The 144,179-nt window shown below is 40.5% G+C and overlaps 3 protein-coding genes and 1 pseudogene across 14 annotated transcripts in view; 1 reads left to right on the top strand and 3 right to left on the bottom strand.

Annotated features, from left to right (window-relative positions):
• VSIG1 (V-set and immunoglobulin domain containing 1) overlaps positions 1-31,020 on the bottom strand; it is a 37,729-nt gene extending 6,709 nt beyond the window's left edge. The window contains exons 1-4 of one of the 2 annotated variants that reach the window (XM_008989745.5): positions 30,786-31,020; positions 11,791-11,954; positions 8,477-8,584; positions 2,700-2,898 (exon numbers count right to left, since the gene is read on the bottom strand). In XM_008989745.5, the coding sequence (XP_008987993.4) occupies positions 2,700-2,898; positions 8,477-8,584; positions 11,791-11,954; positions 30,786-30,834 (520 nt within the window). In that variant the 5' untranslated portion in view covers positions 30,835-31,020. The remainder of the gene's footprint in view (positions 1-2,699; positions 2,899-8,476; positions 8,585-11,790; positions 11,955-30,785) is intronic. The other variant, XM_078363003.1, reaches the window with a different exon arrangement.
• Positions 31,021-66,640: 35,620 nt separating this feature from the next.
• On the bottom strand, positions 66,641-71,430 carry LOC100408752 (lysine--tRNA ligase pseudogene; annotated as a pseudogene).
• Positions 71,431-82,233: 10,803 nt separating this feature from the next.
• On the bottom strand, positions 82,234-143,135 carry LOC103790343 (NACHT, LRR and PYD domains-containing protein 12). 11 transcript variants are annotated; one of them, XR_013531568.1, is made up of 8 exons: positions 142,342-142,849; positions 140,785-140,848; positions 110,861-110,905; positions 106,591-108,278; positions 104,830-104,919; positions 96,750-96,920; positions 92,240-93,448; positions 82,234-84,320 (listed from the first exon to the last, which is right to left on the bottom strand). XR_013531568.1 is itself a non-coding variant. In XM_078363008.1 (8 exons), the coding sequence occupies exons 4-8, from the start codon at positions 106,635-106,637 to the stop codon at positions 84,242-84,244; spliced, it is 558 nt and encodes a 185-aa protein (XP_078219134.1). In that variant the 5' UTR covers positions 106,638-108,278; positions 110,861-110,905; positions 140,785-140,848; positions 142,342-142,849; the 3' UTR covers positions 82,234-84,241. The 11 variants fall into 8 exon arrangements, 2 of the variants coding, with proteins under 2 accessions (XP_078219134.1, XP_078219135.1); XR_013531569.1 differs by having other exon boundaries at positions 93,278-93,448; XR_013531571.1 differs by lacking the exon at positions 142,342-142,849 and adding an exon at positions 143,067-143,135.
• TEX13B (testis expressed 13B) lies at positions 99,232-100,802 on the top strand. The gene is given in 5 exon segments (XM_035288405.3): positions 99,232-99,329; positions 99,648-99,752; positions 99,754-100,084; positions 100,087-100,125; positions 100,234-100,802. Coding segments are annotated over 5 exon segments (1,053 nt in total). The 3' UTR covers positions 100,714-100,802.
• Positions 143,136-144,179: the final 1,044 nt, after the last annotated feature.

Below are 144,179 nucleotides of genomic sequence, written 5' to 3'. Positions count from 1 at the left end.
GGTAGAATCATTTGAACCTAGGAGGTAGAGGTTGCAGTGAGCCGAGATCTTGCTACTGCACTCCAGCCTGGGAGACAGAGTGAGACTGGGTCTCAAGAAAAAAGAAGAAAAAAATTATATTAAAAAGTATTTTGGCAGTTTTCTGCTTGCACCACCAGGTGGGAGTAGAGCACTTCACTTCAGGTGCAGGGCACTTCTAGTCAACAGATCATTAAGATTCAAATAGTGACTCCTCTGTCTGCCTCCTCCAGAGATTTATAAACATGAATTTCCGCACTGTGTCTTAAAATATGCCTTTTTTAAAACAGCCAAATATAAGCAAATACTGAATGACTAGGAACATAGTTTATACTTTAAAAGCACAGTTTTAAAGGAAAATAGAATCCTTAAATACTCTGAAATAACCTATTATTTATTCTTTTAAAAACATTTTGTTAATGCTGTATTTCTCTTTTCTCTTATGAGTCTTTTCTTTTTTGCATTTATTCATCTGTGGGTGACAAAAAACAGTTGAAAGGTTTGAATTTGCCTGTGTGCATCATCAGTAGGGGAAGCCCATTTTGGGGATGCATGCTACCCAGCACTGAAATCTTTGTTCATCCTTCACTCAGCAAGCAACCATGCCTTCTGTGGGTTTGGCATGGAACTAGGCACCAGGAATTCAAAAGCAACTTTGACACAGTTGTAAAGTGGTGTGGGAGAGGGATGAGAGATGACTTTAGAGAGGGGAAGAGGCCTCCAAGACCGCAGCAGGAGGAGCAGGTTTTAGGAGAAGGGGTGACAAGGAGCAAGGGATATTAATGAAGTCAGTTTGGGACATAGAGTTTTAGCTGCTCATGAAAACACATCAGGGGAGAAGTCCTGTGGGAAGCTGGGAATCTGAATCTCCTCATTCATCTTACTTTGCACAGTTTATTCTATCTTATGTATCTTATACATTTATCTTATATATATCTACGTATTTGTCTTATATCTTATCTATCTTATTTATTTTATATCTATATCTTATACACCTTATATATCTATCTTATATACAGATAATGGTACTAATTTCTATACTTTCCAACTCACCATCCTTATCTTCATTTGTCTCTAGAACCCTTCAAAGGTGTAGGTTCTCTAATTTAGATGAGTTGGATATGAAATGTGTCATACTGCTAAGCCCTGCAGCTCTTACCTGAGAAGCAGTGGTTAAGGGCACAGCTCTGGATCCACACAGAATACTGGCTCTGTAACTCTACCCTGGATCTGTGTGGGCAAGTTACCAAACTTAGCCAAACCTCAGTTGACTCATCTGTAAAATGTGACTAGGAGATTATCTAACCTCTGGCTGATCCAAAGATTAAATACAATAATATATATAGGGCCTAGCACCTGGAATTTCTGTTGGCCACAGCAGGACTATTTCCTGCTACTAATCTCCCATTGACTTCTGCTCAGCTCAGCCATCCCAGGCTCTCATTGTCTGTACACAGGTACAAGAAGATGGATGCATATAGCTATAATTCTGAAACATTTCACTAGCCCTATCTTTAAAAAAAAGTGTCTAATTAAATGAAGTATCCTTCTACTTAGTTCTTTATTCTCTCTTTATTACCAATGATTTTCTCAGGTAGGCATAACTTGTTGGATTTGCCTATCCTAAACTACGCTATTTAGCCAGAAGTCCATTGGAGCTATCACTAGATTTAGATACCACCTTTTTAAAAAGATGGCTATTTTATAGCCTTTACAGCAGAATAGAAGAATTCGAACAGAAAATTAAATGGTTGTGTTTCATCACAAAGTTGGACACCAGGACTTGAACTAAATTACAGCAAAAACTGGGAATGAGTTGCACGATCTAGTTCCTCCTTTTTTGTGATATATACACACAGCTTGAGAGGAGCAATGACTAGGCCATCTCCATTTGGGGTTACCTAGAAGTGGGAAAATGTTCATTTCCACTGGTCTGTTTGTAAGAGTTGAGGATTGGCAGCCCTTTCATCCCTTGCTTTGTTACTTCCCAATCCTAGACTGCAGATGGGAGCTTAGCCCTCATTGTCCTCTCAGACAGAGGATGGAAGGACTTCTAGAAATGGCCAAAATTGGAAGCTCTCCAAGGGCAAAAACAACACCTCCATCACTGTAACTCAATAAATACTGAACAATTGAGATCCCAAATTCATTTTAAGAGCAGATATGGCTTGCCCAATATCCTATAATGAATATTTGTATGTAGATATCTTGATTCTCTATACTAGATTAATGTGTAGTCCTTTTTCCAAATAGTATTAGCATTTTAAAAAGGTACTCTCCTGCCTAAAAGGAATAAGTTGACAGTATTCTCCCCCAGGTAGCTCTGGCTCTAAATGGAGGTTTCCTCTGAAAGAGTTGCTAGTGATTATTTTGTGGGACAGTAGGTTGTCCCATCTATTCTCGTTCCATTCCTCAGAGATAGGGATCCCTGGAGGTTGGGTCATCTACTGCTGTCATTTTTGCAGCCCTTTTGCACAATTGTTTCTGCATGTTTGATGAGTGAGTTTTCAGTATTACTATATGGGTTGGGCTGGTGTCTTGTCTCTATTTCCCTGATAGTGAAAGGATTAGGGAGTATATTTACCTACAGAGACTTAATTGGCATCATAATTCACTGCCCTGGCTCATTCAGTGTCTTAACTTGTTCCAAGAGAAGAAAAGGCAGAAAAAAATGCTCATACCTAACACAGTGACGTTGAGGACACCTTGGTTTTGGCCGAAAAAGTCTGGAGGGTTGTTAACATCACAGATGTAAATTCCACTGTCTGCTGGCTGTATATGTGAGATAGTGATAGACGCGTTACCTGGATCGTTGGAGCCTATAATTCGATCTTTAAATTGCCCAATGTCAACAGCTTGTCCACCTTGAGAAAAGTAAATCTAGACAGAAAAATAACAGAAATGAGAAGTGGAGAGTATCCAAGACTAGGATAAGCTAACTGAAAGCTTCTTCTAAACATATTACCTTTGATAAAGAAGCAGCATCTTCCCCCTACTAGGTCCCTGGGGCCAAGATTTCTCAACTCGATGGGGCACTTTAGTTTGCTCACAGCTGTGCATTTGGCCCTCAGAGCAGCTCTGTGATGTCATCAGGGCAGATATTAGTATGCCTATCTTACAGAGGAGGCAGCTGGAGCTGACAGGATTTAATACCTAAGCTTGGGCTAGGATATCAAGATGCTCACTTAATGACTGTACCTGAGAGAAACTCATTATATAGAACACAAATGTCTGATGGGAAACCAAAACCATCATTGTTTTTTACATTTCATAAACTTTTAAACATTTTAATTTACCTTACCCAGTGAGACTATCTGGTTTCCTTAAATGTTCAAATATTCATGCTCCTTTCAGACGCATGTACTCTTTTGGATAGGCAAACTTGGGTTTGTTTTGTTTATTAGAAGCAAAGCAGAAAAGTGTCTTAGAAATCATCTGGTCCTATCCCTTTAAAGTGGTGTTGTGAAGATGAAACCAAGAAATCTAGTAAAGGACCTCAGAAGTGCTCAGCCATTGATAGCTACCATCTTTCTCCCCATGTGGCAGGAGGCAGAACTGGAATTCTTCCGTCATTTAAACAAATAAGGCAACTCAGACCCAGAGAGATTAAATGACCCATCTGAGTCACAAGGACTCATTTATTATTATTATAACTTATTAAACTTAAGATCTGGATTCTAGTTCCATCTCTATTAGAGAGCATAGTTAGATCATATTGGCAACTGTGGGAGCAGCATGATGTGGTGAATTTCATGCTGCTCCCACAGTTGCCATTATGATCTATTTATGGTGTAGGGGTCAGGTGGCCTGAGTTAGCCACAGCTCTGCCTCTCACTGTGACATAGTTAGGGGAGGTGGCCTCTAGTCATGCTTCCATGGCAACCTGGTTTTAGATAAGGAACAAAGGTATTTAATCTCTCCAACCTTTACTTTCCACATCTGAATGAGAAAACAGAGTAATGTTTTCCAAAGTATGATGTGTATTTACCAAGTATAGGTATTTAAGTTGATTTTAGGTAGTATATAAATGAAAACTTACAAATTTGCATGTGTATTAGAAAGATAAATATCTAGCACCTTAAATTTATGACTTCCTGAATATTGTTGCTTAGGGTAGATTAAGGTAGATATTTTTTAAGATATTAAGAAACCAAGTCAATACAGAAAATAACATTAAATAATAAATAGTGCTGGTGATACACAAATATGACCAAAATCATGTAGATGCTACATGAATGATTGAAGCTAGGGAATCACTGGACTAGGTAATTCCTGAGGTCCCTTCATAATATACACCTTCTATGTATATACTTTGTTAGTTTCATGTAATTGTATGTTACTCAAGTGATTGTTATTGTTCAATAAATTGTATTGTCCTAGTCTAGTGAGACTAATATTTTCATAAAATCTACTGGAAGACCTTACAGTTTATTTAATTAACTTCCCTCACATTAGAAACCAAAGCCCAGAGAGGTTAAAAAATAAAAGACATGACGCAGGAGCCAGCGCAGGGGCGGTCAGCAGAGGGAAAATAAATAAATTAATTAATTAAATTTAAAAAAATCAACAGTTGAGACAGATCTGGAATCCAATTTTCCTAATTCTTTATACTGTGAGCTCTACCTTGATAGGGCAATAAAAGAGGGAAAGCAATTAGAAAACCAGAAGGTATTGCCTTGATGATGCAAATGTATTCTCCTTTAAGCAGAAAGTCAATATATTTTAAAAGTAAGGCAGAAAGCTGGATTTTGAGGGAAAATCCCAGGAAAAGAGAACACTTACAGAGAAAATTGTTTCTCTCCCCTGTTTTTTCTAACATCAATGTGCTTTCTTGCCTGCATTACAAATGCAGCCATTTATAATTCATTCATTCACACCTACTGAAATCACAAACTCTTGCCCCAGAATGGTCTTGTTTGACTTCCAAACCAGAAAGCCAGAATTAACTCAAGGTATATAAGTGGGACAGAAGGAGGTTCAACTCATCAGAGGATTACTGTCATTTGAGTTGACACGCTATTAGGCTTTCCATTTCACTAGGTAGCATGGGCTTATTTACTTCCTAATTGACAGTTTGAGGTCCTGCTTTTTTTCTTACCTGGAGTTTAGTCTGTTGTCCATGAAAAGAGCCTTTTACAGCCTCAACATCTGGTCATGTCCTCTCCTCCCAAGAAGACTGTGGACAGTGTAAAACATCAGCCCTGTTTATGCTGATGCTTGGTGACATCACAATGAGATACTACATCAGTCCTGCCTGAGGCCCACAGCAAGTTCCAGGCAAGCCAGGTGAAAAGGACCTTATTTCTGTAGAGATCATGAGGCCAAAACAGTGTGTTTTAGGCCAGAATTAGGATATGAAAAGAAGCCACTGTAAAAGTTCCACAGTTGGATATGAGTCAAGGTCAAATAAGCATATAAGCAATGAGGCCCTGGACCTTTACCTATGAAAAAGACCTTTACTGCCTCTTCTATGCTAGCTCCTCAGGCTGTAGTCTAATACATTTTGCCTTCTCACGATTGACACTAAAAGGTATTAGAGATAGAAATGGGGGTAGTGAGGGCTAAGAATGGAGACCTAAAAGAGGCAAGGCTTTGGCTTCACAGTTCTATGTGAGAAGGAAAGACTAGGGCTAGATAGCAGCCAGACACATACATGGAGGGGCTTTCTGTTAGGGGGAATTCCACACAGTCACAGTGCCCTTGTAAAGAAAAAAAAGAAAGAAGTGTTTTCCTGAAACTTCTTATCTAATCATATAGGAAGGACTACAACTTGATTCCATTTTTTATGAAAGAATAACCCTTTTAAAAATCAAAGCTGAACAGTGGCCAAGGCCAGGCCTATGATTCTGTGTGGCTTGTATGCTTTTAAAAGAAAGAATATTATCAATTTAAACATCAGTGCAATGGAGGTCCAGAAAAAGCCCCAGATGTTCAATAGGCCACATCTTTGGGTAGGGGAGGAGAGGAGGTAATTTTTTAAGAAAATCCATCCCAGTGTTTCCTTCAGCAGTGCTTGCTAATTTTTTATTCACTTGCACTTTGCACTTGGGTTTATGGGAGACTGCCCTGCTTTCTCTCAAGGTCCTCTCTTCCTGCCCCCTGGGTGACACTAGAGGCTGATGGATACAGTCACAATTGCACATCAATTACAAGATCCTTGTGAGAGAGCTTGGTTTGTGGTTTCTAAGGTTAAGGGGCCTTCAGGAGCCCGATAGATATTGGAAATATGGGAAATGGCTGAGAGGGGCTGGTGGTAAGATCATAACAGATATGGGGACTGCAGGGAACTGAAAAGTCAATGCAAACAAGGCATTAAAAATGTTGAGACAAACAAGCAAAATACTGGGCAGACTGACTGAAATACATCCATTGGCCAAATCTGACCCAGAGGCCTCCAGTTAGCAAACTCAAATTCATCCTCCTCTAATACAAAAAAAAAGGGCACTGAGGCCTCAATAGAGGGAGCAATTTTCCCAAGGTCACACAATTTACAGTCAGACCTGGAATCCAGACCTCCTGATACCCACTGAATATATTGCGATGGTACTCATAGTCCTTCTTACAATGAAAAAGATGATTCCTGGGCAACCTTCCCCTTTTGGGGCCATTCCATTCCCTGCTTCAGCCCAACCTTTCTCCTGCCAATTGCTGCTGTTTGCTGGCATGATGCTTCCCATGCTGAGTGTGTTCACCACATGATGCCCTCAACATTTGCCAGCTGCAATTGTAGGCCCCTCAGTTATTTGCAGAGCAGCCTTTCCTGTCCTACTGTGCCAAGTTCCTATTCACACAAGGCCGTGCAGCTGGGAAGCAGATTTGTCCTAAAAGACTTTTTCCTCAGCTTAGTGACACTGCTCTCTAACTAGAAGCATAGAGTATAAACAAGAAAGGTTGAAGGAATTCAGTCTGCTTTCTGTTTGCGTCCACAGCAACCACACATTCTTTCCTTTCCAGCTTCTTACTTTCTTGTACTTCTGATAGAGGGGCCAGACATGGATTTTTTCTAACATCAATGTGCTTGATGTTAGTAGGAGTAAGAGAGGAGTATATAGGTATAAGGTGGCAATGGTCACAAGCTCAATTTTCTTTGGACTGTATTAGGGGGCAGAATGGCACGTGGAAGAAATACGATACCAAAAGAAAGACTCTCTTGCTTCCAACCCACTCTCTTTCCAACCTACCATTTGCCTGAGTATCTACTATTTGAGTTGCTTCTTTTGGAAGAAGGCATAGAAGGTCCCTGATTCAATACGTTCTTTAGAAGAGAACAAAATAAGCTATCATTAGTCCCTAATACCTTATCATTAGATTAATTTATTAGATTAACAGAAAGTGAATGGGATACAATACATAAATTTGATGGCGGGGCAGGAAAGAACTTGAAGTATTTCTCAGTAGGGGTGACATTGGCATTTTGGGCAGGCAGCTCTTTGTTGTGTGGCTCTGTCTTATGTATTCAGGACATTCAGCATTTGTATTTCAGGACATATGTATTTCAGGACATAGCCACCACCCACTAATGTCATTAATGACTCCCAGTCATAAGAATCAAACCAACACCTCCTCCATTTTCAAATGTCCCTGAGGAGATGGAACACCTCCCCTACTGACATTCAAAAAGCATTTAATACAATACTACCTGGAGAAAACAGGCCAGGTTGTAAAATCTGAGAAGCCAGAGAACATAAGAACACTAGGTTCTGCGAAAGAAGTTGTCCAAGTGGTTTATGAGTCTAGCAAAGGGTGTTTTTCACTATGAACATTCCTGAAGAATATGTATTGTCTGAGAGATTCATGCTAAGCAGAGTCAATGCATGCTCTGTTCATGGACAGGTAAGGTCTCTGTGGTTTTAGCATTAACAACCTATATGGAAGATGAGGCCATCTGTGTGACCTGAAAGGCACCAGACCACCAGACCACTCCAAATTTCCATGTTAGCCTGCTCATACCTCACCTAGATTTTTCAGCTGAGATTCCCTGCTGAAGGATTGACTACCTAAAGCTGTTCATATTTTCTGAGAGGAGTGTTTCTCTGAGAGAAGGATCATGCTAATGAATATACTGGCCTTCTTTGTGGGAAGACTTGTGGGATACTTCAGTGTCTATTCACCAGAGGGGATAGTCAGTAAGAGATAACATTAGCCCCTGGGTATTTAGGAATACCAGGCCTCAGAGTCAGTTGCTAATCTAACACAATGATTTCAGGAAAGAGAAGATGGAACTATGGAAAGAGTTGGCCACTGCCCTTATCAGAGCAGCAATAGGGTCCTGAGCCTTTAGGAAGAGGCAGAAGAACTCAAGGTAAACTCAAGACTGTCCCAGTTTTGTCAGGGGCTTGTGCTGACCTAGATTGTTACCAAAGTCAGACACTCCCATCCCATTCCTAAAGCTGGTGCCAGTGCCCTGGAGTCTCCAAACAATGAAGAAGTCCAGTAGTACACCAATAAGTGCTCTTACCTGAGAGGTCCAGCTACATCTTCCCCGAGCGTCTCTTGTATGCATCATTTTTAGACACTGACTGACTGCCTTTTCCTCCATACTGTCAGTACTGAGGCACGAGCTGTGCTGTGTTTGAGCAGAAATGGGTGGATCTGAGAGCTGAATGCTGTATAGTATACTGCCACATCAACCCACGAGTTGAACTGAATCGCTGTATGACCGCTGATGCCTGGCAACATTTTAGTCCCATAAATCACAGAATTGTCTAATACTGCAACGATCTTTTTATCCTCCTATAAATGTCCCACCAGCAATCCCTAGATTAACATACAACATGCTCTGCAGAATTTTGAATGTGCTCAAAGACGAAACAACCTTGAAATGGAGGCCAAATCCCATTTTGAAAAATACCACCTCAACACAGGATGTCTGCAACCTCTTGATTGAGCAGGCTCTCAGTTCAGGGATAAGAAGAAGGTGGAGAAAGGGCTTGGGCCCTGCCTTTAACCACACGGACCTGGTGAGCAGTGGAACTGGAAGCAGATCTTGGGCTAGGATGGCCCTGAAGAGCCCTGTCCCTGTTCAAGTGTATCTTCTTGAGCTAGGTTCCCTGGTGCCCATGGCTCAGTCCCATTAGTCACCAGGGGTATGGTGGGAACAGGTATTTTGCAAAACCACCATTTTGTAAGTGATGATGCCAAAAATAAAAGCCCGCATTCACTGAATGCTTACTGGGTAGAAGATTTCCTAGTGCTTCGCAAGCATTATCTCATTTTATCTTCATATTAAATCCATGAGATAGGTAAGTAGCCCCATTTTAAAGATGGGAAACTGAACAACTGAAAGGTCAAATGACTTGTCTATGATCACCCAGTCAATAACTAAGTGGCACAGCAAGAAGAAGAACTTACATTCATCAGGAGGTTTTCACTAGGGCTTCAAAACTACTCATCTGGCAAAGCGGTGAGAAGCCCATGCAAGCAGAATATGAGGAGACAGGGGAAGGACTCCTGTTCTCTATAAGTAGAGAACTAAAGATGGTTGTAATGGGGATCTGGCTAGGGTATGCTAAAGCAAGACGGGAAAATAGAAGGAGGATAAAATTTGCCTTTCTGGGGGATGGTTGTTATTGTTCCCAAGCTGTGGGTGCAATAAAAACACAAAAGCTTGTCTTCCATGTGGCTAAGACACAGGCGTAACACAGGTATCACGCAGCTTTAAGATCAGAACGTTTTGCTTGATCCAGCAGCTCAGGGCAGAGGCCCTCTTTTGATGTGGACATCCCAGAAAAGTATATATCTTAAATTACATGCCCCACTCGTACCTGACATTTTGGAGAATGAAGCAAATGGCAAGTAAATAAGATACTCAATAAATATTTATTTGTTAACAGGTTTTTTTAAAGGTGCTTCTGAGAAACATTCTGGGCTCAATTCAATCACCATATCTTTTTCCCTTGCCTTTCCCCGTATAGGAAAAGCTCATTGCTGGTCACAAGATCCTTTGGCTCTGCAGCTCCCTCCCAGTTCCTCATTAGATACATAGTTCAACCAAGAGGTGGCATTGTAAATTCCAGTGTCAGAGGAGGCATAAATAAAAATGTGTGGTTTTGAACTGAGACTGGCCTTGCCCAGCCTTCAGGCAGTTAAGAACATCTTGATTTGAGTATCAAGCAGAAAACACTTCAAAATACATTGGCAAGGTCTCTCTAAATCCAGCCTCTCCTGCCAAAATAAGAAGGATTTGAAGCCTGCAGATAAAGAATGTGTTGAAAAGACTAGTCAGGAAATTGAATTTTAAAAAGGAAGAAAGGACATGTGATTATCGCCATCTACAATCTAACAGAGCAGCCTGCAAAAGAAGGCAAGAACTTCTTAGTTGAATGCAACATGCAAGGTCTTGGGTTTGGACATTTTGGATGATGGAAACTGGTAGGAGCACTGTTGGTGGTGCTGCTGCTGTGGATGATAAATCATAATAGTGTTTACAAGGGATACAACTTACAGGGCTTTATATTGTTCACATGCATTAGGTATTCCTGATCTACCATATTTTAAAGAGAGGTATAGAGTGATAATAGATACTCGTCCAAGGTAACAAGTATTGCGCAAAATTGTTTAACTTGGACTGGAGAGTGGCATTGATGGAATCTTTCCCTATACAGTGTTTTCTGCTAAACTAACACTCAGGATTTGTAAACAGAGGACTCAGCACCTCTGAAGGACTTGTGATGGCTGAAGTGACACTGGCCAACATATGGCTTCTCTAAACTAATGCCTTCCTTCTTCTCCACTCCTACCCCTAGGCTTCCCCCACCCCCTCAACTTGCTCTCCCTCTATCTTTCTACTAATCAAAACCTTTCCTTTTCTTCAAGGCCCAATTCAGCTGCATCCAACTATTTCAAACCACACTGACTTGTCTCTTCTCTAAACTCCGTTTTGGGTCATGCATCCTTTTGAGAACCTAATGAAAGCTACAGACCTGTTCCCTCAAGGAATATGTGTAGACATGCATGACATATGTGCTCACATACACATGTGCATGAACACACAAACACACACATGTGCACGCTTGCGTGCGTGCATGCACGCGCACACACACACACACACACAGCCTTTTGATATACAATTTTAATTCTTGGGCTAAAGAAGGAATTTCCCTCAAGGCCTGATGAAGGAAACCTAGGAATAGGCAGCTTGCATGTTGAAATCATTCTCCTCCCTTGACTTTCACCCCATCCTTTCCTGGCAACCTCCTCCCCCACACCCTATACCTACCCACTCCGTCCTCTGTCCTCTATCCTCAGGCTGCTCTTGATTACCCAGGGTTCATCACTACTATGGACCTTCTTCACCCATCTAGGAAGTCTCAGTCTGTCAGGCCTCAGTCTAGCTCAGTGAGCTAGCTCACTTGACAGCCAGATCCTAGATATTAAATTTGGCAGAGATCTGCAGATCAATCAGGATTAGCATTTGAACTAAGTTCTTCTGGAAATAATAGGTAGATAAAGGTGGAGGGGGAGCCCTTTCAGAATTACTGCTCATTTCACTTATGAGAAGGACCATTTCTGTCCTCTCTAAAATACATGATACACTTGATGTTGACCTACACAGACCTGAGATAATGGATTATAACTAAATATGAAGGAAGACAAGAGTCAAGTCACTTAGGTGATGATCTTCCCTTTACAGCCATCTTCAAAGTTTTGTATCTGAGATTCCTGCCACTACTGTCACTGGCATACCATTCTTTCACATTTCACATTCTTTCGACCCCAACAGTTTTCAGTAGGAACTACAAAAGGGGAAAGATTTAGGAAAAGTGTCCTTACAGAAGTTGGCTCCATCTCCTTCTTATGGTAGAAAGACCACTGGATGGAAAGATTGTTTCGGGAGGCCGCAGTGGTGGTGTAGATGCAGATGAGAGTGACATTAGATCCAACAGTCACGTTCACGAAACTGTGTGGGATGGTCACTTGCACCACACTAACCTGACCTGAAAAGATAATCATCAAAAAAACAATAGTACATACATTCTGATTACACTGTTTCATCACAAAACACTTACAAAGACATCTTATTTGAGGAATCTAAGGTGAGGGGGAGAAGGCAGAATAAACATACAGGAAAGCTGAGCTTTCTTGGGGCTCACTGCGGTAGGGGGAGGGGAGTTTCTAACAAATTATCATATGAAGATATTCAAATTCTAGATGATGGCGAGGTAATAACACTGAAGTGAGAATTTCTTTTGTAGTAACAGCAGCCTTACACAGGTTCTTAAAGTCTTGTCCAGGGACCCAAAACTGTCTGTGAGTATAGAAAACAACTGATCCAGTTTTCCCAGTACCAAGGGAATTCCTTGAATGTAGGGCTTTTAGTTTTAAAATTGGGTAAATCTCAGGCAAAACAATATCAGTTTCTTTTTGGGGTCCTCAATAATTTTTATTTATGTATTTGTAGATTCACATGCAGTTCTAGGAAATAAGACAGATCTCATGTACACTTTACCCAGTTCCCACCAATGGTAACATTTTGTAAGACGATAGTATAATATTACAACCAGGATACTGACATTGATAAAACCCATCGACCTTGTTCATATTTCTCCAGTTTTACATGTACTCTTGTGTGTGTGCACGTGCACATTTAATTGTATATTTTATCACATGTAGATTCGTGTAATTTACTACCTCAGTTAAGATATTGAACAGTGCCATCACCACAAAGACTTCTCATGTTGACACTTTTATAATCACTCACCTCCATCCTGCACCCCATTCGTGTCCCCATGGACAACCACTAATCTGTCTTTCATTTATAAAATTCTGTCATTTCATAAATGTTATGTACAAGGAATCATGGCAACCTTTTGGAATTGACTCTTTTCACTCAGCATAATCATCTAAAATAAGTTGTTGTGTATATCAGTAGTTTGTTGTTTTTTTATTGCTTAGTAGTACCTGATGATATATATGTGATACAGTTTGTTTAACCATTCACCCATTTAAGGACATCTGGCCTGGGTCCAGTTTTTGGGTATTGGATAAACTGCAGTGAACATTCAGTTATAGATTTTGCATGAAATTAAATTTTTATTTCTCGAGGACAAATGTCCTAGATTGCAATTGCTGGGTCATATGCTGGTTGCATATTTAATTTTATTTGAAAAACCAGCCACACTGTTTTCCAGAGTGACTATACCTTTATACATTCCCAACAAAAAGGATTCAGTTTTCCTGCATCCTTGCCAGCATTTGGTGTTGTCACAGTTTTCCACTTTAGCCATTGTGGCAGGTATGAAGTAATGTAATCATTGTGGTTTTAATTTGCATTTCTCAAATAGATAATGCTGATGCTAAATATCTTCTGATGGGATTAGTTTCCATTTGTACATCTTCAGCAAAATATCTGTTTATATCTTTTGCTCATTTTCTAATTGGATTGTTTAGTTTTTTAATGATTGAGTTTTGAGAGTCTCTATATAATCTAGATTCAACTCTTTTGGGGATACAGAGTTTTATTTCTTCCTTTCCAATTTGTATGCCTTTTATTTCTTTTCATTGCCTAATTGCAGTGGCTACAACTTCCAGTACTATGTTGAATAAGAGAGATGAGAGTGGACATCCTTGTGTTGTTTCCAATCATAGGGTAAAAGTGTTCAGTCTTTCACCATGAAGTACAATGTTGGCTGCAGGTTGCCTGTAGGTGTTTTTATCAAGTTGAGGTAATTCTCCTCTGTAGCAGGTTGCATTGTATCCCCCAAAAAGATAAGTCCGATTTCTAACCTCCAGTATCTGTGAATGTAATACACAGCTACTGTGTAACACCGTGTACGTAGATACTGAATGTGACACACAGTATCTGTGTATTACATTTTTTAAATTACATGTAATACTGTGTATTACAGGATCCAGTATCTGTGAATGTAAATTCTTGTTTAGAAATAGGGTGTTTGAAGATGTAATTAACGATCTTGAGATGAGATCAACATTGATTTAGAGTGGACCCTAAATTCAATGACTGCTGTCCTTACAAAAAAATTGAGAGGGAGACTTAACACAGAGACACACAAAGGGAAAGGCTCTGTGAAGATAGAAGCAGATATTAGAACGATACATCTATAGTCCAAAGAATACCAAGAATTGCCAGCAGCCATCTAGGAGAGACTTATGGCATGGATTCTCCTTCAGAGACCTCAGAAGAAACCAACAATTTGATTTAAAACATTTGGCCTCTAGAACTGTGAGAGAATTAATTTATCTTGCTTTAAACCACCCAGTTTCTGGCAATTTGTTACAGCAGCTCTGGGAAATGAATACACCCTCTAAATTGCTGAGTTTTAATGATGAATGGGTATTGGATTTTTTTCAAATGCTTTATCTGCATTAGTTGATATGATCATATTTTTTTTCTTTAGTCTGTTGATATGGTGGATTACACTGAATGCTTTTTGAATGTTGAACCAGCCTTACAAACCTGAAATAAATCCCATTTGGTCATGGTGTATAATTATTTTCATACATTGTTGGATTCAATTTGCTAGTGTTTTGCTAAGGATTTTTGCGTCAAGGTTCATGAGAGAGATATTGGCCTGTAGTTTTCTATTTTTGTACTGTTTTTGTCTGGTTTTGGTATCAGGATAATACTGGCCTCATAAAATGAGATGGAAGTGTTCCCTCCTCGTATATTTTTTGGAAGAGAATGTGTAAAATTGATCTTAATTATTCTTTGAATCTTTGCTAGGATTATTTGCTGAAGCTATCTAGGCCTGAAGATTTCTATTATAGGAGCTTTTAAAATTATGAATTCAATTTCTTTAATGGTTATAGAGCTATTCAGATTATCTATTTCATATTGGATGAGTTCTAGTGGTTTGCTGTTTTGGAGAAATTGGCCACTTTTTTCTAAGTTGTCAAATGTATAAATGTAAGGTTGTTCATAATATTCTCTCATTATCTTTTTAATGACTGTAGGATCTATAGTGATATTCCATGTTTCATTTCTGATATTAGTGATTTGGGTCTTAACTCTTTTTATTAGTCTTGCTAGAAGTTTGCCAATTTCATTGATTTTTTTTTCAAAAAAGCAAATTTTTTATTATTTATTTTTCTCTATAGTTTTTCTATTTCAAGTTCATGGATTTCAGCTCTTTAGTATTTCCTTCCTTCTGCTCGTTTTGGTTTATTTTGGTCTTCTTTTATAGATCCTTGATGTAGAAATTTAGATTATTGACTTAAGACCTTTCTTTATTTCCAACGTAAGCATTTCATGTTATAAATTTCTCTCTCAGAATTGCTTTAGTTACAGGGTACATATTTCAAAACATTGTGTTCTCATTTTCATTGAGTTCTATGTATTTTTTTAAAATTCATTTTGAGATTTTCTCTCTGATCCACTGATTATTTAAAAGAGTGTTGTTGGATCGGACTCAAGATGGCGCTGTGAGAACAACCCAGGATTGGAGTTCTCGTTGTGTCTGCGGAGAGGTGAGTCTGAGCTGCATTTCCAGACTGATATTTGTTGCTCACGGAACGGGGAAATTCCCAAGTGAAGAGGAGACGCGGGACGCCAGGCAGATATTCCGCCTGGCGAAGCCGGCAGCCGGGGTGGCGGCGGCCGGCCCTACCCAGCGCTCCCCACAGGGCGCACTTGTCCGGGTGCCCCGTTGAACCGGCAACTGGAGACGTGAGAGGGCTGGACTTGAGACTGAGCTAGACTTGAACAGTGGGCCAGCCCAGGGGATTGCAGGAACAGAGCGTTAGGATTGGCCCAGTGGGACGAACAAAACCGGGATTTCAAACAAGCCCCGTGCAGACGGCCCGAGACGCTCTGAGGGGGAGGGGCGGCCACCATTACCGAGGTAACCCGCCCCAACTGAGATACACGCCCATTGCTGACGCAGCCAGCCGTTGCCGAGGCAACCCGTCCCTACTGAGATACACGCCCACTGCTGACGCAGCCAGCCGTTGCCGAGGCAACCCGTCCCTACTGAGATACACGCCCACTGCTGACGCAGCCTGCCGTCGCCGAGGCAACCCGCTACAACAGAGAGACTCCGCCGCAGGGCGTGGCGGAGAACAGCAGAACAGCGGAGCCAGGGCGAGCCTCACAACAGCAGGGCGGAGCCTCGGCAGGCAAACAGTGGCTAGTCTGCATCCTAGCTGGGCAGGACCTCAACGGACATCCAAAAATAAAGCCCAAACCCCTCAACACAGCATTTGAGAAAAAAAAGGGTTTTTTTAATGAGCTCTGTTGCAGCAGAATCAAACATAGCAGCCTAACAGCCCTGAATGAACAACACAGCTCACAGCTCAGCAATTAAACCCCTATAAAGTACAAACTGTCTCCTCAAGCAGCTCCCTGACCCCTCTATATCCAAAAGACTGACATTAGGCAGGCACCATCCTGGGACAAAGATAGCAGAAAAAGAAACTGGTAGCATCCCTCGCTGTGCCACAGCTGCTAGAGGTGCACCCCAGACAAGCAGGGTCTGGAGCGGACCTCAGCACTCGTACAGCGAAGGGGCTAGACTGGTAGAAGGAAAACCAAGCAACAGAAATACTTCATCATCAACATTCAGGGTGTCCACTCAGAGACCCAATCGAAAAGTCAGCAACTACGCAGACGACCAGCGGACAAATCCGCAAAGATGGGAAGAAACCAGCGCAAAAAGGAGGAAAACACCCGAAACCAGAACACCTCGCCTCCTAGAAAGGACCAAAACTCCTCACCAGCAAGGGAACAAAGCTGGACGGAGAATGACTGTGACGAAATGACGGAATTAGACTTCAGAAGATGGATAATGAGAAACTTTGGTGAGCTAAAAGATCATGTATTAAATCAATGCAAAGAAACTAAGAACCTTGAGAAAAGATTTGAAAAAAGATTTGAGGAAATGATAACAAGAATGGATAACTTAGAGAGGAATATGAATGAATTAAAGGAGCTGAGAAACACAATACGAGAACTTCGCGAAGCATGCACAAGTTTCAATAGCCGAATTGACCAAGCAGAAGAAAGAATATCTGAAGTCAAAGACCAACTCAATGAAATAAAACGAGAAACCAAGATTAGAGAAAAAAACGCAAAAAGGAATGAACAAAGTCTCCAAGAAATGTGGGACTATGTGAAAAGACCTAACCTACATTTGATAGGTGTACCAGAAGGGGACGAAGAGAATGAATCCAAGCTGGAAAATACTCTTCAGGACATCATCCAGGAAAATTTCCCCCACCTAGCAAGACAGGCCAACACTCAATTGCAGGAAATTCAGAGAACACCACAAAGATATTCCGCAAGAAGAGCAACCCCAAGGCACATAATCGTCAGATTCAATAAGGTTGAAATAAAGGAGAGAATACTAAGGGCAGCCAGAGAGAAAGGTCGGGTCACCCACAAAGGGAAGCCCATCAGACTCACAGCAGATCTCTCGGCAGAAACACTACAAGCCAGAAGAGAGTGGGGGCCAATATTCAACATTCTTAAAGAAAAGAACTTTCAACCCAGAATTTCATATCCAGCCAAACTGAGCTTCAGAAGTGAAGGAAAAATAAAATCCTTTGCGAACAAGCAAGTACTCAGAGATTTTGTCACCACCAGGCCTGCTTTACAAGAGCTCCTAAAAGAGGCACTACACATAGAAAGGAACAACCAGTACCAGCCATTCCAAAATCACACTGAATGCTAAAGAGCATCAACATAATGAAGAATCTACAACAACTAACAGGCAAAACAGCCACTTAGCATCAAAATGGCAGTATCAAATTCACACATAACAATATTAACCCTAAATGTAAATGGACTAAATGCACCAATCAAAAGACACAGACTGGCAAATTGGATAAAAAGCCAAAACCCATCAGTGTGCTGTATCCAGGAAACCCATCTCACATGCAAGGATACACAAAGGCTCAAAATAAAGGGATGGAGGAAGATTTACCAAGCAAATGGAAAGCAAAAAAAAGCAGGAGTTGCAATTCTCATCTCCGATAAAATAGACTTTAAAGCAACAAAGATCAAAAGAGACAAAGAAGGCCATTACATAATGGTAAAAGGATCGATACAACAAGAAGAGCTAATGATCCTAAACATATATGGACCCAATGCAGGAGCACCCAGATACATAAGACAAGTTCTTAAGGACTTACAAAAGGACTTAGACTCCCACACAATAATAGTGGGAGACTTTAACACTCCACTGTCAATACTAGACAGATCTACCAGACAAAAAATCAACAAGGATATCCAGGGCTTGAACTCAGACCTGGAGCAAGCAAACCTGATAGACATTTACAGAACTCTCCACCCCAAATCCACAGAATACACATTCTTCTCAGCACCACATCACACCTACTCTAAAATTGACCACATAATTGGAAGTAAAGCACTGCTCAACAAATGCAAAACAACTGAAATCATAACAAACAGCCTCTCAGACCATAGTGCAATCAAGTTAGAACTCAGAATTCAGAAACAGACCCAGAACCGCACAGCTTCATGGAAACTGAACAACTGGCTCTTGAATGTTGACTGGGTAAACAACGAAATGAAGGCAGAAATAAAGAAGTTCTTCGAAACCAATGAGAACGAAGACACAACGTGCCAGAACCTCTGGGACACATTTAAAGCAGTCTCTAGAGGAAAGTATATAGTAATAAGTGCCCATATGAGGAGAATGGAGAGATCCAAAATTAACACCCTATCGTCAAAATTGAAAGAGCTAGAGGACCAAGACCAAAAAAACTCAAAACCCAGCAGAAGACAAGAAATAACTAAGATCAGAGCTGAGCTGAAGGAGATTGAGACACGAAAAACCCTTCAAAAAATCAAAAAATCCAAGAGCTGGTTTTTTGAAAAGATCAACAAAATAGACAGACCACTAGCCAGATTGATTAAAAATAAAAGAGAGAACAATCAAATAGATGCAATAAAAAATGATAAAGGGGAAATCACCACAGATTCCACAGAAATTCAAACCATCATCAGAGAATATTACAAACAACTCTATGCGCATAAACTAGTAAACCTGGAAGAAATGGATAAATTCCTGGATTCCTGTGTCCTCCCAAGCCTAAACCAGGAGGAAGCTGAAACTATGAATAGACCAATAACAAGGTCTGAAGTTGAGGCAGCAATTAAGAGCCTACCACACAAAAAAAAGCCCAGGTCCAGACGGGTTCACAGCCGAATTCTACCAGACACACAAGGAAGAGCTGGCACCATTTCTTCTAAAACTATTTCAAACAATCCAAAAAGAGGGAATCCTTCCCAAATCATTTTATGAGACCAACATCATTCTGATACCAAAACCTGGCAGAGACCCAACAAGAAAAGAAAACTTCAGGCCAATATCCATGATGAACATAGATGCAAAAATCTTCAATAAAATATTGGGAAGCCGATTGCAACAGCAAATCAAAAAACTTATTCATCATGATCAAGTAGGATTCATCCCGGGGATGCAAGGCTGGTTCAACATACGCAAGTCTATAAATGTAATTCACCACATAAACAAAACCAAAAACAAAAACCACATGATTATCTCAATTGACGCAGAGAAGGCATTTGACAAAATTCAACAGCCCTTTATGCTAAAAACCCTCAATAAACTCGGTATCGATGGAACGTATCTCAAAGTAATAAAAGCTATTTATGACAAACCAACAGCCAATATCATACTGAATGGGCAAAAACTGGAAGCATTCCCTTTGAAATCTGGCACTAGACAAGGATGCCCTCTTTCACCACTCCTATTCAATATAGTACTGGAAGTTCTAGCCAGAGCAATCAGGCAAGAAAAAGAAATAAAGGGTATTCAAATAGGAAAGGTGGAAGCCAAGTTGTCTCTATTTGCAGACGACATGATAGTATACCTAGAAGACCCCATTGCCTCAGCCCAAAAACTCCTGAAACTGATAAGCAACTTCAGCAAAGTCTCAGGATATAAAATCAATGTGCAAAAATCACAAGCATTCGTCTACACCAATAACAGACTTAAAGAAAGCCAAATCAAGAGCGAACTGCCATTCGCAATTGCTACAAAAAGAATAAAATACCTTGGAATACAACTCACAAGGAACGTAAGAGACCTCTTCAAGGAGAACTACAAACCACTGCTCAACGAAATCAGAGAGGACAAAAACAGATGGAGAAACATTCTATGTTCATGGTTAGGAAGAATTAATATCGTGAAAATGGCTATACTGCCCAAAGTAATTTACAGAATCAACGCTATCCCCATCAAGCTACCATTGACTTTCTTCACAGAACTGGAAAAAATCACCATGAACTTCATATGGAACCAAAAGAGAGCCCGCATAGCCAAGTCAATTCTAAGCAAAAAGAACACAGCGGGGGGCATCACACTACCGGATTTCAAACTATACTACAAGGCTACAGTAATCAAAACAGCATGGTACTTGTACCAAAACAGAGATATAGACCAATGGAACAAAACAGAGGCACCGGAGGCAACACAACATACATACAACTATACAATCTTTGATAAACCTGACAAAAACAAGCAATGGGGAAAGGATTCCATGTTTAATAAATGGTGTTGGGAAAACTGGATAGCCATGTGCAGAAAGCAGAAACTGGACCCCTTCCTGACACCTTACACTAAAATTAACTCCAGATGGATTAAAGACTTAAACATAAGACCTGGCACCATAAAAACCCTAGAAGAAAATCTAGGCAAAACTATCCAGAACATAGGAGTAGGCAAGGACTTCATGAACAAAACACCAAAAGCATTGGCAACAAAAGCCAAAATAGACAAATGGGACCTAATGAAACTCCACAGCTTCTGCACGGCAAAAGAAACAGTCACTAGAGTGGATCGGCAACCAACAGAATGGGAAAAAATTTTTGCAGTTTACCCATCTGACAAAGGGCTGATATCCAGAATTTACAAAGAACTCAAACAGATTTACAGGAAAAAAACAAAGAAGCCCATTCAAAAGTGGGCAAAGGATATGAACAGATACTTTACGAAAGAAGACATATATGAGGCCAACAATCATATGAAAAAATGCTCATCGTCACTGATCATCAGAGAGATGCAAATCAAAACCACATTGAGATACCATCTCACGCCAGTTAGAATGGCGATCATTAAAAAATCTGGAGACAACAGATGCTGGAGAGGATGTGGAGAAAAAGGAACACTTTTACACTGTTGGTGGGAGTGTAAATTAGTTCAACCATTGTGGAAGACGGTGTGGCGATTCCTCAAGGCCTTAGAAATAGAAATTCCATTTGACCCAGCAATCCCATTACTGGGTATATATCCAAAAGACTATAAATCCTTCTACTATAAGGACACATGTACACGAATGTTCATTGCAGCACTGTTTACAATAGCAAAGACCTGGAATCAACCCAAATGCCCATTGATAATAGACTGGATTGGAAAAATGTGGCACATATACACCATGGAATATTATGCAGCAATCAGAAATGATGAGTTTGTGTCGTTTGTAGGGACATGGATGAATCTGGAGAACATCATCCTCAGCAAACTGACACAAGAACAGAAAATGAAACACCGCATATTCTCACTCATAGGTGGGTGATGAAAAATGAGAACACATGGACACAGAAAGGGGAGTACTAAACACTGGGGTCTATTGGGGGGAAAAGGGGAGGGCCAGTGAGAGGGGGAGGTGGGGAGGGATAGCCTGGGGAGAAAAGCCAAATGTGGGTGAAGGGGAGAAGAAAAGAAAGCACACTGCCATGTGTGTACCTACGCAACTGTCTTGCATGCTCTGCTCATGTACCCCAAAACCTATAATCCAATAAAAAATTAAAAGAAAAAAAAAAAAAAGAGTGTTGTTTAATTTCCATGTGTTTAGATACTTTTTTGTTACTGATTTCTAGTTTAACTGCATTGTGGTCAGAGAATATACTCTGTATGATTTCAATTATTTTAAATTTGTTTAAGTTTTTTTTATGACCAAGCACATGATCTATCTCAGTGAATGTTCTGTAGGTGCCTTAAAAAAGTGTGTTCTGCTTTTGTTGGGTGGAGTGTTCTATACATAGAGATATAATTTAAAACCACTATGAATAATCAATATAAAATCATAAAAATATTCAATCAGATTCTGTTAGTTGATTGTCTTTTTCAGATCTTCCATCTGTTTACTGATGTTCTGTCCAGTAGATTTATCAGTTTCTGAGAGGGGGTATTGAAGTTCCCAACTATAATTGGGGATTTGTCTCTTTCTTGTTTTAGCTTGATCAGTTTTGTTCATGAATTTTGAGACTTAGTTGTTTGGTGTGTACTCATTAAAGATCATTATATCCTCCTGCTGGGTTGATCCTTTTATCATTAGGTAATGTCTCTCTTTATCTCTTTTTAACTTTCTTTGCTCTGAAGTCTACTTTATCAGATATTAATGAAGCTTCTCCAGATTTTTAAAATATTAATACTTATATTGTATGTCTTTTTCTATATTTTTACTTGCAATCTTCCTATGTCATCAAATTTAATGTGAATTTCTTGTGAGTAGCATATACAGTAGTTCCCCCTTATTCCAGGGAGATACATTCTAAGACTCCCAGTGGATGCCTGAAACTATGGATAGTACTGAACCCTATGCATACTATGTTTTTTTCCTATACACACATACTTATGATAAAGTTTAATTTATAAATTAGGCACCGTGAGAGATTAACAATAGTAACTACTAATAAATAGAACAATTAAACCAATATACTGGAATAAAATTATGTGATTGTGTTCACACACTCACACTCTTTCTCTCAAAATGCCTTATTGTACTGTACCATGGGTTTCTGAAACCTCAGAAAGTAAAATCACAGATAAGAGGGGACTATTGTGGTTGTATTCACATCCAATATAATTATTTACTGTAATTATTGATACATTAATTCTTGTTTGCTATTTTATTATTAGTTTTTTGTTTCCTTTAGTTCTTATTCTTCTGTTTCCCCTTTCTTGCCTTTCTGGCAGTTACTTGAGCATTTTTTATTATTCCATCTTGACTTATTTAGTGTTTTAAAATATCTATCTTTGTAGAGTTTTCCTAGTGGTTTCTCTGGGCATTCAATATTCATATATGAGTCATAACAGTCTACTGATATCAATATTTTACCACTTTGATTGAAGTATATAAACCTTACTTCCATTTAGTTTCCTTTCCCTTGCCCACTTTTAAATATCATAGTATAGAGTACAAAATGGTGTTATAATTGTTGTTTCAATCATCAAATATAATTTATAGAACTCATGAGTTAAAAGATAGTCTATTTTATGTACTTACATTTCTGCTCTTTCTGTTGTTCTTTCATCCTTCCTGATTGCCCTTTTACCATTTACTTTCTGTTTGAAGAAATTCCTTTAGCTATTTTTAACAGTGTGTCTGCTATCAACAAATCTTTTTGTTTTCCTTCAACTGATAATTTAATTATTTCCCCTTAATACCTGAAGGATAGTTTCACCAGACATGGATTCTATTTTCTGTCATCTCTGCTTTTCTATTGAGTCCATCTGCAAATTTTTCATTTTTGTTATTATATTTTTCAGTTCTATAATTTATAGGGGAGGGGATAGCCAAGACAGTTTTATTCAAAAAACAATTCCAAGGGGAAAAGAAAATAAAATTGGGAATGAACCTATATTAAAAGGGTGTTTAGAAAAATAGTAGACAATTGCGAAGTCTGTATTTTTTTTAAATTCTTGTTTTTAACTTAATTTTTATTTTTAATTAAAATGATTTCATATATTTTATGGGCTACAATGTGATATTGTCGTATATGTATATACTGTGGAATGATTACATCGAGCTAATTAACATATCCATCACCTCACATATTTATCCTCTTTTTTTGTTTTTTGTTTTGTTTTGTTTTGTTTTCAGACAGGGTCTCACTCTGTCACCAGGTTGGAGTGCAGTAGTGTGATATCAGCTCACTGCAACCTCTGCCTCCCAGGCTTAAGAAATTCTCTCATCTCAGCATCCCGAGTAGCTGGGACCACAGGTGTGTGCCACCACGCATGGCTATTTTTTTTTTCTTTTGTATTTTTGGTAGAGATGGGGTTTAACCACATTGCTAAGGCTGTTCTTGAACTCCTGGGCTCAAGTGGTCCCCCTGCCTTGGCCTCCTAAATTGCTGGAATTACAGGTGTGAGTCACCACAACATTTAAAATCTATTATTTATTTGAATAGGTATTTGGGGAATAGGTGGTGTTTGGTTACATGGATAAGTTCTTTAGTGGCGATTTCTGAGATTTTGGTGCATCCATTACCCGAGCAGTGTACACTGTACCCCATGTGTAGACTGAAATCTTATTCTTTAAGCAGTTTTGAAATGCACAATACATTATTAACTATGGTCAGCTTGCTGCACAATAGGTCTTAAAAACTTATTCCTCTTGTGTAACTGGAACTTTGTACCCTTTTGTCAACTTCTTCCCATTCCCTACTCCCTCCAAGCCACAGTCCCTGATAACAATTCTACTCTAATTCTGAGTTCAACTCTTTTAGATCTCACATATAAGTGAGATTATGTGGTGTTTGTCTTTCTGTGTCTGGCTTGCTTCACTTAGCATAATGTCTCCCGGGTTCATCCATGCTGTAGCAAATGACAGAATTTCCTTCTTTCTTATATTTTTATAGCTTCTTTTTCTTTTCTGCAAGTTTCTTTTTTTTTTAACTTGTTTTAAGATAATGTTAATTGGTTTTTGAAGCATTTTTATGATGTCTACTTTGAAGTCCTTGTCAGATAATTCCAACATCCGATTCATCTCAATGTTGGCAATAGTTGCCTTTTCTCAGTCAAATTGTGATTTGCTTGATTCTGGTTTGACAGATGATTTTTGATTAAACATTTTGTCTCCTTTGTTAAGAAACTCTTATTTACATTTTTTTTATTTTTGCAGTCAATCATGTTATTTATGCCTCACACGTAGGTGTTGGCTTACTTTTGTGGTCTGTTGTTCTAACAGCAGTTAATTTTCAGTATTGTTTTTCTCTGTTTGGTTTATCTGGTATCACTGAAGCTGACATTTGTCCCAGATCATATCGCCATATCGCCTGAAGGAGCAGAAAGGTTTCCCTAGGTCAGGCTTCCAGGTGTCTCTCAGTGGGGGTAGGTGTGCTGAGACATTTCTACTGGCACCCTGCACTATTGGTGTCTCTATGGGTAGGCAAGGATAGTCATATACCCACCGAGACAGAGTCCTCCCAGACTGGGCCACTTGCCATCACTTTATGCCCCTTGTCTGTTCCACCTTCCCACCTCGATATCTCTAGGTGGAAGTGGGGCATCTCAGGCCCAGGGAGAAGGCGAATGCTTCTTTTGTCCACTGTTGTTGGTTGGGTTTCTGAAGATCCCCCCCTTACCGATGGTGTTGGGCCCATCTGATGTTGTCAGAGGGACTCTGAGGGAGGAGTAAGCTTACCTGGGCTGCCCTCTGTTGTTAGGTTGCATATCAGAAATTGCTGAGACTAGGTTCCTTTCATCTGCTGGATAGGAAACACAGGATGCCCTTGCTCTTTGTTTTTCCCTGGGTCCCAAACCAGTTTGCCTTCTTCTTACCACCTTTCAGAGATTTCCCCTGGTTGTCTTTTACATTATTTCCAGGGTTTATACTTGTGCTTAGCAGGGAGGAACAATGAAAAACAGGTCTGTACCACATGTCCAGACCAGAAATCTCCCTCAATTTCTAAGAGTGTAAAATTGTCCTGAGACCACAAATTTTGAGAACTGTTGGCTTTACAGAAAGGAAGTAATTGAGCTTCCCATAGGATTTGGAGGACCACTGAAGGGCTTCCTACCCAAATCCAGCCTGCCACTACACTAAAATTCTCAGCTCTATATGAGCACTTTCCAAAGGGCTATTTTAGGTGATGACACTTTGGGGAGCACTATAGAGTCACTGGCTCATCTGATTAACTGATTATTATCCATTGCAATGTCAAAGACTATAAAGCTTCTCAAGGGACATAGGATTGGCAGGCAAGCACTGGAAGAGAAAGTCAAGTTCAAGCGATGCTCTCTATGCTACGCTAGCTGCCTGCAAGGGTCATAGGGGGCAGTAGAGAGTTGGGAGTGGGACGAGGAAGATACAGAAATTATGAGAGACCCAGAGGAAATTGCACGGAGGGACCAATTTCTGTCCATCTTCCCAATTTTGTATACCCAAAGACTTCTTTATTTCACATTTTTCTTACTTAATGATAGCAGTCAGATAAAAAGAATGTAAAGGATTTACAAACATTTTTAAAAAGTAAAAGAAAAGCAAACCATTTCACTGATTACTCTTGGTTTCTTGGATTCAATATCTGTGTTCTCTGTCACAGCCAGACCACCTGGTCCAGCTGCTTGCCTGCAAGAAGCTGACTGTTTACATGGCAACCAATGTATTGATAAATTAAGGAAAGTGCCTGAATGCAGACACAAATGCAGCACTTTTATCTCCATACAGTTTCCCTCTTCCCAATATTCTCCACCCCATGCTTTCCTGCTTTCCATAATGCTTCCTCCAAAAAGGAAATTGGTTTTCAGAAAGCAGCTAATCTTTCCAACAAAAACTTCATTGGAGAAAGATGGTTCCCTCCCACCCTCAAGGAGCCCATTTAATTTCTCCTGGAAGTTAGCCACATCTCTGGCTGTGTTTAAATGATGACTTCCAAATGTCTTTAAAGTGTCCAAAATAAAAATGATAAAACCAGGGATTTGGTAGCCCTTAATGTTCCCAGAACTAATCCCTAAAAACAGAGGTTTTACAGATATGATTTGCCCACAATTTTTGTTCTCTAGTATGGGACCCAGTATCTCTTATGAGATTGGCTAAGGGTGAGAATTTATGAACAGGTAAGGCAAAACAAACAAATAAACAAAACCCCACAAACCTCCTTTGGAGGCCACTCTTAGAAAAAGTACTTGATGCCCCAGTACGCACAGTAGTCACACAAGTCAAGCCATGGAAGAGGCCGTGGAGCCTAGCAACGAATACCAGTTGAGCACCCATTTTGTGCCACAAACAATGCTAAACACTGGGGAAACAGTAATGAACCTGACAGACACAATCTCTGCCATGTCAGTGTAGCAGGAAGCCATTTATAGCACAGACCAGGATGGAGGTAAAAGAAAATCAGGGATTTGAGAAATAAAAATCTGATTCAAACATTTCTAACATTTTAAATATAGAAGATATATAAATCTGCAAAAGTTTAATAATATCACCTTGGCATTAGGATGGTAATTTCAAATTTTAAAGTGAGACAATATTTTTTTTTAGGTACTACGCATTGTCCTGTAAATAAGTAACAATTGGCAAGGCAAAACCTCCAGACCATTTTATTGCCCAGATTCTCAATACTTAGCATCATAACAAATTAAATTCTGAAGAAAAGGTGGTTTTCAGACATTATCCAACCAAGATATAGTGATAATACGCTTCAGAACTAAAAGCTGTATATTTCCAGATAAGACTTTAAAAAATTTTCATTAATTTGAATTAGTTTAAATTTCAATAGCCACATGTGGACAATGGACAGTGCAAATTTGGTCCTAAACTGGAGGTGATTCTGTGAGTGTCAGGGAAAAAAGTTCCCTTCCTTTGGATTAAGTCATTCTAAGTTGAGAAATTATTTAAAAATTGAATAAATCAGAAAAATCTTCACATTAACAGGACTGTGAATAAATAGCAAAGTAAAGATTAGTATCTGATTTAAACAAAACCCAAGAACGCAATGTCCCTCTCTGACCTGACCAAATTAAAAAACAAAACAAAACAAAAAGGCATATGTGGTTGAAATTGTGTAAACTCTTTTAAAACCCATTGCTTATTATTCAAGAAAAATAATCCAAGATGTACACACTTAATCAACATTTTAAAATATTTTAAAATGTCTTCTGTTCTGGTAGTGATTGTTCATTCATTTTTTTATTGCCTGCAATGTGGAAAGCATTTTGTTTATAGGATTATTATTCTCCTAATATACTACAGCAAAATATCCCCCAAATAGCCACATTTAATCTATTGCATTTGAAGTGATTTAATTTCCAGCAACTTCATATATAATTGCTTCGTTTTGAGTTAGGAAATAATATAATCAAATGATCACTCACTTTTTTGGATTTGACTGCAAACTCGAAATTCAAATATATCACTGCTTTAAAATGCATAACATATACCTCCAGAAAATGAAACCCACATTAACATATCTTTCTAAGAGGTGACTAATACATATTACAAGTACCTAAAATGATATGCATAAAATTTTTGTAATAAAAACAGTTTGATTAAAACTCATTTTCTTGAATTAGAATTTAACCTAAGAATTCCTAAGAAGTCATTGAAAATATTTTGATTTAATCAAAATCTGTCCTGTTTAGTTATACCAAAATTGATTTTAATTATGTATATGAAAATCATGTCTGAATGTTTGGAATCTGGGAAAGTAATTCATTCTTTCAACAAACATTTACTATGTGCCCACTATGTGTTAGGCACCATGCTTAACACCAAAAAGTGAAATTCTCTCCAAAACAAGACAAGGAAGAACATCAAATTGCACATTGAAGGAAACATTATCAGTTGTCCAGATCAACTGATGAACACTGCTAATGACAGGTGTAAATTACTAAAGTGATCCTTTTTCTGACTTCAGTACATATGTAAGCACAGAAAATGACAATATATCATACCACAATTTGCTGTACTGACACTACCATATTTTGCTTTGGGCCAACCAGATAATACATGTATAGGTATACAGTGTACACTATATACCAACAAAACCAATTATATAGTAACTTAAGAAAAACACTCTGAAGTATTTACTGGTCACTTTGATTGGGCCTTGTTCTAAAACTCCCAATCCAGTAAGATCCTGACATCTTACTAAATAATTTTTTAAACAATAAAAAGTATACAAGGAGTAAACCCAATTTTTAAAATGTAATAAATACACCTGAAAAGAATGATAATTCACCCAAATCTGAGTGGTAAAATTGCAGATAATTTTTATTTTATTTTAAATTTCCATATTTTCCAACCTTTCTATAATGATCATACATTACATTTAAAATCAGTAAAAATTACATGTATGTTATGTACAGTAAGCAAACAAACAAATTGTTCTTATAACCTTTCCAAACCCTGTATCTAGTATGGGCCAGGTCAAGGTCTCTCATAGGGAAGCAGGTATGATCTTAGATGGCTGACACAGACGGCCCAGGTGTCAACCCAACTGGCTAATGACTGGAAACCCTTTAAGAAGAGACGAAAACTTTCATATCTAAAGTTAAATTTAAATGAATATTCCTGAGGAGAAGGGAAAATAGAAACACGTGTTTCCAGCTCTAGGGCCTAGTTAGGTCACTCAACAAATGCAGTATTGCCTTCTGGTGATATTTGATTCCATAAAACATCTATGCTTAAACATTTAGTAATGAACATTTAAAGAACTATTTCTAAACATGAGATCATTTTGAAAAGTAACACTTCTTTCTAATTACAAAAATAGCATAATGTTCTTTGTGGAAAACCCAGGAAGTATGAAAAGCTGGAGAATAACATTAAAATCATCTATAATTCCATCACCCAGAGGCAACCACCATGAGCACTTTAGTATATAACCTTCTAGTAATTTATTCTAGGCATGTGTGTGTGTCCTGCTTTTTCACTTAATATTATATCCTGGGCATTTTCTTATGTCATTAAATATGCCTAGTAAACCTCATTCTAACAACTACCTAATATTACTAATGGTTTAAAAATCCTGTTTTGGGGCCAGGTGTAGTGGCTCATGCCTGTAATCCCAGCACTTTGGGAGGCCAAGACGGGTGGATCATGAGGTCAGGACATCAAGACCATCCTAGCTAACATGGTGAAACCCCGTCTCTACTAAAAACACAAAAAAATAGCCAGGCATGGTGGCATGCACCTGTAGTCCCAGCTATTCGGGAGGCTGAGTCAGGAGAATTGCTTGAACCCGGGAGGCAGAGGTTGCAGTGAGCCAAAATCGCACCACTGCACTCCAGCCTGGGCAACAGAGCAAGACTCTATCTCAAAAAAAAAAAAAATCCTGTTTTGGATAAACAATATTATTGTATTTACTATGGACCTAACTTATCACAAGAACAGATGCAAAATGTATCTGATATTTGAAAAAACTAGCCAAAGGACTTTTGGAATTAGTGATCTCTCTGAGATATAACTAACATCAGTATTTTGATTCCAAAATTGATTTTCTTCTGTTCATAATACCTAAAATCACCCATATTGTGCACCATAACTCATGCACATATTTTCCAAAATACAGTCTTAGGATTGGAAAACCACAACTCCCTAAGAAATATTAGCCAGTAAAGCACTTGGTAAATTTATTTTCTTCCCATATGTAAGCCAGGGCAGGCCCTCCAACCCAGGCTCTGCCTGATGGAGCAAGGCAAGTCAACCACTGAGCTTAAAGGAAACACTAAAGTAAGTAAAACAGAGACAAAATTATCCCTAGCACAAACTTCGGTTTCTGAGTAAATTCATTTGTTCATCTTTCAAACTAAGCAAAGAAATAAACTATTATTTTTTCTGAGAAAATTTTCATTTGGAAGCTCCATAAAACAATTGTATTATGGGCTTGCCCTCCTAAAATATCAGCATGGCATATGTTTGCTAAGCAAGAGTTCTGAAAATTATTTCACTCAGCATACTAATCACAATTCATTTGAAGTGCAGGAGAGAAAAATTCTATGTAACAATATGCAATTTTTGTTTAAATTATCTTAACAGAATTATGGAAAATTCATTTCCAATTATCTTTGGTGGTTCGGAGATCCTTTCCTTACCTGTAAGGCAGCTTAGGACCAGAAAGACCTTCCAAAATGCGAACACCATTGTGTGGAGGTTAGCTGAGAGAAGCAAGTGCCAGCAGCTTGCCTGGACTAGGCTGAGCCTCAAATTGGCGTCTTCAGTCACAGCAAGGTTTGCCAGGCTTATCTGCTGGGCATCGCCAAGCAAATATGCCTCTTCAGACTTACTTACTGTGTGTAGACCTTTCTCAGAACAGATTTGTGTTACTTTGAAACACTTTTCATGGGGCGTGTTTTCTTGATGTATTTGCTGCTGTGTTAATAATAAACCCACGCATTTAAATTATTCAAGCTCCTTGTACACAGATTTTCTAAGTCTCATTGTTTAAAATCAATCTTACTAAAAAGTTGTACTTGGGCTGAGGGATATGGTTGAAAGAGAGTCTATGCAAATAAAAGCTGACAAGGCTAATTAATTTCAAATACTTCCACGAGTCTTAGAGCATTGATTCACTAACCTCCTTTTGCAAATTAAGTTTGTAAATTGGTACTAGGTTTCCTGTGGAGATGGGGTTCACAGGAAGGGCACAGGGGTTATGAAGCTAAAAGCTATTCATTTCTGTGTGAACAAACTCCGGACATGTTACTCTTTTTTGAACCGCTGGCAAGTGTCACTACTCTCCACCAAAACTAGCAATAGAATGAATTACAGTCTTGTCTCTTGGGTTAGAAACCTTATAGCACGTATTTGCTAACCTAATTTTGCAAAATTAAGTTAGTGAATACAGGCTTAAAGACTTCCATTGGAGAAGTCTGAATTTTTGCAGAATTAAGTTACTCAATAGATGCTATAGGGTTTCCTTAGAAATGGAGGTTCACCAGGAGGGCATGGGAGACTCCACAGGTAAGGAAGTTTCATGGGAACATGAACTTCTAATAGTGTTTCTCTTATGCTTAAGTTACCCGGAGAAACCTAAGGACTTTCTCGGGCTCTTTCCATGTGATTTAGAAGTCCTATCATTTCCAAACTCAATAGCAACTCTCAGATGTGTTCTTTCTCCAATCTACTACTGTTTCCCTCTTGGTCCAGGTACTCAGCTCCTCACTCCTGGCCTATCATAGCAGCTTCCTAAGTGGTATTCCTGACTTCTTCCTGTGTGCCAGCTGCAGGCCAATGGCCCAGCCCTAATGAAACATTTCCAGTAACACCATGTATGGACTCTTTCATCAAATCCAAAGTCCTTAATATGGATTCCCATTCTTCCCAGATCTGATCCTCACCTCATCTGAACTTTAGCCACATTAAATCATGCCCCTGAAAAAATATGTCAAGATTTATTGCCTCAAAGTGTTCAGTCACCTGAAATGAGTACAAGTTTCAAGTTATATGTTTTACGAACTTCAATTTGCTGGAAATGTTTGACCCCATCTTACTTTAGCCATGCCAATGTCCCACTGCTTCTTAGAAAGCCATTCTGCTTCCATAAGGCCTGATTCCTCCTCGAAGCTTATCCTGTCCATGATCATGTCTGATGCCAAACATTGGCTTCAGGTGGCTTCCATCACTATTTAGTATATTCTCTTTTCTCCTCTTACTATCCAAGGATATTCTTAGCATAGATCAGTCATACTGTCGTTTGTGAGAATTCTAATGAACTGACATGCCACCCCTAGCATAAATTTGCATTTTACTTAAAGCCAATATCCTACAGCTGACAATTGATTATTCTCCAGTAGTTTCCTATTTATTAACTGGTCTCCCTTAAATCTAGTCACTGTGAACTCCTCCAGGGCAGGGACCATGTCTTACAAAGGCAGTTCCCAACTTTAAAACGAGTGTGTCCCAAGATGTAGTGATAAACTCATTGATTGGACCCTAGAACTCCTGCAGAAGCAATGTTATAATACAAGTCTCACTGTCAGGCATGTAGCACATAATCTAGCACTGGCTTCAATTCTGTGTACTGGCCTACATAAGGCAGTGGAGGATGAGGAGGAACGTCAGGTGACAGAAAGAGTACGTTCCTTTCATTTCCCAAGATAATGAGTTGTGCACAAGTCAGCATTTTCCCCAAAATAACTATTGTATGTCTCTGACATCCACCTTCCCTTCTGCCTTCTACCTTCATGGCCCCCTGGTTCTCTGGGTCCCTAGTTTGCCCTAAGGGAGAGTCTCACTCCCCAGAATAAATACCTCATGCTCCAAAATGACTTTATCCTTTTCATCCCTATTTCTCCCCAAAATACTCCCTTTCCCCTGTGTACGCAGACATCAGCTCCATGTTAGGAGAAGAAAAAAAATCATTTTTGTTGAACATTCCCCAACCTGTTTGTGTTATTAAAAATACAATGTTTATTTTCCTCAAATAAACCTCTGACCAGGAGGATTAGGCAATGCAATAAAGAAACATAGTTTGAGGGAGAAGATTTTGCAAAGGAGGAGAACTTGTAGGGTGGGCCTCTGGAGCTCCACGCCACCTGTTCTCAGGCTTGGTTCTTCCTTGACTTCTAAGTGCACCAAGTCTCCAAAAGACCCACAGTTTTCACAATGTCCCCTCCCCAGAAGTAATACTGACATTTCCAGTGGTGAGGAGGTGGGATGGGGAAAGAAACTTGTAAGTCTGACATTTGTAAGCCAGAGGCTTCCTGTGTTTCCCTCCATACCCTGTAGGTGATTATAGTAGAGAGACCATTGATCATTAAAACTAGGACACTTTTGAGAGGGAAAGGGGCACTATTAGCAATTACATGGGAAAGACAGCAAAAACAGTAAGTGCCAGACAAACCTGGGTGTCTGGTCACCTACCCACAGGAGATTACAAAGCACAAAGTAGGTGCTAAGTAAGAACTTGCTAATTAATTTAGTATCTCCAAGTTGTTTGGCCCTAAGATGAATACAGCAGAGGGTATAATTTAAGGATATTGGGCAAACCCATCTGCACCAAAATCTCATGCAAACACGAAACACTCCAGAATAATTAAGTAAGATATCTCCACTGTTGCTATGTAAGACCTAACCAGGACAGGAAGAATTCTGTTACAACGAATTCTAAAAGAGACTTTAAATTCTCTGCTTGAACCTGAATTTCGATGTTATGAACTATTACTTTAAAAAGTGGGCCGTTAACTAGGATGTGAAATATTAAATATCCTTTGCATTTTCCAGAGCTTTATAATTTTCAAACCAATTTTACATTTTATCTTTGCAATTTTCCAATACAATAAATAAGTCAGGTATTACCTACATTTTCTATATAAGAAAACTGAGGCTCAAAAATGCTGTGTCTTTCCCAAGGTCACCATAGCATGCATTAGAAGCTGTTCCTATCACACCACAGAGGCACAGTGTGATTATAATGTAACAAATATGCTACTGCCTCCAGGATTCTTCCCTGGGAACTTTCAGAAATATGTGGTATCTGATTTCTCCCTCATTTTTAACTTAAAAATTACAAAAAGTAATACATTTTGATAGTAAATGTATTTCAAAGGACAAAGAAGGATACAGAGGGAAAAAGTCCCATTCGTTCACTCACACATGTAATCCCTTACCCAGGCTCAAAAGCAACAGGACTTTAGCATTTTTCTCAGACCTTTTTCTATGCGTATACACATGCACACGCACACACACACACACACACACACACACATAAACATAGAGATGATCACACTATACATACTTCCCCTCTCACTGTGTTCTAGCCATACTGCTCTCCTTGTTGAATCTTCAACTAGCCTGGCACATTCCCACTTTTAAAAAGGCATTTATGGCTTCATATTATTCCATAGTGTATATGTGCCACATTTTCTTTATCTAGCCTATCATTGATGGGCATTTGGGTTGGTTCCAAGTCTTTGCTGTTGTAAATTGTGCTGCAATAAACATACGTGTGCATGTGTCTTTATAGTAGAATGTTTTATAATCCTTCGGGTATATACCCAGTAATGGGATTGCTGAGTCAAATGGTATTTCTGGTTCTAGATCCTTAAGGAATCACCACACTGTCTTCCACAAGGAGATCATGTCCTTTGCAGGGACAAGGATGAAGCTGGAAGCCATCATTCTCAGCAAACTAACACAGGAACAGAAAACCAAACACCACATGTTCTTACTCATACGTAGGAGTTGAACCATGAGAACCCCTTGGGCAATCACAGTATCACTGAGTCTTTGTTAATTTTTCCAACTGCCTGCCACGCATCTCCTCTCAGGGGGCCCCTTGGCACTTCAAATTCCACCTCACACATCACTCTCCCCACACCAGCAAACCTGTGCCACTTTCCAACCACTGTTGCTGGTGCCCTCATTATAATAACCCTTCACTGCAGTATTCTTTGACTTGTACTTTTATTCACCCACCATTCCACCAGTATCAATTCCTACTGAGGGCAGATCTGAAACTTCTCTTCAGTCCATCTCCTTTCCATCTCATCTGCCACACTGCCACACTTCAGCCCCTGTTATCTCTCATTTAGATAGTTGCAGTAGGCTCTTAGACCGTCTCCTGGCCTCCAAACTTCCTACTTTTCATTCATCCTTTATAATCCTGCCAGATTATTAGTTTTCCTAAAGTCAAATCTTATCCTTATACTAAAAAATCTTCCATGACTCCTCATCATCCTTTTCCTTAGACATAAACATTTTAATCTAGCATTTAACTGGTACCCAACCAGCCTGTCTCGTCTATTTTCTGCTATTTGTAACAACACAAGAAAATGTCAGAGCTGGCAGAAGTCTTAAAAGTGGTCTCCAGACATAACTGAATACTCTCTGTTACCTGAATGTATCCTCACTTTTCCACCCTTGTGCCTTCATATAAGCGATTCCATTCCCTTCTCCTAGATTACTCACCCCACTAAGTCTAATTGTCAAAAATTCTACTCATCCCGGGAGCCTCACCACAATTGTTCACTCTTCCGTGGATTGTCTACTGATCCCTACAGGATGTGATCTCACATTTACAGCACAATTTAATATCTCTCACACAGCACTTAGAGTAAGCTGGGCACAGTGTCATGTGCCTGTAGTCCCAGCTACTCGGGAGGCTGGGGCAGAAAGACAACTGAAGCCCAGTTTGAGGTTACCATGGGCAACACACGGAAACCCCCATCCCTAAAAAAACAGGTGAAGTGTATGTCCTAGCTGTTCATGTACTGGCCCTCTTTGTGGCTCTAAGACAGCAAGCTTTTAAGGAGGATAGGGACTGGGCTTTAGTGATTTTACATGCTCACATGCACATGTGCTTGTTTTGGGCCAGGTACTGTGCTAAGTTATTTATATACATCACCTCATTGAATCATCTCAACAGCCTTATGAAGTAGGTAGTTTTAACTCCATTTTTTAGGTGAGACAGGTGAAACACAGGGAAATTAAACAATTTGTAGAAATCTCATACACAACAAAAGGTAGACTCAGGACTCTTTCTCATCCCTCTCAACTCATCTCAGATATTCCCGTTACGTAGCCCATATCCGATTTCACACGTGCAGTTAGGTAGTGTTCTCTTCTCTTCAGTGGATGATACCTACTGGCTCCCTCTCCCTGTTCTTTATTGCATAGGTCTAGTGAGTAGCTATTTTTATCTTGCTTTACCAGTTCCCATTAGTGAAATGGCTGCTGGTCGTCCGCCTCACAAGTATGGCTATGGTTGATCAAGGCTTCACTTCCCAGTAGCCACCTTATTTCTGAAACTGAGGCTCAGAAAGGAATTTTCAGAAGATCACGTAAACACTAGGGCCAGGACCTCAGCCCAAGTCAGTGGGCTCCAGAGCATGTGCTCTTAACTTATGGTTAACTTACTGTGGCTTTAAGGACCTGGCCTGGTATTGGCACATAAAAAGTATTTAAGAGGTGTTTGGTGAATTCACTTTTTCAAGTTCATGATCTCTCAAAGTGACTCTTTGGAGGGGTGACCCTCATTTGGATTTGCATAATCTGGCATATTTGTTGAAAAACAAACCCCAAATCATATAATCATCACCATCAATAACAACAACAAACTTTCTAATTCCATATTAAGACTGAGTTACTTTAGAAACCATAAAAGAAGAGGAAGCAGCACATAATTCTGCAGCTCTCTAAATGAAGAAGTTGGGAGGCTCAGACTAGGGACTCTCACAGTAAGAGAAACTCAAGTGAGTTCTTTGATGTTGTTACGCAGTGAAAGTCCCTCTTCACCCTGCCATCCCCATGCATAAGGACAGGAAGATTTCTCAGTGATGAACATAGTGTGACCACACAGTCCCTAAATGTGCCCTCTGGACACCTTCCTGGGAGTCCTCCAGAGGCCTCCAGAAAAGTGCCAGAAGTGGGTCTCAGTAAGACTGTGGAACAGGGGAATTTCGAGGGTGTATTTAAGGAGGGCCATGGCGGTTCCTGTCATCTTGAATTTGGAATGTTTTTGTTTCCTGTTTTAGAGGGAAGAACCATGCAGAAAGTTCTCTTTTTGCAAGTTGTGTTTTAACAATAAGTATGAGTCAGCTTGTGTTGAGTAGCCTGGGATTGCTTACCTAGTGATAGTAGGGAGGCTGGAGAGGGTTAGTACCAGGAACTCTATGTTAACCGATAGTGTGAATCAATGTACTATGTACATTAAACTGTTTGGGGAAGCCTACTCCTAGGCAATTTGTGTTGACGCACTGTACAAACACATGTCAGAGACTGCCTGGAAAAAATCACATGCATGTGCAGTTGCACCTCTCCCAACTCCTATTAGACACAAAGAGGTCCTAGACCCTCCAATTCCTTCAATTCTGAAGAGGTTAAGCTTGACCGGAGCCACAAAAAAACCAGTCTATTTCTATGATGGCAGTGCCCTGTATTTTTCAACCGGTCCTATCCAACACTTCCTAAAAATGCCCATACCTGAGTGAAATTAACCCTAAAAAATAGATATCCTTTTGAAGCCAAGAAATTGAAACATTTCACAGATACCCAAGCTGATTAATGGTACCTGTGACATAGTGATAACAGCTACCAAATGCTGACGACATACTAGATGTCGTCATACTAAGGCCCTGGCTGAAGCATTTCTTATGTATTATGTTTCACAATAATCATATAAAGGAAGTATTAGTTATACTCCTCATTTTGCAGATGAAGAAAATGAAGTTCAGAGAGGTAAATGAACCCCATCTCTATTAAAACTACAAAAATTAGCTGGGCTTCATGACAGGCACCTGTAATCCCAGCTACTCAGGGGGCTGAGGCAGAGAATTGCTTGAACCCGGGAGGTGGAGGTTGCAGTGAGCCGAGATTGCAGTGAGCCAAGATTGCACCACTGCACTCCAGCCTGGTGACAGAGCGAGACTCCGTCTCAAAAAAAGAACTGTTACGGTAATCCTGGCACTTTGAGAGGCTGAGGCAGGCAGATTACTTGAGAGTGGAAGTTTGAGACCAGCCTGGCCAACATGGTGAAACCCTGGCTCTACTAAAAATACAAAAAATTAGCTGGGCGTGGTGGTGAGTGCCTGTAATTCCAGCTACTCAGGAGGCTGAGACAGAGAATTGCTTGAACCCAGGAGGTGTAGGTTGCAGTGAGCCAAGATTGTGCCACTGCACTCCAGCCTGGCAAAAGGGCAAGATTCTGTCTCCAAAAAAAAAAAAAAATGTTACTGTAATCCCAGCACTTTGGGAGGCTGAGGCAGGCATATCAGTTGAGATCAGAAGCTTGAGATCAGCCTGGCCAACGTGGTGAAACCCCAGCTCTACTAAAAAAACAAAAAAATTAGCTGGGTTTGGTGGTGCATGCCTGTAATCTGTTACTTGGGAGGCTGAGGCAGGCGAATCACTTGAGCCCAGGAAGCGGAGGTTGCAGTGAGCCAAGACCACACCACTGCACTCTAGCCTGGACAACAGAGCAAGGCCCATCTAAAAAAAAATTGTTAAGATGGGAGTTAGGCATGAAGGGCTGTAGAAAGTAGACATAAAAGCAGAAGAAAATGACAAAGGTGGCAAATTCTGTTTTATTTGGTTTAAATCAGAGGAAGCAAGCAAAAGGTCTGGGTGGTTTTTTTTTAAATTGTTGTTCATTTGTCTGTTTGGTTTTAGTTCTGTACAGTGTTTTTCATGTGTTTTGTTTCTGCTGTCTTTGGTTTTAATGAGAGGCAGCATAGCCTAGCAACAAAGTGTATGGACTATAGAACCAGGCAGCTTGGCTTTAAACCCAGTCTCTGCCACTTACTAGCCAGGGGAACTTAGGGAAATTATTTAATTTCTATGTGCTTCATTTTCCTCATCCACAAAATAAGGTATAATAAACCTTACCTATAAGATTGTGATACAAAACTATCTAAGTTACTATTTGTGAAGTGCTTAAAACAGTGCCTGCAGATAGTAAGTGCTCTCGATATGCTTGTGGTATAAATGCAAAAGTAATTCATTGCCAACACTGAAATGTGGGAAATTTCTAAAATCACTGTATAAAGATCTATCGAAAAAAAGAACACCTGGTAGATGTGGCCATCCAGGCAGATGACACCAGGTCAACAATTGAGGATATCAGAGCAGTGGCTGCCACCAAGTCCCACAGTACCCTCCACTCCCAGCTGCTTATACCTGGCCCACTTCGTGTGATCTTGTGACTCTTAGTTCAAAGTCAGAGGAACGTCTTGGATCCTAATATGCCATTATATTTTCAAAGAGAGCTCATAAAGGAAGCAATTTGGGTCTGGAACCCAGACCTGGCTGAGTTCACGGGATGCTCTCTTAGAATTCAAGAGAAAATATCTGCCTTCCTCTCCTAGCCAGGGTCCCCCTGACCCGAGATGCTGGATCACTGGGCTGAACAAGCACTCCCATCCCCAAAACCTCTTCCACTGCCTCAAGTCTTCCTGCCCACTTCAGCCCTTCTAATAGGAAGGAGGACTTAGGGCTCCCACAATCCTTTGCAGCAGCAACTCTGGGGGAAGGCCAGAGCTGAGATTAGCAAAGCAAGAATGTGCAGCCTTCCTCTGAGTTGCCAGACAAATAAACTGTGTCCTCCTTTTTCTGCTTTTTTAGTGGATTCAACTGTGCCTCACAATCTAAAAAATCCACATCTGAGGAATTATTTACACAGCTAGCCCTAAACCAAACTGTGAGATTGACTAAGTATTTCTCCAGAGCCCTCATCTGTTAAGGCTTTTTTCAGGCTGTGAGCCTTCTAATTTCCCCTGGCTCTTTGTGATCTGGAGCTGCTCAGGGACACTCAGTAAACTGCACATGAGCCTCCCCCAGTGGTTTTCTAACAGTCTCAGCTCCTCCTCTGGAGAGATGCCTTTCTTTTCTGCTCTCCAAAAGAATGACTGAGCCCCATCTGGGCAGGGCAGGCGTTCAGACCTGCTGGCTCCTAGGCGTTACCCCTGGAGATGGTCTCCCACCTTTCTGGGGAATGACTAATGGCAGGAATGTCAGGACATGCAGGAGAGAAGTGTGGAGGGAGACGTTTAGGAGAAGAGACATTGGGGCTTCAGTCAAACCCACTCACTACCTGCACTGCTTTTCAATAAGCAGCCCAGTTGTGTTTACACCTGGGTGCAGCAGCACGAGGAGGGTCACAAAAGACCCACTTTCAGGATTAGAACTCAGGTGGCCCACCATGCAGAAAGCATTAAGACACAGAGGTGACCTAACAGCACTAGAACAAGTTCAGACCCTTCATTTCACAGAGCCCCAAACCTGCCCTGGATCTCACCGCTTGTAGTGACAGAGCAGAGTAGAACATGGGTCTCCTGACCCTTTTGGTGTGACTTCCGGGGAGAGGGAGAGGTGCAAAGGAGGGAAACTTGCAAATGGTTTCACAGAGCAGTGTATCTGATGAATAACTGGGCGGAGGGACATAGCCTGGTCCCAGCCCCAACCAGCAGGAAACAACTTTGGCCAATTTCCATCAGTTCATGACCCTCCCAAGGCAAACAATGCCTGGTCTCCTGTAAGAACTGCTTCTGAGAACCTTGTGGGAAGGCCTCTGGGTAAGAAGAGAGCTAAGGAAATATCTGTAGGAGAAGCTGTTTTGTCTTATATATAGCTCCCTGGAGCTGTTACCACTCACCCCAGCAAGGTTGAAATTTCTTACCACATTATTCAGCGAGGGTATGTGTTCAATGGGTGGTTGGATAAGTTGATGGCATATGGTCTAGTCCTCCATTGCCTCTATGACTGTATCTCGCACCACTCTCCCCTTTGCTCAGCCCTCTGTAGCCACTCTGGCCTCCGTTCTATTCCTCAAACATGCTAAAAATGCTCCCACTTCCGGACCTTTGCATTTGCTGTTCCTTCCATTTGGTATGCTCTTCTCCAGTTGTCTGTAGGGTTTTGCTCCCTTTCTTCCCTCAAATCTTTGTTTAAGTATCACCTTCTCAGAGATCCCTTCCCCATTGCGCTATGCACCTGTCACCCTCAGACCCCTTGCCCTACTTTTATTTTCTCCATAGAGCATTTATCATCATCTTACATTACAGTACATATTATGTTTAGTGTCTTTCTGCACTAAAATATGAGCTTTGTGACGTCAGGGACTTTGTCTGGCATGTTCATTCCTGCATCCCCATCACCTGGAACAGGGCCTAGTACATAATAGGTGCTGAATAAATATTTGCTGAGTAATTGGATGGTTGGATAGAAAAGCAGTGCATGTTTACATATATGAAAGTGACTTTGTAAACATATGTTCATTCCATTTATTCATTTTCCAAAGACATATATCTTGCATTCTCTTATGTCTCAGGCTTCCCAGCTAGTCTAGCAGAAAAGAAAGATGAGTTGACATGAAATGACAGTACAATAGAGGAAGTACTATCCAGGGTTTTTTGGACGCACAAGAAGAAATTGGTGAAGGCTTCTCAAAGGAGATGGCCCTTGAAGAATGGAAGATGTTAGTCAGGAAAAGAAAATTCAAGTGGGGATGTGGAGAAGGGCACTTCAAGCAGAGGGAACAACATGTGCAAGAACGAGGCTCCTCCGGGCAACAGCTTTACTGTATTGGGTCGAAGAATATCGGGGAAGGAGAAATGTTGGTAGAAGCAAGGCTGGAAATGAAGCGGAGGCCCTAGTTTGAGAGCCTTGACTGCTGTTGTAAGTATTCAGTTAAACCTTTAAGTCAGAATGGCAACTTGCCAAATGCTAAGAGATCCAATCGTATGGCATGGTGACTATACTTAATGATGACATACTTCAAAACATCATGTTGTACACAATAAATATATACAACAATATCTGTCAATTTCAACAACAACAAAACAGTATACACATTTAACATACAGATGTGTATAATTTGACCTATAAAGCTATTCCTTTAAATTTGGTGGCCAATATTTTAAACATTAAAGTATTTCACATAAAAATCCGGAATTCTTGCTTTTCTTGAAATACCAGAATATCACACCACACCAGGCCCACATAGCTATGACTGCCAACATCTGAGCAGGAGTTATCTCCATTAAACAGCGCTCTGGCTCTCCAGTTTGTCAAAGCTCCAAACTAGCCTTTTTCGTGATTATGTTATGGCTGATCCTCAACCTCTGGTATGGCCAGGAAGTGGCAAGGCTTGGGATTTGGGCCTTTCTCCATAAAACCCATACTCTTCCCCAGTATGCAATTAATGACTGGCATAAAAAGGATACTCCATAATACTGTATTTGAAGAAGGAACACGCTCATTCCATTGTCTCCTAATGAAACGTCTTCCCTCCGTTTCTACCCTGGCAAATCCTGCCCTATCTCTCAAAGCCCAGCTCAGATACAGCATCCTTCCTGATACCTCCCCCAATTTCAAGCTCCCCACTCCAACAGATGTGGCTAAGGGATGGAGGACATGAAGGCAACAAAACTTGAATGCAGAGGAGTATTTGGAAGGCAAATCATTGGGATGGTTAGAGCTGGGCTGTAGGAAGAAGAAAATATCAGAGGTTTGAACTTTGGAATTTGTGTATCTGAGTGGGGAGTACATACATGGTGGAAGCTGAGAGACAGCTGTAAAAGAATTAAAACAGGCCAGGCGCTGTGGCTCACGCCTGTAATCCCAGCACTTTGGGAGGCCGAGGCGGGTGGATCACGAGGTCAAGGGATCGAGACCATCCTGGTCAACATGGTGAAACCCCATCTCTACTGAAAATACAAAAAATTAGCTTGGCATGGTGGCGTGTGCCTGTAGTCCCAGCTACTTGGGAGCCTGAGGGAGGAGAATTGCCTGAACCCAGGAGACAGAGGTTGCGGTGAGCTGAGATCGCGCCATTGCACTCCAGCCTGGGTAACAGCAGCGAAACTCCGTCTCAAAAAAAAAAAAAAAAAATTAAAACAAACCAGTTTTTCCTTGCTTTAAACTTTGTCTCCTTTAATCTTCTTTCTTTTTTTTTCCTTCCTGTGTCTCCACTTCCTGTGCCTTAACTGGCATTAGACAACTCACCAGCTTACAAAGATCACATTTGAAAGGACTGTCCTGACAGCAGCCCAAATGAGATTGCACCAATAATCCCCAGAAACCAGAACAATCTCCAGTCATTCCAGCTGGAAGTTTTGGAGCAGTTACAGATAAAGAAAACTGCAAGCTGGGACAAGACCACAGTCACAGAAGAGATGAGGAGTCTCCTCTGCTTGTCCTATAAAAACCTGATCCTACTTTGGCTCAGAGAGCTACTTGACATGGAGTTGCTTGTTCCCTGATGCACATCAACTGAATAAAGCCTGTAACCTTTATTTGAGTCACTTTAAACATTTGGATTCTTGACGGTTTTGTCACTATGACTCAGATTGGGTCTGAATAGGCCCTTGAGACTACTGAAATTTCAGAAAAAGACAAAAAAACCGAAGGACCTTCTTCCTCTCTTTTTGGAGAGCCCCATTGCGTTTGATAAGTCCTGTTCCCACTCGTGCTCCAATTTTTTGTTGTGTCAAAGAAGTTCCATGTTTTGATTCTTTGAAAATGTTAACCTATTTTCTGACTAAAGTCATTGCCTCTATTTCCTTTTGTCTTTAGGAGTTCTCTGGCCTTTCAGTTCTCCAAGAGCAGAGAATTAGATGATGATCATAATGTAGGACCAGGTCTTTCTCCTTTCTCCTGCATTTTTCGTTATGAGCTAAGTGGTATGACCTAAAGGAAGACAATTTTTAGCTACGGTGGTTCATTTGGGACTCTTGGGACATGTCACAATGCAAGCACTTGCATGATTCCTTAGAGCAAAAGAAAATCAGGTAACATATTTACAATGGACAGCTTTCCTTAAGCCATAAGAGGAAGCTGAGGAAAGAAACAATTCAGAAAGATTCCAATCTGTTGAATCTTCTTTTAAAGCAACCTCAGCCAGATTCAACATATGCAAATCAGTAAATGTAATCCATCACATAAACAGAACCAATGACAAAAACCACACGATTATCTCAATAGATGCAGAAAAGGCCTTCGACAAAATTCAACAGCCTTTCATGCTAAAAACTCTCAATAAACTAGGTATTGATGGAACATATCTCAAAATAATAAGAGCTATTTATGACAAACTCACAGCCAATATCATACTGAATGGGCAAAAACTGGGAGCATTTCCTTTGAAAACTGTCACAGACAAGGATGCCCTCTTTCACCACTCCTATTCAGCATAGTATTGAAAGTTCTGGCCAATGCAATCAGGCAAGAGAATGAAATAAAGGGTATTCAAATAGGAAAAGAGAAAGTTAAATTGTTTCTGTTTGCAGATGACATGATTGTATATTTAGAAAACCCCATTGTCTCAGCCCCAAATCTTACACTGATAAGCAAATTCAGCAAAGTCTCAGGATACAAAATCAATGTGCAAAAATCACAAGCATTCCTATATACCAATAACAGATTTAAAGAGAGCCAAATCATGAGTAAACTCCCATTCACAATTGCTACAAAGTGAATAAAGGAGAAATATCTAATGTAGATGATGGGTTGATGGGTGCAGCAAACCACCGTGGTACTTGTATACCTGTGTAACAAACCTGTACGTTCTTCACATGTACCTCAGAACTTAAAGTATATATATATGTGTGTGTATATAAATATGTGTATAATACATACCTCAGCTAGCTCTCTCTCCCAAGTCCTCCTCCTTTCTATCTAACTCTATTTCTGCCCCTTAGAACCTGGACCCCTCCTCTTCTGCTTTCTGTGCTCTGCTCTCTTTCTCCTCCTTTTCCCCTTTCTCCCCTTCCTTTCAGCTTTTGACCTATACCTTCAGCCTCTCCGGATATGCAAAAGCCATATAGAGAGGAGAAGTCTTTTAAAGGCAATTGGTAAAGGTTTTCAGTCTTCCATCGACTGAGGAAAATCCAAACCTGTCAGCAAGTGTGTGAAATATGTTTCCAATTGTAGGGACCAACAATAGAAAGCACTTTTAAGGAATACTCAGGGTTGGGCATTAACACTAACACTCCAACAACAATCTGCACATTCTTTACTAATGAACTTAACCCTGGAATATCAGATGCTATTCAGAAGCATAAAACAGGCTGGAAGATCACATCCACTCATGATTTACAACACTTTGAGTTCAACAGTTTTTAGCCCAGCATTTGTAGAAAGCACAGTGAAAAAAGAGAAAATCACAGTGCAAACGTCTGTCATTCCAACTTAAACAGCCTGGGTGAAATATAAAGGCCCTCCACAATCAAAACACAGAGACACACAAACGCTTGCAGATATTGCAGAGAAAAAGACACTGGGCCTGCAGTTGTCCCACTGTAGCAAAGAAACAAGACACTTAACTAGAGTTGCCAGATTTAGCAAATAAAAATGAAAAATATATGAATTTCAAAAAAATGAGTAATATTTTAGCATAAGTATGTCCCATGAAATGTTATACTAAACACTTATAATAAAAGATGATTCATTTCTTATCTAATATTCAAATTTAACTTCACTTCCCATATTTTATCTGGCAACCCTACACAGGTTGCTCAGTGTGAAACAAAGTAATTCTCTTTCTCCAAGGAAGGTACACTCTGGTATCCTCAATTATCTTTGGATCAGCAAGGAGAAATAACACTACTTATTTGTGAATGGCTATCCAAACTAATTTTTAGTAGACCCTGGAGACACACTGTCCATCATTAATTCCTTTTAGTTTTCTACCATCCTTCCTCAGAATAATAAAAAAAAGCTCAGTAGTAGGACTTAACTGTTGAACATATTCACTCTCTCTCTCTCTCTCTCTAACCCTTTGCTTATGTCTTTGAGATGCTTAACCTCTCAATATATCTTTCTCTTCTGTCTTCCACCATCCTTAACCTATTCAGATGGACCTTTTGGCTCAATGGAGAGCTACTATTAGATGTATATCCAAAGTCCTTTTTCTTGATCTCTCAGTCTCTAGTGACCCAGTACACCATCCTATGGTGGCTTCCCTCAATTCCTGTGCACGCTTAAGTCCTCTATTCACTTCATTCGTTGCATTCAATGAAGCCCCCTCATACTTCTCTCAGCTTCTCAATCACAATCTCAAAGACTTAAAATTTCCCTGATCCTCTTGATCAAATAGTAGGTAACTTGCTCTTATGTTTACCTGATTTAACCTCTTCTTAAGAAGACTCTATCTCAGAAACTTAGTTTATAAAAGGACATATTGTAAGAACAAATTTGTAAGAATAAATTTCTGTTTAAATTACTGTATAAAAGGACAAATTTGTAAGAATAAATTGCTGTTTCCTTAGGCCCAAGTTCACTATCTAAGCCATGGTATATCCTAGGGAGGCAAATTCCTCCCGCTGGATAGGAGTACGGTCATTCAAAATTACCCTTGCCCTATTACCAAAAGACAATTTAGAGGACTTCTGGGACTTACAGGATATTGTAGGTGGTAGATTTCTAATTTTTCTGAATTAGCTGGTACTCTCAGTGACATGAATTAAAATGGTATTCTTGAGCTTCTGCCTTGTAAGGTCACTACAGAGCTAGCCATTGACCAACCCAGGGCCTTTCATTTTGGGTCACCCCAAAATTATACTTTTTTTGGTTTATATATGAAAGGGGTGGTCAAGCTCATGGAGTTTTATCTTAGAAACATGATGGAAATCAGAGACTCACTGGGTATTACAATATTTCTCTGTATCTAGTAGCTAAATGTATCCCTCTTGCTTGGGAAAAATAGCTGTAACTGTATTGAATCTTGGGTTTGCATTTCACCTAATGGTACATAATGAAGCTCAGACCCTTCTCATCGCCAAAGCACCCAACATTTCTCTGCTTCCAGACTCATTTCTTATGAATTACTGTTTCTGTCCTCAGCTCATATCATCAACTATTAGGAGTCTACAGGAATACTGTACTCTATTTCAAAATTTAAGATATAATTCACGTACCATAAAACTTATTCTTTCAAAGTGTACAATTCTGTGGTGTTTCATGTTTCACAATGTTGTACAACCAACATCACCATCTAATTTCTGAACATTTTCATTGTCTCCCAGAAAAACCATTGAGCAGTACACTCCTTATTCTCCACTTGGCAATCACTAATCCTCTTTCCATCTTTATGGATTTTCTTATTCTGAACATTTTATATACATGAAATTATACACCATGTGACCTTTTGTATCTGGCTTTTTTAACTTAGCATAACGTTTTCAAGGATTATCCGTATTGTAGCATATATCAGTATAGCACTTCATTCTTTTTTATGGCCAAATAATATTCCATTGTATGTTTATCCATTCATCAGTTGATGGACAATTGGGTTGTATCCACATTTTGGCTCTGATGAGTAATGCTGCTTGAACATTTCTGCATAAGGTTTTCTTTGAAGCTCTCCTGAATAATATCCTGAAGAGTGTTTTCCAGCTTGGATGCATTCTCCCCATCACATTCAGGTACACTGATCAAATATAGATTAGGTATTTTCACATAATCCCACATTTCCTGGAGGCTTCATTCATTTATTTTCACTCCCTTTTCTCTAATCTTGCCTTCTCATTTTATTTCATTGAGGGGATCTTCAATCTTTGATATCCTTTCTTCTGCTCGATCGATTAAACCTGTGTATGCTTTGTGAAGTTCTCATGCTGTGTTTTTCAGCTCCATCAAGTTGTTTATGTTCTTCTCTAAGCTGTTTATTCTAGTTAGCATTTCGTCTAACCTTTTTCCAAGGTTCTTAGTTTCTTTGCGTTGGGTTAGAACATGTTCCTTTAGCTTAGAGAAATTCATCCTTACCCACCTTCTGAAGCCATTTTCTGTCAATTTGTCAAACTCATTCTCCATCCAATTTTGTTCCCTTGCTGGTGATGAGTTGTGATCCCTTGGAGGAGGAGAGGCTTTCTGGTGTTGTTTTCAACCTTTTTGCACTGGTTTCCTCCCATCTTTTTGGATTTATCTATCTTTGGTCTTTGAAGTTGGTGACTGTCAGATGGGGTCTCTGAGTGGGCATCCTTTTTGTTGATGTTGAGGCTATTTCTGTCTGTTTTTTAGTTTTTCTTCTAACAGTCAGGCCCCTCTGCTGCAGGACTGCTGAAGATCCACTTCAGACCCTGCTTGCCTGTGAATCACCCACAGTGGGTGTAGAAGAGCAAGGATTGCTGCCTATTCCTTCCTCTGGTAGCTTCATCCCAGAAGGGTACCCACCAGATGTGAGCCAGAGTGCTCCTGTATGAGGTGAGTCTTTGGATATACAGGGGTCAGGGAGCTGCTTGAGGAGGCAGTCTGTCCCTGGTCAGAGCTCAAGTGCTGTGCTGTGAGCTCCATTACTCCCTTCAGAGCTACTGGGTGGGGATGTTTAAGTCTGCTGTGGAGGAACTCACAACCGTTCCTTTTCCCAGGTGCTCTATCTTGGGAAGGTGTGGCTTTATTTATAAGTCCCTGACAGGGTGCTGCCTTTTTTCAGAGATGCTCTATCTAGCAAGGAGGGATTCTAGTCACAGTCTGCCTGCAGAGGTGTTGTTTAGCTGCTGTGGGCTCCCCCCAGCTGCTATGTAAACTTCTTTGTGCTTTTATTTACACAGGTGAGGTTAGAGCTGCCTCAGTAATGGCTGAAGCCCCTCTCCCCATGGAGCTCCACCATCCAGGGTCAAGCTCAAACTGCTGTGCTGGCTGTGAAAATCCCAAGCAGTGGGATTCAGTTTGCTGGTCTCCGTGGCAGTGGGACCCACAAAACCAGATCACATGGCTCCCTACGTTCAGCCCCCTTTCTCTCAGGTGTAGGAGTGACTCAGGCCTCACAGGTGCTCCTGGCACCAGTTAAAACAGCTGCTCAGATTTGTGCTGAGAACTCACCATGCTGGCTGAATCAGCCGCCCAGATGTGCCCTGGAAACCCGTGGCACCTGTTGGCATGCGGGGATCTCCTGGTCTGTGGACTGCAGGAGAAGCACAGCATGAGAACTGGAGCTCCAGAGCTCCAGAGTGGCCGGACATCCCTGATGGCCTCCATTGGGTAGGATGGAGTGCTCTCTGGCCCATTGCGCTTCCCGAGTGAGGCAGAGCCCCACCCTGCCTCAGTTTGCCCTCCTTGGGCTACACCCACTGTCCAACCAGTCCCATTGAGATGAACCTGGTACCTTGGTTGGAAATGTAAAGATTACTTGCCTTCTGCATCGCTTTTGCTGGAAACTGTGCCCAGGAGCTGTTCCTATTCAGCCATCTTGGCGGAAGTCTCCAGGAGACTACTCGCCTGGCTTTTTAAACAGTCAGCTCTCACATAAACTAAGGGAGCAAGAACTTACTGAGTACCACACGGAGGGCATAAAGCCATTCATGACTGATCCACCCCTATAAACCAAATACCTCTCACTAGATTCCACCTCCAATTTGGAAATCAAATTTCAACGTAAGCTTTGGAGGGGACAAATATCAAAGCTATTTCAGGCATCTATCTAAGCAAACCCCACAGACAACATCATACCCAATGATGAAAAATTGAATCATTTCCCCCAAGATCAGGAATAGGACAAGGATGTTTACTCTTGCCATTTCTATTTAACGTTGTATGGAAAGCTATAGTCAGGGAAATTAGACAAGAAAAAGAAAGAAATGGCATCCATATAGAAAAAGAATAAAAAGTACTGCTGATCACAAATTACTTGATCTCATATATAGAAAACCCCAAAATATGCACAAATAAACAATTAGAGCTAATAAATGAGTCCAGTGAAGTTGTGGGATATAAGATTAATACTTGAAAATCAGTTATATTTCTTTACAATAGCAATGAAAAACCTAAAAATAAAATTTAGCAAAAAAATTTATTTACAATAACATCAAAGAGAATAAAATACTTAAGAATAAACTAAACCAAGGAAATGAAAGAACGGTACACAGAAAACTACAACATTTGTTGAAAGAAATGTTTAAAAACCTAAATAAATGGAAAGGCATCCCATGTTCATGGGTTGGAAGACTTAATATTATTGAGATGACAATATTCATTGACTTCATCTACAGACTTGAAGAAATTCTTATTAAAATTCCAGCCACCTTTTTTAGAGAAATCGACAAGCTGATTCTAAAATTCATAAGGAAACACAAGGGACCTAAAAAGCCAAAACAACCTTTAAAAAGAACAAAGCTAGAAGATTAACATTTCCCAATTTCAAAACTTACTACAAACCTAGATTAATCAAAACAGTGTTATACTGTCATAAGGGCAGACATATAGATCAATGAAATACAATTGAGTTCAGAAGTAAGCACATAAATCTATGGTCAATTGATTTTTGACAAGGGTACCAAGACCACTCAAGGGAGAAAGAAAGTCATTTCGACAAATGGTGCTGGGACAAATAAATACCCACATGCAAAAAAACATAAATATTTTACTCCTATCTCAGACCATACACAAAAACTAACTTAAATTGGGTCATATAACTAAATGTAATAGCTAATATTATAAAATTCTCAGAAGAAAACATAGGTGTAAATTTTTGTACTAAATATGACACCAAAAGTATAAGCAATGGAATTAAAAATAGATTGGACTTGACCAAAATTAAAATTTTTGTGTGTCAAAGGACACTATCAAGAAATTGAAAATATAACAAAGAGAATGGGAGAAAATATTTGTAAATCATATATCTGATAATGGTCTAGTATCCATAATATGTAAGTACTATTACTGGTCAATGATAAAAACACAAACAACCCAATTGAAACTTCTCACTTCAAAATGGTGGCATAGCAACAAGCTGGTCTTACTTCCCACCCTCAATACCAAAAACAAATATACAGCATTGAGATTATCACTAGCAACATCCCAAATTCAAACATGAGGATGGGACAGTTCCCAGGGGAACAGAGAAGTGAAAAACTCTGAGCAGATGTCAGAGGATCAAAATTCCATATTTGTGATGCCCCTTCCCCCAATCTGCCCACCACTGAGTGCATAGAAAAAATTCCCCCAACTCATAGTTTCCACACTGGAAAAACTGATCAAGGCAGACAACAGCTTCCCATCATCTTAGGTTACCTGACAGGAGAATTGTCCCTGCCTCAACTCATGAGAAGCATTGGGAGCACCTGAAGAGAGGAATATTACTGTAGACAGCCACAGACAAGTAGAGGAAGTGGGACTGCCATCCTCAGCCCTGGAAACCCTGCTATGTAAATCAACAAAAAGAGATGCCAAAACAGATTAGCTGTTCAGCAGCACTGTGCTGTAAGAGGTTCATTTCACAGATTACCCAGGCATGAACTCCTGACCAGCCTTTCTATACTAAGAGGATATCCTATTTGGGACCTTCCCCATTTTGGACTGGTAGCACCCTGATTGTTTACCAGAACTGAGGCAAGGCAAACCTGGGCTTAAGATGCCATCCAGTGCAAAGAAAGAGGCAGTGACCAGTGGGGAAAAAAGATAACAACAGGTAAATTGCAAAGAATCTCTAATCAAACATATCTAATAAAAAGACAAAAGCCAGATAGAAAAGAAGAATAGATAACTAATCATTCACTGCAAAGACATAGATGTACATAAACAAGAAACAATAGCAAACGCAAAACCAAGACCTCTTCAAACAGACAAAGCAGGCAACCAATGATTTACACCCTAATGAGATGATATTTAACCTCCCTGACCAAGAATTCAAAATAGTACCTTTAAGGAAAACTCAGATCACTCAGTGATCTCCAGGATAACACAGAAAAGCAATTAAGAAATGTATCAGAAAAAATTAACAAAGAGATTGAATTTTTAAAAAAATCACACAGGAATCTTGGAACTGAAAAAACACTTTTGCTGAACTGAAAAATTCATTAGAGGCTCCCAACAGAAGAATGGATCAAGCAGAAGAAAGAATCAGTGAGCCCAAAGACAGGCTATTTGAAAACACACAAAGGGAAGAAAAGGAACAAAGATCATCTACAAGATATAGTAAATTACCACCTGATGAGGGGTTCAACATGGCTGACTAGAGGCATCTCTTACTTGGCTTCCCCAAATGAAAAAACAAAATAGTGAGTAAGATAATCACACTTTGAATAGATCATCTAAGAGAGAAATTTGTAACAGAAGTGGGAGGAAACACCCAAAGCAAGAAAGGAGAGGGAAGCAAGGCAGCCTGTTAACCAAGATTGGCTGGGATCCAGGAGAGACTCTCCAGTGTGGGTAAAAGGTAAGTGAGAGACTCCAAGTGGCTCCTGCTTCTAGACTTTCAGACTCCTAAAATCCTAGCCATGGTAGAGTCCTTCAACCCTCGCTGGCCGGAGACTAACATAGGAAGTTCCCTGGAAACTGTGTGAAGGCATTGTTTCAGAGGGAAAACTCATGCTGGGTCCCACAAACCTGCAAGTTCTAAGCAGTGTTAGCATCATTTTGAAAGCCCAACACACACCAAACTACATCCTGGCCTGCAACCAGGGCTGAGGCAGTAGCCACAGAAAACAACCATAACCTCCCCTGAAGAGGGGTGACTGCACATTCTCTTGTGCAGAGGACAGATTCCACTGCCAACAATTGCTGCAGCTGCAGAGAGCTTTGGGCCAAGGTACCAGTGAAGCCCATACCTCTCAACTGTCTGCCTATGGCTGCTCCCAGGAAAGGCAACCCCACCCTGTTCAATAGCAGGGCTGCAGCACAGCCACACCACCTCCACTTGATCATTCCACTGGTGGCATAGGGCTCACCCTGCTTATGCATACAAAAGCCAGCATTTATATGCAACACCCAGGGGCCTGAGGCACAGCCTGGCCAGGCTACCCCTACCCCAGTACACAAGCACATTGGGGGCTGCAGATCACACAGCCCAGTTCATCATAGTGGCACCTGAGTAATCCCCCTGGAGTCTGAAGTCAGGCACGCTCAACCTCTGCTATCAACTGGCACCCACTTGTACATGCCACTCGCAGGTCTGGGCACCAGCCCTCTCAAGCCATCACGGCTACTGCCAATACCAGAGTGTAACACTTATATCCCAAAGAGCTGTCTCACCACTGGTACTGATATTGTCCATGTTATGCTTGCTCACTGCCCAGGGGCTTGAGAACCTGCTCATCTGCCTGGGTCACTGCTGCCACTTCCAGCACCCAATTAAGCCACCTGGAGGCCCCCACATTAGCTTACCTGGACACACTAACACTGGTGTCAGCATACGCTGCCCTGGGGCCCAAGAACAAGAGCACTTAGTGCATCATTACCACCCCAAGGACCTAAAAGCTGGCTTACCTGGCATCCCAGTCCCCAGCAGAACTTCACTGTAACCTCCACTAACAACCACACCTTAAGCCACAAAGGAAATCACACACATCACAAGCACTGTTTACAGACCAAGAAATCATACAGAAACTATACTACTTCATGCACCCAGAGTCAAAGCCAAAGTGCCCTACCCAACTAACACCACAGGTATACCTTCAGAGAAAAGTCCTGCTCTATGAAAGCAAATTCTAAAAATTGGAACAAGCAACTATGTAGATGTAGCAAAAATTTCTTTTTTACTTTGGAAGAAAAAAAGCTGAAAGCAGCCTTTTCAAATTATATACACTAGGCCCTCTTAAAGGGGACAGAGAATCTCCCAAAGTATATTGAACACTTTCTATTGGCCAAAAGTGGCTCTTTATTTTACTTTTTCTGTCTTCTATTATCAAGGTCTGGCAGAATAAAGACTGAGCATTGGTCACTAGATACCTGCACTTGTGTTTGTCCAGGGTTCCATACAACTGACTGGTCTGGCAAGGCCTTTGTTTGTTGTTGCCAAGGCCAGGTGGCATCTTATCCAACTGGGACACAGCAGTGAGTCCAAATCCCCAGAACTTAATGGGCCCATGGTCTAAAGTTGACATGACCCAACTGGCATCCACACTGACCCACCTTCTCAGACCCCAAGGCCCCTCAAAGCCTTCCTAAGCATTTGGGCTGCTGCCATTCTTCCTGTCCCACCATGTCTCCTGCCCAAAGGCACCACATCCTTGATGGCCTGACCAGGCTTGGCCAAGAAACAAGCAGCAGCAGGCACTGCCAAGGCCTAGGGAGGCCATTGGAGTCATCAAGTCATTGAGATGGGAGTGGGTGGTGTCGCTGCTGTCTGAGGATGAGGACTAGCCCAATTGTGGCAGCGAGAGTTCTAGGTTTCCAAAGTACCAAAGCCACTGGCCACCCCCAGGCATCTAGCTGATAGGCCAGCCTGGCTGAGAGGTCTCTGGAATTAGAACTCCAAATCTCACCTTGCTTTTTGCTGGAGCTGACTCAAGCTAATAAAATTTTAAAATCCAAACTTCCTAAAGCCTAAGGTATTCTAATTAACCCTAGGGACCATCTAATTCTCTCCCTCTGGCAAACAATGATTGTCACCGCATGAATACATCACAAGCAGACCAGTGACATTGGGCAATACCCTCTGATTTTAGACTCCACTTTGTTGCAAGCAAATATGACCCAATGCTGTAAAAGACTAATACAATATACTCAGATTTAGCACCAAAAGGTTCAAACTGCCTTTCTGGGCCAGATTCTCTGCTTACATAGAAAGATCTTTACCCCTGATTTTGTATTCTAGGGTTAATCCTTCTACATGAGTATAAATAAGGTGACTATACACCATGGCTTGCCCCAGACAGTTCTGTGACTTATGTTCCTGAGGTGCAAGTCTTGATATACAGTCATTCTTGTCACAATGTAATGATTAATGGTGCCACTTTTACAGCCTGGCCAACCAGGGACAATAAATTATGGGGTCACCACAGCTATAAAGCTCATACTAATACTGATAGGTTAAAGCAGCAAATCTCATAAGCACATCCATGCAGACCCCTGGGGAGGAATTGTGGAGACCATGTGTGCACACCTCACAAAAAGAGAGACAATATGACTATCATAAGCCACTGCACATGTGCACTGAAGCTTGGGGAGGGGGCACAGAAATGTGGGCAAACAGGCCAAGAAGGCTTTCCCTGACCAGAGATTAGGGGTAGATAACTTGGAGCTTTGCACCTGAGTTTGTATGCTGTAAATGAAGTTATTACAGACAAATCTCTAAATTACCAAAATCGACCTCCGATATGTCATGGCAGAGGATTCCACCCCTTCCCCTCAGAAAGCATATCTGGGGAGCAGGAATTTCATGAAAAGAGAGGCAACATGGCTACCCATTAGACAACTGCACTTGAGTAGTGAGGATAGGAGTGGGCAGCTCAAGAACAGGAGGTTGTCACTGGCAATAAGAAGGGAGTTGGATGAAAATAAAACAGGTATTTGGAGCTCAAGTCCCTCTGACTCTAAAGTCTGTGCCATTCTTCATCTTGCACTTAGAGCTTGGCACATAGTAGATACCAGTCAACACAGTTGAAATAAATTAATTCACACCATGGCTTCTTTCTAGAAAGTTCTTTCATTCCATATCTGGGAAAATTGTTCCCTATCCCTCAAGGCCCAGACCAAATGCAGCCTCCTTCATGCAGCCTTTCCTGATTTCACACTTTCTCTTAATCCCAACAGTTGCAACCTCTCCTGTAACTAGGGGATGGGTATGGGAAGACTATGGAAAGGCATTAGTGCTGGAAGTGCAGAGGAGTATCCTTCTAGGATGGGACAGAGCAGGACTGGAGAAGAACTCCGAGTTGTGAAGTTGGAGATATTTGGTCTTGAGTTTGTCCATTGGAGTTAAGGTTGCTACAGGAGATTTTAGGTGGTTAAATCCATGACATAATAACTCTTACTGAATCCTACCTGGGAAATGCTTGGAAATTGTTATTTTTGACAAGCAGCTCTGGTGATTGATATAATCAGACATATCCCAGAAACTGATGTAATCTAACCTACCAATTTACAGAAAGAAAACTGAAGCCCAGAAAATGTAACTGACCTATCTAAGGTCACACAGCCAGTTACTGATAGAACCAGGGCAATGATTAATCAATTATATATCCTCTGATACAGCCTCATATTAAACTCCCCATGAACAATGCTGTGCCTCAAACATACTAGCCATTCGACAAATACCTGTATGAATGAATGAATAAGATTAACACGTGTCACTTGCCAGGATTCCATGGAATGGTTACTGGATGGGTGAATTTTGACAGAAAAAAAAGTAAGTGAAAAATTGTTCTGCAACAAGAGACAGTGAGCAGCTAAGTGAATAAAGCAGAAGTCAAAGGGGAAAACATAGCACTGTATAGTCCTTCAGAATCCTCAAACTTTGCATGTGAGAACAGAAAGGATATTCTGAATAATAGTAAGCAGGCTATATAAGTTTGCAGGTTTGGGAGATCAAAGTCTTGCCTGGAAATATAGATTTGGAAGTGATCAACATATAGGTTGAAGTTGAAGCTAAGGGACAAGGTGGGATCACTCAGGGAGAGCTGTTGAAGGGACAGAGATGAGGACAGAGACTGAAGCGACAGCTGTTTAAGGAACAGATACAGGAAGAAGAGTCTACAAAGTAGGCAGAGGAAGAGCAGCAAGAGGGGTAGATGATAAACAAGGAACAAAATAGAATCAACAATCGTTCTGCCTGTAAACCCTTCTATGACATTAATCATGTCAATTTCTTCTCTAGATCTCAAGGTCCATGTTCATCATCACTCATAGGCCCTTTACAAGAATGTCAGAACTGGGTCTTTAGAGATTACTTATGCCAGGGTATCTCAAACGAAACTATTGACTTTTAGGGTAGTGCCATTCCTTATGTAGGGGTCCATCCTGTGCACTGTAGAATGTTTAGCAATATCCCTGGCCTCTACCCACTAGATGTCAGTAGCAACATTCCCCCCAAGTCATGAAAAATAAAAAAAAATTATACATTGCCAAATGTCCTCAGAGCGGGGGGCGGCAAATGACCCTCAGTTAATAACCATTGATCCTCTATACAATCCTCCCAACTCTGAAAAACCAAGTGGTGATTAACCCCAGGCGGATGCTTAGAAGGATCTTGAACTCAGGAGAGAAGCCTGGATGGAAGTACCTATCTTACAGTTTATCAATATATGGTGGTAGCTGAAGCCATGAGCATGGATAGGATCACCCATGGAGACCATAAGATAAGGGGACCTAGGATATAACCCTACACAGCACTGACATTTGGGGGAAGCTGAGAAGAGAACTCAGAGAATTGTCTTCTATGAATGATAATTCTACTAATGCTACTACTATCATTTACTAGCACTCACCATGTGCCAGTAACTCTGCTAAATGCTTTATAAATATCGTCTCATTTAGTAAAGAATAAAACTTTATGAAGTAGGCATTATAATTACCATTTTCCTGAGAAGGAAGCAGAGCCCCAAATACATGAAGGTAATAACCCGGCCCAAGTTTATGCTGCTACTCTGTGGCAGAGCCAGGATTCAAACTCAATTTGTCTGCCTTTGCAGTTCCTATGCTTACTGCCAAGAAACCTAGGAAACAGTGGGGTACTGGGAACCAAGGGATGAAGGATTATAAAGAATAATACAGCAACTGTTAGCAGAGTATCAAATCCAGTTCAACAGTTTGCTCCGGTCAGATAAGTACAGAAAAATGTCCAGTAGATCAGCAACAAAGATGTCATGGGTGACCTTGGTGAGGACAGTTTCAGTGGGTGGTGGGAGCTCAGGCTAGATTGCAAACAATTGAGGAGAGAACAGGGAGGAAAGAAATGGAAACAGTGAATGGAGAACGTTTAGATTTGAAGTGGAAGAGAGAGATGGTGGCAGCACAAGAAAAATATAATCTAGTGTCTAAGAAGTTTATTTTTCTCTTATTACAAAAGTCACATGTTTAAGAAAGACGCAGTGGCTCACACCTGTAATCCCAGCACTTTGGGAGGGCGAAGCGGGTAGATCACGAGGTCCAGAGACTGAGACCATCCTGGCCAACATGGTGAAACCCTGTTTCTACTAAAAATACAAAAAATTAGCTGGGCGTGGTGGCACGTGCCTGCAGTCCCAGCTACTTGGGAGACTGAGGCAAGAGGATCGCTTGAGACAGAGGTTGCAGTGAGCTGAGATCATGCCACTGCACTCCAGCCTGGTGACAGAATGAGACTCCATCTCAAACAAACAAAGCCAAAAATTCCATTTTTAATACAGAAGGTTTAGAAGACACTGATTAATAAAAGGCATCCCACAAACTAAAAACAAACTTGGGTAACATTTTACCATTTATCTTTATGGTCCATCATTGTCCTATACAAACAATGCACACATTTTACAAAAATATATTAAAGCATAGACACTTTTTGTAACTTACTTTTCAATTAAAATGCATTATAATCACTTTGCCTTCTTAATATATGTGTCGTATAAGCAACATTCTAATATCTACATGGCATTCCTACAGGCCGTATTGAAGCATCATTTCTTTCCTTGTCAGCATCTATCCTCTTCTGTCTTCCTTTCCCATCCCTCCCCTTCCCTTTCCTCCCTTCCACCCCTACACAAGCTATTGTACAGTGAAAGTATAATTAATTCTTCAAAATAGATTTAATAACAAATGAAGAAAATATCAGAGAAACACTTGTGTGAAAATATAACTTGTCTGTTTTTTTTTTTTTTTTTTTTTTGATTCAGGATCTCACGCTGTCGCCCAGGCTGGAGTGCAGTGGTGCTATCCCAGCTCACTGCAACCTCCTCCTCCAGGGTTCAGGCGATTCTCTTACTTCAGCTTCCTAGTAGCTGAGATTACAGAAGCGGCCACCACACCTGGCTAATTTTCATAGAATTTGTCTTTTAAGCTGAATGACTCTTGAGCATATTTATACCTTGCAGGTGTGTGTGTGTGTGCGCGCGCGTGTGTGTGTGTGTGTGAGAGAGAGAGAGAGAGAGAGAGAGAGAGAGAGAGAGAGAGAGAGAGAGAGAGAGAGAGCACCAGTAGCGAGAAAGGTTGAAAATACAGCTAGGGGGCAGAAAGGGAAGGTTGTCAAATGGCTGAAGTTTTCTAAGTAGGAAGGAGGATACCAAGCATTGATGCCATGATTAACCTTATATGCCTAAAAGTTTCTGAGAGGTGTATCAGGTTGGACAGGCAGAAATTTAGGTTAATTCTGGCTTCTATATTTATAGTTTAAGTGGGGGTCCAGGTTATCTGCTGAGAGACAGGGCAAAGGGACTTAGGAAAACAGATGAAGGGCTGAAGTAGCTTCTTGGGTGAAGGAAAGAGTGAGAGAATGTGCTAATAAAGGGCACTTGGGTCCATAGGACTATTGAAAACCCAATTGAAACTAAAACCAAACCCCATATATAGAAGGTAAACATTTTGGTGTGATTGAAGTTCAGGATTCGGCTATGATACAAATACAACGAATGAACTAGAGGCAAGGCCATTGAACATATTGGTAAGATGGTTGTCTGGGCTGGAAATGAAGACAGCTTATAGATTGCTTGGTAGATAATGGAGAGATTGACGAGTAACAGAGTTAAATGAGTTAGAATAACTGTAGTGACAATAAAGACATAGAAACTAGAGAGATGGAAGGAGTTGGTAAGAGAAATAGAACTAGAACCGTGAAAATGGCACCAAGACATTCATGAGAGATCTGCCCCATGATCCAAACACCTCCAACCAAGCCCAACCTCTAACATTGGGCTAACAATTTTAACACGAGATTTGGAGAAGACAAATATTTAAACTATACCAGATGCTTTTTATTTATTTCTCTTGCCTGATTGCACCAGCTAGGACCTTCAGTATTATGTTGAATCGGGGTGGTGAGAGTAGGAATCCTTTTCTTGTTCCTGCTCTCAAGGGGAATGCTTCCAGCATTTGCCTGCTCAGTATGATATTGGCTGTGGATTTGCCATTGATAGTTCTTATTATTTTAAGGTATGTTCCTTCAATGCCTCATATTTTAAGGATTTTTATCATGAGGGGTGTTGCATTTTATCAAAAGCTTTTTCCACCTCTATCAAGATGATCATATGGTTTTTGTTTTTAATTCTGTTTATGTGGTGAGTCACTTTTATGGCTTTGCTGAACCAACATTGCATTCCAGAAAATAAGCCTACTTGATCGTAGTGAATTAGCTTTCTGTTGTACTGCTGGATTCAGTTTGCTAGCATTTTCTTGAGGATTTTTGCATCTGTGTTCTTCGGGGATGTTGGCCTGTAGTTTTCTTTTCTTGTTGTGCCTTTGCCGGGTTTTGGTATCAGGGTGGTGTTGGCTTCCTAGAATGAGTAGGGAACAGTTCTCCCTCCTCAATTTTTTTGAAATAGTTTCAGCAGAATTGGTACTAGCTATTCTTTGTACATCTGGTGGAATTTGGCTGTGAATCCATTTGGTCTGGGGCATTTTTGATTGCTAGGCTTTTTATTCCAGATTTGATCTCCAAACTCTACACTGGTCTGTTCAGAGTTCCCATTTCTTCCTGATTTAGTTTTGCCAGGTTGTGTGTTTTCAGGAATTTCGTCTAGATTTTCTAGTTTGTGTGCATAGAGGTGTTCATAATAACCTCTGAGGATCTTTTGTATTTCTGGGATCAGTTATAATATCACCTTTGTCATTTATAATTGTGCTTATTTGGATTTTCTCTCTTTTTTCTTTGTCAGTGTAGCTAGCATTCTTTCAATCCTGTTTATCCTTTCAAATAAACTCTTGGTTTGTTATTTAATGCTTTTCATGAAATTTTGGTCTCAATTTTTCTCACTTTTTCTGATTTATTTTCTTCTGCTAGATTTCAAGTTAGTTTGTTCTTGTTTTTTAAGTTCCTCTCAGTGTGATGTTACATCTGAGGTAGGCATTTAATGCTATGAACTTTCGTCTTAACACTGCTTTTGCTGTCTCCTAGAGATTATGGCATGTTGTGTTTCTGTTTTCATTTATTTCAAAATTTTAAAAAATTTCTGCCTTAATTTAATTGTTTACCTGAAAGTCATTCAGGAGCAAATTGTTTGATTTCTATGTGATTGTACGGTTTTGAGAGATCTTTTTGGTATTGAGTTCTATTTTTATTCCATTGTATTACAAGTGTATAGTTGGTATGAGTTTTATTTTTTTTAATTTATTGAAACTTGTTTTATGGCCAAGCATGTGGTCTTTCTTAGAGTATGTTTAGTATGCAGATGAGAAGAATGTATATTCTATGCAGTTAATCGATGGGGTATTCTGTAGATATCTATTAGATCCAACTGGTCAAGTGTCATTATTGCCTTAAATTCGCAAGTCCAGAATTTCTTTGTTAGTTTTCTGCCTTGATGATCTGTCTAATGCTGTCAGTGAGGTGTTGAAGTCCCCCACTATAATTGTGTGACTATTGAAGTTTTTTTGTAGATCTAGAAGGACTTGTCTGATGAATCTGCGTTTTCCAGTGTTGGTGTGCATATATATTTAGGATAACTAAGTCTTCTTGTTGAATTGAACGCTTTGACATGTAATGCCTTTCTTTGTCCTTTTTTACTGTTGTCGGTTTAAAGTCTCTCTCTCTCTCTCTCTCTCTCGACAGAGTCTCGTTCTGTCACCCAAGCTGGAGTGCAGTGGTGTTATCTTGGCTCACTGCAACCTCTGCCTCCTTCCTGGGTTCAAACAATTTCTCCTGCCTCAGCCTCCTGAGTAGCTGGGAATACAGGTGTATGCCACCACACCCAGCTAATTCTTTTGTATTTTTTAGTAGAGACATGGTTTCACCATGTTGGCCAGGATGGTCTCAATCTTCTGGCCTCATGATCCACCTGACTCGGCGTCTCAAAGCGCTGAGATTACACGTGTGAGCCACTGTGCCTGGCCTAAAGTCTCTTTTATCTGATGTGAGAATAGTGACCCCTGCTCTTGCTTGTTTTCCTTTTGTGTGATAGATCTTTCTCCAACCCTTAACTTTGAGTCTATGAGCATCATTAAGTGTGAAATGAGTGTCTTGAAGACAGAACATGGATTGATCTTTTTTTAAAATCCAATTTGCCTTTCTGTGCCTTTTAAATGGGGACATTTAAACTATTTACATTCACAGTCAACATTAATGTGTGAGGTTTTAATCCAGTGTGAAGTTGTTAGCTGGTTTCTTTGTAGTTTCTATTGCATGGTGGCTTTATAGGGTCTGTGGGCTATGTACTTAAGTGTGTTTTTTGGTAGCAGGTATCATTATTTCATTTCCATGTTTAGAACTTACTTAAGGATCCCTTGTATGGGGGGGTCTAGTGGTAGCAAATTGCCTTAGTACTTACTGGACTGGAAAGATTTTATTTCTCCTTTGCTTATGAAGCTTAGCATGGCAGGATATGAAATTCTTCGTTGAATTTCTTTCCTTTAAGAAGGCTAAAATAGGCCCTCAATCTCTCCTGCCTTTTAAGGTTTCTACTGAGAAGTCCGCCATTTGCCTTATGGGGTTCCCTTTGTATATGAGCTGACCCTTTTCTCTAGCTGCCTTTAAGATTTTTTTTCTTTAGTGCTGACCTTGAAAAGTCTGGTGACTGTATGCCTTGGTGATGATCATTTTGTAGAGTATCTAACAGGTGTTCTCTGAATTTCTTACATCGGGATGTCTACTTCTCTAACAAGATTTAAGAATTTTTCTTGAATTATTCTCTCAAATATATTTTCCAGGTTGTTTACTTTTTTCTCCATCTCTCTCACAAAAGCAACAATTCATAGTTTTGGTCACTTCACATAATCCCATATTTCTAATAGACTTTATTTTTAAATTCTTTTTTCATTATTTTTGTCTGACTCGGTTAGTTCAAAATACTGATCTTCAAGGTCTGAGATTATTTCTTCTGCTTGGTCTAATTTATCTATAAAACTTTCAATTGCATTTTGAAATTCCTTAAGTGAGTTTTGCTATTCCAGAAGCTTTGATTGATTTATTTTAAAGATGTTTATATCTTCCATTTTCTGAATTGCTTTAGAAGTTTCTTTGTGTTGATTTTCAGTCTCATCTTGGATCTCATTGAGCTTTCTTGCAATCCATGCTTTGAATTCTTTATTATTTCTGAGTTTCCATTTTGATTAGCAACCATTGCTGGAATGCTAGTGCGATTCTTTGGTAGTTTCACTACATTCGGGTTTTCCGTGGTGTCAGAATTCTTGCAATGGTTTCTTCTCTTCTGGAGACACTAGCACTTTCTAATTTTTGTAATTATTTTTTTACAGGTAGGATTTTTTGTGTATTTCCCTAATACATTATTACATGTATTTTTTTTCTTTCTCTTTCCCTTTCTCCCTTTTTCTAGAGTGTGTGACTGGTGGGTAGGGTTTTTGGCTTTGGTCCTATAGTGCTATGCACTTCTGTAAGCACGTTTATATTGGGTTGTGCAGTTTGACCTGCATGCCAGTAGATGGCGCTTATAGGTAAGAGCCAGCGGCAGTCAATGCAGCTGGGTATATACTTCATCTTTGTGACTGGGAGAAGCTGTATATTGCTTCAGGCAATGGGCTGATTCATGGAGTACACAGTTATCTGAGCTTCCTGTTCAGCCCCGAGTTGACAGGGACGGAGAAGGCCAGAGCCAGGCCAAGCAGGCCCACCTGCAGGTCTCCCTGATGGCAGGCACAAGCACCAGCACCGCGGATAAGAATCCAACCAGCAGTTACCAAGTGCCTGGAGGTGTGCCTTAGTACAGAGCTGGGAAACCTCCTATGTCAGAAGTTCTCTGCACAGGGAGAGGAGATGGCCTAAACTCCCAATACAAGAGAGTGGGTGCTCCAGATTCCTGGAGATATGCCTGGGTGTGGAGTACAATCTCTGGACAGGAAGGGTGAGCAACTCAGACTATTGACCACGGCAAATGGGTGCTCCTAATACCTGGTGATCTTCCTGAGTGTGAAGTGAAGGGGGCCCCCCTGCACCATGATTTCTGCATAGGAGGAGTGGGGTGTCAGGCTGCTGAACCATGCAAGCAGGTGCTCTGCATGCCTGGAGATCTGCCTGGGCATGAAGCAGAGAGGGCCCTCTGCACCTGGATCTCTGCACAGGAAGGGTGAAGTGACTCAAGCTTTTAATATGAGCAAGCAGAAGCTTTGAGTATATCGAACTCTACCTGGACATGGAGCAGAGAGGGCCCCATTGTACCACAAGCTATACCCAAGAGGGATGGGGCAACTCAGGCTGCCAGTCCATGTGAGAAGGTGCTCTAAATGCCTGGAGTTTCTGCTTTGGAGTGGAGCAGAGAGGGCTCCACTGCACCACAATCTCAGGGGAGCGGGCAAGGGAACTCAGCAATGGTACATGCACACCAGTTCCAGGATGCCAAGCCAGCCCTGGCAGCAAGTCTCATCACCAAAGAGAAATTGCAGCTGTAGCAGATCTTCTCTTGTCCCAGGCTCTTATCAGCTAGACAACATCATGGGGGCTGTTTGCCCATGTCCTCCTCCCTGGGATCTGGGGTGTCCCTCATGATTCCAGGGGATTCCCATTTTCCTTCTTGAATTAAAGCTCACAGAGTTTATCTTTATGCACTATTTTGCTATTTCCAAGTGACTGAGGCACACTAAAAGCCTCTTATCCACCATCTTAACTTAAAAGTTCAGGTTTAAACACCATGAATGTTCGAATCAACTTTATTAATGGAACTTACATTACCATTAAAATAATGGTTCTAGCCAGTTGAAGTGGCTCACATCTGTATCCCAGCACTTTGGGAGGCCAAGGCGGGTAGATCACTTGAAGTCAGGAGTTCAAAACTAACCTGGCCAACATGGTGAAATCCTGTCTCTACTAAAAGTAGAAAGTTAGTTGGGCGTGGTGGTGGGCTTCTATAATCCCAGCTACTCGGGAGGCTGAGGCAGGAGAATCACTTAAACCCAGGAAGCAGAGGTGGCAGTGAGCTGAGATATCATGATGGCACTCCAGCCTAGGCGACAGAGCAACACTCTGTCTCAAATACACACACACACACACATATATTACATATATATATTAATTAATAAAATAGTGGTTCTGCAGGCTGTACAGGTAGCATGCCACCAGCATCTGCTTCTGGTCAAGACCTCAGGAAGCTTTTGCTCTTGGTTGAAAGCACAGGAGGGGCAGGTAGGTCACATGGCGAGAGAAGAAGCAAGCTCGGTCTACTTCTATCTGCTTTCCAACTCTTTTACTACAGCAAAAAAAAAAGCTCTTGTTCATGTCACAGTAACCTCCATATTGTCAAACATTTTTTCGTTTCTCAACTTACTTGACTTCTTGGCAGCCTTTGAACCAGTTAATCATTTCCTCCTTCTTAGCTTTTAAAAATTGAATTTATTATTTTGAAATAACTGTAGATTGATATTCAGTTATAAGAAATAATACAGAACAATCTCAGGTACACCCCACCTAGTTTTTCCTAATGGTAACAAAACTATAGTATAATATCATACTCAGAATATCGACATTAATACAGTCAAGGTATAGAACAGTTTCCTCTATTTTTTTCCTTTTATAAACTGCTTTTTTGGTGTCAAACCAAGCAACTTATCCTAGGCCTAGATCCTAGAGGTCTTCTCCTATGTTCTTCTCCTCTGTTTGTCCTAAAGTTTTACAGTTTTTATTTCACATTTATGTTCATGACTCATTTTGAGTTAGTTTTTGTATGAGGCTCAGGCTGGGGCCTTTTGTTTTGTTTTGTTTTGGCCTATGAATGTCCAATTTCTCCAATACCATTTGGTGAAAAGGCTACCCTTCCTCCATTGAATTAGTTGTGCAAAAAAAGTGGACATGTTTATGCAGGCCTATTTCTAAGTTCTCTATTTTATTTCAATGACCTATGTGTCTATAGGACCCGGAACACCATACTGTCTTGACTACTATAGTTATACAGTTACCTCAATAATGTCTGTTTTGTTCACCATTGTATCCTCGACTCCTTGCAAGGTGCCTAGCAAATTGATACAAAATATATTTTTTTCTTGATTCAATTTTTTTAAACTTTTCATTTTTTATTTAAATAGATTTTTGGAGAACAGGTGGTGTTTGATTATGTGGATAAGTTATTTAGTGGTGATTTCTGCAATTTGAAGCACTCATCACCCAAGTAGTATACACTGTACCCAATGTGTAGTCTCGTATTTCTGATCCCCCTCCCACACTTTCTTGTGAGTCCCCAAAGTCCATTGTATCATTCTTTTTTATTTTTATTTTCATTTTTGAGACAGAGTTTTCCTCTGTCACCCAGGCTGGAGTATAGTGGTGTGATCTTGGCTCACTGCAACCTCTGCCTCCTAGGTTTAGCAATTCTCCTGCCTTAGCCTCCCAAGTAGCTGGGATTACAGGGGCGCACCTCCACGGTCAACTAATTTTTTTGTATTTTTAGTAAAGATGAGGTTTCACCATGTTGGTCAGGCTGGTCTCAAACTCCTGAACTTGGCTTCCCAAAGTGCTGGGATTACAGGCATGAGCCACTGCGCCCAGCCCATTGTATCATTCTTATGCCTCTGTGTCCTCATAACTTAGCTCCCACTTATGAGTAAGAACATATGATGTTTGGTTTCCATTCCTGAGTTACTTCACTTAGAATAATGGTCTCTAATTCCATCCATGTCGTTGTGAATGCTATTATTTATTCCTTTTTATGGCTGAGTAGTATTCCATGGCATGCATATATATATATATATATATATATATATATATATATATGTCACACTTTCTTTTTTTTGTGAGAAGAGACAAATGGTTTATTTGGTAACATGGATTAAAAAGACATTTGTAATTCCTTGTCTCTCTTCTGATGGCTGAACCAAACTGCGGCAGTCAAATGGAAAGCCACACATAAGAATTCCTTTGTGGGCCCTGAACTTTTGCAGAAATGCAAAGACTCCTGAGTTATACAACTTGCAACTATTATTATTTTCTAGACCGAAGTGCCAACTGTTGTACTTTCTAGCATATCAGTGGTTGCTACATTCTCCTTCTTGTCTTCGGGCTTCATGGCAAGAAACAGAAGTACTTCCTTCATGTTGTTGGAGTCCCTGAGAAACATGGCGACTCGGTCAATGCCCATGCCCCAGCCAGCCATGGGGGGCAGCCCATATTCCAAGGTGGTACAGAAGTTTCCATCTATGAACATGGCCTCATGATCACCTGCAGCCTTGGCCTTGGCCTGTTCTTCAAAAAGCTGCCGCTGCTGGATGGGATCATTCAGCTCAGTGTAGGCATTGACTATCTCTTCATGACAAATAGCTCAAAGCTCTCGGTCAGACCCTCTTTAGAGCAGTGCCATTTAGCCAAAGGGCTCATTATCTGTGGGTGATCAAAAATGAACGTAGGATTGATGCAAGTCATTTCCAGTAACTCCCCTACAAGCTTGTCAAGGAGCCTGGCTGTGGTCCGAGGTGGAGGGCATTCAACAGCTTTTGCCCCCCAGATATCATCAAGAATTTTGCAAGTTTCTTCAGTTTCAAAGAGGTTAGTTTCTAGTAGCTTCATCCTCAAGGCTTTCTCAAGCTCTTCTACCATGCTGATTCTCCGAAAGGGTGGGGTGAAGTGAATATCATAGGCCTGGCCCTCTGGGCCATCTGGGTGGTAGATGACCTTGTAACCGCCCGTAACATGCTTCACCATCACTGAAACCATGTTCTCCATGACTTCTATGAGATTGTGATAGTCTGCATAGGCCATGTAGAACTCACAGGTGGTGAACTCAGGATTGTGCATCAAATCAATCCCCTCATTCCGGAACTGGCATCCAATTTCAAAAACCCGGTCGATGCCACCAACCACAAGCATCTCATGGTAGAGTTCTGGAGCAATTCTCACATAAAAATTCATGTCCAGCTCATTGTGCTAAGTGATGAAAGGCTTGGCCACAGCTCCCCCTGGGATGATGTTCATAATGGGAGTTTCGGTCCCAGGAATCCCAGCTCATCCATGAAACTTCTTATATATGTGATGATCTTAGAGCGGGTGATAAATTTCTGCCTCACAAAGTCATTCAGGATCAAGTCCAAGTATCTCTGGCGATACCTTGTTTCCTTTTCTTTGAGGCCAAAGTGAAGATGAGGTAACATATGCAAACAGGGAGACAGCAGTGTGATCTCATATGGAATGATGCTCAGCTCACCCTTCTTGGTCTTCCCAGGATTCCCCTCGACTCCAATTATGTCTCTCTGATGCAGTTTGTTATTAATATGAATAAATTATTTTTCCAATTTATAATTCTGGAATTGGCCATGACTTGCAACTTTACCCCTCTCCTCGAAGATCATAGGAGATGAGCTTTACCCCAGAAGCTCTTTTGGCATGAATCCTACCTGCCACCCTTAAGGTGATGTCAGTCAGGTGATCCCCAGGCTGCAGGTGGTGACTATATTCTTCGATGAAGTCGGTGAGTGAGATGTCTATATGGAACTTGTGTGGGTATTGGTCTTCCCCATTGACCTTCAGTTGATGAATTGCCTGACTGTGGATTTTGCAGTATTGATTTGGGTCCAGGCTCTCTTCCTCAGAACCCACACCATTGTCAGCCGTGTGGTTGGTGGCAGCATCGGGTTTCTCACTGAGCTCTTTCTGCTTGGCCTCCTTCTCTGCTACTTTCTTCTCAGCTTTCAGGCATCTCTTCAGCTCATTCTAGCTCAGTTTCAGCTTGGTGCCATCCACTTTCACCTCGGCCCCCTACACCTCTGCCATCTTTCCGCACCACATTTTCTTTATCCACTAGTTGACTGATGGGAATTTGAGCTGGTTCCATTTTTACAATTACAAATTGTGCTGCTACAAATATATGTATGCAAGTATCTTTTTAGCATAATTACTTCTTTTCCTCTGGATAGATACCCACTAGTGGGATTGCTGGATCAAATGGTAGATCTACTTTTGATTCTTTCAGTAAACTCCAGACTGCTTTCCATAATGGGTAGACTAGTTTACATTCTCACCAGCAGTGTAAAAGTGTTCCCTTTTCACTGCATCCACACCAACATCCATCGTTTTTTAATTTTTTGATTATGGCCATTCTTGCAGGAGTAAGGTGGTATCACATCATGGTTTTGATTTGCATCTCATAATTATTAGTGATGTTGAGCATTCTTTTCATATGTTTGTTAGACATTTGTGCACCTGCTCCACTGGTGGTAGCAGGGGAGTAAAGTGGACTCCGTGAGGGTCCTTGGTTGTAGTTTTGTTTAGTGCTCTGATTTTGTGTTGGTTGGTCTCCAGCCGGGAAGTGGTGCTTTCAAGAGAGCATCGCTGCGGTAGTATAGGGAGGATACAAGCTTGCCCTACGGTCACCTGGATAAGTATTCGGGGTGTCTAAGGCAGAGAGTGTGGCCATAGAGCTTCCACGAGATTATGTCCTTTGTCTTCAGCTACCAAGGTGGGTTGAGAAAGACCATAAGGTAGAGGCAGAGTTGGTTGTATCTGAGCTCAGACTCTCCTTGGGCAGGGTTTGCTGTGGCTGCTGTGGTGGATAGAAGTCTGGTTCTCGGGTCAATGGAATTACGTTCCTAGGGGGATTATGGCTTTCTGTGCTGTGTCATACAGGTCACCAGGGAAGTGGGGGAAACCAGCAGTGACAGATCTCACCAAGATCCCACACAGCCCAAAACGCCAGTCGCACTCCCACCATGCCCCTGCCAACAGCACTGATTTTATTCCCAGGCAGCTGGTGAGCAGAGCTGAAAACTTGCCCCAGGCTACAAGCCTCCCCGCTGAGAAAGCAAGCAGGGCTTTCAGATTTCATGCCTCCCTTCCTGCCGCAGTTTCCCATGCACACTCCTGTTTTCCCCATCTTGTGGATTCTGCCCATGAAACTTTGCATTCAGTTGAAATTGTTATGAAGTTCAGCTAGAGGTTTCCTTCTCCCTGTTGGCTTTCCCCAATTCCACTGACAGTCCACCCCATGGATTCCTGTGAGACAAAGTGAGGAATGGCTTCCCTAGGGACTGTGAGGGCTCACAGGGCTCTTCCCAATGTATATCCCTGTATTTCATTCAGCTCTCTAAATTCATCTCAGCTCCAGGTAAGGTCAAATCCTTCTTCTGTGATCTGGACCTTCAAGATCCCCAGTGAGGATGTGTGTTTGGGGGCAAATGTTCCCCTTCCCACATTTTGGGCACTCACAGGTTTTCATCTGTCTCACAGAGCCTGCAGCAGCAAGCCACTGCTTTCAAAGGGGCTGTGGATTCTCTCAGCTTTCCTGGTATGTTCCTGCAGTAGTTCTTGGAGCAAAAGTTCACAATTTGAGTCTCCGCGCACTGCTCTGTACATATGAGTGGGAGCTGCAAGTTAGTCCTGCCTCCTATCTGCCATTTTTCCTGATGCAATATTTTTGTGTCTTTAAATTTGTGTACACTTATTTGTTGTTTGTTTTTGGGTTTTGACACTCGGTCTCCCTCTGTTGCCCAGAATAGAGTGCAGTTTTTGTTTTGTTTTAAGAGACAGATAGGGTGGAGTACAGTGGCTACTCACAGGAATGATCATAGTGCACTATAGCCTCAAACTCCTTGACCTAAAATGGTTTTTCTGCTTCAGGCTCTTGAGTAGCTGTGACTATAGGCACGTGCTACCACATTTGGTTACTTTTTATATATTTCTGCAGTGAAGCAGAAACATATTCTGGGTGAAGACAATCTTGGAATCTATGCTATCTAATGGAACTCTCTGTGATGATGGAAATTTTCTCTGTCTGCACTATCTGATACGTTAGCCACTAGCCACATGTAGCTACTGAGCACGTAAAATGTGGCTGGTGCAAGTGAGAGCTGATGTAAAATTTTTATTTAATTTCAGTTAATTTAAATTTCAACAATCACCTGTGGCTAGTGGCTACTATATTGGGCTGCACAAGTCTAGAGAGTGGACATGAAAGAGGATGACTAAAATGGAGGCAGGTCAAGGTCATTATGTTTCAAACAGTCAGGAACTGCTAGGCCAATGGTTTGAGTAATAAACCATGTGGACTTTGAAACCCTCCAGGACAATGACATGAATAGTGGCAAGGAAAGATATGTGTTACAGGCAAAAAGGCCTGGATTACTTTGGGGGCATGACCAGTGTCTAGGCAACAGAGATGAGCTATGGTAACTGATCGATTCATCTGACATGGGTTAAAGTGGTGGTTCCAGCAAGGAAGACAAACAGCAGCCTGGAAGCTTCCACAGAAAATCTAGAGGATGTCAGCCCCTTCTCCAGTCCCTGTAATAGAATGGGCATCCTACACTCTCCACTACTCCAACAGTGCCCTTAGAGAAAATCCAAGTTAGGTAGGGCAAGGAGGCATAAGTAGCACTTGGTGACAGGGTGAGATATATGAGAGCTTGTTTACCACAAAACAAAGAATCTGGGGAGCACAGTGGAAACATTTTTGAGGAAAGGAAGACATGGAAAGAAGGGCTGAATATAAGAAGCACAAGCTATAAGAATATGAAAGACAATGGAAGCAAAACTGCTCTCCAAAACTCTGCCCAGGTGGCAGTAGAGCTGGTCTACTGGTCTCCCTGGAAAAAGGCTCTATTGCCCTAATTATATAGCTTTGGAAACTTTTTGGCAAGAAGATAACTATTTGTTAGCAAGCAATGTATATTAAACTTTTCCTAAAAATTAACATTTTGTGCAACAAATTTTTTATTGTAAAATATGCATAACATGAAATTTACCAATTTAGCGATTGTAAAGTGACCATTCAGTGGCAGTTAGTATATTCATAATCAATAAATGGTTTTGAACATAAAAAGAAGGTGAGGGGGCATTTGTAGTGGTAGCCAGTGATGGGACTCTAGTGGGCTTCACTGTTCTCAAGATTCCAAATGAAATGAAAGTATGATGTCAAGCTACTTCACATTCAGTGCTGGCTGAGGTATAGGTGATACAGAAGAAGATGGTGAATCTGGTTTATAGGCACTGAGCTGGGTGCAAATACTTTGTTCACTCAAAAACATTGTATAAGTGAATATTGAATCCAGTTCTCTCCTTTTGCTTCTGAATGGCACAGAAACACATTATTCTGAGCCACAGAAGCTAATTAACCCTCTATTATTCTTGTTTTCTCATGAATAAAATTGACTAACATTAATAGTTCCAGAACTGTCATTAAGATAAAATATATGTAGAATGTATTAGCATAGTGCTTGACACTTACTATGTTCTTAATAAATGGTAGCTATTATCATTATTATGGTACTGATCCAACTCTCCATTTTATGAGTTATTAGAACAATGATCATGTCCCCTCTGTTGAACTAATCTCATTAAGGGCAGAAGCAGTACACACTGATATTTTAATACTCCATAGATTCAACACATAGTAGGAAGTACATACACATTTGTTGAATAGAATAATTCTTTTATGTCTACCTCCTTCTTCTTCCTCCACCCCTAGCTGAAGTCTATATGAAGAGGTTTGGTTGCTAAGAACACAGGTTTTAGAGTCAGATATAGGGTTGAATTTTGGCTCTGCCACTTACTATCTACATGGCCTTTGGCAGATTACTTGATGGCTCTGAGTCTCATGTGTAACATCAAGAAAATAAATATCTACTTCATAGAATTAGATAAGAAAATTTAGTAAAATACCATACCTGTACAAATATTAATAGTTTCTTGAATAGTAATCATTCCTATTGCTATTATTATTATTGATATGGTTTGGATCTGTGTCCCTGCCCAAATTTCATGTCAAATTGTAATCCCTGGTGTTGGAGGCTGGGGCCCAGTGGAAGGTGACTGGACCATAGGGATGGTTTCTCCTGAATGATTTATCACCTTTCTTCTTGGTACTGTCCTCACAATATGAGTTTGTTCTCATGGGATATGGTCATTTAAAAGTGTGTGGCACCATTCCCTTCACTCTGTCTTCTTCCTGCTCCAGCCAGCTGGCCTGCCGGCTCCCCTTTGCCTTCCACCATGATTATAAGTTTCCTGAGGCCTCCCCAGAAGCCAAGTAGATGCCAGCATCATGCTTCCTGTACAGCCTGCAGAACCATGAGCCTGGTCTAAGTTTGTGGTTCATAAAATCTCTTTTTTCTTTATAAATTATCCATTCTCAGGTGGTTCTTTATGGCAATGCAAGAATGGACTAATACAATTATTAATATATGTTTCTTTTGAAAGAGGAGGCATACACCCAGCTCATTCTAATGGGGATTAAGGAGTGGTTTGGTGAGGTGGAGCATGATACATTCCCACTAAGGAATGAAACATGTTAATGCACCTCCAACTCATCCAGGAAAGATTTCCTAGAGTTGGAAAAGCAAGACAGACACAAAAGTTTAAGAGAAACTGAATCAGCTATAAATAAAACTGGCAAGTGGGTGACATTTGTTAGTGGTATACACCTTCTTTACCCAGGCCATTACCTCTTTCTCAGTTTATGCACTTACTAATATGCCCAGAGCAAGCCTACCGTGTTGTCTACCAATGCTCCAGAACCTCCTCTTCTAACCACTAAAAAGTCACTTATTTTGCTTGTTCTAGACTCCTGGGAACCAGTCAGGAGCTAATTTGCTAACCTAATTAGAGATCAGGTGTTAACAGGCTGCTAATAGCTTCTTGTTTCTTCACTATGCAGTGCTTTCAAGCACCTTATCTAATAAGAGAGACGTGTGAAAACTGAAGGCCTGGGAGTAAGGAAAGGCTCAGGTCTTTGGGGAAGGAAAACTTTCTCATTCCTCGTAGGCAACTGCTTACTAAGCCCTGGGGTAGAATGAGCCTTGAACAAAAGAAAAAGAATGTGAAGTGAAATTACTAGGCCCTTCCCAGTAAACTCCTTTGATGTCCTCAAAGTGGTAATAACCACAATAAACACCTCAAAGTTGCATCCACTCCCTTTAGGGTTTACACATTACTCTCATAGACAGTATGTTGTCTAATCTTTTCTCTTAAGAATTTCCTAACCCCTGCTTGCCTCAGATCCAAAGTCATTGCCACCTGCAGTTGACACCAACTGGTAGACCAGCCTTTCATTTTCTACCGTCTTTGAGACTCAATTCCCATTATAGGCTTGCTTTTCACCAGCCATCTATCACCAATGAGCATTTCTGGAGCTCCTAACATGTGTAATAAGGCCCTGTCTTTCCTTCCTGGCTACCATTGAGACTGTATAATGAATGTATGGAGTTTTATTCACAAATGTGCCAGTAGTTATCTCATGGACGGAGACATGTTTAGGCTATTTTTTTCCGTGAAAGTATGCAACTTTCAATTGATTTGTCCACCTGGTTCCTTTTGGAAAAGTGTCCAATCACTAATCAATCATCCTGCTTTTCCAGAACTGAGGGGTTTCCAGGGATGTTCCATATTAAACAGGGGAGTCCTGGGCAAACTGGGACGGTTGGTTACACTAGAACACTTTATGATTGCTCACTGTTTACCTAGCATGACTTTAGGCACTGGTGGGTTGTCTTCCAGGCCGGCCTTAAATGAAAGCCAGGGCAAGTGGTGCTTTAAGGCAGAAAAGTGCTGGCAAGTGTTTCTAACAACCAGCTCTCTGAGTGAGGGTGAGGGAGATCCCTGATTTGTAGCATTTGCTGATTTCTTTGGTCTAAACACATCCACCATGGCTAATTTCAAGCTACCAAAGTGATGTCATTAAGTCTGGAATAGAGAAAATATGTAGAATAGAACACATTATTTAATCTTTCCACTACACAGATAAAATAGATGTGAATACCCTTATGAGCATAGATAGTAAAATGCAGCAAAATAATCAGAAAGTGATGAGTTTTGAGTTTTATTACCTTTATTTTAATATAATTTCTTTAATTGTAAGTTTATGATTTAATTTTTAATAATGGCTTTGTTTAAATAACCAACTTGCAAAACTTCTGAAAAGTTAACCATCAACTTCCATGAGACAGTAAGTCAGTTCCAGCGCATCACTGAAAGGATCCTAGGAAAGTCACCCCTTTTCATCATGTTTATGCCTTTTTTCCACTGGTTTGCCACAAATGCTTGAAAGTCCACCAACTGAAATTTATTTCTTTGATCTGAGCTCTGTGTTTAGTGTACTAAGAAGAGCAAGACCACAAATAAGGATACTTACGTTCCAATCCAATCTCAGTCTTATAATGAATTAGCTGAGTGACCTTGACCTATTTGGACCCCAAGTTCCTCATCTGTAGAAGAAGGGAGTTAGACAACTAATGTTCTTAAATGACTCTTTCAGGCATATTTGTGAGTGTGAGTGAGAGTGTGAGTGTGTGTGTGTGTGTGTGTGAGAGAGAGAGAGACAATGTGTGTGTTTAAAGCTCCATTGCAGTATAATTGACATACAACAAACTGGACACATTTATATAGTACAATTCGATGAGTTTGTACTGAAATCATCGCAAAAACAAGATAATGAGCATATCCATTATTCAAAAAATTTTTCTTTTAACCTTTTGGAGAGCATCCCTTCCTCTCCCGAGTCCTGTCCTCAAGTAACCACTCATTCATTTTTTGTCAGTAATAAATACTTCAAATTTTCTAGAATTTTACAAAAATGGAATCACACAGTATGTGTTCTTTTTGTCTAGAAACTTTCTCTTAGCATATTTATTCTGAGACTCATTCATATTGCTGCATGTATCAATAGTCTGTTCCCTTTTATTTACCATACTTCATTGTATGGATGTAGTAAAATTTATTTATCCATTCACCTGTTGATGGACATTTGAGTTGTTTCCAGTTGTTAGGTATTATGAACAAAGCTGCTATGAACAGCTTTTAGGCATTGTGTAGACAAATGCTTTCATTTCTGTTGATTACAAATCTAGGAATGAAATAGCTTGGTTGTACAGTAAACATTCAACGTTGTAAGAAACTGACAAACTTTGTTTCAAAGTGAACATAAGACTTTACGTTCCTATCCAACAGTGTATGAGAGTCTCATTACTGCAAATACTTATATGGCCAATCTTGTTTATTTTATTCTTTCTAGGGTGTATGTAGTGGTATCTCATTGTGCTTTTAGTTTACATTTTCCTAAGGAATAATGATGTTGAGTATCTTTTCATATGCTTATTTTAAAATATATATATTATTTGGTAAACTGTTCAGTCTTCTGCCATTTCAAAAATTGTGTTGTCTTTTATAGAGTCATATACGTTCTTTATATATTCTAGATAAAAGTTGTTTGTCAGATATGTGTTTTGCCAGTATTTTCTCCCAGTCTTTGGCTTTCCATTTTATCTTTGCAGTAGGGCCTTTTGAAGAGCCAAAGTTTTAAATTTTGATGAAGTTCAATTTATTAATTTCTTTCTTTTACAGTTCATTATTTTATATGTCTTGTTAAATAAATTTTGCCAAACCAAAGTGACTAAAACTTTTTCCTGTGTTATCTTCCAGAAGTTTGATAATTTTAGCTCTTACATTTGTTTTATAATCTCTTTTGAGTTAATAATTGTGTATAGTGTGAAGGAAGGGTTGAGGATCATTCTTTTGCAAATGGTTATCCAATTGTTCCAGCACCATTTATTGAAAAATAGTATCCCTTCCCAGTAGAATCTGCCATGGCACCTTTGCTGAAAATCAGTTGTCCATATGTATAGATATATTTCTGGACTCTATCCTGTTACATTTTTCTAAGTCCATCTTTGATATCACACTGTTTTGATTACTGTAGCTTAGCAATAAGTTTCTGATTCAGGTAGGATGAATAAGTTTTAAAATTAGAACTAGTCCTCTGTTTTCTTTTGTTTTGCTTTTGAGATAGTATCTCACTCTGTCGCCCAGACTGGAGTGGAATGGCACGATCACAGCTCACTGCAGCCTCGACGTCCCAGACTCAAGTGATTCTCCCACCTCAGCCTCCCAGGTAGCTTGCACTACAGGTGTGCACCACTGCGCCTGGCTAATTTTTTTTTTTTTTTTTTGTATTTTTTGTAGAGACCGTATCTCACCATGTTACCCAGGCTAGTCTTGAACTCCTAGGCTCAAACAATCCACCTGCTTTGGCCTCCCAAAGTGCTGGGATTACAGGCATGGGCCACCATGCATGGCAAGTTCTCTAACTTTATTCTTATTTTTCAAAGTTGTTTCAGCAATTCTAGATTCTTTGTAGTTCCACATGAATTTGAGATTCAGGTTGCCAATTTCTGCTAAAAAATGCCTATTGGGATTTTGTTTGGGATTGCAATGAATCCAGAGATTAATATGGGAATAACTGATATTTTAAAATTGTCTTCCTATATATTAACATGGCATATTGCTCCATTTATTTAAGTCTTTGATTTACCTCAGCAAGCCTTTATAGTGCTCGGTGCACATGTCTTACACATCTTTGCCAGATTTACCCTTAAGGATTTCAAATGTTTGATGCTACTATAAATGGTATTTTAAAAAATTTCCATCCCTGATGGTTTGCTGCTACTATACAGAAATATCACAATTAATTGTTGTATATGTATCTTATATCCTGCAAGCTTGTTAACCCCACTTAATAGTTCTAGCAGGTTTTTGTAGATTCCTTAGAATTTTCTACACAGAAGAACAAGTCATCTGGAAACAAAACCAGTTTTACTTCATTCTAATCTTTAAGATTTTTCCCCTTACGGCAAAGGCTAGAACCTCTATTAGAATACTGGTCAGAGGTAGCGAGAGGCGACATCCCTGCCTTGTTTCCAAACTTAAGGAGAAAACCTTCAATGTTTCACCAATAGGCTGGATTTTAGCTGTATTTTCTTAAATAGATGCCTATTTATAGATTAAAGTTTTCCTAAACACTCCTAGTTACTTTTTTAATCAGTAAAGAATATTGGAGTCTGGCAAATGTTTTTTTTTTCCTGCATCTATTGAGATAATCATACTTCCTCTTCAGTTTGTCCAAATGATAAATTATATGAATTTGTGAATGTTGCATCACCCTTGCATTTCTAAGATGAATCTCAATTGTTTGTAATGCATTATTCTTTTTATATATTGCTGGATTTTATTTGCTAAAATTTCGAGTTCTTTTTGCATCTATCTCTATGATAGATATTGGGTTATAGTTTTCTTTCCTTGTAATATCTTTTCCTGGTTTGGGTAGGAGGAGAATGTTGACCTCATAGGATGTTAGGAAATATTTACTTCAAATTTCTGAAAGATTTTGTGTAGAAGTGGCATTTTTCTTCTTCTTTGTGTAGAAGTGGTGTTTGCTAGAATTCACCACTGAAAACATTTATGCCTAAAGTTTTGTTGTGTGTGTGGGAAGGTTTTCAAATAAAATTTAATTTCTAGATACTGAGCTATTTAGGTTTTCTACTTTTGCTTGAGTTACCCGTGGTAGTTTGCATCCTTCAAGGTATTTGTCCATTCAACCTAATTTGTAAAATTTTGGTATGAAGTTGTTCATAATATACTCTTATTATCTTTTTAATGTCTGTAAGATTGGTAGTGGTGGCCCACTCTCATTCCAGATATTGGGAAGTTGTGTCTTCTCTTCCTTCTTCCTAATAAACCTTGCTAAAGGTTTATGAATTGTATCATTTTCTCAAAGAGCCAGCCGTTGGTTTCATTGATTTTTTTTCTATTCTTTTTCTATTTTATTGATTTACTCTTCTATTTATTATTTTCTTTCTTCTACTTACTTTGAATTACACTTGACTTTCTTTTTCTGATTTCTTATTGTGGAAGCTGAAGTCAGTAATTTAAGGCCTTTCTTTTCAAATATAACTGTTTAGTACATTTCCCTCATAGCACTGCATTGCCTATATTCCACAAATACATATATCTTATGGTTTTTCGTTCACTTTAAAATACTTTCTAATTTCCCTTAAGACTTCCTTTATGAGCCATGGATTATTTTAAAATGTGTTATTTATTTTCCAACTATTTGGGGGATTTCCATATCTTTCTTTTATTTATTTTTAATTTAATTCCATGTGGTCAGAGGACATACTTCATGTGACTTGAATCCTTTAACTTTATTGAGACTTGTTACACGACCCAGACATGGTCTATCTTGGTACATTTTCAGTGTACACTTGAAAAGAGCATGCTTTCTGTTGTTTGGTTGAGTACTATATGTCAACAAATCAAGTTATTTGTGTTGTTCAAGTATTCTATGTTCTGACTGATTTTCTGTCTCTTGGTCTAACAATTAGTGAGAGAGAGGTGTTGAAGTCTCTGCCTATAATTGTGTATTTGTCTACTTCTCCTTAGGCTCAGCCCATTATTGCTTCATGTATTTTGAATGTCTGTTATTAGATACATGTATAGTTAGCATCGTTGTATCTTCATGATGAATTAGCCAATTTATCATTATGAAATACCTCTCTTTACCTTAATGATATCCTTTGCCTTACAATCTACTTCCTGATAATTATATAGTCATTCTAGCTTTTAAAAATTAATGTTAACATGGTACATCTTTTATGTTTAACCTATTTGCATTTTTATGCTTAAAGTGTGTTTCCTATAGGCAGCATATAGTTGGGTTTTAAACATTTTTTTTCCATTCTACCAACCTCAGTCTTTAACTGGATTGCTGTGACACCATTAACTTTAATATGATTATTGATATGATTCTGTTTAGATCTACTGTTTTTTATTTTTCCAACTTTGCCTGTTATCCAATGTACAAAAATTGTTGTTTCACATATTTTGCTCATTTTCTGAGTTTCTAAGATGGCAGACTAAATCCAGTGACTGTTACTCCATCATTGCTAGAAAGTGGAAGCACTCCAAGTTATATGGTTCTCATATTGATTTGTTGTTCTTTACATTATGGATATTAGCCTTATGATTTATATGTGTGTCAAATATGTATTTTCAGTTTGTTTCAGTCCTTTAATTATATATATTCTGTAATTTTCACAAAGAGGTTTTAAACTTTGATATTATCAAGTCTTTCATTCTTTTCCTGAGTTTTTAATGTCATGCTTATAAATCCCTGCCCCTATATTTTCTTCTAAACCATCATGTTTTAAAAGAATAAAAATTGCATCTGAATTTTGGCTCCATATTGACTGCAAGAACAAACCAGTATTCCTGAGAGGACCCACAGACCCTCTGAAGGAATCGGACTGCTCCTGCAGAACCCAGGAGATACCCCAAATGCTGTAAGTGCCCCATCTGCAGAAATTGGAAAGGGAAACCCTCCTCTCCTGAACACACATCCCCACTGAAGAAGCTGAAGGTCTGTTTGCGGGAGAATTTTCTGATTTTATCTGGAGCTAAGTCAAGTTAGAGAGCTGAGCTGAGCAAAATACAGGGATAAAGGAAGCATCGGAAAGGCCCTGGCAGCTCGCTGGTTCCCCAGGCAGCCAATTCCCGCCGTGCACCAGAGGGATCCATCAGGAGGGTGGCCAGAGGAGCAGGCGTATGGTAAAACTCCATAGAAAGAAGTAATTCTCTATCTGAACTTTCTAACAATTTGAACAGGGTGAGAAGCCTCCTGGCCAGAACTCAGGGAGGGTGTGGATCCAGCTTACAGACTTCACAAGCGGTGGAAGAACTAAAGCCCTTTTATTTCACCCCTGAGAAGTGGAAAGCCTTGGGCAAGTTTTCAAACCTGTCTTGCCCTCCACCTGACAACATACTCAGAGCTTTTGTGGAAAGCATGGTGGGAGTGAGGCTGGCCCTTAGGTTTGCATGGGAGCTGGGTGAGGCCTGTGACTGCCGGCTTTTCCTCACTTCCCTGACAACCTTCATGACTTAGCAGAGGCAGGCATAATCCTCCTAGGTACACAACTCCAGTGACCTGGTAATCTCATCCTCATCCCCTATAGCAGCTGCAGTAAGACCCACCCAAGGAGAGTCTCAGCTCAGACACACCTAGCCCCGCCCACACCTGATGGTCCTTCCCTACCTGCCCAGGTAGCTGAAGACAAAGGGCATAGAATCTCGGGAGTTCTAGGGCCTGGCCCACCATGGGCCCCTTTGCACACTATTACAGCTGATGCTTTCTGGAAAGTGCCACCTCCTGGCAGGAGGCCAGCCAGCACAAAAATAGAGCATTAAACCACCAAACTAAGGATACTCACGGAGTACACTGCACCCCCTGCCACCTCCAACAGAACAGAAACTGGTATCCATGGCTGAGAGATCCATAGATGGTTCACATCACAAGACTCTGTGCAGACACCCCCCAATACCATCCCAGAGCCGGGTAGACTTGCTGAGTGGCTAGACCCAGCCAATAGACAACAATCACTGAAGTTTGGCTCACAGGAAGCCACATGCACAGAAAAAGGGGAAGAGCACTACATCATGGGAACACCCCATGGGACAAAAAAATCTGAACAACAGCCTTTAGCTCTAGACCTTCCATCTGACAGAGCCTACCCAAATGAGAAGGAAACAGAAAACCAACCCTGGTAATATGACCAAAAAAAGGTTTAACAACTCCCCTCAAAAATCACACTAATTCATTAGCAATGGATCCAAACCAAGAATAAAGCCCTGATTTACTCGAGAAAGAATTCAGGAGGTTACTTATTAAGCTAATCAGGGAGGGACCTGATTAGAGAAAGGCAAAGCTCAAAGCAAGGAAACCCAAAAAATGATACAAGAAGGGAAGGAAGAAATGTTCAAGGAACTAGAGAGCTTAAAGAAAAAGCAATAACAAAATTCAGGAAACTTTGGACACACTTTTAGAAATGCAAAATGCTCTGGAAAATCTCAGCAATAGAACTGAACAAGTAGAAGAAAGAAACTCAAAGCTCGGAGACAATGTCTTTGAATTTACCCAATCCAACAAAGACAAAGAAAAAAGAATAAGAAAATATGAACAAAGCCTACAAGAAATCTGGAATTAGACGGTAGAATTCTGCTGTGAATCCACCTGGTCCTGGACTTATTTTGTTGGTAATTGTTAAATCACCATTTCATTCTCACTGCTTGTTATTGGTCTATTTAGGCGATCTACTTCTTCCTGATTAAACGAGGAGGGTTGTATTTTTCCAGGAATTTATCTGTATCTTCTAGGTTTTCTAGTTTATGTGCATATATATAAATATATGTATGATGGAATACTACTCAGTCATAAAAAGAAATGAATTAACAGCATTTGCAGTGACCTAGATGAGACTGGAGACTGTTATTCTAAGTGAAGTAACTCAGGAATGGAAAACCAAGCATTGTATGTTTTCATTGATATGTGCAACCTAAGCTACGAGAACACAAAGGCATAAGAATGACACTCTGGACTTTGGAGACTTGGGGGGAAGAGACGGGGGTGAGGGATAAGAGACTACAAATATGGTGCAGTGTGTACTGCTTGGGTGATGCGTGCACCAAAATCTCACAAATCACCACGAAAGTCTTTATTCATGTAACAAAATACCACCTGTACCCCAGCAACTTATGGAAAAATAAAGTAACAAAAATTTTTAAAAAAGAAAAAGTACTCCTCAATATAATTTTATTTTAACATCATGTTTATTAATTATAAAAGTAAAACATGCACATGGTAAAAAAAAAAGACATCAAGTAGGACAGAAGGCTATTGATGAAAAGGTCTTTCCTCTTCTCCCCATTGCCTCTGCTTGCTAAATTCCTCTTGCCATAGTAATCACTGTTAGCACTCTCTTGTAGACATCCTTCCATAGATTTTCTGGACACATGTGCACGTGCATATGTATCTTTTTGTACACAAATTGGATTGTGCACACACACGGTTGTGAAATTTCTTATTTAACATTATATCTTTGAGCTCTGAGTGAGACTGAGTTTTATCAGATGTTTTCCAGACTGACAGAGGGACTAAGGCAGTCAGAGAACATGGTAGAGGAAGTGCACAGGAAAAGGAATATTCATTTCTGCAAAGTCAACACTTAACACAAAATCTGGCACGTAACAAATGTGCAATACATGTGTTAAGTAACTAAAAGGAAAGAAATTTTCAGAAAACTGGAGACAAACTGCTATCTTGACCATTCTTCTCAGGATAGACCTGGTGTGCTTCTTGAGTGTTACTATCTCCCAGGGCAGTGGAGAACAATACATGATGATGGATAAAGCCATGAAGCAGCTGGGCTATACTACAACCTCCCTTCTGGAATAACTTCCCACTATGAGTCTCTTCCTTCACTAGGTTCATTGTGTCCGGCACATACGTTTAGTTCAAATACACACTCCACATGGATTACACTGCAAGAAAACCTAGGGGTTCCATTATACAGCTGAGGTATACTACAGGTAAACACACAAAGAGCTACAACTAACTGGTGCCTACTACAGGGAAGTACCATGTTGGAAAACAGCCCTGCAAAGTTAATGTCAATTTATCCCCATTTCAAAGATAAGGAAACTGAGGTTTCAGGAATCCAAGTGACATATTCAGGGTCAGTTAGTTATAGCTTCTGGAGACATCTTTACACTTTAATAAGCCCAGCCTACTTTCTGTTGATCCCGCATCATGTTCACTATTTCGCTGACTTTGCACTGTTTCATTGCCTGGCACTCCCTTTCTTCACTGCCTCATGTGGTGTTTTGTGAAAGCTAGGCATAGAGACAAACAGGGGGTTGTACAGAATCCATGCTTGGGTATGTAAGATGCTATCAGAGATCAAGACTGAGTCAGTCTCAGCAGGCCATGAACAAATACAAATACATTTGGAAAGTATTAAAAGTTCAGAAAGGGAGATGAGACTGGGAACTGGAAAGCACCCTCAGAAGCCTAGGATTATGGATACTGTGGGAGCTCAAAAAATTTTAGGGCAAATATTTCTTTCTCCCTAGGCTCGTTTGGTGAGCTGCTCACAAACAGAGCCCTGTTGCCCTGAGGTCCTAAAGCCATTGGCCACTGTATTCTCACCTATCTCAATCATACTCACTCTTCAAGGCCCACATCAAGTCTCACTTTTTCCATGAGGCCCTTCCCAATTAGTCCAGCTCATTCTTCCTTCATGAATTAGAAGTTTATTTGAAATCAGCACCATAAGATAGAACATGTGCTTGTATACTCTCATTACTTTAATCATTTTAAGTATCTTGTCTCTTTAAGTGGACTCATTCATGTATGTTTTATCTATTGTTTCCCTGCATGGTCTGGGTTTTGAGAGACACCTGCCTGAATTGCAGTTTTGACTCTCCCTCTAATGAGCTCTATGACCTGGAGCTAGTCACAACCTCTCAGAGCCTCATCTTCCCACTTCTGAGGGTTCTTGTAAAAGCATAGTAAACATTGTAACATAAACATATGAACGTAAGGTATTACACTGAAGACATTTAAACTAAGCTGCTTCTGCCTTTTACATCCTACTTAATGGATAGTTGTATGTAAGAAACAGCAATCACCACTACTTGTAACACACTAGCCTCCTCAGCAAAGGTTAACAGTTTGGAAAAATAATACTGCACAACTTTTAAAGACGGTGTAAGATGGAGGGGTCTATATGCAGTCAATTCAGGAGCTCTCCTTGGAAACTACCAGATTCCAGGCTTGCTCATTTTTAAAACTTCTATCTTGCTAAATGTATCTTCACGTAAATGATCAGTGTCAATGCTGTGAAAAAGGGAAAAAATCTTGCATTAAGACTTATCTTGTCAAGCCAAGAGATGTCTGCAGTAGCTTTCCTATTTTCATGGATCAGATTCCAATTCACACTTGCTCCATGGCACTGAGTTACTTACTTCATCCACTCAGTTATCTACCCCCTCCTCCAGCCTTAGCACCTTTCCCTGAGTCTCAAAAGATAAAATGCTTAACTCTTTCTCTTGAAATATCACTCCTGTCCTGCCCTGCCTTGTCCAAGGCCCTGCTCCATTAGTCCATTAGTTCTTACTCCTGTAGCTGCAACTTCTTCCTCTCTATGGGTTCCTTCCTCTAGGCCTACAAATTTGCCTGTCTCAAAACAAGGCAAAAAGGGAAAGAAAAATTCCTACTTTTTCCCGTCCCACAATTTCCTCTAGCTACAACCCCAAATCTATTATCCTTTTCATAAACTTCTTTAAAAAGTAATCTTTGCTCTTTCTCCACTTGCTTATCATCTATCTCTTCAAGTCACTGCAATATGGTTTCCAGACCTACCACGCTATTGAAATAGCCCTTGACAAGATTGCCTATGACCTGCTAATTGCTAAATCCACTGAACACTTCACAGTGATCATCCTACTGGATCTCTCTGCTGCATTTGATACTGTTGAGCACTTCCTGAAATTCACTTTTCCCTTAGCTTTCAGGATACCATTCTCTCCTGGTTCTCTTCATGAGTTTTCCTTTCCATATCAATCTCTTTGAAAATGGTATCATCTAGGGCTTATTCCCCAGAGATATTCCTGAGAGGTTTTTCTCTTCTCACATTTCCTAGTAGAGCTCATGCACTGTCATAGATCCAGCTATCACCTCTTTGTAGATGATTGCTTCCCAGCCCACACTCCTACATCCAACCACCTATCTACTAGAAAACTTGCTCAGCATCTGCCTCCCACCCTGCCAGGCCCTTCAAACTTAGTATGTGTAACCAGAATTAAAACCCATTGACTACAAAAAAAAATGTACAAGCTTTTTCAAGTATGTAGAAAGGTATCATTTTAGTTTTTAATGGATAGAAGCTAATCTTTATCTAGCAAAATGAAATGAGCAACCCTATTAATTATGTAATAATAGGGTAAGTGGACATTTAATGCCATAGAAGTGTAACAAGACCTTCAGAATTTTTTGAGTGACTTAGCAAAAGCTGTCTTGCTTCCTGATAAGTAGAACTCACTGCTGGGGAAAAAGTGGGTCAATTTGCTTAGGAAGCCCAGAGGTTTTTTAAGAGTTGAGAGACCAATTACCCACAACATCTTCTTTCCAAATTTAGAATTAAGAATATGTAACAGGATGAGGAACAGTGTTTGATTCAATGTCCAGTGCCTAGGAAGGCACCAAGACCCTGAAATAAAATTATTTTGAAGAAAGAAGAAAACCTAAGTGGTATCCCTGGCTCAAATCAAGGGCCTATGTCTTTATGGGCAAGGCCAGGCTTCACCACACATGTACCTGCAGCTGATGAAAGGAGCTTCTCTAGACCTAGTCACCCTGATATATATGGTACTTCATAGAACAACAGCTGCACACTTGCGTGAATACTGAGATATCTGTAACTTGGGAGCCCAAGTGTAATGCCACTGCAGGCAAGGTTGGCAGGGATGCTGGACCAGCTAGGGCATCACTATCCAGTCATCAAGCTTCTGTTGGACTGTAAAGGGTCAGTTCTCAATATCAACCCAGGTGGCAGTGAGAAATAGAAGCAAGAGTAGAATGCTTTTCCGTCTACCTTTGGAAGCAGAACTGGCCCCAAAGATGGGGCCTGTTTTAGAAAGTTGGGGTGAGGAGATGCCTCAAAGTGTACTACTACTGGAGCATGTATGACTGAACTTGCACTGAGAATTCTGCTAACAGGTGTTATTCATCACACATGGTATATAAGGTCCTGATTAACTCCCCAGTCTCATTTATTGACACACTCTGATTTGCACTTTATGCTCCAGCAATACCAAACTTTAGAGATTTCCCATCTTTATCCCTATCAAGTACCATAAACCATGTTATTTATTGTCTGGGTTCTTGTGCTTACGCTGTCTCCTAAGTCTGGACTATCCTTTTCCACTTTTACCCCTGTTGACTCTAGCTACCGTCCTAAGACTCAAGTCAGGTGGCTCTTCCTCCAAGCAGCTTTCCTTGATTCTCCTGGGCTAGCTTAGCTGTATCTTGCCCTGGCTCTCTTAATAGCTCATGACTATGTCATTGCATTAATTTTATGTGCCTGTCTCTACTACTAGGCCCACTGGCCCCTGAAGAGCACAGGTCATGTCTCTTGTCTTATTTATTTATTTATTTTATTTTTTATTGCATTTTAGGTTTGGGGGTACATGTGCAGAACATGTAAAACAGTTGCATAGGTACACACATGGCAGTGTGTTTTGCTTCCTTTCTCCCCTTCACCCACATTTGGCATTTCTCCCCAGGCTATCCCTCCATGGCTACCCGCCCCCCGCTGGCCCTCCCCTTTTCCCCCCAATAGACCCGTGTTTAGTACTCCCCTTTGTGTGTCCATGTGTTCTCATTTTTCATCACCCGCCTATGAGTGAGAATATGTGGTATTTCATTTTCTGTTCTTGTGTCAGTTTGCTGAGAATGATGTTCTCCAGATTCATCCATGTCCCTACAAACGACAAGAACTCATAATGTCTTATTGCTGCATAATATTCCATGGTGTATATGTGCCACATTTTCCCAATCCAGTCTATCATCAATGGGCATTTGGGTTGATTGCAGGTCCTGGCTATTGTAAACAGTGCTGCAATGAACATTCGTGTGCATGTGTCCTTATAGTAGAATAATTTATAGTCCTTTGGATATATACCCAGTAATGGGATTGCTGGGTCAAATGGAATTTCTATTTCTAAGGCCTTGAGGAATCGCCACACTGTCTTCCACAATGGTTGGACTAATTTACACTCACACCAACAGTGTAAAAGTGTTCCTTTTTCTCCACATCCTCTCCAGCATCTGTTGTCTCCAGATTTTTTAATGATCGCCATTCTCACTGGTGTGAGATGGTATCTCAATGTGGTTTTGATTTGCATATCTCTGACGACCAGTGATGATGAACATTTTTTCATATGATTGTTGGCCTCATATATGTCTTCTTTCGTAAAGTGTCTGTTCACATCCTTTGCCCATTTTTGAATGGGCTTGTTTTTTTCCTGTAAATCTGAGTTCTTTGTAAATTCTGGATATCAGCCCTTTGTCAGATGGGTAAACTGCAAAACTTTTTTCCCATTCTGTTGGTTGCCGATTCACTCTAGTGACTGTTTCTTTTGCCGTGCAGAAGCTGTGGAGTTTCATTAGGTCCCATTTGTCTATTTTGGCTTTTGTTGCCAATGCTTTTGGTGTTCTGTTCATGAAGTCCTTGCCTACTCCTATGTCCTGGATGGTTTGGCCTAGATTTTCTTCTAGGGTTTTTATGGTGCCAGGTCTTATGTTTAAGTCTTTAATCCATCTGGAGTTAATTTTAGTGTCAGCTGTCAGGAAGGGGTCCAGTTTCTGCTTTCTGCACATGGCTAGCCAGTTTTCCCAACACCATTTATTAAACAGGGAATCCTTTCCCCATTGCTTGTTTTTGTCAGGTTTATCAAAGATTGTATGGTTGTAGATATGTTGTGTTGCCTCCGATGCCTGTTTTGTTCCATTGGTCTATATCTCTGTTTTGGTACCAGTACCATGCTGTTTTGATTACTGTAGCCTTGTAGTATAGTTTGAAATCCGGTAGTGTGATGCCCCCCGCTGTGTTCTTTTTGCTTAGAATTGACTTGGCTATGCGGGCTCTCTTTTGGTTCCATATGAAGTTCATGGCGTTTTTTTCCAGTTCTGTGAAGAAAGTCAATGGTAGCTTGATGGGGATAGCATTGATTCTGTAAATTACTTTGGGCAGTATAGCCATTTTCACGATATTAATTCTTCCTAACCATGAACATGGAATGTTTCTCCATCTGTTTGTGTCCTCTCTGATTTCGTTGAGCAGTGGTTTGTAGTTTTCCTTGAGGAGGTCCCTTATGTTCCTTGTGAGTTGTATTCCTAGGTATTTTATTCTTTTTGTAGCAATTGTGAATGGCAGTTCGTTCTTGATTGGGCTTTCTTTAAGTCTGTTATTGGTGTAGACAAATGCTTGTGATTTTTGCACATTGATTTTATATCCTGAGACTTTGCTGAAGTTGCTTATCAGTTTCAGGAGTTTTTGGGCTGAGGCGATGGGGTCTTCTAGGTATACTATCATGTCGTCTGCAATTAGAGACAATTTGGCTTCCACCTGTCTATTTGAATACCCTTTATTTCTTTTTCTTGCCTGATTGCTCTGGCTAGAACTTCCAGTACTATATTGAATAGAAGTGGTGAAAGAGGGCATCCTTGTCTAGTGCCGGATTTCAAAGGGAATGCTTCCAGTTTTCGCCCATTCAGTATGATATTGGCTGTTGGTTTGTCGTAAATAGCTTTTATTACTTTGAGATACATTCCATCGATACCGAGTTTATTGAGGGTTTTTAGCATAAAGGGCTGTTGAATTTTGTCAAATGCCTTTTCTGCGTCAATTGAGATAATCATGTGGTTTTTGTTTTTGGTTCTGTTTATGTGGTGAATTAGGTTTATAGACTTGCGTATGTTGAACCAGCCTTGCATCCCCCGGATGAATCCTACTTGATCATGATGGGTAAGTTTTGTGATTTGCTGTTGCAATCGGCTTGCCAATATTTTATTGAAGATTTTTGCATCTATGTTCATCATGGATATTGGCCTGAAGTTTTCTTTGCTTGTTGGGTCTCTGCCGGGTTTTGGTATCAGGATGATATTGGTCTCATAAAATGATTTGGGAAGGATTCCCTCTTTTTGGATTATTTGGAATAGCTTCAGAAGGAACGGTACCAGCTCCTCTTTGTGTGTCTGGTAGAATTCGGCTGTGAACCCATCTGGACCTGGGCTTTTTTTGTGTGGTAGGCTCTTAATTGCTGCCTCGACTTCTGACCTTGTTATTGGTCTATTCATAGTTTCAGCTTCCTCCTGGTTTAGGCTTGGGAGGACACAAGTGTCCAGGAATTTATCCATTTCTTCCAGGTTTACTAGTTTATGTGCATAGAGTTGTTTGTAATATTCTCTGATGATGTTTTGAATTTCTGTGGAATCTGTGGTGATTTCCCCTTTATCATTTTTTATTGCATCTATTTGGTTGTTCTCTCTTTTCTTTTTAATCAATCTGGCTAGTGGTCTGTCTATTTTGTTGATCTTTTCAAAAAACCAGCTCTTGGATTTTTTGATTTTTTTGAAGGGTTTTTCATGTCTCTATCTCCTTCAGTTCAGCTCTGATCTTAGTTGTTTCTTGTCTTCTGCTGGGTTTTGAGTTTTTTTGATCTTGCTCCTCTAGCTCTTTCCATTTTGATGATAGGGTATCAATTTTGGATCTCTCCATTCTCCTCATATGGGCACTTATTGCTATATATTTTCCTCTAGAGACTGCTTTAAATGTGTCCCAGAGATTCTGGCATGTTGTGTCTTCGTTCTCATTGGTTTTGAAGAACTTCTTTATTTCTGCCTTCATTTCATTGTTTATCCAGTCAACATTCAAGAGCCAGTTGTTCAGTTTCCATGAAGCTGTGCGGTTCTGGGTTGGTTTCTGAATTCTGAGTTCTAACTTGATTGCACTATGGTCTGAGAGACTGTCTGTTATGATTTCAGTTGTTTTGCATTTGCTGAGGAGTGCTTTACTTCCAATTATGTGTTCAATTTTAGAGTAGGTGTGATGTGGTGCTGAGAAGAATGTATATTCTGTGGATTTGGGGTGGAGAGTTCTGTAAATATCTATCAGGTTTGCTTGTTCCAGGTCTGATTTCAAGCCCTGGATATCCTTGTTGATTTTCTGTCTGGTTGACCTGTCTAATATTGACAGTGGACATCCGACTATTGTTTTTATATTTTTAGTAGAGGCAGGGTCTTGCCATGATGGCCAGGCTGGTCTCAAACTCCTGGCCTCAGTTGACCCACCTGCCTTGGCCTCCCAAGGTGCTGGGATTACAGACATGAGTAACCCTGCCTGGACAAAACACCTGTTTTTTTTTTTTTTAAGCATATCACTAACTGTCTCCTTGCCTTGCTCCCAGATGCTCTAAACTACCAATTGATCTCCTATATGTACTTATGTACTTACTATATGTGAAGCGCTGTGCCAGGAAGTTTACAGGGGAAAATACGATGAGGAATAGGATTCAGACTCTGCACTCAAGAAGCTCTTAGAAAATAATCTTCCTCTGGTAGTGAGGTATCTCAATTGACTGTTCACAGTTAGTTACAGATCGAACTCCTTGTTCTACTCTTTCCCTCCTTCTCACTACTGCACTTGACTAGTCTTTAAATAGATAAATAAAAGAGAAAATTACCCTTCCTCCAACCAAATTTGACTACCCCTTCTACGAGGCTCTTCTTGATTTATTCAAGTCCAGCTCACCACACTAAATGATCCATATCTTCTACTCACCTTACTTTGGTAAACATATGTTTATATTGACTTCAGTTTTGTCTGATATACATTCTAACATTAAAATTTATTTGAGGTCAGCAAATTTTGTCTACTTTGTATGTGTGTGTCCTTTATTTTGTACTAAGAGTTATTATCACACACTGCTGTCAACTGGATTGACAACTTATAAGGATCTGAAGGTTGGACTGAAAACACAGTGGAAGTATATTGGATAAAAGACAAAGTGTGAGAAAAAATAGAAAACGGCACAACAACCTACAATAAAAAAATAATGGCATGCCGTCACTGACTGAATGATTTCTCCTTGCTGCTACTTACGACTTTATTGTATCTTCTACACTGGGGAATGCTACCACATTAAATTACTCTACATTTAAAGAAACATTAAGGTTGATTGTCGAGCTTATTTCAACCTACTGATAATAAAGATTGCATCCACTTCTTTCTGAGAAAGACACCACAGAGATTCCTAAGCTCTGAGGCTTAACATGTTGTAAATAATTCCCTTTACTTAGGCAGTAATCACCTCACTCTTGGGCCTTTAAAACTAACAGACTTCACTTGGCTAGTAGAGAACCAGCTTCTGTTTTAGCCAGACTCGTAATCAGGCTTTTACGCTGTTATTTATCCATCAAATTGGCTTTGGAATGTGGAATTTTTGCACTCGGCCTTTACTTTCCATTATGTGTTCCAGTTCTGAATGCCAGAAACGAATAGCCATTTGGTCACCGGTCAGCTGCCAACAGAGCACTGTTGTATTTTAATTAAGAATTACTTTGTGTATCATGCCAGCCTGCTGAACTGACAGACAGACACTGACCAGAGAGGGCCAAGACCTCCACCCTCTGTAATTGTGCCATTATAGCTTCATCCCTTGGGTGTTGGAAGACTCTCAAAACGTACACATCAAACACTCTAGCAGTTAGAAGTGGAAACAGAAAGAGGGTAACATTTGCAGAGTACCTCCTATGTGCCAAGGAGTTGCTCTAGGTACATCCATAATTGCAGTCTCAATTCAGTCACCATGTTAACCCCAGGTAGTCAGGTACTAGCATTGTCACAATTTTATAGACCAGGATGCTGACATTAAGTAAGCATGGTTATATAGCTAGTAGATGCTAGACCTAGGATTTAAGCCAAACCTAGCAAACCCTAAATCCTATACTCTTTTTCTTACACCATGTTACTTCCTTTAGCAAGTTGATAACCGAGAAGACTGCCCTCTGCCTCTCCCTGCTCATGTCCAGAGAGGACAGGCCTACTGGTAATCTCACTTACTTTACTAGTAAGGTAAAGTAGGCTTAGCTTGCCCTCAGTTTTTCTTCTCTTTGCTCACTGCAATGGGCTATGACCAAACCCAATATGCCTGTCTTGACCCCTTCCCTCCCACTTCCTCACTGCAATGACTTACTAGAATGTCTGAAGTTTACATATTGAATGAATCAGCGCATCACATAGCACCTGCACTCCAAAATCCTTGAGGTCATTTCTACTTAAGTCTAGCAATGTTAGGTTCTCATTTCCATTGAAGACAGAGGCGAGGGCTCCACAGCATGCATCTGTGAGATGACATCCTGCTAACCTGTGAGTGATCGAAGATTCAAGAAAGTACTCGGTATTATCCCAAGTTCCCAGTGTCCCTCCCTTTCATATACAGCCTCACAAAGAGGCCCATTAGACAGAGTCCCGGTGCACATACCACAAAGTCTGTAGTTTACAACAGGGGTGTTTCAGCCCTTCACAAAGAAGCTACATGCCCTCATCCCCTAAGGCATTATCACTGAGGTCAAGGTCTCTCAGGTGTTCGCTGGTGTAGAATACATTGCACAAATCCTGACAACATGCCCCCGTCAGGTGACAGGTCCACAACCTACCAGGAAGTAAGGTAGAGACGGCTGGCATCATTGCATCTGCACTGGGTCACTTTAAGAATTGTGTTTGCCCAACAGAAAAAAAACAGAAGAAATCAGTGTCATGCAAAAATATTCCCTTGGGCCAAGGCCAGGGAGAAACTGTGGAGAAAGAATGATCTATTCCCTGTAATTTATTCAGCTTTTCCTTTACTGCTTCCTTGGAGATTTATTCACCAGGCCAAAAAATACTCATTTAATTTTGGGAGTTGCTGAAACATCAGGAAACTTTGCCCATGGCTATAGTCCATGATACTTACAAGAGATCTTTTAACTGACAGTCAGGCTGTTTTAATCCTTCACACAGCAATTTCAGTCCCATATCTTCAATTTTATTATTAATTAGAAGCAGCCTTGTCAGGCTCCGGGTGGAGCTCAGGACTTGGGCAAGGGGTTTACAACAAGCTGCAGATAGGGAACATTCAGAAAGCCTAGAGGTATGAGGATGACAAGGTGGCTGTTATCTATGGCAGCAGTGTGTCCCACTGACCCTCAAATGTCAAGGCCCATGAGAAGGACAAGGACAAGCACATACTTACACAAGATTCTCAATTACACCCTTTGTGTGTTGCAGACCTTTGCAGAGATGCTGTACTCCTGTGTCCCCCAGGACATTGGCAAACATGAACAGTTCTTTTAATGTCTGATTCACTTGCAAGAAAGAAGAGAGCTCCACACAGCTAGCATCTGTGAGGTGACATGTGCTCAAGCTATCCAGAGAAGAGAAAAAGAAAAATCAGCCTCTGCCATCATTTTGGCTTCCTGGAAATGTTCTGCCCATCAGCCCACCTGCCCACTTAGCTAAGTCCTCGCCATCCTTTAAGTTCCAGCCCCTGCCTTACTTCCCTCTCAGAACCTCCTACTGAGGTGTCTAACTCACAGTGACCTCCTCCTCTCCCCTGGACTCATCTAGCATTTCAAATGATTTTGTGGTATTTGACATATATCTGTGTCCTAAGGACAGGTCTGTCATTTGCAGAACTTCTGATAACTCTACCCACATCTAGCCCAGTGTTCGGTACATAGTAAGCACCCTGTATATAGTTAACATTTAACTACTATCATTTCTGTAAACACAGCTGTGGTGTACTAGAAAGACCATGAGATTTGGAGACAGATTTTGGAGTCACATCCTGACTTATTAGTAGTGTGACTGTGGAATAGTCATTTTGCTCCCTGAACCCCAGTTTCTTCATCTGTACAATGAGGATTTTAAAAATCCACCTTATATGGTTACTGTAAGGAGGAATTCAAGTGAGGTAACTTCTGGCATGCACCAAGCACATAGCAGGCACGCAACAAGTTCAACAGTCATTAGATGACACCAGATAAGTTCAAAGAAACTTACTCTAGTTTCTCCACTTTGCAGTTGGAACGTCTAAGACCCACACAAAGATACTTCACCCCTACGTCCCCCAAGGAATTTTCACTCAGGCCCAGTTCAGTGAGGTGTGGGTTGCAAATAAGAACAGAAGCAAGATGCTTGCAAACAGTTTCTGAGCATTCTGGGAGAAGGCTAGCACATAACCCGAAGGGAAGGATATACAAAGACAGAATTGACCACTTAGTGTACTATTCACTCCCTATTACCAACATTGCATGAACACAGAAAATCAAGACCCACAAGTACAAAATGCCCTGTCTTGAGCATGTCACAGCCCCCTATCCCCATGGCAAGGACATGGTCAATAATTTCAAAACAATTAATTTCAAAATAATTTCCAAAGGATTTGGAGGAAATATTAAGATGATTTAATCTCATGTTAAATCCCTGTATGAATTTAACACTTTATTGCATATCTCCTTTCAAATCCCAGGGATGAATCCTATAATCAAACTTTATAGGCAAAAGGTCTTTCTTGTGGTTCGCACCTATAATCCCAGAATTTCAGGAGGCTGAGGTGGGTGGGCTGCTTGAGCCCATGAGTTTGAAGCCATCCTGGGGAACATGGCAAAAGCCCATCTCTATGAAAAATACAAAACAAACAAACAAAAACTAGCTAGGCTTTGTGGCACCTGCCTGTAGTCCCGACTACTCAGGAAGCTGAGGTGGGAAGATAGATTGAGCCCAGAAGGCAGAGGTTGCAGTGAGCTAAGATCACGCCACTGCACTCCAGTGAGACCCCATCACACACACAATAAAAAGGTTCTTCTTTTCCTCTTATCTAAATATCATTATTAATTTCCCATCCTTAGAGAGACTCAACCCATAATATTCTTTCTTTGTCACAAAGAGTGGTTCTTACTGAGGTCCCCGTATTCTTAATCTTTGTTTCTCCATATGAAGTAGTACGATTCCTTGAACTATTTTCCATCAACTTTTTCTCCTATCACGTTCAAGAATTTCTAGATATACCCTACAGCCTTTAAATCTTTCAATTTTTTTTTTACTAACTCTGTCACTCGGGCTGGAGTGCAGTGGTGTGATCTCAGCTCACTGCAACCTCCACCTCCCAGGTTCAAGCGATTCTCCTGCCTCAGCTTCCTGAGTAGCTGAGACTATAGTAGCCACCACGCCCAGCTAATTTTTGTATTTTTAATAGACACCGGGTTTCACCATGTCAGCCAGGATGGTCTCAATCTACTGACCTCGTGATCTGCCCTACTCGGCCTCCCAAAGTATTGGGATTACAGGCATGAGCTACCGTGCCTGGCTGAATCTTCCCATTTTTTCTAAAGACTATAAACTCAACCTTGAAGAGAGCTCATACAGAGATGCATTTATAACTCCCCAATTTAGAAATTTTAAATAGAGGTACTTCTCATAAAATGAGTTTTCAATGTGGATTTCAGAATACTTGAATGCTAGAGTTTTTGCTTTAAAAAATCCCACATATATATTGTTACGATTAATTTTATGTCAACTTGGCTAAGCCATGGTACCCAGATATTTTGTCGAGTATTATTCTAGATGCTTCTGTGAAAGTACTTTTCAGATGAGATTAACATTTTTAATCAGCACATTTTGAGTAGGTTATCCTCCATAATATGGTTTGGCTTCATCCAGTCAGTTGAAAGCCTTAATAGAAAAAGACTGACTTCCTCAGAAAAGGGAGTTCTACCACCAGACAACCTTCAGGCTCGAACCACAAAACTGACTCTTTTCCAATACTCTAGCCTGCTGGCCTATCCTTCAGATCTTGAACTCGCTAGTCTCCATAACTGTGTAAGCCAATTTTTAAAAGAAAATCTATTGCTGGCTGTCTCACTACCCCCCACCCCCACCACATGCACGCATGCATGCGTACACACGCACATACACACACTAGTTCTGTTCCTCTGGAGAACATTGACTAACATAACACTTCTTTTCATTAATGTGATTATCATGGACTTGAAGTCAGACACATCTGGGTTTTGAATTGGACCTCTGTCATATTTCTTTTAGCTTAATGACATCGGACCTCCTCCATTTCCTTATCTGCAAAAATACGAATAATAATCTGGACCTTTCACAGCTGTTGTGCAAGAGTAAAAGAATCTGTGCATACTCAGCACAATGCTTAGTACACAGTAATTGCTAAGTGTGAGTTATTATTGTTATTGATAATGTTTCCACTTAAAATGAAAATTCTCTTCCTAAACTTATTACACAGAAATTTTAGGAACTGCCACCTTTATTCTGCCTCTTCAGGACTCCTTCAAATGTGTTTTGATCCTAAGACATGCGTCTTAAGTTGCATATTTTTCAAATATTCTTGCAGAATGAAAACTAACAGAACTTACTTGAGCTTCTGTAATTTGCAATTTGGATGTTTTAAGCCATCACAGAGCAACTTCAAAGCTGAAGCTTCCAGTTTTGTCTCACTGAATTCCAGCTCAGTGAGCCACTTATTGGTGCTAAGAACAGCTGCTAGAGCCCCACAAGAAGCAGAAGAGATAAGGGACCGGTACAACCTTTAGAGAATGGCGAATCACCTCATTACCATATTCATGCCCTCCCCCAATAAAAATAGAAACTGACCCCCAAAGTAAGAATATCAAATAACAAATTATCCTTCTAACAATTACCTCAATGTCTGTAATACACAGTTGGGATGTTTTAATCCTTCACACAGAAGCTTCATTCCTGAATCTTCAAGGGTACTTTTTACAAATTCTAAATCTGTCAGATAATGGTTGGTTTCAAATACTGAGGAGAGGTCCCTACCACAAGAAGCTGTGAGGTGACAGAAGATCAGTCTGTGTGCAGAAAAAAGACATTTCAGAACAAAAAATAAAGAAAATAGGGATGTCTTTAAAGGTATTTGTTGGCACCTTGCTGATGTAATAAATTATTTCAATTCATTCAGTAATTAATATATATTGGGTGCTTACCACTGTTCTAGATGCTGAAAACACAAAGATAATTAAGACACATACTACACCCTCAAGAAATGCCCAGTTGATGGAGAAAAAATGAGAAAATCACAGATTACAATACAGTGTGAAAAATACTGCCAGACATTTGCACAAGTTATTATGGGGACACAGAAATGTTGCAGAATTCAGCCTAGCTTGAGGTGGGTTCTGGAGAATCAGGAAATACAAGAGGAAGAAATGTCTGAGCACTGTCATGAAAGGGGAATGGAAATTGTATAGGTGAATGAACAGAATGGGAGTAAAAAGAGCAGGACGAGATGAGGGGCAATCCGTGCATGCACAGAGCAGCCTGTGCAAGAGCCAGGAGGAAAGAGAGAGATGCTTCGTTTGAAAAACTAAAAATGACTTGCTATGGCCTATCTTAAAAGACTATATAATGAACTATTAACAGGGGTTATCAGTGATTTTGAAAGAAGGGTAGGTTTATAGAAGTACTTTGCAAGTACTTAAAAATTATTTACAATGATCAGCCATTACTGGAAGACACTTTTCTTCAGTTTTGAAAAACATAATACATGTTTATTATAAACAATTTTACAGTAGAGAAAAATATAAATAATATTATTTATTTATTTTTGAGATGGAGTCTCACTATTGTTGCCCAGGCTGAAATGCAATGGTGCTATCTCGGCTCACAGCAACTTCCGCCTCCTGGGTTCAAGCGATTCTCCTGCCTCAGCCTCCCGAGTAGCTGGGATTATAGGCATGCGCCACCACGCCTGACCAATTTTTGTATTTTTAGTAGAGACAGGCTTTCTCCATGTTAGTAAGGCTGGTCTCGAATTCTCCACCTCAGGTGATCCACCCACCTCAGCCTCCCAAAGTGCTGGGATTACAGGCGTAAGCCACCGCGGCCAGCCAAGAATATTTTTTAAAGTACTGTATTCCTATTACCCAAAGATAACCACTGTTAGAGTGCCAGTACATAACTTTCCAGATTTATAATGTATGCAAACATATAGTTATATGCTCTTTATAAGAAGCGAAATTAGAGAGAAATGTATTTTAAAGAGGTAAAAACTTTTTTCTAACTTCCACTTCCCAGTGATAACTAATGTTAAGAGTCTGCTCTGTATCCCTCATTCTGTTCTCCAAGATTATAGAAAAATGCAAACATATGCAAACATACACAACACACACACACGATTTCTACATTTTACAAACATAGGATAGTATAAAACATTACTCTTTCAACTTTACATGCCCTTTTGTCATTGGTCGTCATCAGAGACCCACAGGTAGAAACAGATTCAGTTACTGTCTGGTTTATCTTGTGGGTCTCAGAAAGTCATTAAAGGTTTTGTGTGTGTGTTTGTGTGTGTGTGTGTGTGTGTGTGTGTGTGACAGAGTCTTGCTCCGTTGCCAGGAGCCAGGCTGGAGTGCAGTGGCGCAATCTCGGCTCACCACAACCTCTGCCTCCCAGGTTCAAGCAATTCTCCTGTCTCATCCTCCCGAGTAGCTGGGACTACAGGTGCGTGCCACCACACTCGGCTAATTTTTTGTATTTTTAGTAGAGACGGGGTTTCACCATGTTAGCCAGGATGGTCTTGATCCCCTGACCTCGTGATCTGCAGGCCTCGGTTTCCCCAAGTGCCGGGATTACAGGTGTGAGCCACTTCGCCTGGCTGAAGGTTTTAAGAGAAATATTCATATATCCCTCTGATGACAGGGTAGGACAGGAGGCTGACTGGATGTCAAATGCTGTAGTCGAGGGAAGGAATGATGGGGGATGGATAATTCAAAACGTTTCAGTCGGGGAGGAGTGGGAGAAGCGGGATGAGAAGAAGGTGGGGAAAGAGGAGTTGGGGGAGGAAGGCAGGGCCAGGATTTGTTAGGGTGTCTGTGCTGTCCTGAGCCAGTATGGGATAAGCTCTTCCCCTAGCTCCACCCTCTTCCTCCAAGGGCAACTGAGGGGTTGGGGCCGTTTCCTGTTCGGGAATATTCCAGGTGGGGGGCGAAACTCCCCACTACCCCTCACCCCACCCCCCCTCCCACCCCCACCATGGGACAAACCATTATGGTGGGGAGGGATGAGACTTCGACTTGTTCACAAATACTTCATTTTTTTTGTTTTAGCTCTAAGTCTTTCCGGACCACTCCTGTTTCTTTCATCCTGCAAGGGCTCCCAACCATGTGGCGGGTTTCCTTATATCCCAATGGAGTGGTAGAGGCCTTCCTCACTCACTCCCTTTCACCTCTAGAGTCTCTGGAAATTGGAACAGTCCCAGAGTAAGTGCCTCGAAGGCTGACCCTGAGGCTTTCTTTCTGCGCAGCCCTAAGAGGGATAGAGGCCCCCTTCTCTCTTCGGGTGTGTTAGGCAGCTAGGTTGGCCACAACGTCCTCTGGCCCCTGGCTGAAGAGGTGAGGCTTGGTGGGAGGTATCCTAGGATAGGACAAGCCGGTCAGAGGGCCATTAGGAGGGTCTTGTGCAGGGGGCGGGGGGGGGGGAGCGGAGGGTGGTGGGGACAGGAATAAGGTTGGAGAAGACTGATGAGGGGAGGGGCTAAGGGGGAGGGAAAGAACCTATTGGTTGCTCCATCCACACAGGGCTTGCGAAACCATTAAGCCCCTAGGCGACCATGGCCTTGACACCAGTAGTGAGTTCCTGCACGGCACTGTGGTGACATTCATCAACGAGAAGATAGTCAGACACAAGAGGCCCCGAGTTCTACCTCGAGAATATATCCTTATCCTGGGAGGAGGAAGACAGGCTCAGGGCCATCCTGGCGAACAGCGAGGTGCCTAGCGAGGTTAAAGAGGCCTGCACCTGGGGCAGGCTGGCCTTGGGCATGCACTTTGCCCACAGGCAGGCAGAGTTACAAAACCACAGGGTGCTGTGGCTGCAAAACTTAGCCAAACTGCACAGATCAGCTGTGCTAGTCTTGGCCTCAAACCTGACGGAACTCAAGGAAAAGCAGGAGATGGAATGCAGTGAGGTGACCTTCCAGTTGCAACTGACCCAGACCAGCCTTGTGGAGGTGCAGAGAGAGAGCGGGACATGCTGAGATGGAAGCGCTTCTGTGCCGTAAGATCCCCTGAATGGTCCTTGCCCAGTGCCCCTGCCCTGCTCCAACCCACCCGGACCCCTGCCCTGTCCCCAAAACGTGTCTCAGCTCTGTCCACTTCTCTGCAGGAGCTGGCATCTCCCCAAGGGCAGGGCCAGGCTATTGTGTTTCCAGGCCTGGCCACTGCTGGAGGGGCGTGGACGGAAGGAGCAGATGAACAAGAAAAAGAGGTGGCTAATGCTGGTGCTGCTAGAGGAGGAGGAGAGGAGAGGTATGCAGAGGCGGGGCCTGCCCTGGCAGAGGCCTTGCGGGGACTGGGAGGAGGCTTCAGGCAGCTTCTTGGAGCAGTGGAGCAGACAAATTACACCTTTGGGGCAAGAGGAGGAAGATCTCAGGTCAGTACAAAGAGCCATGTCTTATTTGTCTGGGCCTGGATCCACAGCCTCACTGGAGCCTATTCCTGTCCAGCTCCCTGCCTCATTCACATACTCATACTCATACTCATGCCTTTTGTCTGCTTTCTCAGCCATACCCACTATACTCCCTCCACCAGCAATGGTCATAGTACCGGTTCCAACCCAGATGCCTTCCAACAGGGGGTCCTCTGATGCTAGCCTGTGGTCTAATGTGGGGGCCCAGGGACTAGACCCTCAAGAGCTCCCAAGAGACAGGAGAGACTCTGATCCCCATGAGCAGAGAAGACCTCCAGTATATCTCAGGCCTGGGGACTGGAACTGCCCAGGTGTAAAGCTGTGAATTTTTGACCGAGGGAAAATCCTCTGTGGGAGGCTAATCTGGCTGCAAAAGCCTCAGTAAATTCAGAAATGTAAAACAGAACAGAAATATATCTCAATGGGAAATCAGTCTTCAGAGAGAGAGGGGAGAGGTGGGAGGGAGACTGAGTGAAGTGAGGGGGGAAGGGGATAAGTGGGAAGACTGGGCAATGCAGGGGAGGTGGGGCTGTGGGGGGAGGATGTAGATGATGGGCAGGGAGAGATATGCTTTAATGACTCCCTTTGTATTTCAGAGGATTAGTAGTCAACACTCCAGAACTACTTTCTCCCTCCATGCAGTCCTTAGATAATTGGAGCAGGAGTGGATATTTGACTAATCCTGAGCGAAATGAACTTTTTCACATTAGAAAATGTGAACAGACACCGAGCTTAGTGGCTCATGCTTGTAATCGCAGCACTTTTGAGAGGCTGAGGTGGGAGGATCACCTGAGGTCAGAAGTTGGAGACCAGCCTGGCCAATATGGTGAAACCCCGTCTCTACTAAAAATACAAAAAAAAAATTTAGCCGGGCATAGTGGCACACACCTGTAGTCCCAGCTATTCGGAGGCTAAGGCAGGAGAACTGCTTGAACCAGGAAAGGCAGAGGTTGCAGTGAGCAGAGATCATGCCAGTGCACTCCAGTCTGGGCAACAGGGAGACTCCGTCTCAGAAAAAAAAAAAAAAAGAAAAAGAAAAAAATCTGAACAGACAGGCAGATTCCACAGTCTTCAGAATGGTGTTGGGCAATGAAGCAGTGGGTCACTTGGAGTTGGGGCCAGGGTCAGAGCCATGGACACCAAGGCCACAGCTGAGGCTCGGCCCTGACTATGGGGGAACAGAACTGCATGCTTTAGAGAGTCAAGTGTTTTTTAGAGGATGCCAGTATGAGGTTTCAGGGAGCAGACAGGCACAGAGGAGTTCATCCTGTGACTCTAGAGAGATGGAGAGGGTAGTGGCAGCCCAGCCACTTTTAACTCCCTGTAGTTGTGCTACATGAAAGTCTACTTTACACAGATACCTTTTACTTTGAGTTTCTGTTCCGAAAAATCAGATTATTTCCAAGTTAGAAGTTTGTACCAGAGCAGTTTTGAACAAAAGACCATTAAAGAAAATGGTGGGAATGACTGGAGAGTTGCATCAGGGTGTGGTGAGCAGTGGAGATTCCTGCATCTTAAGAGTTTCCATGAATTAACTGGATAGGAAGTTCATTCATGCTCTGAGTGAGTTATATCACAAGAAACAATCAAAACAGTCCTGGGATGAACCCCAGGTGCATCCTGACTCAAATCAACACAGCAGAGATTTGCCGCCCCAAGAGAATTCTTAGGCCCACCTACAGAAAACACCAGCACCATGTAGGTACAGACTATTATGACTGTTTGGCCCTATGGCAGGAGAATCCTTTCCAATCCCCAGTGAGTAGAACTTGGGACAGTCAGATCTGAAAAGGGAACTCCTGCCACTGCCAAGGAGGTGAGTCAGTAACTGATAGAGCTCAGAGGGTTTGCTGGTCTAGACTATGAGCCAAAGCATGGTACCATCTTGAGAGATTCTCTCTCCTAAACCACCACCATGATAAATGCAGGAGGGAAATCTGGCTACAAAGCTCTCAGTGTATAACAGAACAGAAACGTATCCCAATGGGAAATCAACTTTAAAAGGGAAGATGTGAGGTGGACGAGGATAGGAATGGGTAGGATAAAGGGGTAGGTGACAGGTTAGTCGTCTTCTCTCCCTCTGATGACTGTAAGTTTTGTTGATGGGGGCTACATTTATGTTTTTGCCCACAGGTGGAAGGATGAGAAGGAGTCACATCTGGACCAGACTGAGACACAACTGGAGGAACCCTGGACACTGTCCAAGGCCTGTGGGTATATAGAGACTGAGAATCTGTCATGGCCCTGGGACATCTCTGCAGCAGCTAAACATGATTTTTAGGTTGTCTCCTGTTGGGTATGGACAATCATCAGGATTGAGGGCCAGATTCCTAGCCTGCAGTTTTCAGAAATGTCCTTGGGCTTGTTTATATCTCTCTAGAACAGGGTTTTCCAATCTCAGTACTCTTGACATTTGGAACTGGATAATTCTTTTTTGCAGGGGGCTGTCCAGTACACTGTAAGATGTTTAGCAGAATTCCTAGCCTATACCTACTAGTTGCCAAAAGCACCCATCCCTCAGCCCCAGTTGTGACAACCCAAAATGTCTCGAGATACTGCCACATGTCCACTAGAGGGCAAAATTGTTCCTGGTTGGAAAACGAGGTACTTGGGAGCAGTCAAAACAGGGGAAGAATTAGGAGAAAAAGGTCAATGAGGCTGAGAGGCCCCCTCAGGAGCTGAAAAGTATCCACTGGGTCTGGCATTTACTTTGAATCTTCCAGCAGATCTAGGAGAGTGGCAGGGGAAGAAGCCAAACTGCAGAAGTGAGGAGTGAGTGAGGATTATGTGGAATCAGTGATGGAGGCTCTTCCTCAAGGACTCTTGGCTGTGCAAAGGGAAGGGTTGAAGTGGGATACTCAGTTGAGGGAGGGTCTTTTTTTCTTTTTTTGAAACAGAGTCTTGCTCTGTCACCCAGGCTGGAGTGCAGTGGTGTGATCTCAGCTCACTGCAACTTCCACCTCCCGGGTTCAAGTGATTCTCCTGCCTCGGCCTCCCGAGCAGCTACCAAGTACAAGTAATTTTTGTACTTTTAGTAGATACCACGTTAGCCAGGCTGGTCTGGAACTCCTGACCTCAGGCAATTCACCCGCCTCGGCCTTCCAAAATGCTGAGATTACAGGCGCGAGCTACTGTACCCAGCTGGTTCTTTTGAATATGGGAGAAATTTGAGCCATGGAGGAGATAGTTGAAGAAACCTTGAAAATGCAAAAACCATGTGAAAGAATGTGGTAGATTCTGCATCCTGTATTGGAGGCATGGCCCCCGTATTGTGAAATGGAAAAAAATCTATGACAAGATCACTTTTGCTTTTGTAAAACAAAACTCCCCAAAGTTCTGTGAGTGTGTATATGAATATTATACATTTATTGATTTATATTTCTCTTATGTTAGAGTTTTATGCTTATGTAGGCATAGAAAATGGTCTAGAAATACACTTAGCAAACAAGGTATTACCTAGGGAGGGTGGACTCAGGGTCAGGGGATAGGAGACAGCAGGTTATGGGGATATAAGGTGGGATGGGGTATGGGGCAGTTGGGTGGAGGCCTTTTATTTCTGTATATACTTCTGTGTTATGAAAGTAAAATAATTAAATGTTCACAAAAATACAAAAATAGTGAAGTGAATTTACTGGCTTGAGTGGCTTGGAAGGGCTGCCTTTTCCTCTGAAACAGGAGGAAAGAAGAAGAGCAGACATTGATCTATATGGCAAAGGGGTGGGAAAGCAAGGGAGCACCTGCTTGTGTGTTTGTGTTGTGGACAAAGTGCCTGGAAGCGAGGATGGAAGGGCAGGGCAGGGGTGGGGTCCTTTGGGTGCAGTGGGGAATAGCTAGGGGGTGAAAGTGGGGAATGGAGGGAGAAAAAAGGATCATCAAGCTGCATGGAGTAGGATAGGACCCAACTGAAAGAAAACTAAGTGGGAGAGCAATGGGAGTCTGGGAGGAAAAGAAAGTGGGTTGGCAGACCCAAGCAGGGCAGCAGACCCAAATCTGTCTCTCAAGTGTTACAACCTTCCACTTACTCATTACAGCAAAGCATACAAAAAGGGTATGTACATACAAAAGGGGAAAAGGCAAGAAGGGTGGGCAGAGATCATGCCTGATTCCTTCCTGCCCGACTCCTTCCTGCCCCTTCTAAACCTGTAGCATATCTCTTCATTTGCTGCTCCACTGTGGAGAAGCTGAAAACTAGCTATATTTTATTTTTAGTTCCAGTCAACTGGGAGTGCAATTCCTAGCAACCTAATCTTTTAACTGCAAATACCCAAGAGTTTAAAACAAGGTTCAACTTACCTCAGGTCTTTGATTTTGCAGTATGGATTACACAGTGCTTGGCAGAGGAAGTGTAGCCGAGACACTGGCAAACTGCACAGTTGAAAGGACCTAAAGGAAATGAGGGGAAAAAAGTAATTTAAAACAAAGCTTTAAGTAAAAGGCTTATTTGGCTTTTGTTATCTTGCTGGTAGTACTAATTTACCCCTTCCTAAAACCTTAAGAGTTTTGCAGATCCCATTTTGCAGATACGGAAATTAAGGCACAAAAAGTAATCTGCTCAAGGTCACATAGGTAGGTACAGAACTGAGGTCATTACTCAGGTCTGCCTCCGAAACCATGTTACTATGTGCCAGGCACTGGGGTAAGTACTTCATTTTCACAAATTATCTTATCTGGCCCTTAACCCAACAACGAGTATTATAACCATCATTTTGTCCATTATCTGAGACATAAGTGACCTGCCCAAGCTAACTTTACAATATAACTAGTTCTTGGTTGTCAGTACTGATAGAAGAATTAATGACAGTAATTAAAAACCAGGAAAGCTCAATAATAAACTCTTATATAGCCAATGTGCTTGGGGAAGGAGGATGTTGGGCTAAATTTTTGGTAAGAGTTTAAGCCCTCTAATAATGACAATAAGGGTTATAGGGGAGGACTCCATCTAAGGTTGACTTTCTGGAAACCCAAAATGAACCAGGGTTCCTGGAACCTTTGCTTCCATCACTGTTTCAACTTTCTCAAATGTATCAGTACTTTTTCTTTTTTACTTTATAATATACAGCCAGATTAAAGCTGTTATTAATTGGTCAAGACCTTGTAGCCAAGGTCTTTCATAATTCTGAGTTCATTTAACTTCTCATCCCTTCCCCCTCTAGTTCCAAACACAAATTCTTGTTAATGCCTCTCTCCCTCTGATTTCCCTCAAACACACATACCCCATGCTCATTTCCGCCTTTATGCTATTGCCCAGTCAAGAAATACAACTATAACTGGCACAACTTGAGTTAGCTCATTCCTCAAGTGAAGCTTTCTGCTGACCCCTCTCCTTCCAGTCCCCTGTTCCTCAGCTGGTCTGAAAACTAAGGGAGAGGCATTATCCATCTTAACCCAAATATTGAGAACAGACTTACAGCATTTTCTAGACAGCACAAGTATAAGTCTTCTTTGCTTCTTTAGTCAGTAAGCCAGTAGGACTGTATTTTATAGTATACAGAGTCCATATTATAAAAGTAATTCACCTAAGCCTCTTTCAACTTCAGCTCATGACCTTCTGTAGAGTTGTAAGCTCTGGTGGAAATAACTAGGATTTATAGCAAGACAATATAGGAGTGTACCTCTGCCCCTTACTAACCTGAAGTTCCTTGAGGCCTCAGTGATGAAGTATATGTAGAGAAGAGTGACAACCAATTGAATGTTAGATTTATGCCTTTTTCCAGAATGGTCATTGCACAAAAATAGCAGTCCTCAATGATCAACTTAATGATCTTACATGTTCATAACACTTTAGAATTATAAAGCACATCCACACAGTGGCAATGAACACTAATACACACACACACACACACACACACAGTGACTAGTACAGTGCCTGGCACATAATAGATAATTCAATAAATCCTTATTATACTGATTGATATAAAATACAGATAACTGATATGATTACTTTTATTTATTAATAATGCTAGAGATGATCATGTGCCTGAATACATGAAATAAACGAGTAGGCCCATTGTCTGGGAAGGCCAAAAACCGGAGGAAAGATACGGATATACTTACTTATTAAGTGTCAAGGCTGGTGGCATGAATGCTGAGGCTCGCGGCATGAATGCTGAGGCTCGCTCTTCCTCTTCAAATCAAGGAAGGTGCTTACACTTCAGAAACACTGATAGGTGATTGTGACTGCTTTTTACACAGAAGGACATAGCCAGAATGTCCATTTTTGTATAGGTAGGTTGAAGTAGTATAATTGACTGCAAATCATCAATTACCCTTTTTGCATATTCTTCTTCCTGAATCTCATACAAACAGTGAAACAGGTCCATCGGCTCAATTTGTAACGTAGAATATTTATCCTTTATTTCTCCCTCAGTCCACTTCAGTAACTCCTCTCTAAGTCCTGGGGAAACTTTTCTTCCAAAAGTAGTTTCCACCATCTTTCCTTTTCCTTTATGTAAGAGGCCAAATAAGAATTGTATCATTAGTGATGAAAAACCTTTTCCATATTGTTGGAATATTTCTTGCCATATTTTCCCCACTTGATAAGAATACATCCAGCTATTGTCATTCTTCAGGGCATAGAAAACACAGTCAAGAACTCTTGGAAACTGAAGTGAAGAAAAGTGTAGACATCGACAGCTCCTGCAGCCTTTTTCAAAAAGCGACTGAGAAAAGTGCAGTTGGTATCACACACTCCTATCCCATGTCTTCTGAGGTCACTGACCGCAAACAAAACCTGATGGTTTTGCAGACCCTCCACAGCCAAAGAGCAAAGACCCCACAGGCAACTTTGTCCCTCCCATACTGAGATGCCTGTAAGGGTTTTCAGGCACTTGGAAAAGTAGAATAAATACACATCAGTCATGGTCTGAAGTGACCTCAAGAGAGTCCCATCACTGTCTCCCTTTGGCTGCAGGGCATTGCGTATCATCCAAGAGATGATGGGAAGAGAAGAAATAATGTTAAGGTCTTCATTCTCTTGAAGATCATAAAAGACTTTCATTGCTGTATTAGCACCTGAAAACTGGCTCAGTACATATGCTCTCTCTTCAGTATCTGTAAACCATAAGATCTCTACGTGGATAGGTTGTTTTAACAGAGAGTGGAGCTTCTTCATGGCTGTAGGCCGGGCAGTTATCAGGAGAGAGGATTCGGGAAACAGTTTTTTCCTCACAAAACTGTACAAAAGAGTCTCTACTGGCTTCCTCTCCTGGGGGTGAACACTGAGATCCTCTTCTTGGTCACCAACAGGGTCCTGCAGCTCAGGAAATCCATCGAGAATGAACAGAATCTTCTCTGGATATATGAGAAAAATGTCCAAGATTGGTCTGTTTATATCTTGAAAAGTGTGAAAAGTGTTAGTGATAAGGTCAGCAGCACTAAGGTTGGCAACAGGGCTGATTTCTCTGCAGTTGACGTAGATGAGATAGTCAAACCTGCCTGGAGTCACCACTCCTGCTGCCCAATCAAACATGAACTTGTGCACCACAGCTGTTTTCCCAGTCCCAGCACATCCCTGAAGCACCACAGTTTGAGATGAGCTGGAGGCCTCTTCATTAGAATCAAATATATGTTCCATGTCAATAAAATGATCTTGTTGAGGAATTCCACATGGTGTCTCTTCTGATATACCATGGTCTTTTACAAGAAGCAGACATGACTCTATATGCTTGCCACGGTGGTAACATTTATCAGTTCCTATCTTTAGGTATTTTTCTTTTAGCTGTTTCTGAATATGTCCCGGTAATCTAATGTGGAGACAGCAAGAGTTAGTAATTACAGAATCCTAGACAACAATTCTAACTAGTACCTCCACCCACCATCTCTACTTAGATGTCTCAAAAGATCCTCAACTTTACATGCCTAAATCTGAGTTCTTGATTTCTATACTCCTCTGTCCCCCAAAAAAACCCTCCTGAGGCATCTCATCTCAGTTAAATGGTGTTAGCCAGTTGCTCAGAAAAATGTTATGAGTATTTTTTCCTTCAGTCCTCTACATCCAATCAATTAGCAAGGCCTAGCATTTATACTTTCAAAAGAAGCCTCAAATTCATTTATTTACCACTGTATAAATACCACCCAAGTCCATGGCACTGTCAACTCTTTCCTAGACTGCTGAAATAGCATCCTACTAATCTATTCTTGCCCACCTACTGGTTCCTTCCTATGCAGCAGCCAAAAAAATCTTCTACAGATACCAATTAGATCATCTCACTTCCCTGCCCAAAATCCTTCAGGAGCTTTTCATTATTCTTGGTCTAAAATCCTAAATTCTCATCCTGCAAGGTGTTCTCATGATCTGGGCCCTCTCTACCTCCCCTCCTCAGCCTCATTTTTTATCATTCTCCTTTTCGCTCTCTACATTAAAGTCACACTGGCCACTTTTCAGTTTTCAAAAATGCCATGTTCTCTCCTACTTCAGGGACTTTGCACTAGCTAATCTTTCCACCTAGACTATTCTTCCTCCTGCTCTTCCCATGAAAAGCCCCCTTTCATCCTTCTGATCTCAAATAATACTTCCTAGAGGAGGATTTGTTTGACCACCCAATTTTTTTTACATGGGGTCTTGCTCTGGTGCCCAGGCTGGAGTGCAATGGTGTCATCTTGACTCACTACAACCTTCACCTCCCAGGTTTAAGCAACTCTCCTGCCTCGGCTTCTTGAATAGCTGGGATTACAGGCACCCACCACCACATCTGGATAATTTTTGCATTTTTAGTAGAGGCAAGGTTTCACCAGGCTGATCAAGCTGGTCTTGAACTACTGACCTCAGGCAATCTGCCTGCCTCGGCCTCCCAAAGTGCTAGGATTACAGGCGTAAGCCACCATACTTGGCCATGACCACCCAATTTAAAGGAGATCTCTCTACTATTTCCCTTCTCAGCACCATATTTTTCCCTTTATGGCACTTACCACAATTTATAACTGTCATGTTCATTTACTTTTTCATTGTCTTTTCTACTATACAATAATCTACATAAAGACAGCGATCTTATCTGTCTATCTCCTTTACAATAAGTACCCTGAGTACGTAGCACTGTGCCCAGCACATAGCAGACACTCAATAAATATTTATTTAATATGACTATAAATGCTTTTGTATTACAAACAAGTTATTGTGACAGATTCTGTTAGAATCTTTACAAACATTTCTAATTTAATTCTCCCAATAATCCCATGAAGCAGGTATTATCCACATTTGATAGTTGAGGAAATTGAAACTTATAACCAGGGCCACCTTCAAGAGTGTGCAATCTGTGCAGTCACACAGATCTCCATGCTCAGAAGGATGTATACTTGGTTTAATGCTCTGCTGTTGCTGTCTTGAAAACCTTAATATTTGACCAGGAGGTTTTGCATTTTCATTTTGCACTGTATCCCACAAATTATGTAGTCAGTGCTGCTTTACATAGCTTTAGGTAACTTGTCCAATGCTAGTAAGTGACATCAAGTACAAACTTCTGTTAAGTGACTGTCTATGCTAGCATTTCCCAAATCAGTGTTCCCTGGAAAACTGTCTGTAAGATATTAATAGAAGAGCTGTGAAAAAAGGTGTCCTGTGGTCAAACAAGTTGAGGGGAGTGCACCCTCTAGTCTCTTAGTTTCTCAATGCTTATTAGCATATGAAGGGCTCTTGTACTAGCATATGAAACATTCTTTAACTTTCGTACAGTTGGAAAAGGGTGTTTAACTTTGTTTAACACAATGTTTTCTGGTTTTAAATGACTAGAGAACCCTTTTCTAACAGCATAGTTATTAATTATTGCAAAACTGTTCCTAGAACTCAGTTCTGGGAATGCTAATCTAGATAAGGGTTGGCAAACATTTTCTGTAAAATTTCTTAAATAGTTTAGGCTTTTTGTTCTCTGTTGCAATTACTAAACTCTGCCATCTTACTGTGAAAGTAGCCATAGATAATATGTAAACAAACAGCTGTATTCCAATAAAGCTTTATTAATCAAAATAGGCGTCTGGTTGGGTTTGACTCACTAGCTATAGTTTGCTGGCCTTGATCCAGTTAATTACAGAAGATGACTGGTCTTTTCTTGGAATAAAAGTTTCTACATCTAGTTCTTGACTACCACCACCAGTGGTTCTCCCAGTATTTGAACAGCTATTTGAATATATTCTATATGATATAGAAGCCCTATTTGTCTTGACGGTTTATGGCTTCATAGTTGCCAAAAGGAGCAATGACTGTGGCCCAGTGAATAAGAGGGAAAAATTAGAGAGGAGTGGTGGGGGGTATGTGGCAGGGATGGGTAGCTGGGTTCTTGGAAGACACTATTCTCAAAACAGAAAAAGAGAGTAAAATAGAAAAGGCATCTACCTGTAAGCTCTTTACATGAAAATTAAGCCGGAGAACTTGAAGCAACTGTGGGAGAAAAAGAGTTAGGAGTAGCACAAATACATCTTTATACCAAAATCTGAAATATACAGAAATTTTGCCACACTGCAACAGCCATTCATGCTGTTCCCCAAACAGAAATACAACAAAGAAAGTAAATCATCTCACATCTTTTCTACCTTACCCACAAAGGTGTTTTATAGCTAATATGCAACATAAAATGAAACATAAGAATTTCTCGGCTGGGCACAGTGACTCACACCTATAATCCCAGCGCTTTGGGAGTCTAAGGTGGGAGGATCACTTGAGCCCAGGAGTTTGAGACCAGCCTTGGCAACATAGGGAGATCCTGTCTCTACAAAAAAAATAAAAAATTTATCCAGGTGTAGTGGTGTGCACTTGTGTTCCCAGCTACTTGGGAGGCTGAGGCAGGAGGATCACTTGAACCTGGGAAGTCAAGGCTGTAGTGAGCTGTGATTGCATCACTGCACTCCAGCCTGACTGACAGAGTGATACCCTATAGCTTTAAAAAAAAATTTCCCTTATGCATACATTTACGTGTAGATATTTTAATTTATATCATCAATAAAGAAAATTTTAGATGTGAACTTAAAGATACATACACTATTTGAAGTGACTGTTATCTGCTATTTTGCTTTCCACTGAATATTACCCTCTTGCTTCTGCTGAAGCTTCCATTGAGCCTAACTTGTCAATGGGAAACAAGGCATTGCTGAGTATTAGTTTGATAGGTATATAAGATATAGATGATGACCTATATTCAAATACATATACACACAATCCAGATACTTTACATATAGATATATAAATAAGAATATACAAGCACACACACAACTCCATATTCCTATAATTTTTTACTACTTGCCCACTTTTAAAAGCAAAAGTGAGACAGAGTTGGGAAGAAGTTGTGACTAGATGGGTGCTAACAGGTGAATGGGAGGAAGCAGGGTCTGGATGGGCAGACATTAGATTGTCACAGAAATGAGCAGGCAAGTGAGTGGTCTGTTGAAAATAACTGGTTTCTATTCCCCACAACTAAACATTACTTAGATTTCAGGAATCAGCCACAAGAGGAAGGACTCCAGCAATCTTCACTCTTAGTTCTTTTGTGTTGTCTCCTGTGAAAAGCTATGGTTACATTATAGAAAGAGACTTGGAGCCTTTTATAATTGTAAATGTTTTGGGGGTTATGGAAAACAACAGAAACCACAGTTGCCTCTTCTCTGTCTTTCTTTATCCTTACTCTAGGCAACACAAAAATTGTGGAGACAGTTTCAAGAGATTAATGGTAAATATTGTATCCATGTAATTCACATCTAACAAAATTTTAAAGTTTCAGAAGAATCACAAAGAGCATGAGTAAAAGAAACAGGAGAAAGAGAATGAATAGGCTTACCTAGTATATACCCTCTCTTACTTCATTCAGTTACTCACCATTCTCTCCAGACAATAAACTCCAGATACAAGCAAGTCCCACATGTTTTCTTTTCTTCTGATTGTTCATCCTGGCAAATCAAGAAGACTGTAATCCAAAACAACAACGATGACTACAAGGCCTAGAGGATGCTTAGCGTAAAAAGTAACTCAAGGAAGAGTCTTCATTCAAGGTATTAGAGAGCAGCAGAAGAAAGAAGGTCCAATAACCAAGCAGATAGCTGGGGTAGGACGCAGGGGAATCACGTGAAGATCGACCAAGACTAACCATCTTCAACTTGAAGAGAGAAAAAGCTGAAAGAGGACAGAATGTGTATAAAGTTTTGAAGGCTACAAATATGGAGAATGTCAAATTGGGCTCTAAATTGAGTTATTAAGAGAAGCATCGGAATTAGGTAGCATACCTCTAATGTCTGGGATTAAGAAAAGTAAGAATGACAATGTTCTTCTACAACATATTTTTGGTGCCATCAATAAAGGAAGAATTCTAAGACTACAGACTGGAATACTGTGATATAAGAGAAACAGTCTAGAGAATCAGAAGACCTGGGTCCTAACTCCATTTCTACCTATCCATGGACCTCAAGTAAGATTCTCCTTCCTAGAGAAGGGTCAGTTTTACTATTTTTTAAATGGTTCAAGGACTGTTAGACCAGGTTTCTTTACACATTTAACACTGTAATATCAGGAGTTCTCACTCCTAGCTACATATCAGACTCTTGAAATATTACTTATCACCTTCTAATATACTTGATAATTTACTTATGTATTATGCTTATTGTTCTTGTTAGTCTTTCCCACCTAAATTGAATTACTGGCCCTTTTCTCAACCTTTGTCATGAACTTTGCAAATCCACACAAAAAAACCTGGAGCTTATTTTCTCACCTACTGTCTTTGAGCTCAATCATGAGATTTTGGTTAATGCAGTGAACCCAGAGTTGAACATGTCACCCCTTATGATTCATGAAAGAAGCCACAGAGAAACAAGACCCAGCTATTTCACTGGTCTAAGGAGGATCAGAAATACATGAAGTAGAGCCACAATAGCTTATCCACAGTACTGCAGCAAGAAAAGTACCGTGACCTCAGCCTGAATAAAGTTACCCAACAGAGCCCTCTTTAATCAGCTGAGTCCTAGCTGGCCTCCAGATCTGTGAAGATAAATGCTTAGTAAGTGGTTTTTCAAAATTTCCAACCATGGAAATTTTGTGGTTGTTGTTACACATGACTGTGGCAATAGTTAACTAATACACCCTGCTAGAACGTAAATGCCTAGAAAGTGTTTGGCACAGAACAGACATTCAATAAATATTTACTGAATAAACTGAATGAGTGAATAGAAAGTTTTTAAAAAACCCAATGACTTGCCCACATTACTGTTAAATTAAATCAGAATCTTTAATGATGAGGCTCAGCATCATTTTTTTAAAACTTCCCAGGTGATTCCAGTACAAAGCCAGGGAGGAGAGCCACTGTTCTAAGATGTGGTTATTTTTGTTAGAGAGAAGTGTGTTTGTGAAACACATAGGCCTTAGAATCAACAAATGTCTTCAAGTACTGACTCTACCACTTACTGACTGTGTGACAACCATGAAATTAACACTTTCAAATCTTAGTTTCATCAGTTAAGTAGGGATGATGATAGTACTTTCCATGTAAGGTTATTATTAAAATTAAATGAGATAATGTAAAAGTATTCAGCACATTGCATGGTACACAGTAGGGGCTCAAGAATCCTAAACCATAGCCAGTGTTTGCATTGATGCATCATTTTATATGGAGTAGAATTTTTAAAATTCTGATAGACCTTACTTAAGTCCCATTTCCACCTTTTCTAGCAACATGACCTTGAGTAAATTACTTAAACTCTCTGAGATTTCAGTAACCAAACTGTAAAATATGGTTAATAATACCTACTTCATTAATTTGTTGTGAGAATTAACTAAGATGACACTCATAAAACACTAAACGCAGGTCCAGGTGCATTATAAATGATAAATGTTGCAGAAAATATAAGATGGCATTTATTGTAACTTTGACAGAAAGATACTACATTCCTTTAAAATCTCCACATAACTAGTTCATTCTTATGAAATAGAATGTTCTCAGCACAGTGTTATAGTCCCATACCCTACACTCTTCCCAATCTCTAGGAATATTTTTTTTGCCCTGCCCAAAATAGGAATAATCCTCCAGCTACAATTGCTGTGTAACAAGTGCTCCTGCCCTTGGGCAACAGAGCTGGGAGGCTGCATGGCCTCTCATTTTCTGGGCTATCTACACCATGCCAATTATTTCAGTTATCTTTATGATTCCTAATTGTTTATCCCAGTCTAGCCTTCTCCTCTGAGATCCAGACTTATACATTTAAAGGTTTACTCAACATCTCCACTTAAATGTCAACATCTTGCTTTTTGTCTCCTTTGGTAACTATTGCTTGGTTTGTCCAGCATTCTTTCACTGACCTTTGTTCTGATGAAAGATCTCATCGCTCTTAGTGGAATAATCAGATTCCACATCCTTGAATTTTTAAACTTGACTTAGCCTATAGAAACTGAGGTTCTGCTACCTAAATGTCTCAAGCTCAATGGTTCCTGACCTTCCTGAGGCCTTGTTTTTCAGCACGTCGATTTAGATTTGAGTAATTTCAATATCCTTCTAAATATTCTCTTTTGCTTAAGTTATGCAAAATCAACTGCTGTGGTCTGCAACTAAAGAATTCTGATATAAAAATTATACCACAGAGCCAGTCATAGTCAACAGACCTTTGGGGCAATTATGGGGGGCATTTTATAACTGGTTATTAGTTTCAGCTAGACTAAAGGCTGTGAGATGGCCCGAATTCCAGGATGGGAAAATAGTATCCATTATTACAGGATTTCCACTGATACATATCAGATTTTTATACAAAGTACTAAAAGATACCCTCTTCAAGAAAAAAAAAAATCATACTAAGATGTGGCCTCTAAGTAGGTGAACTACAAAATGGTGAAATAATGCTCTTTCCTTTTGGATGGGGCAGGACCAAACAAGGATGTACAAGTTAGAGAGCAGAGTATGGGTTAACTGCAGTCCCCATTCACACTCTTGGTCCTGTGCCTTTTAAGTCAACAAATGGAAAAAGTTTACATGGTGATTCTACATGGTATGCACGCTGCCAAAAATAGGGGAAAGAAATGCAACAAATCTTTTCCACCTTTATTAAGATATAACTGAAAAATAAAAATTGTGTATATTTAAGATGGACAATGTGATGATTTGATATACGTATATGCACATTGTGAAATGATTACCACAATCAAGCTAATTAGCACATCAATCACCTCACATGATTACCACTTTATATGGCTTGGATGTTTGTCCCTTCCAAATGTCATGTTGAAAGGTAATCACCAGTGTTGGAGGTAGGGCATAGTGGAAGGTGTTTGGATCATGGGGGTGGATCTCTCATGAATGGCTTAGCTCCATCCCCTTCATGATAAATGATAAATGAGTTCTTGCTCTGAGTTCACATGAGGTCTGGTTATTCAAAAGAGTGTGGCACCTTCTCCCCTGCTCCCCTTACCCCCATCTTCCTTAGGTTTTCACCATTTGATGAGCTTATGCCCCCTTCTCCTTCTGCCATGATTAGAAGCTTCCTGAGGCCCTCATCAGAAGCAGCTGGCATCATGCTTCCTGTACAGCCTGCAGAACCAGGAGCCAATGAAACTGTTTTCTTTATAAACTACCCAGCCTCAGGCATTGCTTTACAGCAATGCAAGAATGAACTAATATAGAAAACTGGTACTGAGGGTGGGGTATTATATGAAGTTACCTGAAAATGGGGAAGCAGCTTTGGAACTGGATAATGGGCAGAGGCTAGAAGAGTTTGGAGATCTCAGAAGAAGACAGGAAAACGAAGGAAAGTTTGGAACTTCTTAGAGACTAGTTAAGTGACTGTGATCAAAATGCTGATAGACATGTGGACAATGAAAGCCGGGCTGATGAGGTTTTAGATGGAAATGAGGAAGTTATTGGGAACTGGAGGTAAGGTCATCCTTGTTATGCCTTAGCAAAGAGCTTGGCTGTACTGTGTCCAGGTACTAGGGAACTGTGCAAGGTTGAACTTAAGAGTAAGGACTTAGGGTACCTAGTGGAAGAAATTTCTAAGCAGCTAAGCATTCAAGAAAGAGGTGATGCAGCTGATTCTAACAACCTATGATCTGATATGGGAGCAATGGAATGACTTAAGGTTGGTACTCACATTTAAAAGCAAAGTGCAAATGTTTAGAAAATGTGCAGCTTGATCCTATAGCAGAGAAAGAAAAGTATTTTAAGGGGAAGAATCCAAGCAGGATGCAGAGCAACCACTTGCTAGAGAGATTAACTCAAAAGGGAGCCAATGGTAATATCCAACACAATGGCCTCAAAGGTATTCTAGAAGTCTTTGGGACAGCTCCTCTCATCACAGTCTAGGCCTGAAGGCCTAGGAGAAAAGAATGGTTTTGGAGCCCAGGCCTGGGGTACCACCGTCTTGTGCAGCCTCAGGAGACTTCACCTCCCATCCAGGCCCCTCTAGCAACAGCTCAAAGGGCCCCAAGTACAGTTCCAGCTGCTAATTCGAAGGGTACAATCCATAAACCTTGGCAACTTCTATGTGGTGTTAAGCCAGCCTAAGTGACAGAGTAAGACCCTGTGTTAAAAAAAAAAAAAAAAAAAAAGAATGAAGTATTGATACATGCTACACACAGGTGACCCTTGGAAGCTTTATGCTAAGTGACAAAAGCCAGAAACAAAAGGCCACGTATTGTGAGATTCCATTTACATGAAATATCCAGAATAGGCAAATCCATATAATCAGAAAGTAGATGCACAGTTGCTAGAGGCCAGGTCGGGGAAGAAAGAATTGCTAGTGATTGCTAACAGGTATGGGGTTTCTGCTTGGAGCATTGAAAATATTTTGGAATTAGATGGTAGTGATAGTAGCACAGCATTATGAACATATTAATACCACAAAAAGCTACACTTTAAAAAAGCAGTAAATTTTATTGTATGTGAATAGAATCAAACAATATCAAATAAATACAATCAATAAAAATGCAACTGTAAAGAAAATGGGAAAGTGGAAACAACCCAAATGTCCATCTGTGGAGGAATGGATAAACAAAATGTGGTCTATACATACAATAGGCTATTATTCAGCCTTAATAAGGAAGGAAATTCAGACACATGCTACAACATGGATAAACCAGGGAGACACTATGCTAAGTGAAATAAGCCAGACATAAAATGGCAAATATTGTCTATTTCCACTGATAAAAGTTACCTAAAGTAGTCAAATTCACAGAGACAGAAAGTTACAAGGGGCTTGAGGGAAAGGGTAATACAGAGTAATTATTTAATAGTTGTGAAATTTCAGTTTGGGAAATGAAAATGTTCTGGAAAGGGACGGTGGTGATGACTGAACAACAAAGTAAATTTACCTAATGTCAGTGAATGCTACATTTAAAGTGGTAAAAACTTTGGGCAGTATAGCCATTTTTACGATATTAATTCTTCCTAACCATGAACATGGAATGTTTCTCCATCTGTTTGTGTCCTCTCTGATTTCGTTGAGCAGTGGTTTGTAGTTTTCCTTGAAGAGGTCACTTACGTTCCTTGTGAGTTGTATTCAGAGGTATTTTATTCTTTTTGTAGCAATTGTGAATGGCAGTTCGTTCTTGATTTGGCTCTCTTCAACATGGATGAATCTGGAGAACATCATTCTCAGCAAACTGACACAAGAACAGAAAATGAAACACCGCATATTCTCTCATAGGCGGGTGATGAAAAATGAGAACACATGGACACAGAGAGGGGAGTACTAAACACTGGGGTCTATTGGGGGGAAAAGGGGAGGGCCAGTGGGAGGGGGAGGTGGGGAGGGATAGCCTGGGGAGAAATGCCAAATGTGGGTGAAGGGGAGAAAGCAAACAAAACACACTGCCATGTGTGTACCTATGCAACTGTATTGCATGCTCTGCACATGTACCCCAAAACCTAAAATGCAATAAATAAATAAAATAAAATAAAAATAAAAATGGTAAAAACGACAAATTTTATGTTATGTATATTTTACCACAATAACAATAGTGGGCAATTGAAAAAGAAATGAAAAAAAAAATCCCACTGACAAAAGTAAAAAAAAAATGAAATACCTGGAATTAACCAAAGAAGTAAAATATCTTTACAATGAAAGCTATAAACTCTTTAAGGTATACTTTTAAAAGGTGGCAAATTTTATGGTATGTGAAAAATTTAAGAGGACAACAAAAAATGGGAAAATATTCCATGTTCACAGATTGGAAGAATCAATATTGTTAAAATGCCCATATTACCCAAAGCAATCTACAGATACAGCACAATCCCTATCAAAATACCTATTACATTGTGCACAGAAATAGAAAAAACAAACCTAAAACTTATATGAAGTTGCAAAAGACCCAGAATAGCCAAAGCTATCCTGAGCAAAAAGAGTAACACTGGAGTAACTGTATTATCTAACTTCAAATTATACTACAGAGCTATAGTAATGAAAAGGGCATGGAGGGTACTGGGGGAAAAAAACCACAACCAGACACATAGAACAATGGAACAGCATAGAGAACCAGACCCAGGAAAAAATCCACTCACCTACACTGAACTCATTTTTAACAAAGATGCCAAGAATACACAATGGGGAAGACAGTCTCTTCAATAAATAATGCTGGGAAAACTGGATATTCATACCCAGGAAAATGAAACTTGATTTCTATCTCTTGCCTTATACAAAAATAAAATCAACATGAATTAAAGACTTAAATCTAAGAACTCAAACTATGAAAATACTAAAATAGAACACTGGGATAACTGTTCAATATATTGGTCTGGGCAAAAGTTTCTTGAGGAATATCCCACAAGCACAGGCAACCAAAGAGCAAATGGGCAAATGGGATCACAACAGGTTAAAAAGCTTCTGCACAGCAAAAGAAACAATCAACAAAGTGAAGATACAACCCATAGAATGAAAGAGAATATCTGCAAACTATTCGTCTGACAAGGGATTAATAACCACAATGTACAATGAGTTGAAACAACTCAATAGGAAAAAAATCAAATAATCTGATTTTAAAATGGCTAAAGATCTGAACAGACATTTCTCAAAAGAAAACATACAAATGGCAAATAGGCATATGAAAAGGTGCTCAACATCATTGATCATCAGAGAAATGCACATCAAAACTATAATGATATACCATCTCACCTCCATTAAAAATGACTTCTATCCAAAAGACAGACAATAACAAGTGCTGGAGAAGATGTGGAGGAAACGGAACCCCCATACATTGTTGGTGGGAATGTAAGTTAGTAACACTATCAAAAACAGTTTGGAAGTCCCTCAAAGGTCTAAAAATAGAGCTACCATATATGATCCAGCAATCCAACTGGTAGGTATATACCCAAAAGAAAGAAAATCAGTGTATCAAAGTGATATCTGTACTCCCACGTTTATTGCAGAGCTGTTCACACCAGCCAAGATTTGGAAGCAACGTAAATGTCCATCTCCATCAACAAACAAATGGATAAAGAAAATGTGGTACATATACACAATGGAGTACTATTCAGCCACAAAAAAGGAATGGGATCCTGTCATTTGCAACAACATGGATGGAACCGGAGGTTATTATGTTAAATGAAATAAGCACAGAAAGACAAACATCACATGTTCTCATTTATAGTGGAATCTAAAAATTAAAATAACTGAATTCATGGAGATAGAGAGTAGAAGGATGGTTACCAGAGTCTGGGAAGTGAAGGTGGTTAATGGGTACAAAAACATTGATAGAATGAATAAGATCTAGTATTTGATAGCACAATGGGCTGACTATAATCAATAATAATTTAATTATACTTTTAAAAATAACTAAAAGAATACGATTGTATTGTTTGTAAAACAAAAGATAAATGCTTGAGGTTATGAATACCCTATTTAATCTGATGTAATTATTACACATTGCACACCAGTATCAAAATATCTCATGTGCTTGACAAAATATACACCTACTATGAACCTGCAAAAATTAAAAATTAAGAAAAATAAAAAATAAAAATAATTAAGATGAAATTAGTAATTACGGAAATAGAAAACAAACAGTAACAGAACTATGGAGTAGATTGATTGATAAGAGGAAATAATATTTATTTGAAAAGACTAATAGAATACAAAAGTTTCTGGCAAATATGATGTCAAATATAAACAAAGCACAAATTAACCTTAAAAAAAAAGAGAGGCTATAATGTGCATGGGCCTAATACTATCAATCGAAGGCTTTAATGCAACAAAGACTAATCTCCCGCAAAGAAGAAGGAATTTTGGGGTACGGGCAAGATGGTGGAATAGGAATAGCTCCAGTCTGCAGCTCCCAAGAAGACCAATGTAGAAGGCAGGTGATTTCTGCATTTCCAACTAAGGTACACAGTTCATCTCATTGAACTAGTTAAGCAGTGGGTGCAGCCCACAGAGGACAAGCAGAAGCAGGGTGGCATCACCTCACCCAGGAAGTGCAAGAAGCTGGGGGACCTCCCTCCTTAAGGCAAGGGGAGCCATGAAGGACTGTGCTACCCTGCCCAGATACTAAGTTTTTCCCCGGTTTTTGCAATCTGCAGATCAGGAGATGTTGATATTCACTCGGGGTGGCTGGCAAGATATTAACTATCAGGAAAAGTTATAGATTGTAATCTCAAACCTTTTGGAAGGCCAAAAGGTTTTATAGAGGCATGCTGAAGGCAGCTGCCTCATTAACATTAGCATAGAAAGAGATAGAGACAATCAAAGACCTTCCAAGTTTAAGTCTGCTTGTCCCACATCTCTTTGTCTCCACTCTGTTTATTCATGTAAACTTTGTGCTGGGTGGGTCTCTCCTGAGAAGATCAAAGGGGAATAACATGTTAATAGTGTTTACTCTGGGCCCTGTGCCCGGTACCTAAAGCTTTTGTCATTCATACAACCACTCTTTTAACCATGTTAATTATCCACAAATGTGTTAACTTAGAACCTCTGTTGTAATATCTTGACAGAATAAAAGTGTGTATGAACAGGGAGTCTTGGTCGATTTGTTGTGTTTCCTTCTCTGAAAGCAGCCAACGGCCATCCCTAGCCCACTTGAATCACTGTAATGGTGTGAGAGTAGATTCATTCATCCTTTTTTAAGTCAGTCTGCAGGCCAGACTTCTGCAGGTGGTGGTCGATGTCTCAAGGAGATTCCCTTGTGTGCCTACACCACGAGGGCCCTGGGTTTCAAGCACAAAACTGGGCAGCTGTTTGGGCAGACATCAAGCTAGCTGCAGCAGTTTTTTTCATGCCCCAGTGGTGCCTGGAACCCCAGTGAGACAAAACTGTTCACTCCCCCGGAAAAGGGGCTGAATCCAGAGAGCCAGGTGGTCTCATTCAGCGGGTCCCACTCCCATGGAACCCAGCAAGCTAAGAACCACTGGCTTGAAATTCTCGCTGCCAGCACAGCAGTCTGAGGTCCGACCTGGGACAATTGAGCTTGGTGGGGGGAGGGGCGTCCTCCGTTACTGAGGCTTTAGTGGGCAGTTTTCCCCTGACACTGCTAAGGAGGCTGGAGGGTTTGGGTTGGGTGGAATTAACCATAACACAGCAAAGTGGCTTCTCTAGACTGCTTCTCTAGATTACTCCTCATGGGGCAGAGCATCTCTGAAGTAAAGGCATTAGCCCTTGTCAGGGGCTTATAGGTAAAACTCCCATCTCCCTGGGACAGAGCACCTGAGGGAAAGGGTGGCTGTGGGCACAGCTTCAGTGGAATTAAACTTTCCTGCCTGCCAGCTCTGAAGAGAGCAGCTGATCCTGACAAGGAGGATTCTCCCAGCACGGCACTCTAGCTCTGCTAGGGGACAGAACTGCCTCCTGAAGTGGATCCCTGAACCCTGTGCCTCCTGACTGGGAGAGACCTCCCAACAGGGATCAAGAGACACCACATACAGGAGAGCTGTGGTTGGCATCAGGCCAGTGCCCCTCTGGGATGAAGCTTCTAGAAGAAGGAGAAGGCAGTAGTCTTTGCTGTTCTGCAGCCTCCACTGGTAATACCCAAGTTAGCAGGGTCTGAAGTGGACCTCCAACAAACTGCAATAGACCTGCAGAAGAGGAGCCCGGCTGTTAGAAGAAAAATGAACAAACAGAAAGTAACAAGATCAACATCAACAAAAAAGACCACCACACAAAAACCTAATCCAAAGGTCATCAACCTTAAAGATCAAAGGCAGATAAATCCACAAAGATGAGAGAAAACCAGCACAAAAACACTGAAAATTCCAGAAACCAGAAGGCCTCTTCTCCTCCAAAAGATCACAACTCTTCTCTAGCAAGGGCACAAAACTAGATGAAGGATGAGATTGACAAACTGACAGAAGTAGGCTTCAGAAGGTGGGTAATAACCAACTCCTCTGAGCTAAGGGAGCATGTTCTAACCCAATGCTAGGAAGCTAAGAACCTTGATAAAAGTTAGATAAATTGCTATCTAGAATAACCAGTATTGAGAGGAACGTAAATGACCTGATGGAGCTGAAAAACACAGCACAAGAACTTCATGAAGCATACACAAGTATCAATAGCTGAACTGGTCAAGCAGAAGAGAGGATATCAGAGATTGAAGATCAACTAACAGAAATAAGGAGTGAGGACAAGATTGGAGAAAAATGAATGAAAAGGAACAAAGCCTCTAAGAAATACAGGATTATGTGAAAAAAGCAAACCTATGATTGATTGGGGTCCCTGAAACTAATGGGGAGAATGGAATCCAGTGGGAAAACACACTTCAGAATATTATCCAGGAGAACTTCCCCCACCTAACAAGACAGGCTAACATTCAAATTCAGGAAATACAGAGAACACCACTAAGATACTCTTTGAGAAGAGTAATCCCAAGACACATAATTGTCCGATTCCTTAAGGTTGAAAAGAAGGAAAAAATGTAAAGGGCAGCCAGAAAGGTCAGGTTACCTACAAAGGGAAGCCCATCAGACTAACTGCAGATCTCTCTGCAGAAACCCTACAAGACAGAAGTGAGTGGGAGCCAATATTCAACATTCTTAGTAAATAATTTTCAACCCAGAATTTCATATCCAGCCAAACTAAGCTTCATAAGCAAAGGAGAAATAAAATCCTTTCCAGAAAAGCAAATGCTGAGGGATTTTGTCACCAACAGGCCTACCATACCAGAGCTTCTGAAGGAAGCACTACATATGGGAAGGAAAAAACGGTGCCAACCACTGCAAAAACACACCAAAATATAAAGAACAATGACACTATGAAGAAACTGCGTCAACTAATGTGCAAAATAAATAGCTAGCATTATGATGACAGAATCAAATTCACATATAATGATATTAACCTTAAATGTAAATGGTCTAAATGCCCCAATTAGAAGACACACACAAGCAAATTGGATAAACAGTCAAGAACCATCAGTGTGCTGTATTCGGGAGACCATCTCACTTGCAAAGACACACATAGGCTAAAGACAAAGGTATGGAGGAGTACTGAGCAAGCAAATGGAAAGCAAAAATAGCAGGGGTTGCAATCCTAGTCTCTAATAAAACAGACTTTAAACCAACAAAGGCAAAGAAGGGCATTACATAATGGTAAAGGGATCAATGCAACAAGAAGAGCTAACTGTCCTAAATATATATGCACCCAATACAGAAGCAGCCAGATTCATAAAACAAGTTCTAATAGACCAACCAAGAGACTTAGATTCCCATGTAATAATAGTGGGAGACTTTAGCACCCCACTGTCAATATTATACACATTGATGAGACAGAAAATTAACAAGGATATTGAGGACTTGAACTCAGCTCTGGACCAAGCTGACCTAATAAACATCTATAGAACTCTGCACTCCAAATCGACAGAATATACATTCCTTTCAGCACCACACAGCACTTATTCTAAAATTGATCACATAATTGGAAGTAAAACACTTCCCAGCAAATGCAAAACAACAGAAATCATAAACAACAGACTCTCAGACTGAGGGACTGTGTTAACTTCTCTTCCCAAGTCCACAAGGGGCATGGTTTCAAAGGAAGAAATTTCCCAGCGACATACCTGACCTGCCTTCATTCACATCCCCATCAGGGAACCAGAGTTCTTTGTCTAACTTTCACACAAGGGCTAGGTAAACTGCCCAGGTGAGCTTCCTTTGTTTAGTAAACCTGCCAAAAGCCTTGAAAGGAGGGGCTCTATTGCAAGCCGCCGCCAATCCAGCATCAGAGTTTATCAATCACTCCAGAGGAAGTTTGGAAAAGCTACTCTCACTAGATGAGAACTTGAATAGGGCGAGAGTAACTTCGGGGTTAAATTCCCCCTACTCCCTTGCCTATTTTCCCTCTCTGGTATCCCCTCCCATGGCAGCGTTGGAGCCTTCTCTCTCTCTCTCTCTCTCTCTCTCTCTCTCTCTCTCTCTCTCTTTCTCTCTCTCTCTGTACCTGTGCAGACTCCATCTCTGGATCCCCTCCCACAACAGCATGGGAGCTCTCTCTCTCTCTCTGCCTAATAAATCGCTTTTCTGCAAACCTCTTTGGATCTGATATTTACTTGAACAATCTCACCGTGCCGCCTGGGTCTCCTCCCCATTCTTGAGTGAGTGAGAGCCCAAGGACCTGGAAAAAAAAACACATCCAATTTGGGAACAGTGAGCATCTTTGGAACACCCCCACAGCCCTGTCCCTGTCCCCCAGTTACAAGACCACAGTGCAATCAAATTAGAATGAAGGATTAAGAAACTCACTCAAGACCACACAACTACATGGAAATTGAACACCCTGCTCCTGAATGACTACTGGGTAAATAACAAAATTAAGGCAAAAATAAAGAAGTTCTTTAAAACCAATGAGAACAAAGAGACAATATACCAGAATCTCTGGAAAACAGCTAAAGCAGTGTTAAGAGGGAAATTTATGGCAGTAAATGCCCACATGGGAAAGCTGGAAAGATCTGAATTTGACACCTGAACATCACAATTAAAAAAACTAGAGAAGCAAGAGCAAGCAAATTCAAAAGCTAGCAGAAGACAAGAAATAACTAACATCAGAACAGAACTGAAGGAGACAGAGACACGAAAACCCTTCAAAAAAACAATGAATCCAGGAACTGTTTTTTTGAAAAGATTAACAAAATAGCTGGACCACTAGCCAGACTAATAAAGAAGAAAACAGAAGAATCAAATAGACACAATAAAAATTGATAAAGGGGATATCACCACCAATCCCACAGAAATAAAAATTACCATCAGAGAATACTATAAAAACCTCTATGCAAATAAACTAGAGAATCTAGAAGAAATGGATGAATTCCTGGACACATACACCCTCCCAAGACTGAACCAGGAATAAGTTGAATCCCTGAAGAGACCAATAACAAGTTCTGAAATTGAGGCAGTAACAGCCTACCAACCAAAAAAAGCCCAGGACCAGATGGATTCATAGCCAAATTCTAGCAGAGGTACAAAGAGGACCTTCATTCCTTCTGAAACTATTCCAAACAACAGAAAAAGAGGGACTTCTCCCTAACTCATTTTATGAGGCCAACATCATCCTGATACCAAAATCTGGCAGAGATATAACAGAAAAGAGAAAATTTCAGGCCAACGATGAAGATCGTTGTGAAAATCCTAAACAAAATACTGGCAAACTGAATCTAGCAGCACAGCATGAAGCTGATCCATCACAAGCAAGTTGGCTTCATCCCTGGGATGCAAGACTGATTCAACATATGCAAATCAGTAAACATAACCCATCACATAAACGGAACCAGTGATAAAAACCACAATTTTCTCAATAGATGCAGAAAAGGCCTTCGATAAAATTCAACATCCCTTCATGCTAAAAACTCTTAATAAACTTGATGGAATATAGCTCAAAATAATAATAGCTATTTATGACAAACCCAATATCATACTGAATGAGCAAAAGCTGGAAGCATTCCCTTTGAAACCCAGCATAAAGGTTTCACCATTCTCACCATTCCTATTCATCATAGTACTGGAAGTTCTGGCCAAGGCAATCAGGCAAGAGAAAGAAATAAAGGATATTCAAATAGGAAGAGAGGAAGTCAAATTGTCTCTGTTTGCAGACATGATTGTATATTTAGAAAACCCCATCGTCTCAGTCCAAAAACCCCTTAAGCTGGTAAGAAACTTCAGCAAAGTCTCAATGTGCAAAAATCACAAGCATTCCTATACACCAATAATAGACAAGCAGAAAGCCAAATCATGAGTGAACTCCCATTCACAATTGCTATGAAGAGAATAAAACACTTAGGAATACAACTGACAAGGGACATGATTGATCTCTTCAAGGAGAACTACAAGCTACTGCTCAAGGAAATAAGAGAGGACACAAACAAATGGAAAATAAATTCCATGCTCATGGATAGGAAGAATCAATATCATCAATATGGCCATACTACCCAAAGTAATTTGTATATTCAATGCTATTCCCATCAAGCTACTATTGACTTTCTTCACAGAATTAGAAAAAAAACTACTTTAAATTTCACATGGAACCAAAAAAGAGCCCATATGGCCAAGACAATCCTAAGCAAAAAGAACAAAGCTGGAGGCATCATGCCACCCGACTTTGAACTATACTGCAAGGCTACAGTAACCAAGTAGCATGGTCCTGGTACTAAAACAGATATTGAGATCAATGGAACAGAGCAGAGACCTCAGAAATAACACCCCACATCTACAGCCATTGGATCTTCAACAAACCTGACAAAAAAGAGCAATGGGGAAATGATTCCCCACTTAAATGGTGCTGGGAAAACTGGCTAGCCATATGCAGTAAACTGAGACTGTACCCCTTCCTTATACCTTATACAAAAATTAACTCAAGATGGATTAAAGACTTAAATGTAAAACCTAAAACCATATAAACCCTAGAAGAAAAACCTAGGCAATACCATTCGGGACATAGGCATGGGCAAAGACTTCATGACTAACAAACCAAAAGCAATAGCAACAAAAGCCAAAATTGACAAATGGGATCTAATAAAATTAAAGAGCTTCTGCATAGCAAAAGAAACTATCATCATAGTGAACAGGCAACCTATAGAATGGGAGAACATTTTTGCAATCTATCCATTTAACAAAGATCTAATATTCAGAATCTACAAGGAACTTAAACAAATTTACAAGAAAAAAACAAACTAGCCCATCAAAAAGTGGGCAAAGCATATGAACAGACATTTGTCAAAAGAAAACATGTATGCATCCAACAAACATGAAAAAAGCTTATCACCACTGGTCATTAGAGAAATGCAAATGAAAACCACAATGAGATAAGCATCTCACACTAGTTAGAATGGTGATTATTAAGAAGTCAGGAAACACCAGATGCTGGTGAGGCTGTGGAGAAATAGGAACACTTTTACACTGTTGGTGGCAGTGTAAGTTAGTTTGACCATTGTGGAAGACAGTGTGGTAACTCCTCAAGGATCTAGATCCAGAAATACCATTTGACCCAGCAATTCTATTACTGAGTGTATACGCAAAGGATTATAAATCATTCTAATATAAAGACGCATGCACACATATGTTTATTGTAGCACTATTTACGATAGCAAAGACTTCGAACCAACCCAAATGCCCATCAGTGATAGACTGGATAAAGAAAATGTGGCATATATATACCATGAAATAGTATGCAGCCACAAAAAGAATGAATTATTGTCCTTTGCAGGAACATGGATAAAGCTGGAAACCATAACTTTCAGCAAATTTACCCAGGAACAGAAAACCAAACACCGCATGTTCTCACTCATAAGTGGGAACTGAATAATGCGAACACATGGACACAGGGAGGGGAACATCAGACACCAGGGCCTGGCGGAGGGTGGGGGACAAGGGGAGGGAGAACCTTAGGACAAATACCTAACACATGCGGCGCTTAAAACCTAGATGATGGGCTGATACATGCAAACTACCATGCCACATGTATAGCTATGTAACAAACCTGCATGTTCTGCACATGTATCACAGAACTTAAAGTAACATTTAAAATAAAATTAAGAGAAACGCAGAAAAGATCAGTGAAAAATATGAACTGGCATAATTATCAACCTGATTGCCTGATATGTCTTCTAAATGTTTATTTTTCTATTCTGCTACTATAAAAGTTTGTGTCAGAATCTATTAAAATAAATACATCACATAATCTGAAAAATATGAAAGGGGACTGACCTACAGAAACAGAAGACATTAAAAATAATTTTAAGAATACTGTGTAACTTTTACTCCAATAATTTTGGAAGTCTAGGTGAAATGGATAATTTTCAGGAAAACGAGTACAAGAATTGGCTTATGAAGAAGACTTAAATAGACCAATTAATCATAGCAGAATGTATGATAATCAATAATCTACCTTAAAAGTCACCATTTCCACAGATTTTCTTGATGTTTGAAAAAAACCATCTAGGAACATATTATTCAAACTTTCTATAAATTTTTCCAAATGAAAAAATGGTAAATGACACCATGCAGTTCTAAGGCTGGTATAATCTTGATACCAAAACTGACAAGTAAAGGGAAAGAAAATTATAGGCCATCTCACATATGAACCTTGATATCAAAACGTATAAGCTTGATATTAAAATTGGACAAGCACAAAAGAACCACAGGCCAGCATTTTTCACAAGAGTGCTAATAGCATTTTTGTTGAGACAGTTCTTCATTTAGCATCCCTAGTCACCATTTACTGAATTATAGTAGGACTTTACCAACACACACACATTCAGTAAACTGTGACAACCAAAAGCACCAGTTATTTCCAAATGCCTTCTTGAGGGGTAGTTTTGCCCAACTGAGGATCAATGCTATAGGCAATCTCATTTATAAACACAGATTTTTAAAATGCCAAATAAAATACTAGTTGCTCAAATCCTGCAGTAGATTTAAAAAGACGCATCATGCCCCCATAGGCTAATCCTAGGATTGCAGGGAAGGTTTAACATTTACAGATATGTCAATGTGGAACAGAGCACTAACTCCTTACTTGGAAAACTGGCAATTAAAGGAAAAGAGTTAAAAATTTACCGTGTCTTTCCCATAGAAACTGTATTTTAGGCTTATCAAATAACCCTAGTAGATGAGGAATAGCTCTTCTTACAGAGGAATTCTAGCTGATGAATGCTAAAAGAATGATACAATTAGAAAATCATTACTTTGAAACCCTTAATGAACTAATTGATTCAGATAGCAATTATCAAATAAATGGCAAAGCAATGCAATAGGTGAAAGGATGCTGGAGAACTTCACAATGATGAGATCAAACTGTCACTGCCTCAATTCACTTTTAGCATTACTAAAAGTGAGACGACTACAAATTATGTAAAAGGAGTATATGGTAACAACCATGAGATATTCTTGACAAATAATAATTTTTAAAACCTGAATCTAATCAAGTCTTTTTTTGTTTGTTTGTTTTTTGGAGACAAAGTCTCAATCTGTTGACCCAGCTGGACTGCAGTAGCATGATCACTGCCCACTACAGCCTCCACCTCCCCAAGCTCAGGTGATTCTCCTACCTCAGCCTCCCAAGTAGCTGGGACTACAGGAACGGGCCATCACAGCAGCTAATTTTTACATTTTTTGTAGAGACAGGGTTTCACCATATAGGCCAGGCTGATCTTGAACTCCTGGACTCAAGCAATCCACCCACCTCCCAAAATACCTCGCAAAGTGCTGAGATTATAGGGGTGAGCTACTCTGCCCAATCTAATCAAATTTTTAGCTTTACATTTCAGTTTAAAAGAAATAGCAGGCAATACAAAAACAAGTAAAATAACACCTCAAGGGAGCAATCAGCCAAATCCAGAATGTGGGACAGTCTAGAGGACAAATGCCAGGTTTCTTCAACAAGCCAATGTCATTAAAATAAAAAAGAAGAGGTACTCTTTGATTTCAGCATTTAAAATTTTTTTTAAAAAACTTGAGATATAATACAATAAGGTGACCTTAATTGGATTCTGATTCCAACAAACCTCAATGGCAAAAACATTTTCAGACAATTAGAAAAATTAGATTACTCACAGGGTATTAGTGTGATAATTGCATTGTGATTATATAAGAAGATGTTCCTTTTGCTATGCATACTGCAATATTGAGAAGTGAAATTACATGATATTACTGATTTGCCTAAAATATTCCAGCATGAAAGAAGGAAAGAGGATCATTGGAACAAGTATGGCAAAATGTTCATGGCTACTGAAACTGAGTTACGAGTACATAGGGGGTTTTATTGTACATTCTACCATAATGTATATTCTACTGCTATGTACATTTAGAAATTTTTATAAAAATTTTAAATCTACAGTAGACAGATCAACCAGACAGAAAATTAACAAGGATATCCAGGACTTGAACTCAGACCTGGAACAAGCAAACCTAATAGACATGTACAGAACTCTCCACCCCAAATCCACAGAATATACATTCTTCTCAGCACCACATCGCACCTATTCTAAAACTGACCACCTAATTGGAAGTAAATCACTCCTCAGCAAATGCAAAACAACGGAAATCATAACAAACAGTCTCTCAGACCATAGTGCAATGAAGTTAGAACTCAGAATTGAGAAACTAACTCAGAACTGCACAGCTTCATGGAAACTGAACAACTGGCTCTTGAATGTTGACTAGATAAACAATGAAATGAAGGCAGAAATAAAGAAGTTCTTTGAAACCAACAAAAATGAAGACACAACATACCAGAATCTCTGGGACACATTTAAAGCAGTCTCTAGAGGAAAATATATAGCAATAAGTGCCCACATGAGAAGCAAGGAGAGATCTAAAATTGACACCCTATCTTCAAAATTGAAAGAGCTAGAGGAGCAAGACCAAAAAAACTCAAAACATAGAAGAAGACAAGAAATAACTAAGATCAGAGCAGAAGTAAAGGAGAGAGAGACACAAAAAAAACGCTTCAAAAAATCAATAAATCCAGGAGCTGGTTTTTCGAAAAGATCAACAAAATAGACCACTAGCCAGATTAATAAAAAAGAAAAGAGAGAACAACCAAATAGATGCAATAAAAAAATGACAAAGGGGAAATCACCACAGATTCCACAGAAATTCAAACCATCAACAGAGAATATTACAAACAACTCTGCACATTAAACTAGTAAACCTGGAAGAAATGGATAAATTCCTGGACACTTGTGTCCTCCCAATCCTAAACCAGGAGGAAGCCAAAACTATGAATAGACCAATAACAAGGTCTGAAGTAGAGGCAGCAATTAAGAGCCTACCAGATAAAAAAAAAACCCAGGTCCAGTTGGATTCACAGCCGAATTCTACCAGACATACAAAGAGCAGCTGGTACCATTCCTTCTGAAACTATTCCAAATAATCCAAAAAGAGGGAATCCTTCCCAAATCATTTTATGAGACCAACATCATCCTGATACCAAACTCGGCAGAGACTCAACAAGAAAAGGAAACTTCAGGCCAAGATCCATGAAGAATGTAGATGCAAAAATCTTCAATAAAATACTGGCAAGCCGATTGCAACAGCACATCAAAAAGCTTATCCACCATGATCAAGTAGGATTCATCTTGGGGATGCAAGGCTAGTTCAACATGCGCAAGTCTATAAACGTAATTCATCACATAAACAGAACCAAAGACAAAAACAACATGATTATCTCAATTGATGCAGAGAAGGCCTTTGACAAAATTCAACAGCCCTTTATGCTAAAAACTCTCAATAAACCAGGTTTTGATGGAACGTATCTCAAAATAGTAAAAGCTATTTACGACAAACCAACAGCCAATATCATACTGAATGGGCAAAAACTGGAAGCATTCCCTTTGAAATCTGGCACTAGACAAGGATGACCTCTCTCACCACTCCTATTCAATGTAGTACTGAAAATTCTAGCCAGAGCAATCAGGCAAGAAAAAGAAATAAAGGGTATTCAAATAGAAAGGAGGAAGTCAAATTGTCTCTACTTGCAGACGACATGATAGTATACCTACAAGACCCCATCGCCTCAGCCCAAAAACTCCTGAAACTGATAAGCAACTTCAGCAAAGTCTCAGGATACAAAATCAATGTGCAAAAATCACAAGCATTCCTATACACCAATAACAGACTTAAAGAGAGCCAAATCAAGAACGAACTGCCATTCACAATCGCTACAAAAAGAATAAAACACCTAGGAATACAACTAACAAAGGATATAAAGGACCTCTTCAAGGAGAACTACAAGCCACTGCTCAACGAAATAAGAGAGGACACAAACAGATGGAGAAACATTCCATGTTCATAGTTAGGAAGAATCAATATCGTGAAAATGGCCATACTGCCCAAAGTAATTTACAGATTCAATGCTATCCCCATCAAGCTACCAATGACCTTCTTCACAGAACTGGAAAAAAACACCTTAAACTTCATATGGAACCAAAAGAAAGCCTGCATAGCCAAGTCAATTCTAAGCAAAAAGAACAAAGTGGGAGGCATCACACTACTGGACCTCAAACTATACTACAAGGCTAAAGGAATTAAATCAGAATTGTACTGGTACCAAAACAGAGATATGGACCAATGGAACAGAACAGAGGCCTTGGAGGCAACACAACATATCTACAACCATCCAATCTTTGACAAACCTGACAAAAACAAGCAATGGGGAAAGGATTCCCTGTTTAATAAATGGTGTTGGGAAAACTGGCTAGCCATGTGCAGAAAGCAGAAACTGGACCCCTTCCTGACACCTTACATTAAAATTAACTGCAGATGGATTAAAGACTTAAACATAAGACCTGACACCATAAAAACCCTAGAAGAAAATCTAGGCAAAGCCATTCAGGACATAGGCGTTGGCAAGGACTTCATGACCAAAACACCAAAAGCATTGGCAACAAAAGCCAAAATAGACAAATGGGACCTAATCAAACTCCACAGCTTCTACATGGCAAAAGAAACAGTCATTAGAGTGAATCGGCAACCAACAGAATGGGAAAAAAGTTTTGCAGTTTACCCATCTGACAAAGAGCTGACATCCAGAATTTAGAAAGAACTAAAACAGATTTACAAGAAAAAAACAAACAAGCCCATTCAAAAGTGGGCGAAGGATATGAACAGACGCTTTACAAAAGAAGACATACATGAGGCCAACAAGCATCTGAAGAAATGTTTATCATCACTGGTCATTAGAGAAATGCACATCAAAACTACATTGAGATACCATCTCACACCAATTAGAATGGAGATCATTAAAAAAATCTGGAGACAAGAGATGCTGGAGAGGATGTGGAGAAATAGGAACACTTTTACACTGTTGGTGGGCATGTAAATTAGTTCAACCATTGTGGAAGACAGTGTGGCGATTCCTCAAGGACCTAGAAATAGAAATTCCATTTGACCCAGCATTCCCATTACTGGGTATATACCCAAAGGATTATAAATTGTTCTACTATAAGGAGACATGCACACAAATGTTCATTGCAGCACAATTTACAATAGCAAAGACCTGGGAACCAACTCAAATGCCCATCGATGATAGACTGGACAGGGAAAATGTGGAATACTATGCAGCCATCAAAAACGATGAGTTCGTGTCCTTTGTAGGGACATGGATGAACCTGGAAACCATCATTCTCAGCAAACTAACACAAGAACAGAAAATCAAACACCACATGTTCTCACTCATAGACGGGGGTTGAACAATGAGAACACATGGACATAGGGAGGGGAGTACTACACACTGGGGTCTGTTGGGGGGAATTAAGGGAGGGACAGTGGGGAGTGGGGAGTCGGAGAGAGATAGCATGGGGAGAAATGCCAGATATAGGTGAAGGGGAGGAAGGCAGCAAATCACACTGTCATGTGTGTACCTATGCAACAATCTTGCATGTTCTTCACATGTACCCCAAAACCTAAAATGCAATAAAAGAAAACTTAGCATAAAAAAAGTTTTAACGCTATCAGTCCAATTTTATACATTAATAATGTAAAGGGGTAAAACTATATGTCAAACTTACAGATGAATAAGCAATGAATGAAGCTTTGCTTTTTCATTCATTCTTGTTTTCTGTTTTTGTTTTGTTTTTTGAGACAGGGTCTTGCTCTGTCCCTCAGGCTGGAGTACAGTGGTGCAGTCACGGCTCACAAAAGTCTTGACCTTCCCAGGCTCAAGCAATTCTCCTATCTCAGCCCCCACCGAGTAGCTGGTACTCTGTTTAGGCACATGCCACCACACGTCACTAACTTTATTTATTTCTTTATTTTGTATTTTGTAGCTACGAGGTTTTGCCATGTTGCACAGACTGGTCTCAAACTCCTGGAGTGAAGCTATCTACTGTCCTTAGCCTCCCAAATTGCCAGGATTACAGGCACGACCATTCTTGTTTTTTAAAAGCCTCGAAAAGGTAGAAATTCAAGAGAGTTTGTTTAACTTAATGAAAGGTAACTGCCACATGCCCACAGCAAATGTAATACTTGATGAAATTTCAGAAGCATTCCCATTAAAGGGAAGGATAAAATAAAGATATCTGATATTGCTATGATTAAATTGGAGGTCCTAGACAATGCATTAAAACACAAAAAGTACACATGGTATACAGGCTAAAAACAAAGAGACAAAACTATCAGTAATTGTACATAATCAGTTTTCCTACCAAGAAAATCCAATAGAATCAATTAAAAAGAGAATTTATAAGTAAAGTTGTTGGACACAAGACAACATAAAAAAATCAATAGCTTTCTTATACTCCTATAGTAATTATAAAATGAAAGAAAAAGTTCTATTGATGGTAGCAACAAAAATAAAGTATCTAGAAATAAAACAAACAAGATATGTTCAAAATATGTATGGAGAAAATTATGAAGCATTACTAAAGGACTTAAAAATTTGGATAAATGGAAAGCCATACCATGTTTATTCATATAAAGAAAGACTCATTCATGTAAAGATGCTAACTCTCCCTGGTTAAATCTGTAAAGTCAATGAAATACGAAATAAAAATGCTAATAAGATCCTACGAGGGCATGATAATCTGCATTTAAAATTCATTAAAATAGTAAATATGTAAAACTAACCACAAAAATGAAAGAAGATAAGGAGGGTATTTCAATGCCAGATAGCACACATATTATAAAAATACAGAAATGAAAAGTGTGGCGTGGATGCAGGTATAAATAAATGAATCAATAGAACCAAATAGAGAATCATGAAACAAACTCAAGTATTCCTAAGAACCTAATATTGATTAAAAGTAGTATTTAAAAGTCAGTGGGAAAAAGAAAGAGAGGCATATAAGATATTCATTACAACAGGTTTTACATTAGCCAAAATTTGGAAATAACCGTGTCAAAGGGGAATTGGCTAACAAATTATAGCCTATTTATTCTAGTAGAATATCCTATTATTTACAGTAGTATTCATAGTAGAATACTATGCAACCAAGAACAGGTAGATTTATATGTATTAACATGAAAAGCTGTCAGACATTATATTGGGTGAAAGTAGCAAATAGCAAATCAATATACATAGCGCAATACAATTCATATTTTTAAAGTCACTAAATAATATTATATATTCCCTACACATGCAGACGTGTTTGTAATTGTTTGTGAATGAGTAAAAAAAGATGCAGGAGAAAGTCAAGCAGGGACAGAGCGGAGGTACAGAGGAAATCAATGATGATCGAAGGAAGGAAATGTTCAACTTCCCTGTACTGCTCTAATCTTTCAAAAGAAAAATGTATTCATGTATCATGTGTGTAATTAAATCAATGAATAAGAAATTAAGAGTTATATAACTGGATTCATACATATTGAATGAATAAATAATAAATATATATTATATATTTATAGTATATAAAAATACATATAGCATACTACAGCATATATATATACTTATTTATTCACACAAAATGCATGAAAAGAAGACTGTAAGGACACTCACTAAACTGTAGACAGTTGGTTGTTTACTGGATTTGTTTTGTTTTGTTTTGTTTTTGGGTTTTTTTTTTGGTGAGATGCCACAGAGCAGGCAGGAAAGGCAAGTTAGAACATTTACTCTCTCTGTAACTGTGTATTATTTTGCTCTTTTACCATGAAAATATGCTTATATATTGTTAATTTAAAAAAAAGATATGGAAAAAGTCAAGGACACAAGGTTAAATGAGAAAAGGTGGTTGCAAGATAACACAGTATTAATCTATTACATAAAAAGCAAACCAATGCACAAAAAATTAACATTTTGCATGTATTTTATATAGGTAGATAAAATTGCAAATGAAACAAAGAACCATTGTCACATTTGAGGTAAGGCATTTAATTGGGTAGAGGTGAAGGAAAATAATGAGATGATTAAGATTCCAGCTCCAACGATTACTAGCTGTATGACCACATGCAAGTTACATGACCTCTTTGTGCTCTCAGTTTCCCTATCTGTACAATGGAAGAATAACAGTTATCTATCTCATGGATTGTTGTAAAGAGAAATGTGCTAATCTCTTTAAAGCATTTGGAGTTTTGCTGGGCACAGTAAGGCCTATATAAGCATTTGCTCTCGTTGTTACATATTTCTATATTTTTAAAATTTTTATAATAATATATTCATACATTCCTCATGTAATTCCTTGTGTATTCCTAGCACAATTTTAAAAATAAAATTTGAAACATAATATTAGAGAAAAAATTTTCTAGGACAGTACATTGCAATTTTGTTCAACTTTTATTTTAGGTTTGGGGTACATGTGCAGTGCAGGTTTGTTATACAGGTAAGGTCGTGTCACAGGGGTTTGGTTTAGATTATTTTGTTATCCAGGTACTAAGTATAGTCCGTGATAGTTATTTTTCCTGATCCTCTCCCTCTTCCTACCCTCCTCCTTCAGGTTGTACCCATTGTCTCTTGTGTCTCTCTTTCTGCCCATCGGTTCTCATTATTGAGCTTATTTAGCTCCCACTTATAAGTGTGAACATACAGTATTTGGTTTTCTGTTCCTGCATTTGCTAAGGATAATGACCTCCAGCTGCATCATATTCCTGCAAAGCACAGAATCTCATTTTTTTTGGCTGCATAGTACTTCACAGTGTATACGTATCACATTTTCTTTATCCAGTCTATCATTGATGGGAATTTGGGTTGATTCCATGTCTTTGCTATTGTGAACAGTGCACATTGCAAAGTAATACATAATTAGAAACGACTTAAATGTCCATCAATAGGGCAATAGTTAAATAAGTCATCATACATTCATAACATGGAATACTTTGCAACTCTCAAGAATGAGTTGGGCTGGGCTTGGTGGCTCACACCTGTAATCCCAGCACTTTGGGAGGATGAGGTGGGAGGACTGGTTGAGCCCAGGAGTTCGAGATTAGCCTGGGCAAAATGGTGACACCCCATCTCTATTTGTATTAGTAATAATATTTTTTTAAAAAGAATGAGTTGGATGTCTATGTATGGACACTGGATATAACCATGGTATATTCAACATTCTTTAAAGTGGTAAAATGGTGTGTATCATTTTTATATATGATATATGTATACATCTATATGTGTTTACGTATTATACATGTATATTTTATGTATACACATACACATACACACACAATTCCCTATGCTAACATACACGTAAAACTGGCCTTTCACAATTTATCCGATTTACTTTTGTGTTTGACTTTTTTCTTTGACACAGGGTCTCACTCTGTCACCCAGGCTGGAGTGCAGTGGCATGATCACAGCTCACTGCAGCCTCGACTTCCCCAGGTTCAGGTGACCTTCTCACCTCAGCTTCCCGAATAGCTGGGATGTGCCACCAGTAGTAGTATGTGCCACCACATCTGGCTAATTTTTTATATTTTTTATAAAGATGGGGTTTTTCCAAGTTGCCCAGGCTGGTGTCAAACTCGTGGGCTTAAGTGATACACCAACTTTGGCCTCCCAAAATGCCAGGATTACCGGTGCAAACCATCGTGCCTGGCCTGACTATTTTTAATTATGATCATGTTATTCAAATATTACCATTGCTCATAGTATAAAGTCCCAAATCATTAAGGGAGACTGCCACCCAGCCTCAGCACTCTCCTATGGCTAGAGCATTACTTAATATGCTCTAGTCATAGGATATATCTTTCAGTTATTCAAATTACTATACGTGTTCTAGCTTCAGGAATTTGCACATGCTGTTTCCTTTACCTGGAACATGTCTTTCACCTACCCATCATCCACCTACATCTACCCTATTTTATCTTTCAGTCCTCATCACTTCTTCAGGGAAGCCTCCCCTAACATTCCAGGCAGGGTGAGGTCCTTCTATTATAACACTTAGCGAACACTTATTTTTCATTCATAGCTCTTATCATCGTCTACAGCTTTCTATTTTAGATAAAATTATTAACATCTGTTATTACTCCTGTTAGACTGTAAACTCCATGACAGCAGGATTCTTGTCTGTTTTAGAGGTCAGTAAATATTTGTGAAATAAACGACTGTCATCCTTTAATTAGGATAGACCTTGGCTTTGGCGCTGGCTCCATCTTCCTTTCCATTTCAATCCCTAACATCATGTAAGCAACATCAATGTCTGCGGATTACTCACTGAACATGCTAGCCTCACTGCCCTTTGATCTCCTCTACTTCAGCAACCTCTGACCACATGCCACTTTATATGCCATTGCTAACCATTAGTTTCCTAGACCACCCAATAAGCATGGAGCTGCTCCACTTCAGAATTTCTGAACTCTACTAGCCTAATCTCTGGATACAACCTCCTACTCCAATTACTTCTTGGTTCTCAGACTACCCACTCCTCATTCTCTTTCTTTTTAAAAAAAAATTTGATCAAGGAGTCATTTCACAGCCACTTTTCATTCTCATCAAGATCCATCCTTTCTACCATTCTCCAGCTCATTATCACCTCATGGCTTCAATCCCTACCCAGTCTAGGTGCCATGGTGCATCACTTCAACCACTTTCTTGCTGGCTACTTCACTGCCCTTGCCATTTTTAATCTACCATTCATTGAGCAATTACTGTGGGCCACATTACATATGTTATCTCTGCAATCCCTCACAAAATCCTTGAAGTTGTCAGCATTGTCCCCTTTTACAGATAAGGAAACAGATTCTAAAAGAAGTAAAGTAGACTTCCAGAGCACTGGTCCTTGCTGGGGTGGGCTGGGTGGCATTTAGGTGGCAGAGTCTTGAGTGCCCCTACTGTCAACTGTGAGCAAAGTGTTGCCACTGGCAGCCTGGCATGGCACTCCAACTGTAGCTGTGTCAGTGTGCTATGATGCCATCCCACACAAACCTGGTTGGAATCCCCAGTAGTAAAGTGAAATACTCAAGGATCTCCAGTACAGGTGATGGCTACACTGACCTTCAGTTTAGAAAAGCTCTCCTAAAATCCCTTACAAGGCCACTGCATTTGCCACTGTGCTTTCTCGATTGGTGCCTTTCTCATTATCACAGGCTCACCTTCTGGCTACATCAGCAAGGTGGGGGCAGACTGGGCAGTTCCAGTCCTGATCACTAATTCTCCTATTTCTGTTCAGATTTTACCACCTGCACAGAGCCTACTATGCATCCAAAGGATTACTTCTAGGGCTTACCAGGATTATTTCTAAGGCTTGCTCCTAAAATGACATTCCAAGCTTTGATGACTAGCATCCACTTCAGCTCTTAGGAGAAGAGTTACATTGAGACTGTGCCCAGCCTAGAGACATTTAGCAAAAATCAAAGCTAATTAAGAGTTAATGAATTTTGCAGTTTACAGAAGTTTAACATAACAATGGCCAGATTTTATGGGCCCATCCCAAACAATGTTCACTTAGCTTACCATTTGGTAATTAAAACATGCTCTATTTTTCATCTCCTGGCCCTGGCAAGAGCTTCTGACAAGCTTTTCCATATGAATATGTATTACATAACTGTCTTATTTAGAGTTTATTACGTTGTTATTTAGAGTTTATAACTCAATTGCTAGCACCTTGTATTATGATGTCATTCTGCTAAAGATAGAAAGCCTGAATCTCCAGAGGACTAGATTGTCTTATTTTGAGTCTGTTTCCTAGCTTGAAAAAAGTGACTTATATTAAAAAGAAATTAAAATGTTGAAATCCCCCAAAAAAGAAATGAAATAATTTGTGCAAGGTCACACAGCTAGAAAGTGTTGGAGCAGGGTGCAATTGGGATCTGAAGGAGATATGTCTTGAGTCCAAGGTCTGTACTCCAAACCAGCAGGCTATTTTGCTTCTCAGAGGGAAAGATAACTGTGACTGCAACATGGAGCATGAAAACGTGGGAAGCAGGCAAATGCGAAGGCTTGGAGACCATGGCAGCAATCCAAGCGAGAGTTGATGGTGGACTAATTATCTACCTGAACACTGCAAATAACTTCAAATAAATTTCCACTTACTTCAGGCATGTGACTTTACAGGATGAACTTGGTTCGCTTTGGCTGACAGCACAACTAGGTATGCCTACAAGAAACCAAAAAGAAATCAGCAGTTTATGACATTCTTTCAGATGTTTTTAACTTTTCTGCAAATATATATATACACATATATAAAATATATGCATATATTATTTATTCCTAAGTATGCAGACATTTATTAAAGACTTCCCATGTTCTGGGAATTTATTATAGTCTTATTTAAACTTCCAACTACCCCGTAAGCTACCATTTTATAAATGAGGAGAGTGAGGCTGGGTGCAGTGCCTCACATCTGTAATCCCAGGACTTTGGGAAGCTGAGGCAGGCGGATCACTTGAGTTCAGGAGCTCAAGACCAGTCTAAGCAACATGGACAGATCTCGTCTCTACAAAAAATACAAAAATTAGCCTGGCATGGTGGTGCACACCTGTAATCCCAGCTATTTGGGAGGCTGAGACAGGAGAATCGCTTGAATCCTGGAGGAGTAGGTTGCAGTGAGCCAAGATTGCACCACTGTGCTCCAGCCTGGGCAACAGAGTGAAACTCGGTCTCAATAAATAAATAAATAAGAAAAGTGATGGACAAGAAGATCAAGAAAATTGCTTAATGTGACAGTTAAGTGTAAAGATGGGATCAGAACCCAAATCTGCTGGTCTCCTTCTGGTCTCCTCTCTATTCATTTACCCAACAAAGTCCCAACCTTAAATTCATACTCCCTGACACCACTCACAGGCTGTTGGGGCCATGACGGGGGGGGGGGCGGTCGTGGTGGGGGGGGGAGAGTGGCAGAAAACACGCAAGGAAGCAACTACAAATTTCCACTTTCCCACCTTATCAAGGAACCAGCCTACAAGACCTGTGGCTAGTGATCCGCCACGGAGGGGCCGAGCTTTATCCTGAAGGCCACAAGGGACCCTTCCGCAGTCTTACTCTAGGCAGTGATCCTGTTTTACACTCCCCACTTTGCTGGCACCGAATCCAATAGGAGCAGCAAATCTAGCCTCAAACCCAAGGACAGGGGACAACTGCTGTTCCATTTCTTCTCTCATAGAATCAAAAGACATAATGGCAGATATCACCATAATGTATTTGGGTTTTCTCCCCTTTTTAAACCATAATCTAGGGTCTACAGATGACCGTGAGTGAGCCCAGGAACCCTTTGTGCTTACATGCAAACCACAGGCATTTTTTTTTTTTTTTTTTTTTTGAGACGGAGTTTCGCTCTTGTTACCCAGGCTGGAGTGCAATGGCGCGATATCGGCTCACCACAACCTCCGCCTCCTCGGTTCAGGCAATTTTCCTGCCTCAGCCTCCGGAGTAGCTGGGATCACAGGCACGCGCCACCATGCCCAGCTAATTTTTTGTATTTGTAGTAGAGACGAGGTGGTCAATTGGTCAACAGTTTTCCTGATTTTCAAACCGGTATATGTGCATCCTACACCCCACCTCAAGAAAAACAAAAAGAGGTTAAGAATCCTAACTTTAAGCTCTGCCACCAAGAGCTTTTCCGGACGTCTTTACTCTTAGTTGCGCACTCACCTGGCTCTCGCGTTCCGCTACGTCTGCCTTCCTTCCAGCTCTCGCGTCCCCACCACGCACGCACCACCCAACGCACGCACGCACCCCCACGCACGGACCCCCACGCACGTACGCACTACATGCTCACGCATACATATTAATACATCTATATCCCCTCATACACACCTCCACGTGCACACACGCCCATCCCCCACGGGCTTCTTAGTGAGTCTCCACACTGGAACGCATCTCCAGGTCACCACTCGCACATTCCTTCGTCCGCACCTGTGTAAATCACATCTTCGCATCTCTCCCACACATCTCCACACGCCCACAAGTATTCCCGCGCACGCTCGCCTCCTCACACGCGCACCTCTCTACACCCCTTCATACACACGCATGCCTTCTAACTACACGTACCACTCCACTTACACGCGCACGCACCCTGCACATGCACCCCTCGGAGCTTTTTCCTCTCTCCTCCCAACGGTTGGCTTCTGGAGGTTCGTGGCAGCGAGGTCCCTCCCCTGCGCGCTGAGCTCACTGCGCCGGAGTGGGTAGCAGCCCCACAAGTCCGCCCAACTGGACCGTCGCTTCCCGCCTTAAGTCCCAGGAGACACCAGGCGGGACGTGGCACCTCCTACGCTCGGCTCAAGGGAACTCCCAGCATTTCCCGTCCTTCCGAATTCAGGGGTTTCAGGGGGTGTGGGGAGGCGTTTCTCATCCTCGCTGGGGAAAACGCTCACCTGGTTCCCAAAGCTACTTTGCCTTTCCTCTACTTCCTGCCATAGGGGAAGGGATTCCAAGAGAAAGCCAAGATCTTTGGGGCGGAGAAGGGGAAATGACTCAGTGAAGAGGCGGCCCAGAGGGAAGGGCTGGGCAGGAAAGGGAGGGCTGTGGGGTGCCGGAGGGAAAGGGGAGAAAAAGGGGATGGGAAAATCGCGCAGGGGGCAGTTTTAGGGGTGTCTAGCAAAGACCTATTAGGCCTTCCCGGTTAACCCTGACTTCAGGAGCTGCTGCACTGGGTCATTTATTTCCTCAGTGCTGGGCCTTAAACTTTACTTCGGGCCCAAAGCAGCCATGGCTAAGACCCTAGCTGGCAGCTCACCAGACATATAGGAATCTACAGGTCTGGGCATGGGTGCAGGGATTAACTCTTCATGTCTGAGGGAGCCAATAATAGTCTTTATCTCATAGGGTTGCTGGGAGGATTGAAAAAATCATTTCATCTGAAGTGCTTAGCATAATGCCAGGCACACTGTAAGCAACCAATCAATGATAGCTCCTATGATTCAAAAAACCATCATTCGTTGATACTCTGCCTTCCCTCTAGATTAGGAGTCTCATGAGGGCAGGGATTGTGTGTCTTATTCATCACCGAACTCCAGCACCTGGCACAAAGAGACTACCAATAAAATATTTGTTGAATGAGTGAATAAATGAATGGCGGAATGATAACTTGGAGTGGTAGCTATACCAGTACTCTCCTCTCTGCCATTTAAGGGATGTATTTGTGGGAGTTTGGATTGGGAAGACCGTAACTGGAGAAGGTGGCACACAGGACCCCTGTTGGTTGCTATATCAAGTGACCTGCTCTGCCCTTGGAAAGTAGAATATCTTTGGCAATTCTCTACATGTACACATTGAAGACTCTCAGATGGCTGACCTGAAATTTGAAACAGAGACATCACTAGCTAGCACAGTATTTGCATTTTGTACAGTTATCAAGCAGGATAGGAAAAAAGGCTGAAGCAGTAAGTTCAAAAGTAATGGTGGCAGACGATTGTCAAGACAGGTCAAAGTGAAGTGTGTATGGGGAAGGATAGTCACCCCCAAAGGGATTCTGATGATGGTCCTAA

This window comes from Callithrix jacchus, chromosome X, assembly GCF_049354715.1.
Source record: "Callithrix jacchus isolate 240 chromosome X, calJac240_pri, whole genome shotgun sequence".
NCBI classification, from domain to species: Eukaryota; Metazoa; Chordata; class Mammalia; order Primates; family Cebidae; genus Callithrix; species Callithrix jacchus.
Note: the sequence above shows the minus strand (reverse complement) of the source record. Positions and strands in the feature narration are given on the sequence as shown.

Coding starts and splice junctions, on each gene's coding strand:
- LOC103790343 (XM_078363008.1), bottom strand. CDS start 106,637: ATGCCGCGAGCCTCAGCATTCATGCCACCAGCCTTGACACTTAATAA. Junction 93,449..96,749: donor TGTGTATTACAGACATTGAG/GTAATTGTTAGA, acceptor TTCTCTGGATAG/CTTGAGCACATGTCACCTCA. Junction 84,321..93,277: donor GGTGTAATTGAGAATCTTGT/GTAAGTATGTGC, acceptor CCTTTTTCACAG/CATTGACACTGATCATTTAC.